The following is a 121,896-nucleotide window of genomic DNA, read 5'->3' as shown; positions in this document are numbered from 1 at the left end:
ATCATAGAAACAAAAACACCCAAACAAACAAAACATACTGTATAAAAACTACCAGCACCATCAAAGCTTCATCCCCAGATATATTCATGGAAATAGGTGGAGTGTCACTCATTTTTGGCAGTGTTTTTTTTAACTAATAACAAATAAAATGACAGTTTGCCATGGAATTTAGAATGTAGTGGTGCGTAGTGATTTATTCAGTGTGAAGCGGCTCATTAGTATGCAAGCCATGGTATATGCTACATATACACACGGTCATGTGATGCTGTTTAACCAATCAGAGGTTGTTATTTTTCCTATATATATATATATATATATATATATATATATTAGGGTTGTCAATTGATTGCAGTTAACTTCTGCGATTAACGCTTTAATTTCTTTGGAATTTTTTTTTAACACACATTAATCGCACATTTGTCTTTATCATTTCTTGACATTTACTTTTTGTTTAACTTATTTTTGTATTAATACACCAGGCTTTTGTCAGCATCTAGTTTGTTTGTGCGCTGTCACAGCTGATGTGATATGCCATGTAATAAAAGAATCATACCAAATGTAGCATCGCGTGTTTTATACAGAATAGTCTCATTAATTAAATTTGAACTTTAAAAAAATACATACCTATATATTCTTAGCCAACGCCCTTATCCAGGGCGACTTACAATTTATTTACATATCAGTGCATAAAAACGTTTTTGGTATATTAATGCTGACAGTCTATACATTACTGGGACCTGAAAACTTATCAATTCATCTCAACCTGACAAACACTGTGTCGCCAAAAGAAATGATATAGTCCTGAATAGTAATTTACACGGGTGGCTTTATATATACAGTTTTTAACGTGGTTTAAATTACATTAAAACACTGATTGCTACACACCTACAGATTGATATAAAACATTTATGGATTTGTCAAAGAAAGTGTTCTATAATATGCCAGCAAGCCAGCACAACAAAATGAAACAGAGAGCAATGCCTATAATCTGTCTAATGACTACTATAATTTTATATAAAATAATAATGATTATTATTATTATAAACTATGATTAAATTGGGCTAGCATTCCTGATGTGAATCCAAAGACGAGGGGCATTGTAACTAAATGCCTTGGCTCGAACAGAGTTCAAACTGTCAGAAGATTAGCATTTTCCGATCTCAGGGAATGACCCGGGACATATGGGGTCAGCAGATCTAGATGATAAGAAGGGTCAAGACCATGTAAGGCCTTGTAGGTAAGAAGAAGAAGAAGAAGAAGAAGGAGAAGAAGAAGAAGAAGAAGAAGAAGGAGAAGAAGAAGGAGAAGAAGAAGAAGAAGAAGAAGAAGAAGAAGGAGAAGAAGAAGAAGAAGAAGAAGAGGAAGAAGAAGAAGAGGAAGAAGAAGAGGAAGAAGAAGAGGAAGAAGAAGAAGAAGAAGAGGAAGAAGAAGAAGAAGAGGAAGAAGAAGAAGAAGAGGAAGAAGAATAGCATCAGTAATAAAACAAATGAATGAGATGGATGCAGTAATTGTATCAATTAAATATGCGATTAAACCCAAGATTAACTAAGATTAAAAATTGCAATCAGAAAGCCCTGCCACTGCTCCCCTGCCCCTTGTTTGCTCAGCCTGTGTCTCCTCCTGCCCCAGACTTGACAAGCACACACGAAGGAGAGCCCTGCTGCTGCTGCTCCAGCATTGGCAAAGAGTTAAGCCAGCAGTGGAGAAAAGGGGTGTGGAGTCAGGAAGGCAAAGCGAGGGGCTGTATAAAACTGAGACTAAAAGAAGACCATAGGCACTCTATCCAGTTCGCCTGGCTCTCTCCCGCTCTCTCTGCCTCACAGGAACCCCCAGCACCACTGCGTTACACCTAGACAGAGCAAGCAACGGAACACAAGCCTTTCCAGACTGCTCCCATACAGAACAGCCTTGAACGCTAAACTCCAGCAGAAGGATGGCTGCAGCAGCACTGAAGAGAATGACTGAGGCTAAAGGAAAACTCATTTTGATCCTGGCCCTTTGTAATCTGCTGATGATAGGTGAGTACCACTTTGCTGCAGTCCACCACAGGGTTTCTTTAGAATATGTCTTTTTAAAAAATGTGCTTTATCAGTGTGCTTATTTTTTATATATGTGATTTTTTTTTTAACCCTTTGTGTTGCTGTCTGTTTGTCTGTAGATTTTTAAAGGTAATTTAAAAGGGTTTATTTGTAACTTTTTGAATTTGCTTGCAATTACTGGAAATGTCACTTTTCTTATTGATTAGTATTTACTGAGCAGCTGGTGTTAGCTGCATTGTATATGCACTTCCAGTAGTCTTTCTCCTGTGTTGCCAATGCATTAGCATCAGCTTGAGTGAAAGTTGTGTGTAAATGATTGTACCGAGAAGTCTGTCTGCATTGGATAAGATGGAAAGTGTATTTAGTAAGTGGAGCGCTCTTATAAGGAGCGCATGTAGTCTCCAAGGAACCCGTTGAGTTTCAGCTGCATCAGCAAGGATTAAAAAAGGGACAGTGTCACACCCTTAGGGAGACAGGCTCTCCAAACTCGTACTGCTGTTGGAGGGGCGCTAGTTTAGTAACTTCATAACTTACATTCTGCAAAAGACATCTCTGAAACACAAAGACCTAAAACCTGACTGTCTGACTGCTGATAAACTGCAGGAAAAGATACACAAGAAACTCCATCTCAGTGAGAGACTGACACAGTCTGTACAGCATGCCAACATACCAGGGAGCTTACAGATAAAATTAGAAAGATTACTCATGAAAAGGTTGAACGTTTTAAATAGCGAGAGTAAGTGAATCGCAGTGTTCAGATTCACATCTTACTTTTTTCCATCAATTTTTTTTTTTTTTTAACATTATATAACCAGGAACTTCCCATTAAGGTAAAAAAAACAGCTATTTTAAGTAATGCAGGATGTCATAACATCTGAAAACTTTAGAAGTCCAAAGTGAGTTCCTTTTTAACTCTTTAATATATAAATGAGCTGTTCCCATTCGGTTTGAATATCCATAAAGGGTTAAATACGAGAACAAATGTACGAAATGACATGTCAAGAGTAAATGTTTCAGGTTTCAAACACCTTGGTATCCTCTGTTTCTAATTACACAACTTTAATTAAAATAAAAAAGTGGATTACTTTATACTCATTACACAGCCAACATGCATATTATCAAAACCTGTGGCATGTGCACGCAAATGGTTACGTTCATTGTTCATTTTTGTTTCCTTTAGAAACATCTGGACAGCTTTGTCTTCAAGCACAGTTGCGGAACAACCCATGCAGGTCCCCCTGACTTTTTTTAATGCTTTAATGATCAAGGCTGTTTTCTAGTGATTGGCTGAATTATGATGACCTAGGACACCACCAAAAAAAAAAAAAAAAAAAAACTTAAAGGAGACCTAGTTTGAGGCAACTTTTCTGTATCAACCTCCTCCCCTGGTGCGTCATGCAGTGACCTGAAACCTAGGCTCTTGAAACCGTGTTCCAAGCCACAAAGTGGCTTCGTGTTCCATCTGCTTTAGTCGTATCTTTGACTCCTGAAAGCAACTTTCCAGAGTTGCTCGTTACTAGTTTCATTAAACGAAGTGTGTAGTTTGAGAGTGTGTGTACTGCACTGTACGGGGGGGGGGGGGGGGGGCTCAAAAGCTAATATCTCTCAAATACAATTCTTAGGGATGTTGACAGTGTCTCAGAATTATTTTGGGGAGAGGTTTGTTCGGGGGTCAAGCTGGGGTCATCTTGACTAATCTATTGAATCCATCCACTTTGCATCACGGCTGTCAGAGCCACACCCATATCAGAGCCGCATACACTCCCACACTAGCAAAACAGACACTCGATCATGACTGCTGACCCCACACCCACATCCTGTCTGGACTGTGTGCTGCAGCATTAGGAATTTATTATTGATAGCATTTCTTTATGTATTTGTTTTTCCAGTTATGGTTACCTTAACTGAGTGGAGAGGCTAGGGGAAGGCAGAGTTTATTAGATGTTTTGTCTCAGCTTTTGGAATAGTTGTAATGCACGTGGTGCTCCAGTTTTGGTTGCTAATGGTAAAGACAAAAAACAGAAAACTCTAGAAGTAATAACCAATTTAGCAAAGTGTGTTCTGTGTGCCCATCAATAATTGTTTATTGAATTAATTTCACTCACTATTGCAAAGCCTCAAGTAAAAGTTTCCCGGCACAGTTCTGATGGCCAAAACTTGTTTGCTTGGTACTTTTTGTTGTAATGCATATAAAGAGTCTTTACAAAGTGATTTTATCCTGTAGAAGTGTCTGTAAAAATAAAGAGCCTGCACCATCTAGTGATCTTTCACTGCACTAAAACTGAGACTAAGACAGATCTAGCACACATTTAATCTACTGTACTTGCAACTGAAGATTGGCTAATACAGTATATATATATATATATATATATATCCGGTTCAGCCGGACTGCTGTGAGATTTAATGTGTTTGTTACGTGCTCGCAAAACGCTCAGGGGTGCCTCATATAGCGCCAGCAACATTCAATTCTGGCGCCAGCACGCAGGTTTTCTTTTTATATTGCTTTGTGTGCTAGTGAGTTAATTCGGTGTGCGTTCTAACTTGGTTGTCTTGTGTTCTGGGCTAGAGTAGCAGCGTGGTACAACAGAGAACATACGCACCTATAAAACCATCAAATTATAACTGAATAAACTTTGGCACATCATTTTACTATATGTTCTGCATGTAGCATAAAACAGTTGCTGTTACTTTATAATAGTGGGTGGTCAGTGATTGGTTGTTTTTATTTTCAATCAGAAGACCAGGAACAGAATCCTGATGAGGCGGAACTCAGTTCCGAACTGTTACGCTCCAATTTAATCCAATGAGAAACTATCATCATCTATGGTTGCTAAGGAATAAAAAAACAATAAAAAAAAGTAAACATGTCTACTGGCGCCAGAATTTAATGTTGCTGGCGCTATATGAGGTACCACAAATTTGCACCTCTGAGCGTTTTGTGCACAAGTAAAGAACACATTAAATCTCACAGCAGTCCGGCTGAGCACGGGGCCCCCTAAGGTGGGGGCCCTAGGAGTCCGCCTTGCTTGCCTTGCCTTAAGGCCGGCCCTGTATGTATGTATATAAATGTAGGAACTAGGAAGACACATTTTGATAATATTTTGTAGTATTTTCACAACCTTTTCAGGGCATGCAGTGTATGCCTTGCTTGCCCTGACCGCACACCGCTGCAGTACAGTGCAGCAGCATGGTGTGGGTTGCTGTATAGTGTGTGCATTCCTGAGGAAACATGAAAGAATTTCCAGCCCTCACTCTACACAATCGTGTGGGAAAATCTCCAGCCGCTGTGTTTGAATAGCATCTGGAGAGCGCGGAGCCGGGGTGCGCTCACGCCTGCCTCGGAGGTGATGGTGTAGAAAGGCGTGGCTCAGCTGTTCAGCCGGTGATGTCAGCCTGTTCCTTAGAGGGAAAGCAAAAGTGCAGCTCCCAGCAGAAAGCAACATCTGCTCTCTGGCAGGCATCTCCTTGGATGAGGTCATGTCCTTGGTTTTGTCAGAAAATAATATATACACATATCAAAACCTGATTGTTAATGTTTTTTGTGCTTTTTAGTGACCCTGTGTTGTGATCTGAACACAAATGTGGTAGCGCTTTGAAATGTAAAAAATCTGAATCTAAGAAATAAATGAAGGGAGATGCGCAACATGTAACTTTTTGAAATGATCTCAGCAGTTCTGCTCTTTTTTTTTTGTTAAGCAGAAGATACAGGTTAGATATTCTGTCACAGGTTTTGAAGGAACGCCCCACGAGAGCATTACTAATAGGCATGCCAGTTTCAATTACTTGCTACACTGTTTAAGTCACGGGAAGGTGAACGATTGAAATACATGCAGCATGAATAAAATAAGCAGGAGAAACAGTAAGCTAGTTAAACTGAAAGAAACTCAAAAGTCTTAGTTCAGGGTAAATAAATACATATATCTGGCACTTACTGTAACTAATGTGTGGTCTGATTAGCACTAAAATTGGATTATCTAATGTAACCTTAGATATGGTAGTCCAAGATTAGGGCTAATCAGCATCTGTGAAACCATCTGAAAGTGTCTCACCCCTTCTCTTGCCCTATGAAGTTAACCATGTATAAACCTAGACATGAAGCTCAGTTTTAAAGCAACAGTACCTGCATACAAGCTTCACTTCAGTGTCACTGTGCCACTTCAAGAGCTGAGAGTGTGACACACAATGCAGGCATATGCAACTTGTAGGCGTCACACGTCAACACAGATGCCTTCAATACAGAGATGTCATGCTGATGCTGTTACCACACACAAACTGTATGCAGGCGGATACAACATTTTAAAATAACGTTAGCTTTTAATAAGGTCTCACCTTTGTTTTAGTTTTTCGTACTAAGCTCCCCAGTTGAGCCCCACACTCCAGCAGTGTTTAAGAACTCTCCCTTGAGCCAATGCAGTCGGCAGCTTTGGGCAACAACACGAGAGAAAGATCTGCTAATGTTCCTTACTTGTTTTTGTTTTATGCAGTTCCTGAACAATGAGCCTCATGTGGTGAAATTGTGGAAAAAACAAATAATCTATTCTTTCTTGTTGCGTGTTACAAACCTGGCCACCACATTTTACAAGTCAAAACCCCTCTTCCAGCAATCAAGCAATGAAACAATTTGTTCCCCTTCCATGATGACATCACCCAAGCGCTGGCCATGAACTGCAGCCCATAATTAGGAGAGTTGTTACAGGCCTGCTGGTAGTACAAACTGGGCTTGTTTTGCTTTTTTTACACCCTAGATAATTATATATATATATTATAAATAACATATTCAAAAGTTTACATACCCCAGTGGAAATGTATAATTTATAAACGTTTCTTGAAAACAAAGAATTTCAGGAAAAACCTTTTGCAGCAAAAGTTTTGCTTTTGTGGATGCAATTATTTATTTCAGCAATTCTTTTGCAAAACACCAAAAATGCTAATTCAAAAGTATTCATACCCTTTAATGCTATGATAGTATTGTCTACAAGGTGTTTAGAAATTTCAATATGATAATGCAGAACCTAATTCTAGAAAAGTCTAGAAAATGCAGGATTGTGGGTGAACATTCTTAGAGAGTATAAAAGAGTTAGGCATAGGATGATTGCTGTCTTTACCAATAAGCCAATATGGGAAAGTAAAGAGCTATCTGAAGGGCAGAAAATTATCTATTGTCATAAAGCATTTCAGTATCCTAATTTCAAATATTGTTTCTATTATCAAGAAGTACACAGAGCCTCCACCCTGGACAGAAACACACAGTTGGTTTTGCAGTCTAAGGCCTGAATAGTTAAAGCACAGCGAAGTCACGTAAAGCACATCAACAGCATGGTTAAAACAAAGTCAAGCTTAGTAAAGAATAGAGGAGGAAATAAACATGATGAAAGGTTGTTTAAGTTGCACTGTGTACACGACTGTGTTTGTACACAATTAGGGTTTCCTTACTGGAATGCCTTCTTTAAAAGGAAAAGATCCCTATCTGAGAGGAACAGGAGGGAGACTGAGCGAGGGAGAGGGGTTCATTAGCCCAGGGTTACTTTTCATTCCCCAAGGTGCTTGTTTCCTCTCAGCCAGAAATGCAGGAAAGCGGAAGTCAACTCCTGTTACAACTACAAACTTGAGAAGGAACAGAACAGAAGAGAAAAGAAAAGTGTATGTGTGTGTGTGTGTGTGTGTGTGTGTGTGTGTGTGTGTGTGTGTATGTGTGTGTATGTGTCTGTGTGTGTGTGTGTGTATGTGTGTGTGTGTGTGTCTGTGTGTGTGTGTGTCTGTGTGTGTGTGTGTATGTGTGTGTGTGTGTGTGTCTGTGTGTGTGTGTATGTGTGTGTGTGTGTGTGTTTGTAGCATGTCTGTCTATTTCAGCGTCATTATTAGCAAGTGGAATTAGATCAAATGAACATGAGATCACTTACTCATAACAATTCGAACTGCGCTAGCGCTGAACCGGCACATGCAACATTTTGAAAAATAAATTCAAACTAAGAGCGTAATTCATCTTGGGAGAGTGTTAAACAAACGCTGTGCAGATCTGAACCCTTCCAGAGAGTTAAAGTGCTTCAAGCTCATTGAAAACCAGTAGGAACTACCTTCGTATTTCAAAGAGTCGCTGGAACAAGGCGTGGTTGCATTCTAATGCAGGGGTGAGAATGAGTCTTCGGCCAGAGGGAGTCAAAGTGTTAGAATGCCTTTGCACAGATATTACATGAACAATCCTTGGACAAGGATTTCTTAACCATGGTTGCATGGTACTCTTGATAAGGAGAAATACCATACATGCATGTTTCACGCATTCTTTTCTAGATGTTAGGCAACAACTGTCTCTTATTACAAGTCAAATAAATATTCAAAAATGATGATTGCATTTCAAAGGCAAATTTCAAATACCTTTCAATATTAAACGTCTTCTTATTCCCACAATAGAGGCCCCCCCACCAGCACCGAGTGACTTCTGTGGCATTTACACAGAAGCTGCAGGGACCTCATTCCACACTTAGGTTGTTCATTTCTTCAGCACCTAAGCAGATATTTCTAATTGGTTTCAGGTCAGGTCCTGTTGAGGTCCCCAGGTCCCCAGGACTGATTTCAAGCACATAGATGATAAAAATTCCTAAGCAATTACTTCTTTACAAAAATGTTTGTTATTACGCACTTAAAAGCACGCTATAATTAAAACAGAGATCACAAGCCTATCCAGGCTACTTATTTGTAGGTCCAGTATGTGTTACTGATAAGTTACTGGGATATGAGACCTCCATGCAAACACGGTGAGATTTATAAAACACAGTACTTTAACAGTTATTAAATTATTTAAAAAGTATTACAGAGCAAATTATAAACTGTAGTCAAAATCTTTATTGATATAAAAAAAATGTAAGGCATTTGGAACCCACCAAAGATTATGACGAATTCTTCTTGTATTTCATGTGTATGCAGAAGGTATTTAATGTGCTGTATAATCAAAAACGAGGGAAACGTTTAGGGAACAATCCTAAAGTTATTTAACCCTTTCATGCATGGAGACCTCATAGGCTGTCGGATACAAAAAACAAAAGCTCTCTTCTAGTCTTCATATGGAAGTCACAAATGAATGCACAAATGAGGATGCCATTTTTCCCCATTGTGGCAGGGTGGAAGCCCTACCTGTGTAATGTTTATGTGTGGGGGGGGGGAATATTGGGTTGGCACAGAGGGGGTTAAATTCCTCCTTGCCAGAATACATGTGAGAATGTGGCTGGAGCCTTCATTGAATGATTGTGATGGTATATATAGGAGAGGAGAAATCCTTTGTCAGGGGGAATGAGTTTGAGTGAGTGTTTGTTCCTGGGTGATGTACTATTTGAAACCTGCAGATAACAAGCCTTGCCAGTGACGATACCCTGTCACACCCATATAAAGCAATGAACATTTCATTATTATTATTATTATTATTATTATTATTATTATTATTATTATTATTATTATTATTATTATTATCATTATTATTATTATTATTATTATTATTATTATTATCATCATCATTATTATTATTATTATTATTTATTTCTTAGCAGACGCCCTTATCCAGGGTGACTTACAATCGTAAGCAAATACATTTCAAGTGTTACAATACAAGTAATACAATAAGAGCAAGAAATACAATAACTTTTGTTCAAGCAAAGTATAAGTGTGACAAACCACAATTCAATAATACAGCAGATAGTGATAGTTACATCAGGGTATGATTAAATAGTGATAGTTACATCAGGATATGATTAAATACAAAGTACTACAGGTTAAACACTTGGCAGATTACAGTATTCTGAAGTACAGGATTAAATGCAGTAAAATAGGGGCAGATAAGAGCAAAATAAAGCACATTTACATGAAGGGTGATAGTGTCCCAGGATACAAACAGAGGAGTTCTACAGGTGCTCTTTGAAGAGGTGAGTCTTAAGGAGGCGCCGGAATGTGGTCAGGGACTGGGCAGTCCTGACATCTGTAGGAAGGTCATTCCACCACTGCGGAGCAAGGGTGGAGAAGGAGCGGGCTCTGGAGGCAGGGGAGCGTAGCGGAGGTAGAGCTAGTCTTCTGGTGCAGGCGGAGCGGAGAGGTCGAGTGGGGGTGTAGGGAGAGATGAAGGTCTGGAGGTAGCTGGGTGCAGTCTGGTCAAGGCATCTGTAGGCTAGTACAAGAGTCTTGAACTGGATGCGAGCGGTGATCGGGAGCCAGTGGAGCGAGCGGAGTAGTGGAGTAGCGTGGGCGAAGCGAGGCAGAGAGAACACCAGGCGGGCAGCAGAGTTCTGGATGAGCTGGAGCGGACGGGTGGCGGGCGCAGGGAGGCCAGCCAGGAGGGAGTTGCAGTAGTCTAGGCGGGAGAGTACCAGGGCCTGGACCAGGAGCTGGGTAGCATAGTTGGTGAGGAAGGGTCGGATTCTTCGGATGTTGCTCAGGAAGAATCGGCAAGTGCGTGCCAGAGTGGAGATGTGCTGGGAATAAGAGAGGCAGGGGTCCAGGGTGACTCCAAGGTTCTTAGCGGAGGAAGAGGGAGAGAGTGTGGTAGATTCCAGAGGAACAGAGATAGAGAGATCAGAGGAGGGGGAGGAGGAGGGAAAGAAAAGGAGGTCAGATTTAGAGAGGTTGAGTTTGAGGTGATGCGAGTGCATCCAGGAGGAAATAGCAGACAGACAGGTAGAGATACGGGAGGAGATGGTGGAGTCAGAGGTGGGGAAGGAGAGGAAAATCTGAGCATCATCAGCATAGAAATGGTATGAGAAACCATAGGATGCGATGAGGGGGCCCAGGGAGCGGGTGTAGAGAGAGAACAGGAGAGGACCCAAGACTGACCCTTGGGGGACTCCAGTTAAGAGAGGGTGAGGTGTGGAGGTTGCTCCACGCCAGGTTACCTGGTAAGTGCGGTTGGAGAGGTAGGAGGAGAACCAGGCCAGAGCAGTGCCAGAGATCCCCAGGTCAGCAAGAGATGATAGTAGAATAGAGTGATCAACAGTGTCAAAGGCAGCAGAGAGGTCGAGGAGAATTAGGACAGAAGAGAGAGGCAGCTCGGGCACACTTAAGTGAGTTGGTGACAGACAGGAGGGCGGTTTCAGTGGAGTGGGCAGAGCGGAAGCCAGATTGGAGAGGGTCAAGCAGAGAGTGGTTGGACAGGAAAGCAGAGAGCTGGCGGTGTCCAGAACTGTATTTTCAATATGTCATGCATGAAAAGGTTAAATAAGTTGCCTTCCGAGGATTATTTGAAGCCCAGACGTTTTGGGGAAGGTAGGTGGAGATGAAGCACTGGAGCAGATCTCAGTGTGTTCCACGGTGTACAGCAGCATCTTTTCTGAGCACAAAAGAGACTCATAACTCATAACTGGAAAGGCATGAGTGGGGATGCACTTCTGGAATTAATTCAGAATTCTTAACGTTCTGCTTTTAATCACCTCTTTTTAGATCACACAAATTGTCAAGATACTGAAACCACAAGTTCAGCAGCTCCAGCAGCTCCAACAAACTCAGCAGCTCCAACGGTTCAAGTGAGATCAACAGTTACAGTAGATCCAAAAGGGGAGGTAGTTGCAGCAAGTTTGTCAGGTCTTACGTCTGCTGCAATTCCTACAAACCAGGCAGGATCTCTCTTCACACCAACTAATCCAGTTGTCACTGTTTCAAAAGCTGGTAAGTGGAAACTCACTGGTTCCTTTTAGAAGCTATGGGACTGTAGGTTTGGGGGCCAGTGACTTGGTTGTTGAAGCTTAGCCCTGAGTGGGACACCCTCATAGCCATGTATGCACGCACACACACACACTCCAAATCCAAATGACTGAATGAGCACAGAAACCGAAGCACTCCCTCACCCACCTGACAGCTAGGCTGACAAAAGGAGTGGGAATTTCCCACATGGAATCCCATGTAATCCCGTGTTCTGTGTTTTAGTAGCTACGATGATCCCTGCGAATGCTACAGTTACAACTGTCGATACAAGCCCAGCGTCTGACTCGGATGCCAACAGCACAGCTCCTGCATCAGCCAACACTGTAGCATCAACTCCAGGCAGCTCTGCCACCTCTCCACAGACAGAGAGCAGCACTCTGTTACAGGAAACGACACCTGCACCAGACACCACAACCTCTCTTTTAATACCGAATGAATTTAATGAAACGCAGGGAACTTTCATATCACCAGCGGTAAGTATGAGATGTATTTATTTTGTGTTTGTTTGTTTGTTTTCTAGAAATGATCTGTTCATTACCGTGTCTTGAACAGTCACTGGAGTCAACAGGTTCTTGTTCTGACAAGGCAAATGTTTAGACTCTAAAAGCACTGAGATTTCTGTTTCTCTCTCTCCTCCAAAAGCTGGTCCACTGCGTGAGTAAGGAAGACATACAAGACAAAGATGCTATACAACTGCAATTGAAAGAAGAAACCACTTGTGTAAGTATCAGCAGATATCTATTTTATTTGCGCTAGGTTTTATATTTCTATCAAAAAAAAAAAAAAAAAAAAAAAAAGAAACCCCTGTCTTAACAATGTCAAATGGGTGGCAGGGCTACGATATACTATTCAATGCAAGTCTATAAGGTATTTGGGAAGCAATGTGCAATATTCATAACAGAAAATTCAGTTATGTGGGAGTCAGTGAGTTTACACACTGTTGATGGATTTTGTCCAACCCCTCAACATGAAAAATAACAGGAGCGAGAAGCAGCTGGTCAGCCCATCAAGCTTCTGCTTTTTCACACACCAATCACCCTATTTGAAGGGATCGAAAGCCAGAGGATAGAAGCCCCCCCACCCCCCATACTTAGATGTTACTATTTCATCTGGTAAAGATAGGATAAGAGTTCCGTGTGACTGGTTTAGGATCATGAGCGTGCAGGGCAGCTACAGTCACTGCGGAACTCAAGTGGAGCCTGGAGCCAGGAACCCAGGAACCAAGAGCCATCAAACTTGAAAGAAGTTCTCACTTTTGGAAACAACAGCAAACACTGAGGCGCTGAAAACAACACAGGGAACACCCACTGGTGGGTTTGAAGCCAAGACTATCAAGTGCAAAGGCAAAAGAGCCAGAAAAAAACTACTCAGGACAGGGAGTTTAATAAAGCTAATACATCTCATAAAAATGCTGATAAAAGTAGGTTGTATAAGATAGCAAGTAAAGGTTACGAGGTTTGAGCAGATGGAACCTAACCTGCAGTATCCCATCTGCCCCCTCTTTGACAGTTCAATGCAGGAGCTGCGCAGGGCTGTCAAGGGATCATATTATAGCCACAGTAAACGAGTACCTCACACTAAGATAGCCACAACAGTTACACATGTGCTATATAGTTATAAGGAGTTGAAATTTTAGACAACGCAAACGTACAGATCCTGTTATCAAGACCATTAGGTTGGTAAAAGAACTCTTTCATTTGGACTTTTTAAATGCACTTGAAATGGCATGTGGGGAGGAGGTGGTGCTCTCTGGCACTTTAAACTAGAATGTGCTCTTCACTGCCTCTGTGAAGGAAACGAATCATTTGTTATTCTGGATCCTGGCAACATCTAACTTCAAAGCAAATGGCAACTAAATAAACTGCATTTCATTAAGAATTGAGAAGAAAAAACAGCAAGCACCTTGAGTGGACTCTCAGCTCTGTAATTTCCAAAACAGGAAACCTTATTTCTCTCCTTCACCACCCGTCCAGTTTGCTAACAATGGATCCGTGGAAGTGGCCTATTTAATTTACAACCAGAAAAAAGTCAAAACACCCTTCCCCATCCTTTCAAAAGCCAAGCTTCCTGCCCTCTCCTGCTTGTTCCTATAAACATCTTCTAATAATACAGACGGAAAGGGCTTCGCAAGGATGGGATGGCACAGACAACAGACAGATCTTGTCATGCGATACAGGGAACGCTATCCGTCCCGTCACACTGTATGAAGCCTGAATAGCGATATTGCTTAAAGACTTTAAGCAAGCCAGGAGCGGGGATGCTAGAAGCAAAGCTTCACACAGATTTTTTCTATTATTTTAAGAGGGCAGGATTACTCACATTTGGCTACTGTATTGTCAATACCTCGCCACACCCCACCCCTAGGTTTCCTAAAAAGTGCTGCAGCATAGACTGAATGTTATCATTCTCTGAAAGCAGACATGGAAACAAGAGTGCATTACAACAGCAGGCAAAAATAACTAAAGTGGAGTCATTGGGTTAAATAAATATAAGCTTGGGATACAGCTGCGCAAACTCAAGACCTGAGAAGTTAAACAGGCGAGTAAGCCCAAGCAAGCAGAGGAAGTGAGGCCACTGGCACCTGACCACAACCTCAGTGGTTATTTTTGGCACATCTGGTATTGTTCTCTTAACAGCCATTGGCACTCGTACCAGAATACACTTACTGTACTCCTGGTTCTCACAGTATTAATGTTATACCATCTAATAAAGGAGAGGAGCTCAAAGTAAGGTTACAATCCAATTTGCATTATCCTTAATCCCAGGATTTGGCATTAAGGATGATACTAATTTGAATTTATTTACTCAGTTCTTTGTTCTCCGTTCTGTATTATTTGAGTAGCAGATTTAAGTGGTTTGGGAGTGTGGTACAGTCAATGCAGTTCCATTATTTTCAAGAATATTTCAGGACTTTTTTTTTGTTGTATCCACAGCCTATGATGCACTATTTTACCACCCCCCCCCCCACCTCCCCACTAAAAGCACAGACAGCGCCCCGAGCAGTCCCAGGCGCTGCAGTAAAAGAAAACGTTATGCTGGTTGTTTTTCTCTGTCAGAATTCCATGCACAATTGAAATATTATGCACTATTAAAAATTGCAAGAGATTTTCATATCCCTCCAGACAAAGAGTCTTTATGCCCTGTTCCACTTGAAAACAACACATGACCCCCTTCAGGAATAACACATGGGCTGATTGTTTGCACTGTGGCCTGGGGCTAGGAAGGAACTCGATCCTGGATCAGGGGGAAGGAATATTTCTTAGCAAGGTTTATTAACTACGGGCTGCAGATTGATCTCTCCCTGTGTCAGTCCCAGCCTTATCTGGGCAATGCACCTTTCCACAGGAAGCGATTCTCATTTAAACACACACACATCTCACACGTCTTAAACGGATACCAGCATCTTTGGAAACAGCACTTTGAAAACAAGTGAGCCAGTCACAAGCTTTCCACTTGGAAGAAGTGTTAAACACATGTGTTATGCTGACGCACATTTCAATTTGAAGCTAATTTCTCTGCTACGCCTTTATATTCATAATGCAAGGGTCACCAATACTTCTGATGGATGCAAGCAAACCCTGCAGCTCTCAAGGGCGGACGGGTTTCAGAGGAAACTGCTTGAGATTTCAAATGAAGATTAGTGAGGAGAAGAATTCAGCACACATTATTTTATTATATCTGATCATTTTAAAGATAAAAAGCTAAATGCAGGAAGGCATGTTGGTTGGGAGGGACTGAGACAGGATTTAAAAAAGAAAAAATATATGAACATAATTTAGATATTTTATTTAACATTATGTAATCAAAGAAACTACAATATGTTATCGCAAACGCCTACCGGAAGCCATAATAGTTGTACAGTATTTCATGTTCGATTTTGAAATGGTACAGTTTTTTGTCAAGTATATGGAAAACTACAAAGAGGTATATAATTCAATATGTTCATGTCACATTATTCATCAGGTCTCATTCGACTTTATGAAGCACAATGAGTTCATTCTGTAGGGTGATGCAAAACTTTTGTCCATAGCTGTAGTGTGTCAATGGGGCGTAGAGGTATGAAGGGACAGGGAAGGATTCTGTGAGGCCGGTGGTGTGAAATCAGAAGGCGGCACATGACTTGTTTTGCATATTGATTCCCAATTACAGTACCTTGCAGTCTCGAGTATTATATTGTAGCCCTACCACCCTTTTGACATTGTTAAGGCAGGTGTTGCTTATTGCATGACTTGTCATGAATTTAAAATGCATTACATTATAGGTTTTGCAGATCTTATTCTTCTATAAAAAAAACATTATTAGAATATAAATGAGAAGGGTGAAAAAAGGAGAATAATTTAGTTTTATGATCCGGGAAATATTATTAAATGATTGCATGCAAGGGGAAATAAAAAGCTAAATATTTGGGAGTCGTCCCATCCTAGCAATGCAACACTCTTTTATTTGTGAAGTTAAATTTTAAGTGCAGTTGCTGGCAATCCGAAAAATGTTCACTCTAAAACGTGAGATTTCCTTTTCCAACTCAAAGCCACGCATGTGGTAGATATCTATATTTCATAAAGCAACTGATAAAGCAATTAACGATAAAAAGAGAGGAAACTTCTTCCCAGCGCTGAGGACCCTGCCTATTCTCACTGCCAACGCCCATGACATTAAAACTACAGTCATCATTAGGAACATGCCAACAAGGAGCCAGGCATCCAAATTACACAAACAAAAACTTTTTTATCTTCATTAGGAACCAGAAGACATCAAATAAATCACCAACCAGGCAAGTCAGTGGAAAATTCAGTATGAGAAAACTTGAGGAATGCAGCGAGTAAAAATAGTCCTCCATGTTCCCACAAGAACAGGAGAAGTATCTTAAGAGAGAGAAAAAGAAAGCTGAACCGTGGCAGCCACTTTGCTAGTAATGATGCCTGGCAGGTTATCGTGGAGGTCATGTAAGTGGACTTGCACTTTGAGCTCCATCCTCCTCCAGCCATGATGAAACTTGGAATGGGCTTTCTAGCACACTGTGCTTGAGGTTCTTGTTGCACGAGCCCTGGCCAGATTGTATGGACCCTAGATTTGTTACAACATAACATAATTGGAAGGCATGTGAATTACAGGTTACAGTGCTAACATCCTGCTGCTTAACGTATTAGTTGGTTTCATTGGCGAAGGAGAAATTGGAACTGAACCAAAAACCTTCCTAAGCAGATGAGCGCATTTCCAGTAAGACGAAGCAAAACCCTTCAGTATTATTTATTACTACCATATGCTTGCTCATGACACGTCTTTACATTATATGAGAACAGTTTTTTTACTATATACTGTTGGTAAGCGACTTTAATATAGTGTACTTCTTGTTTCAATGTACAGTTGTTTACTGTAAACCCAAGCTACTACTGCATAGAGACATGTTTACTAAAACCACTTAAGAAAGGTATTTTCGTCAACTCCTGAACATACGATAAGGATAATGAGCAACACAGTACTGGACTTGGCTGGCAGCCCAGTCATGTATAATAGACTCTCGTAAAAGCACAGCTGCTGCTGGTATTACTGGGGCTGTAGAGTTTGCAAACACGAGTCCACAGGGTCCCTGTTTGGTGTCTGGATCCCATTACATACAGTGTAGAGATTGTTTTCTGGTATTGTGCAATGCAGGGATGATATCATTAATGAGAAACAGGAGAGAACAGGGTGTGGCGGGCTCACCCTAATCCTGGACTCGCCCCAAGGATACGAGGCTTCCAGTCCGCTGCGGATCAAGACAGATCGACTTCATTCTCTTGCAGCTGTTCGGGGAGTGGTGGGGGGTCAAACATCAAGTCTGGAAAAAAGAACAACAAAAGTAAAAGTTTAAAATGCTGGCCTAGCAACCGTCATCCAAACAGCAAACATGCTGTACTTTACAGGACAGACCGCAAAGAGTGTTAAATCTGTCAAATGAGTCCACGTAAGAAGTGTGTAGAAATCTTGAAAGACAGTCTTCTACAGTGTTGCGAACAGGGTAACACCTTACATTGTGTCTCTAATGATTGTATACTTACATAGTAGTTACATGTGTACTTGCACATAATGACAATGTTATTATGCTTAGTTACAATGTACTTAATGTGTAAATCTTATTGCATGATATATGTAAGTATACACGTCCATCAGAAAAGGGTTAGCGTTAGGTATAGAGTTAGGATTAGTAGGGTTAGGTTCAGAATTAGGGTTAGGGTTAGAGTGTGCAAAAATGCGGTTACAGAGTGTGATACAAGTAGGAAATGCCTGTGGAGAGATGGCTGATGTGAACTATCTTGCAACAGATCCTCATGTTCTACCCTTGGAACTCATTAAGATGCATCTGAAGAGTCTATTGAATTCAACAAATAATGAAGTCGTAACAAAAAATAATATTTTAAAACTCAAATGGAAACCCTGACCTTGTGGCTGCTTGTTTTTGTGTTTGCAGGAAGAATTCATACAGTCGATCCTTAATGTGAAACATGAACTGTGCAACGATGATAGTGAGTGCAGTATTGCCATCTATCAAAAGCCCAGGTCCAAGAACATTCTCATCAGCAGCTCCAAAATTACAGGTACATTAGAGATGGACTGCAGTACAGTCATGCTGTTATAAGAACATGCTCATCAGCAGCTCCAAAATCTGAGTTTCTTTATACTATTTTATACATATATACAAATACATTATATATATATATATATATATATATATATATATATATATATATATATATATATATATACATTATATATATATATTCACAAAAAATAATGTTTTAAGGACTTTTTATGAATTTAATCATCTACAGTTCATTAAACCTTTTGTAACGTGTTGGAGTATTATTATTGTCCACAGTCGGACCGGCTTTTCTAATGGAGTCCAGGTTATGGTTTTGTATTTGTAAGTGTTCATTAGGTTCTTGTTTCCCCTTGCTTCACAGAAAACCCCAAAGACATGGCCTCCTACTTTAACGATGAAAATGTGAAGGATCAGGTAATGTGTGTTTTCACTGCTCGCGTGGGAACAGAGCGTAGAACAGGCACAGAAAAGCAGGCTATAAAGAGCGTACCTTCTAACTGAGTCATCGCTGCTGTTACCTCTTCATTATGTTGCTTAAACTCACTGTTCAGTAATGCAATGTCTGTCTGTGCATTTAACAACAGCGTCCCATGGTCCCGTTTCAGTGTGATGTTATTGTTTTAGCCATTCATGTTTTTAGTTTAGAAACGACACATTGTGTACTGCCCCTCAAAATACAGTAGAAATATTAAACCTATTTGGTCATGTGTTGATCATTTGTTGCGATAGCTTGCAACTAGCTTTTTCTTTCTTTCTTTCTTTTTTTTTTGCTGTAGTAACCGCAAGAGATACACAGCTGCGTTTCATTATGGGATAATTCATTAATTGACTTCCTTGGAAGGCGAGTTAGGTTGAAGTAACACATACAGACACGGGAGCATTATTCCAAACATCAAATCTAGTGCACCACAACAATGAACAATAACTGCTGGAACACGCTCAAACAGTACTTTAGATTCTATTTGGCGGCTCTGAGTCTTTTCCCACCAGACGTGAATTTGGAGTGGTGCTGACACTGTGCAAAAGAATTTAAAGACACGCTCTGTTTAGGGTGTTAAACCACAACTGGGATTCACCTCTTCGTTAATCAAACAGAGATGACGAATATAAAATCGTTTAATATTTAGCATTTACAGTATGTCAAAAATGTACTGGTATTAATACATGAAGCAATGTGGACCGACAGGAAATGCAACCCGAAATTAGAAGAAAAAAGCAGTGTTTCAGTTCATTGCGTCACTTCTCACCCCCGTGTCAAAATCTCATCAAATAATGGCAGAAACAGCAGGAAATACGATCCTATGAGCGCTAAACCAATTCCCCTATGGAATGATAACATTCCCTAAAACTAAAAGCCAGCTGAACAAGTACACGATATACAATGAATTGGTAACAGTGTAGCAAGAGAGTTACATCTTGTTAATGGGCAATAAAGTGTGGCGGGATTCAGGCCCAAGAACATTGTGACATGATTGATAGGCTGCTAGCATTAATTACAATAAGTGCTTCACTGTTTAATGCCAGTAGCTGAGATACATATAAACCGCTGTATTGAAACAACCATTTTACCACTTTGGTAAAACTTGATACATGAATCTCTAATAAGAAGTCACGCTTACACAAAGTGATTTATTGCTTGTTGGAAAACTGGTGCAGACCTAAAATTGCAAGATTTTTTTAAATAATGCTTCGGATTGGTTTACTAATGACAACACAGAGCATTTCTGGTTGAGTCCATTGCATATTTGGGGGTGTAAGACAAAATGCATTGCAGTCTGGTAATGAACGTAGACACTAGATCAACCACTGCAGCTACACACTGTTTGAAATCTCAGGGGCTTTCTGCCTGTGAGAGCTGTCTTAAGTGCACAGGCAAACAATGCATGTTTAAAATAGATATTTAAAAACCAGACCATTGAGGGAGGACCAGGGTCTAACCGCTGGCTAGTGGTATATCTCTGGTACAGTATATGCTGTATATAGAAACGGGATTATCTGTGAATGGGGCTATGGGAAATAAAACTCCCATTGCTAAGCAGTTTGATCCATTCCAAGTTAAATAAGACACATCTGATCTTGTTACCTATACACTGGGGCTGATCAAGCCTGTAGTAAAACCTGGAATGTGGGATGCTGCTTTGCATGCCTCAGACTGGATGTGGGTGCAGTAACACTGGATCCCAACCCCTCCCTTCTCTCCTTCAGCTTGGACTCATGACTGCCGCACCGCACTGGAGGAAGCATTCCCCGAGTGTCCTGGTCTCCTTGGTCATCACAGGCCTGCTGCTGGCAGCCCTCCTGATCGGTGGATACTGCTACAAGAACCGGATGACTGGGAGCTCCAAGGGAGAGAGACTGGTCAGTATTGCACTTGTAACCCAACAAGCCCCGAGTGCTGGGATTTACCGTGGGTCCCACACCTCGCAAACCAGTAAGGCTGGTTCATACTTCATTCATGCAACTGGATCGGCAGACAGTGGCACGTACGACTTGAGAGAGACTAGAAATCGCCGGTCACACAGTTGAAGTATGAACCATCTCTACTGAACCTGCTCTGCATCTGTCATATAGATATTGATGCTGAGTTTACATCATCACATTCAGCAATCTGGCTATAATAAACATCTGGCAAAGGATCATATAGCAATATACATACTAATACGTTTCTAGAGTCTCTGCTTGCCAATAGCTACAGCAGCAGCTGTTCTATTGACCTCAACAGTATGATCCCTTTAAACATACATACAGCCTAATTAGATCTATCTATGTAGAGAGCTATCTATCTATCTGTCTATCTATCTATCTAGATAAATAGACAGAAAACTTAACATGGTACTTGCACACACAGTGACTGAATGGGATATATATATATATATATAATATATAAGGAAACCTGCTGTGTCCTTCCTCAGCTGGATGGTAAAAGCAGTGCTGTGAACAAGCTGTTTTGTAGACAAGTCTTTGAAAAGAAATGTTCTGGAAGAGGATGACATGATAACTTCAGGAGAGAATGTTAAATATTCTGTATATAAGCATTCTGAAATGAATCTTGATCCCTATTCAAAGAAAACTTTAACTTGTGTGTTATTATTAAAGAATATTTTATTCCTAGTTTTTTATTAATAAAATGAAGTTTGATATTTATGAAACTCAAAAAAGCCAACAGCAGCCTATAAGAACAGTCTCATGAAAACGATACCGCATGTTATTCATAAAAACAGACTTAAGTGGCTGGTGGCACATTTTGCCCGCAGCACTAATGAGTTAATTGCTTTATATTTCCGCCTATAGAACGAAGACCTCTATCAGGTGGACAGCGATAACCAAGATGGTACTCTGGTTTCTGTGGCCCCCCTGCACCCCCCCGAGCCACAGGGGAAGCCCAGCACTAACGGGGACACGCAGGACACAGGCAAGAACCAGCCCCCCACCTCCAACACCACCACCACCACCAACGGGCATTCTGCCAAGCAAGCCCCCGTGGCAGACACAGAGCTGTAGAGACAGACAGAACAGCCTGAGCACACCCAGCACAGCGTGTGCATATGGAGACAGCAATTCATTCTTCTTCCTTTCCTCTTCCTCGCTTGAGCGTAACTCGCCACCTCATTTAAAGAATCAGAAGATTGTGAAGTGCTGTCTGGGTTGCATTGGTCATCAAAAACACAAAAAAAATACAAAAGCTCACTCAACTGCAGGGAGAGTGCTTTCAATTTGGGACAAATGCCAATGCAGATTGCAGTAGACACAATGCAAAGTGATCTGTGGATGCACAGAGGCTGAACTGCAGAAGTACCAACGCAGTATCATTCCAAGTGCAATCATCGATTTAAACTGCTCTGCCTTGCAGTTATTTCTCCCAATTGAACGCCCTTTCTGTCCAATGGATAGTCCCGTATATTTGACAAGGTGATGGCTTGGAGAGTTGGTGAAGTGAAGACTGGGCTGAACAATCAATCTGCCGCAACTGGTGCTTGTATTACAAACTAAAACAACTGGCTTTAGTAAGAGGTAAAGCAAAATACAGCATTCAGATAATTCTCCATTTCATTACTGCGAGCTTTACTGATATACTGAGCTTTTTCTCCACTACAAAATTGATCCCGCTTACTTCTTGAAATGCTGGCAGTTTTGCACCGGAGAAAGACAAATAGTAACATGGGCACATAAAGTGTTTTTTTTGTTGTTGTTTTTGGTGTGTTTGTTTATTTGTTTTTTTTTTATTTTAGACATTCCAAACCCAACTTTTCATTTTACTCTTGGCTTATTACAATGTTCATTATTTTATTTTTATTTTTTTTTGTCTGGTTAGGAATTAATATTTGAAATTAGTTTTGTATGAATAGTGATATTTTTCATAAATGTCTATGTGTAAATAAGTAGTCGAATGCTGCTTCCTGTTATCAGTAAAATTACATTGCAAACATGTTATGTGTGTACGTTTTTTTGGTTCTCATCTATGTACATGTTCATAGCTTGGGCAAAAAAAAAAAATCTAGCAAATTGACGTGGTTTGCACAACACAGTCCATCTTTGTATGTAGAGGGTGCTAGAGCAAGCACATGCGACTGCATAGCTGATCTGTTAGAATTTGAGAAAGGTGATGTAGTGGGCTCCATTACAGGCACATGCGGGTTAAATGGAAATTCAAACTCTTCTTTAGCATACCCCAGTCATCACAGCTTAACTGTTTTGCAAGCCCCTGGGAGACCAGCCCTACTGTGCAGGGAGTGTTACGACGCAATGCATCACAATATGTTCAGATGCAGTGTCATTTTTGTACAATATAAACATTTCGAGGCAAAACTGCATTCAAACTGCAGCAGCATACAAGCTTGGCGAGCAAGCAAGTGTTTATTCTGCATGTGTGCTGAACAGGCCTGGCATCACAGACTGAAGCAAGCTGCCATCACACGATTTCATCTCCCTGGCAAGTACTGTAGACATGCAGCACCAGTGGTTTTTTTTTGTTTGTTTTTTTGTCCAAGCAGTGTGCATCTTCCAGGGTTTTTTTCTGAAGTATAGGACAGATCTTCTGTTGTGTGTGTCTCCTGTTTTGAGGCACGATGGCGTTTGTAGTATGTGAGCTGTAGTTTGTGATGTTGCTGTTTCTGATGTGAAAGCTGTGTCTATTGCTTTGTAGGACTGGGGTGCCCTTATAGCCAGGAGACAAAGGGGGGAGAGCCGCCCTGTAACAGACATGTGTGTCACTTGTATTTCATTTTCAGGGTGCCTCGTATAAACTTGCATTCTTTTCTGAACCGATAGTCCTATGCTAATATCGTTTGTTTGACATTTTCTCCGGGGGTTAGACTGTACTGGAACACATGTCTTCTCACCAATTGTAACCCATAAAAAAGGATTCTTTTGTAAATAAATAATAATAATAATAAATTCAGAAATACCCTGTGTGCTTGAGGTTTGTGTTGTGAACCCTTTTCCCTTCAGTTCTGTATCACGCAAAATTAACAGCCAGTTTTTGTCTCCTGTATTAAGTCAGTTTAAGTGACTGATAGTACTGAGGAGTCAATATGATACTGTAAAGAGTCTGGATGCGCAGGTCACACAGATATTGAATACAATAAAAACAAATCTTTGTCCCGTGTAGAGGGTGTGTGCTCAAGTGTCACTTCAGCGCGGAGCCAGTGGAGCAGATGTGTGCGTTGCATGTGTGTGTTCTCATGTGTGTGTTTTCCCAGCACTCAGGCCGATTGAAAACTAATCTCCCAGAGGAATGGGAGGAAGAGGTCCAGATCTAATCTAGACCAGTGTGTTCTCCATTAATCACAGGCAAGCAGAAAAGTCAAAGACTACTCCGATTTCATGAGAATGGAATCAGACTCTCACCCCGTATGAAACCTAACCACAACAAGACCAGCAGTAAAGCTTTTTACTAGCGCTGCATTGAACTGTTACTACAATCCCACAAACAGACACATGGGTTATATACCTGGGTGCATGAAGTGTCCAGAGAAAAATACGCCCATGCATCTGTCTCCTAGTATAAGCGACACACAAAAGATGAAATGGGTAGCACTATACTATGTGCCTCTAATTGCTATATATTTCACATAGTAGTTACTCGGTAAATACATGTGCACTTACACATAATTACAATGTTATTAAGAATAGTTACAATGTACTTAATGTGTAACATTTTTTGCATGATATGTGTTTTTTGGGTTAGATAAAAGTCCATTTTAAATCCCTATAGGTGGATTTCTAATAGATTTATGCTTTCTCTTCAACTGTTTCCTGTAATATCCCAGCATACAAGCCCAGCCCTATTACGCACACTGCTTCACATACGCGAATGCAGTTTAAATTCAGAGTAACTCGGTTGTTTTCTCACAGGGTTCTTGAATATTCTGCATTCAGATTGAAATCATCTGCTATGGGTTAATAGCTATACTGACCTTCAAGTACAGGTCCACAGTGGAATGTATACTATATCACAACACAGACACACAATTCAGCCTCGTGACCCTTTTGGGTTCATTTCAAGTTATTCCACTGACAAAACAAATAAATAAATAAAGTCAACTTTATTTTACAATTGAATTCTTTCAAGGTTTCACAATTTCCTTCTTGGCCTATCAGATGTTTACTTCCTGTTCCTTCCGGTTTCCTCCTGCCAGAGAGGAATTATCCAGGAAAACCTCCTTCACATTAAACATTTTCTGTGGAAACAATTACCACCAAGCACTTTCACACTGGAGCATTGTGTGCAGCCTCGCTGTCACACTGCATGCCTGAACTAAATGGTCTTCAATGCTTATGAACTAATACACACAGGTAAGCCTCTGCATTACCGTGGTGACATTTATAGGTTTTATCAAGACCGCAGTGCAATATTGTGTTGCAATTACTGGCGTAATGCTGTGTTCTTAGAGGTTGTGCTTCAAAGTACCAGCTTATAACTGGCTCTATAATGGCATGGTCATTTCTAGAACGGCTACATTAAAATGTTCAGAGCTGAGGACAAGTTTGTTATGATAGCGTATTCAAAGTCACAGTTGAAATATTATCTTGCACCATGTTATGTTATGGTTTCGATATGGGTGTTAACACTGAAAGGCTTTCTCCAGTTAAACACCCAAACTCTACTGGTCCCTTGACAAGGGCGGGATCCAGGAAGTCCCACAGCCAAAACCTCCCTGCACAGTTGTCAAATGCAATATATGTGTGTGATGCATACAGATCTGTACCATATGTGATGACATAAGCGCTGAGAAATACATTTTTTTTCCACTTAACTCTAAATCCAGATCCATTCACAATCTAATCTTTTTTTTTTATAAATTGACTTTTTTAACAAGATACTGTACAAATAAACCAGCAGACTCCCACTCCCCCACCCCCATACGTATTTATCATTTAGTACGCCAATGAGAACAGATAATTAAGATCAATAGAATAACCTCCCCCTCCCTTAAAACAATACGACTGCATTTTTCTGTTTTGACATTTAAAAATATATATATATATATATTAATGGAGATATTGAAAGGAATTTGCATTGCTGTACAAACCAGTAATGCAATATAGACCACCACTTTAATACCTCCCCCGGTACACTGTCAATCAGGGGTTTAATGAAATGGTGTCATTGATTGCCAAGGAAATAAAGGCAACCAATACTATCACTAAGGGAGTGTGGCAAAGTGGTAATGACGTGCAGGTGAGTGCAGTGCAGAAGAATCACACAGACAGACGTTGGTACAGGTGCAAGGGTGTTTATTTATTTTAGTAAATGTCCAGAGCCTCAAGGCAAAACCTGTAAATAATAATAGTGCTGGAAGTGATACAGCGGCGTGTATCACTTCTAATTTATAATCCTGCGGGTTTGACCCGCAACCCCAAAGTCCCGTTCCGACACCCACACTAAACACGAACACAAAAGACAGTGCGTGATTCAAGTGCTAAAAGGTGCAAACACAAAGACAGTTGGTAGTGAAAGGTGAGTGGTGAAGTCCGGGTTTTTCGCTGGCCTGCGGCTGCAGCTCCGGATCGTGCTCAGTAATCTTCTGTGACAAATAACACACAAGACACACAGTGTTAATACACAGACACAGAACACTCACGGTTTCCTCACAGTACGGGCTCCTTCTCGGTTATTTAACTTAACCATATGCAAAGGAACAGATCACTCAAGCCATGCCCCCTATTTATACCCTCGCCCATGACCCCGAGGTTAACGAGCGCATCCGCTCCTCCAGTCCTCGGATGCCACGCCGCTTACCGTCTGGGTCACTGAGCTCGGGTGCCATGGCTCCGCCCCCTTCCGAACTGACCGACTTCCATCTACCCTACGGAATAAATTGTCGTGCCATTTCATTAAGGGTACTCTGTTCCTCGTATACCGTGCTCTCACAGGTCGAGAGGGAGATCTAACACTAAGACTCATTCGATCTCTGTCACAGGGAGTGCTAGGGAATAATGACCGCTGCTTTGCATGCTGCATTCACAGGTTTAAAACTTTTTTGCACAATGCACCCCTAACCAGCACTAACACAATTGTATCAAAAAAGGGTTAGGGTTATATCGTGTAAAAAGATTTACTGACACCTAATGTAAAGCGTTACCTGGTTTCCCTTATAAAGTTTACTGCAGCAGACCACAGGGAAAGCACAGCACACTGTATTAAAAAGTGTGTTGTAGAGCACAGGCATGCAGAGTGGAAGCATGGCTTCATAGACTCTGGTAGATGCACACTGTACAGGAACAGGGTGCAGACTGACACACACATTTCAGGAGAGCAGGTTTGTGCAGTGCTTGTGTATGATAATAAGGCATCATTAATGTAAGTGCATTGGAGACCAGCTGCGATTATCATAATTTCACAGGATGCCATTAGCTATTAGGAGTAAGTGCACTTACCCAGCAAGGTCCCTCAGCATTAACCCATTCCTAATTGGTCCCAGTATCACACTGGTATTTGCCATTTCCTGCCATTTATAATAAATTTGGTCTGACTTGGAACTAATTACTGTATAAGGATAGAAATGTATCCTACCATTCCTTATTGAAAGAGGGTGGGTAACGGCAAAGGAGATTACTACAAATGCATTACTATCCTTACATCCTTTTGTTTTTTGGTTTAAACCTTAAAGAGTAATTAGCAGGGTTTTGAAAAAATATAGCATTACACGTCCCGACGTGTTGCTACAACTGTTTAAATAACATACCTGGAATTTTTCATTGTTAACATCCTGACAACTTTTTACACTTATAACTTTAAAGTCTGTTTCAAAGCTCTTTTCAAAATGGCCACTCTAGTGCACTGATAGTGTCAGGATTATTGTCCACGTTGTCAAACAGGTAACACAGCGATAACGATTCATGATGTGGTACGGAATAGAAAAGCCAGAACACTTGTTATTATTTTTATTTTTATTTATTTTTTTATCACTCTTCCTGCATAATTTATAGGACAGATCTCAAACCCCAGTGCACTAGAGCGGACATTTTGAAAAGAGCTTTGAAACAGACTTTAATGTTATAAGTGTAAAAGGTTACATACAGTACACACAGCAGCATGTGCAGTACTCAGTTGCACATTGACAGTCCTAATAACAGTTGCAGAGCGAGCTTGTCCCCTTAAAGGGTTAACAATCTCATTGTGAGTTGTAATAAACCACCTGCTCGCAGCCTAGAAAGCAGGTGATAATTGACTCTCCTCAGGAGTTTCTGCACTAGGGATGGCCTGGTTTTGCAGTTCATAGCTGTCATCCAGCAATCAGGCTTCCCTTACAATCCCCCTTGTGTGTCGAGGAGCAGCTGCAGATGTCAGTGCTCCGGAAACATGCACACATGTGCTTCAGAAGCGGCAAGCAACAGTCAAAGCCCTTTACTTAGGGCTAGATTCTCACAGATATTTCCTGCAAATCGTCATTTGCACAATTTTTCAGAAGGAAACAAAAGCACCAAACCAGAACCAAGGTGTCATTAAGGTTAACCCTTACCCTAATGACCCCTTGGAGTAAATAGCCCTGAGAATCTGTCCCTTAGCGTGTTATCTAACTTTCTAAAATCACGGTCAGATGTTAGCTCTGTGTTAAAGGTGTAACGAATAGTTTCTGACCTTCATTTTGTGATTCAGTAAATTATTTCTAAAAAGTTGTCTTAACTCTCCATCACTTAGTTCTGCAGGTATTTCGAGAAACTCATTTAAATGTACCACAGTTTCAATAAAGACAGATGACATGGCATTTGTTAAAGGGAAGTCCTAACCGGTAGAGCACTCTGTCTGTCCAGTAAAGAAAGCATGGGGGAGTCAAAAGTGTACGTACCAACATGTACAAGAGAGATGCTTTCTACTCTCTTCTTAGAGGCTTGCCTTGTGCAAAATAAAGAAGCCATGAGATTGAGTTATACAATCAAAAATAACTGACGTGGTAAGTGGAGGAAGGGAACGCTATATAGGGAAACGGAGACCATAGCAGGCTAATTCAAAATAAATCCTATATTCCTCTATTGATCATCCACCTATTTTGAAGCGTTTTCCAGTACCCAAATAAGCACGAGCCCCTTTAAGATTACTGGGAGCGTGCACAGCTCCATAAATGGGTTACTACATGGGTTCTGCTCGGCACACACTTCTGCAAGGAGACGCGAGCTTGAGAGCAAGCAGCCTCTGATCCAAGATCCTGGAGGAGGAGGGAGCCGCATTGCTCAGAAGCTCTGCAAACCTTGCAGAATCCACACCCTGAGACTGCACGCTGTGCCAGAGACAGCATGGAACAACGGCTTGAGAATGTGCCCTTTTCATTCTCAGAATGGAATTCAGAGGTAACCAAAGGCTTGCAGGATCAGTGGCATTTTGTAGTGCGGGGTTTAGGTCTGCAAAGACCCCGCAGTTCATTTGGTACAAAGTATCCCCACCAAAAAAAATCATTAGGTTATAGTATTTAAAATAAATATTACTAGTTTATAGCTTGCTCTGTAAATCCCCATTCAGGCTGTGCATTGAAGGAAACAAGGGGTACACTTACTAATACGGTTTACAAAATCCAAGAAGCATCTATAAAGTTGAATAAAGTGAGGTGGAGGATTTCTGAAGGCACTGACCAGCAGTAAGAAAACTGCAGCGCTGTTTGGAACTGCCTCTACTAATGTAAGACAGGGATGGATGCATTGCCAACTTGCAAACAAGCTCACCCAGAAATCAGATGTAAACCCAGGCCACTAGTGCCTACACAGAATTAATTTGCTAATGTGCTGCACCATCTACCTACAGTACCCTGTAAGATCTTACCTTTGAACAATTACATTATGATAGTAAATAAATAAAATCTGCACAGTAACTTGGAGTACACTTATAGTGCAGTTGCTTGGAAGTTTAACTAATTTACTGCGTTACTTACCTGCAGGTGGTTTTAGTGTTTCCATGCATACACACACAGACACATGCGTGCATGACGTGTAGCACCTGTCTTTGCCAAACTCATGTTCACACCCGCGAAATCCAACCTCCGGGGGCACACCGTCCTGCTTCACACTTGACTGTTGATTGACAGGAGCACCTAATTGCAACTAGCTGTGTAACTGTTCCACTCTCTCGTATTCAGGGAGCTAAATTAAAACACAACCCGCATGACATTGTGGAGCTCCTCAGTGCGGAGTGTAAACCCTTCGTGTGTAAAATATGATAGGCTGTATTTTATTAGTAACAGTGTGTGATATAAACAGGCCCCTATCTGATTCTGGATACCGTAGGAGGCATCAGTCATGCTCGAAAAGACGAGACACTAAATCATGAAGCCTGAGCTGGGTTTTATGAATGGGTATTAGATATTTAAGGAGCTACAATCAAGTCGAATTACCCACATCATCATCTGCCAAACCCCTGTGATTTAACGGTCTTATCTTAACTAGAAACTCCCTCTCTCCGCTGAGTGGCTCTCCTTATCAAATCTTCTCCGGGAAGAGATGGATTGGCAGACCCAAAAGCAATTTCATTTTCCTGATAGCTTCTGTATGCTATGGCTTCCTGCAGCAGTGAAGCAACTCAAGCAATGCAAAGCTTTGGGAAGCTTTTGCTTTCATGGCCAAATGATCTTCAATGGCTATGCAGCACGGGCACTCCAGCGACAATGCAATTGTTCTATACTTCAGGAGCAGTGGTAGTGTAACAGGAAGTGCTGTGTGATGTGCTTGCATTGCAGATCCTGACCCCTGCTGGTGAGGAATTAGGTTCATAGTTTTATAACTGCTCCTGCAAATAACTCTTTTGTACAGCGGTTAAGGTGCTCAGCTGGGCAGGTTTGCACCCCGTCTCTACCCTGCTACTGTAGATCAAGGGCAGCTACAGTGTGTAATTGGTAGAAAGGCACCACAGGGGTAGCAGTTATTTTACAATATCTATAATTAATAACAGTGCTCTTGACAGCTCCTTTGTTGACTACATAGACCGAACTGTAAAAGATTACTTGGTAAAACTTCTATGCATCTGTTAGCAGAGAAATGTATAAAACATTTCTTAATCTATACAGTAGTGTGGTGCAACACTGCCCTCTGCTTTTCTGTAGCTTCCTGTCTTCAACTGCAGTGTTGCACAGTGTTTCTATCACAGTGGATGTGCCCGGGTGGGTCTGTGGTTAGGGCTAGGCTGTTTGCACAGTTTGGTTTTTAAAAGGTTCCGCTTTTATCTTTGTTCGGCTCCGGACGTGATTCTCCAAAAACAGTTACAAAGAAAAAAAAACACAGCATAAAATAATATTTGAAGAACTTTGACACAGGAGTGTTTGTAATTCTGAGCAGGGCACAAAAGCTTAACCTCTTTGCAGCTGCTTTAAGCCTTTGTGGTTCACACAGATGATGGTCGGAGACAGCTGTGAAAACCTTTAATAAAACAAACTATAGACACACACACACACACACACACACACACACACACACACACTCACACAGCACTGTATCCTGCAACACAGAACACCTTCACAAAGTCCAGAAGATCCTAACTTGGATCTATAGCTCAAAGGCGTAGTCCATCAGTATTAGTTACAGTGAATCGCTTTCCCTGCACATGTCCGTCAGTAATGCGCTGTTGAAGATCGTTGCAGGAGGGGTGCCCTTGCATTATTTTTTGTTTTCTTATTGCACAAAATAAATTCTACAGCTTATACAAGTGAAGTGATGTGGAACAGTAGCGCCCTCTGATGGACTGAAGATGTAGAAGCATTACCCCTTACTGGTGGGACTACGTTCAGGTTTTAGTTGTACGATGTGTTTGTTTGGTTTTTTAAGAGCAGCATTTCTTCTTCTTCTTCTTCCCTTCCTTTTCAGGTTTCAGTTTGATGGAGTCAGTCATGTAGCTCACTGCTCCCTCTTTGCACTGTGGGAGGGAAACAGGAGGAGAGGTTACATTAGCAGCTTGTTTCAATGTCAAATCCCTGGGAGAGTGGCATTTACAAGAGTCCTTTTATTTCTATATGATATGTCAGAAGAAGAAGAAGAAGAAGAAGGGTCCAAAACTCATAAGCCAAAAAATAAAAATGTTCCGATCACTTAAATTGGCATATTGTGCAGCAAGGTTATGTATTTCATGCTGTTTCCTATTCATAAAACTGATCCAGACAGTTGTTAGTGGACCTCAAGTGCAACAGCACAGCATTCCTTCAATCTTGTGAAATCTTTGTGAACAGGGAGCAGAGCTGAGAACTGACCTGTATCAGTGCATGCCTGGCTACTGTGTGAAAGGCCTGGTCCACGTTGATGTTGCCCCTGGCGCTGACCTCCAGATAGGGGAGATTCCTGTCCTCACACCATGAGGAGGCATCACTGCTGGACACCTGGCAAGATAAAGAAGGCTCAGCAATACTGCACTGCAGAGGAAGGTTTTAGGATTAAAGGGGAGCTTTGTAAGCTCTAGCTGGTAATGTCACTCCCGGGGGGTGTGGGGCGCACCTGTCTGTCATTGAGGTCAATTTTGTTCCCTAACACCACGAAGGGGAAGCCGGGGTCGCGGGAGCTGGTCTTGTCCAGGATGTCCTGCCTCCAGCCCTCCAGAGCTTCGAAGGACTCGCGGTCGGTCACGTCGAAGGCCAGCACACACCCGTCCGAGCCCTTGTAGAAGGTAGACACCACCGAGCGGAACCGCTCCTGTCCGCCCGTGTCCCAGATCTGCGGGAGAATCGTTCAAAACACAGCTCGGACACCAATTTACTAGACACGATTTTTTAGTTTAGAGAATATGAAATGTAAATATTTAGGGTTACCATATGGCTCCAGATTAACCGGACGCTTTGAGACAGACCGGAATTTCAAAATTCCCCCTAAATTGAAAGTAATTCACGTATACACCTTTGCTGAGATTGATCCTGCTCTGGTGGAATTGCTTGGGCGCAGCAAACAATTCACACTGATCAGCTGCTTCTGATCAGATCTTAATGAACGAACAGCTAATTTATCGATAGAGCAACGAGATGATGATGAAATTGTATTTGCAGAATAATGTGGGCGATTGAATTTTAACAAACAGAAAAAAATAGCGACTGGCTGCAATTCATTCTTGGTATAATACAATTATTTGACGCGCATGCGGGTATTTAAGCACCATTATTAATTGTAGCTAAGGATGGTTCATTTACACCTTATTTTATTTCAATTTAGGGGTAAATTTGAAATCCCGTTCTGCCTCACAGCGTCCGGTTAATCTGGAGCCACATGGTAACCCTAAAATATTGGAGGTGTGTTGATACCAGTGCTTAATTTGTGCCGAGGCTTCCCGTATTGAAAGTTACTTTCCATAACCTCTTCCGTTATGAAAGTTAAAAATCTCATATTATTTTTATCTCTCAAATGCGTGCTGTCTGAGAAAAGTTTGTGTCCTGTAGCAGGGGATTGTAAAATGAAAGAAGCTAAGGCTATTTCAGTTCCTAATATACCTCCAAATCGACTAAGTACGGCAAAAAGTACTGTTAAGAGAGGGAACAAGAGAAGAACCTAAAAGAATGGATTAAACCAGTGACAGGAGAGGACAGCAAAGTCACCAGCCGGTACTGACAATGTGAAATACATTTACACCACACTTGCATTGTTCAGCGCAGGACCACAGACAGATAATGGATTTACTGCATCTACCATGCGCTAAACAGAGCTTACACTGGCCTGCTGTTTGCCACTCATTAGTTACCGTTCTGTTGATGTTCATGGATCATGAAAATGTACAGCGTTGATCAACAACATTATTGCTCCCTACATGTCCGCCGTTTTTAGTGCTGCTTTGGCGCTGATATGGCGGCATTGCCCAGGAGTATAAGTGGCAAACACGCGGCGTCTCAGGGACCGCAGCATTCAGAGAGACCAAAAAAACAGACCAAAGCCGTCGCAAAGCACCCTCTGGCAAAGGACACTTTTAAGACGGTTGCATTTACACTGCAAAAAAGGACACCTAAGTCGCATGAAAGCCGGTTTAAAAGAGGCGCGTGTGTAAACAGGCTATAAACACACAGAGCAATGCACTTGTGGGCTTGCAATCAGCTATCCCTCATTTTGGGCGTCTGGGCGTATTTTTCTAGTGTTGAAAAGACGGAAAAGCGATGCTCCAACATGGAGCCTCAACGAAAAATGATTATTCATTTCAAAGCAGTATTTAGTTTTGTATTACTTGGTATATGATGATGTGGAATACGTGATTGTAAACTTGTAACACCAGTGCAGTACTCTTTAAGGGACTGAGATTGAAACGGAGATCTCAGTCCATCGGCAAGTACACTGCTTATTCGGCTGAGAAAGCGCAGGTCCTGTTGGATCGAGCATTTCAAAAAATGTGAACAGCATGAAATTAAGTAAAAATACATTTTCCATCTGTCGAATGCACTGGAATGGCAATCCAGATACAGACAAACATGAACTGATAGCGAGTGACTGGGGGACTAAAACACTATTGCACTATTCTTGTTTTTCAGTGCAGTCACTGCTGTCAGCCACTAGAGGGGAGTGTTCACCCCCTCGGCGCACTTGTCTGGCTTGCTCCTCACCTGCAGCTTGACAGCGCTGTTGTCCACGGTGATGATCTTCGACAGGACGCTGGCTCCTAGCGTGGTCCGATAGTCCTCGTAGAACTTGCTGTGCACGTACTGGTGTAGCAGGGAGGTCTTTCCCACTCTGTAGGAGAAGCAGCCTGGTTATCACATTCTCCACATACAGACAACTCCACTACTGTGGATCTTCTTCAGGCAATCACTGGACTACAGCATCCTAGTGTCCAAATGCACAGCAGAACTTTCTAGTAACAAAATTCTTATAACACATGTTTAAGATTTTAGTTATAATCTGGAAAAGATGGTTACTTATTGTATCAATTCATTTTCCTTTATTTGGACTTGTTTTCAACACGTGGATGGGTTTACTGTATACAACGGAGAAGGAGGACTAACTGCAGTGTACACTTATGATCAAATATAAATCAATAACAGAAGATAATTGAGGAATGTGTACAAAGCAGATAAATCAAGGAATTCAGTAAGATGTTCTGTACGTCTAGAATACTGATACCAGCACACATCGATCTTTGTAACTATAGTTGAAAAAAATTTTTTATTTATTTTTTATTTCAGCTGGCACACGCACACTCCCCTTAAAAAAATGTTTACCACTGAACATTTCTGCTGTAATTTTGCAGTTTTCCCATTGTTATACTATGCATTTACCATTGTTTACCATAGTTTGCTATGTTTCTGGGCTTTACCAATCTTTCATTATAACATTGCTGTTCTTTTACAGTGTCAAATCAACCACACACACACGCACGCACGCACGCACACACACACACAGATATACACACGCTCACACAGATACACTCAGACACAGTCACACTCACACACACAGATACACGCGCGCACACACACACGCACGCACAGACACACTCACACACAGATACACACACACACACACACACACACACACAAAGACACACGCATACAAACACACACACATACACACAGATGCACACGCACACACACACACAGGGCTGCTGCTAATGCACTCAGGAGTTTCTCTTACCCAAGTGATCCGAGGATAATGATCTTCAGATCCACCTGCTTCATGAAGAGAGCCTGAGAAAGAGACAGAATACCAAGCATGGACTATCAATTCAGAAAACAAAGTTAAAGAAACAGAAAATAAAGCATGGACTATCAATTCAGAAAACAAAATTAAAGATAGAGAATACCAAGCATGGACTATCAATTCAGAACACAAAGTTAAAGAAACAGAATACCAAGCATAAACTATCAATTCAATTCTGATTAAATAACAAAATCCAATGTTCCTGAGTGGTCACTAGATGGCGCTGTATCCTACACACCTGGGCAGGTTCCTGCAACACAGCCACTCCTGGTTTTAATTGTTCTGTGCAGTGATACCAGCTTTGATAAAAGTGTGTTCACAAAGACACCAGAAACACTGCAAACCAGAACATTCTGCAAATCAATTATCAGCCTTAACTGCATCTACATGTTAGTATTGCTGTTTCATTTTCCACTGAAATTATTATTATTATTATTATTATTATTATTATTATTATTATTTATTTATTTATTTCTTAGCAGACGCCCTTATCCAGGGTGACTTACAATCGTAAGCAAAAACATTTCAAGCGTTACAATACAAGTAATACAATAAGAGCAAGAAATACAATAACTTTTGTTCAAGTAAAGTACAAGTTTGACAAACCACAATTCAATAATACATAGAAATAAGTGTCATCAGCCAACTTAGTGTGTCGATTGTTTTTTATAAAAACAACTATAGTTGCTCTGGCATGAGAGAAGTATGACAAGTTTACTTGTATTAAAATGATTAAATTAGGCAATGTAATTTTTTTTTTTTTTTTAAGAGGCATAATTTGACAGATTTCTCCATCGCACAAAAGCTTGCAGGGCCTGTACTGTGCAATATATTAATAAGAGGGGCTCAGCTGTATCTATGGCGCACACTTGGCCCTGCTGTTCCAATGCCAGGGATCTCAGTGCTGAATGTCTTTACAATACCACCCTGCTTTGTGTGCCTGGCCCCTGAGAAAAGGTTTCCATTGTTTGGAGCTGCACAGCAGCTACAGACTGGCAGGCCCCCATCAAAGAGAGTTATTGTGAGCAGTGCTTTCCACTGATCAGTGTCTATTGAAAACACTGCCATCACAAAACAAACAACAGCCCTTCTTTCACCCAGATTTACATCCCCGTTCTGCAGTGCTGCTCAGGAACAGGGTGGGCGTGGGTGTAATCTGAGAAGAAGGAACTCAAATGAAACATGCATATACCTGAAACATACCCCAAAAACATATTCAGTTACAGCATATTTCTGGTGTAGATAGACTTAGAGAGAGAGAGAGAGAATTCAAAAACAGCGCACAGCTCTCTGTCCAAGAAGAATCATGATCCAACAGACTGATATTGCTGTTTAAGGTTGAAAGTTTGAAAATTATGTCTAATTCAGTATCTAACTATCTGATAAGGGTTTCTGTAAAACTCCTTTCACACTGGCATGCCCTACCCGTGTCAGAACCTGGTGTCATGCGGGTCGGGTACGTGATTTCACACTGCTTTTGATAAAGCAGGGTTGACCTGGGTGACAGAAGCAAGTAAACGATATGCGTATCAATGCAGCTTGTTAAGGACGCTTCCATCCAAGCTCCTCTAGATTGAACCGTCGGCCCAAATGTTGATTAGAGCGAATGTTTCTTCATCCCTGCTGCAATCTGGCTCTGGTGTGTCTCAAGCAACAAAAATGTGGCTAAACAGAATAAACAGAAACGTTCCCTGCGGAAGTGAAACCTTCACGCAGGTGTGGCCGTTTGTTATTGCATTGGCTCACGAACGGCCGTCATGCATTTTGTCTCGCTCAACCCGGGATAATGCGTGTCGACCCACATCCTGAGGTGGGTCACTGGGACCCAGGTCAAGCCGGGTGTGACCCAGGTACGTGGTTTCACACTACGCGGGATTGTGACCCAGATAGCCAGTGTGAAAAGGGTTTGACTGTAGATACCTCTAGTTTTCTATTCCGGTAAAGGGTGCATTTTGTATAATCACCCCATGAGCACACCTTGAAAACAGCAACCTTTTTATCAAACAGGTTGAAACAAAGCACAGATTAAGAGAGATCTTGGCAATTCCCTGCCTGAATATGTTCTATACATGACTAACACATCCAGTCAGCTGGTATCTATAGTCAGGTTACACCCCTCCTTTCAAACAGAACTGCCTTTCTCTCCTCTCTTAGGTTCAAGTGTATACTGTTGCACTTGAACCTGTTCCAGCCACACAGTACCTGCCTGGGCTGGTTCTATTGATAACACTTTATTTGAATAATTATTTATGAACAATCAATAACAATCATTGTATTATTATTATTATTATTATTATTATTATTATTATTATTATTATTATTAATCAATCTGTAACAATACCTTGTTATAATGTATTTATAGAAATCATTGTAATTACTTTATAATATGACCTGCAGCTTTGCACTAGTAATGTCTCATTAAAATGTTATTGTAATAAACTATTATTCCTTTGTTAATACCAGTAATCGTCAAAAGCACATACCTGGATTTTTCAGTAACACTTTAGGGATCCGACATTAGTGGTTATAAACAATCTATAAACATGTCATTGTGCTATTGACAATTACAGAATCTGATTAGAAATAATACATTATTATACACTTTTTTATGCTATTGTATATAATCGCTTATAACGTCTGTCTTTTCAGGTCTGTTTGTCCTTCTGTACCTGTCTGTGTGTCTGTCTCTCTTTATATGTCTGTCTCACCAGTTGTATGGGGTTGCTTTGTTTTTGCAATACAGTTATTATACACTTTTGCCATTGTTTTGTTTTTGCTATTGTTTATAACCACTTATAACCGATCTCTAAACTGCAGGATTACCGATTGTTCAAGTTGTATTAATAGCCATGTACAGTTTCAGTTACAGTGGCTAACTCCTTTAACTGGCTGTGTTTACTGTATAGGGGTGGTGTGTATGCTGTATCTGCAGGTCCTTCCCGAAATATAAAGCTTATCTAGCAAAACCAGTTTTTACCAAACATATGACACATGTGGGAATGCATGAATTCCAGGCCAGAGTTTCTGTGCAAAACATGTGAAGGGCAGGGCCATAGCAACCAGCCCCAACACATCTCAAAGGGAAACTGTAGAGTCCCCTGACTTACTGTCAAGTGCCTGAGCTTGTAATGCTTTGCTTGTTTTTTTATTTTTCTAATTTTTAGATTTTTTAAATACTGGTACAGCACAAGGAGTTTAGGTTTAGATCTGCTGCTTCCTGTTGCCAAATCACTTCCTGTGTCGTAGTGCTGTGCTGTAGCAACAATCAGAGTATGTGACCAACAGCACAGGAAGTGATCAATGTAAAAAAAGCCACTTCCACACAACCTTTCCCCCAGATCTACACAAAACTACCATGAGAACCCCCACCCCCCCCCCCACCACCACCACCACCACCACCACATCACCTTATAGCTGATCAACGGTTCTTTGCGTTATCAATCTGCCCAAACAAGCTTTGGTGCCAACCAATGCCAGTCAGATAGCGGCCATTTCTGGGTTCACTTAAAAATAGGAGCTTGTGTCATACAAATCAAATCCAAACTTCCTTCAACAGCATTACACTACAGACCAGCACCCTTGTCATCCACCGAGCCCCCCTCCCACACTAAATGCATTACACAACTATCCCTTCCTGTGGAACACCTGCCTGTCCTCAGTTACATCAGAACAGCTTTTTGGAACAGGAAGAAAGAGCCAATGAAACTTGACAACCCTTTCCCTTTAGGAGACTGCAGCTTCACTGAACGAGAACTCTGCACGCTGGCTCACTCACACACTCACTCACTCGCTCGCTCTCTCGCTCTCTCGCTCGCTTGCTGAAGGTACTTACAGCTTTTGGCTCCTGGCCCGTTTTCACAGCTCAGTAGTAAACTGTCTGATGGCAATAGTGTCGTGATTCTCACCCCCTCCTCCCTGTTCAGATCACTGTGAGCGAGCCCGCGTCCTAGTTACCACAGCACTGAGAGTCGTACAGCCACAGGCCCGGATGGAGCTTTCTGTACAGTTCAGAATCAGTGCTTATTTTTGTTGTTTTCCATTTTATAAAGGTCCCTCCCTCCCTCTCTCTCTGGCTGTCTGCCACAGGCATGTGGGAGTTCCCAAATAAACAAATGAGTCAAGGCAGAGAGGGCCAGGGCTTTTCCTACTGAGTTACAACTGTGTAAGCAGTACAGTGTGTGGATGTGTAGACGGACGGATAGGGGAATTCAGCACTTAAAAAAAAATGATGAAATCAAATATGTTGGCATTACTGTATGTTTTCATATTTTAGATAAAGTACTGCAGTTGCTATGCCATTACAGGGGGGGGGGGATATTCTTAACATTATTTTTCATCTTTATAACTGTTTGATTTCATGCCATCAACATTCATTGTCCTTTTTATGCAAGGCCAGTGAAAGAACCTGATAATTCCATTGACAGTTCAACACAGTTCATAGTGTGACAGCGTGGAGTCACAGAGACATCATGCAATGCTTCATGCAATTTCCTGCATCGTTGTTTTTGGCATTTCAGTTTAAAGCATCCTGTCTATCAAGAATGCTAACTAATAAGCTAGCTTTTAGACAGAAACTTCTGAATGTATTGGTGGCAAGGTTGATTAAAGATGTATTATTATTTATTAACAAAATGGAAATGAGTTTCAAACATCACAGCTCTCCCCGGTCTACTCCAACCCCACTGCAGCGTGTTCAAACTAAAATAACTAAACACCCAAAGATCTTCTGTTCAATGCATTTTATGATTACTTCTTCTCTTGTTGTCCCTGTTTCCAAGCATGTGCCTGGTGGATAGTTGTTTTTGTCTCTGTATCCTGGATACCAGCTCTGTGACTCAGAGCTGTGGGTTAGAAGTGTGCTGAGCAATTTATTAAATGGAAACAATTGCAGAACCAACCATGCATGCGAGAAAATCACAAGACGACACCTTCAGGGAAACGGTGTAGTGTAGAGCCAATGTGAGAAACAGGTTACCTGAGTGTCCTTTCGTTCTGGCTGCAAGAGTGCTCATTTAACTCCAGTCCTCAAGGTTATTAATAACAAACCAGCTTTTTTTGTCCAATCAAGAAGTCTTAACTGTTCATTTTAAATCTGATCTCCTCCAGGACTTTTAGGCAAAGCTTTAAATTACCTAGTTTGAGGTTGTGGTAAAAACATTGATTCTTTTACCTGGTGGTTGTACAGATGACGGGTCATCCTTGGGTGTATGTGAAGGTAATCAATTACGCCTCAAAGGGGAGGACGATATTCATCCGCTCTGTCGGGAGCTTCTAAGAGCTGGTGTTTGTTCTGTGATAATTGTCACTGGTTTAGTGGTCAGATGGTCTAGTTGCTGGATTTACGAATCCCTGACTCAGAGACAAATGAGCAGATGACCTTCTTTCTTAACCCTGTCAGGTGCCCATGAGTCACAGTCCAGCCACAAGCCTCTCAGAAGCAAGGCCTGGCTGAAGTGTGCTTCCCCTTTATCCGTCTGAACACAGAAACCAACCTGTTCAACCCATTCTGTATTGCATACTCTCATTTTAGTTTACGAAAAGCATGTAAAGAATCGTCATTTTTTATTTTGTTCGTTATTGTCAATCACCACCATACCATTTAATCCTCACAATGATTGGATTTCTATAGTGTTCACACCTGCTGTGAAGCTGCCCTACATCCTTTAAAAAAATGATACAAAAAAAAACAATTACATCTTTTTTTATCATTGCACACAAGAAACCAGCACCTGGGAGTTGGATCAGTTTCTGTATACAAGCAGTGCGGCCGTTGAACTCATTTTAAGCCGCTGTTGACTTCTGGGAGTGTCACGATTATTCTCCACTCTCCCTCTCCAGAGGTCACCACGGGGTCAGGGCACGGCTTTGGCCAGGCCAACGCGGTTGTTGCCTCGGTCAAACACGGAATAGAACTGGCCAATGAAGACGTCCCCCAGAATCCAGAGGGGACCCCCTGGGGGGGGGATGTCCATACCCTGGAACCCAGTGGTGCAGAGCCCCTCAGACTCCTCCTGAAGAGGCAGAGAGGAAGGGTTTAAACACGCAAGGTGTAACATTAAGCTTTTCAAAATCCATTGCTATAGTGTTATGAAGAATATTTTGTTAAGGACTGTTTTTGTTTAAAAGCACATGATGATTCATTCAATCAGGATTGCTGTCTATCCAAACCCTTGCAACTATTTTAAAGAGGGTTAGAAGTTTGTTAACACAGTTTAAAGAACTGCTTAACCTGAGAACTCCAACTCAAACAACATTCCCTAAACACCTAAAGTCCTTAAGGTTTTGTGACCGGTGCTTCTTACCATCACAATGTAGGCAGCCGGGTTGAGAGTGAACTCAGCACCGTTGATTGTGAAAGTCACGTCAGGCAGTATGTTGATGCTTCCACACTCCACAGCATACTACACAGCAAGCAGGAGGCAGCGGGAAACAAGACAGACAGACAGGCAGACAGCGGCTCGATCAACGCAGTTCACCATTTAACCTTTTACACTCTAGATAGTCACTAGATGCCCTGTCTTCCTAGAATTTTAATTGCTGTTTTTCCATTTTGTACTAATAATGTTTTGGATGACACAGGTTTTAGAATCTCTTCTACAGGTAATTAAGGTAATATTAAAGAAAATGGAACAAATTCTATTGGAAATATGTACTCTGCTGTGCAAAAGTCTTAGACATGTTGCATTTTTCTACTCTGATGCATTATGAACATCAACAATTTACTCAAAGCCTCCACTAGTGTTTTCTACTATTATAACAACCTTGACTTGCATAAAGAAGGAACAACATTGAATGAAATAGCTCATATCACTTGATTTTCAAGGTGTGGTATCCGAAGCATAATCAACAAGTACAGAGAAGAAACATCATCTCTAATTGACAAACCCAGTACTGGAAGACCTAAAAAGCTGTCTAACAAGGATAAGCAATACTTGAAGATAATACCCTTAAGGAATAGAAAGAAGACAAGCATTGAATTGACAACAGAACTGGCAGAAGGCACAGGTGTCGTTGACCATCAAATCAACAGTACTAAGGTCACTCTTGAAATCAGGACTTAAAGGATGTGTTGCAGTAAGAATACCTCTGTTACGAAAGGGGAACGAGACTAAAAGGCTAAAATATGCACAAGAACATAGAAATTGGACTATGGAACAGTGGTCAAAGGTGCTTTGGACTGCTGATGGATGGACAACGACACCTGTGTCTTCTGTCAGTTCTGTTATCAATTCAACACTTGTCTTCTTTCTATTCCTTAAGGATATTATCTTCAAGTATTGCTCATCCTCGTTAGACAGCTTTTTGGGTCTTCCAGTCGTGGGTTTGTCAATTACAGATGATGTTTCTCTGTGCTTGTTGATTATGCTTCGGATACCACACCTCGAAAGCTATTTCACTCAATGTTGTTCCTTCTTTATGCAAGTCAAGGTTGTCATAATAGTAGAACACACTAGTGGAGGCTTTGAGTAATTGTTGATGTTCATAATGCATCAGAGTAGAAAAATGCAACATGTCTAAGACTTTTGCACAGCAGTGTATGTATCAGAAATGTGTTCAAAATCCCATCCCCTTTAAGACAATATTGTTGGCCTTTGCTTTTAAAGATCATTTTCACAAATGATTGCCTGTAGGTTATTGTACAGTAGATGTGCTGTTGTTTTGAAGAGAATCGATGTTTGTCTTAAAGGGAAGTTAATATGTAAAAAATGTGTAACGCTCCTTGGGCTCAGGCAGAGTACCTTGTCCAGGAGCAAGAAGGATTTGAATGTGATTCAGAGTTCAGGTTCCAGTCAGAGGGAGAGCAGAGTCACTCACCGTGCCCTCATCCAGGGGTGAGGCTCCCAGGTGCTGCTGAAGGGCTGTGATGTCTGCAGTGGGTCCCGTCAGCATGGAAGTGCCTGTGTCTACAATCGCCTGGCAGCCACCACTGCAGAACATCACCTCACCATTCACTTTGATACTGAAGAAGAAGAAGAAGAAGAAGAAGAAGAAGAAGAAGAAGAAGAAGAAGAAGAAGAAGAAGAAGAAGAAGAAGATTTTTTTAGGTTTGTATTATTCTTTGGTCTGTGACAATGGTCATCAATCATTCTAATTATGTTTTTTCAACTAGATTTCAAAAGTTCTTTCAAAAGTTCTCATGACTTTAGCATATGCTATTTTTTCTGAAAACATTACAAACCTTCCAACACAGTAATATGGTTAATATAATGTGTCACTCTATGAAAACAAAACACCATTTCCATCCCTTGTCATGCTACAGCAGCCAATCAAATGTTCTGTATCATTTACGGGATCCCCTATATAATAGTTTCTCGAATTAATGGAATCATGCTACGGAAAAGCCACCAAGAAGAGTTTTTATATTGTCTGTGTGGTTCTCTCGACTCACTTGTCCACCAGGATCTGCCAGTAGCCCTGCTTTGTGATGGGAACCCAGTGCAGCTCCCCGGAGAAGTGCGAGCGGTCAAACCCCCCAAAGATGAGCTCCCCGCCGCTGGAGTAATCTGGGTTCCTGAAAAACAACACGCGAGTAAGAGGAGATGCTCTGTCGCTGTTCTTTGTGCATGTATGTATGTTACGAAACCCTTCCTTGAGATGATATATACAGGTAAGCATTCTGCCTCGAGATGCCTCGATATACATGAGCAAAGAATGGTGCTCTGCGCCCACTTCCTCACAAAGTGCAGCAAAACACCTGGAGTTTGTTGCTCTGGATTTAATAAAATTAACGAGTGTTACCACTGTGTTCAGATCACTGTGAAGACCTGGTTCAATATCTTTCCCAGCATGCACATCTCTGTGTAAAAAGCAATGTGTCCAAATAGCGCAAGGTGCAATGGCTTTCCAGTCACTGCTGCAGCTCCATCAGTGCAGACCCCAATGCAATTAGTCCAGCTGAATATAGATAGATAAATAGATAGATAGATAGATAGATAGATAGATAGATAGATAGACAGATAGATAGACAGACAGACAGGCAGACAGATGTTACCTGTTCAGGTAAACACTAAAGATGGGCATCTCCACCAGGTTTTGTGCCATCATGTTGTCAAACACCGGTGTCGCCCCACCTGCCGCAATGGTCGGGTACCCCAACCCCAAGATCCCGTCGAAGTTGGCATCGACAAAAGTGCTGCCTGGCTCCGTCACGCTCTCCCCAAACTGCTGATTAGACACAGCGATCCCCTCCACCTACAGGACAGGGAGAGTTACCATGTAATAGCAGGAACCATTGGAAAACATCCAGTTATTGCAATGTAATTACACGTATATGCAGTTAATACACTGGAACTACATGTACTGTATATTCAGTTATTACAATCAGAATACATGTCTATTCAGGTATTACAATGTGGTTACATGTATATTCAGTTATTACAATGGAAATACTTGTCTAAATAAAGACTCAGCAAAACTATTATTAATACATACAGTCACCAGGTCAATCCCTAGAATTCCAGTCAGGCTCCCTGTGCCATACTCAATGGAGAATTGGCGTCCATCGACTTGGTAAGTCACAGAGTCCAAAGAATGATATCTGTGATGGGTTTCTGAAAAGTCAGACAGAAACAGAACGATATTGATAATGGTCATGATTGGTCATGATAGGGCAGCAGTGTGGAGTAGTGGTTAGGGCTCTGGACTCTTGACTGGAGGGTTGTGGGTTCAATCCCCAGTGGGGACACTGCTGCTGTACCCTTGAGCAAGGTACTTTATCTAGATTGCTCCAGTAAAAACCCAACTGTAAAAATGGGTAATAAAAATAATGTGATATCTGTATAATATGAAATAATGTATAATGTGAAATCTTGTAACAATTGTAAGTCGCCCTGGATAAGGGCGTCTGCTAAGAAATAAATAATAATAATAAATAATAATAATAATAATTGAATTTCTCTTGTCTGGGCGTATCCAGAACTCAATGAGGCAGCTCAACATTTTTGAACTACTTGCTGCTGGCTGGTATTATCTAACCCTGTTTCAGTCCCTGATCATATGCTGTTTACAGTCATTGTGTATCTGTAACAGGGAATGAGGGGAGTCCATACTCACCGCAGGCTTGGCCGGAACACAGACCAGAGGGGACCCAAAGGTTGGATGAGCCAGTGTCGAAGATCACAGTGAAGTTCTGAGGAGGGGTCCCTATGGAGATCTCCCCATAATATTCAGCCTGAAAGATAGAAGACATGTTTGCATATATATATATATATATATATATATATATATATATATATATATATATATATATATATATATATATATTGAGACAGATAGAAAGATAGAGAGAGAGAATTACAGACAATTCAAAAACAGCAAATAGCTCTATATCCATGGAGAATCAGGATCTAACAAGATAGTGTTAGAAATTTCAAGGTTGACAAGGTGCTAGAAATTTCAAATTGACAAGGTGCTAGAAATTTCAATATGATAATGCAGAACCTAAATCTAGAAAAGTCTAGAAAATGCTGTCTTGTTTGTGAACATTCTTAGAGAGTACAAAAGGGTTAGGCATAGGATGATTGCTGTCATTACCAATAAGTCAATATGGGAAAATTAATTAATTAATTAATTAATTAATTAATTGATTGATTGATTGTTGATTAATTAAGAGCTCTCTGAAGACCTTAGGCAGACAATTATTTATTGTCATAAAGCTGGAGAAGGATACAAGAAGATTTCCAAGCATTTGAGTATCCCAATTTCAACTATTGTTTTTATTATGAAGAAGTACAAGACTCATGGTACTGTCACAACACTCCCTCTGTCTGTTATAAAGAAGGTTCTTTCACCAAGAGCAAGTAGAAGAATTGTGAGGAAGGTTAATAACAATCCAAGATTGACTGCCAAAGATATTCAACGTGGTGAAGGTCTCAATGGTCGCAGGCCAAGGAAAAAGACACTCTTAGGAAAACGTCACAAGGACAATCGCTTAAAGTTTGCAAAATGGCATTTGAATGATGGATATGAGTTCTGCTCAAAGGTTTTGTGGAGTGGTGAAACAAAAATCGAGCTATGTGGTCACGCTGATAGTTGTTACATTTGGAGAAAGTCTGGTGAGGCGTTCAAAGAAAAGAACACCATACCTACTGTCAAGCATGGAGGTGGTAATATCCTTCTATGGGGCTGTTTTTCCTCTATTGGCACAGAAAATTTAGTTCCAGTACATGGTAAAATGGATTCCATAGCATGTAAACGGTATGTAAACTTTTGACTACAACTGTATGTCATAATAAGTTTTTTTTTTCTTTAATTAAAACTATACAACATATAATTATAACTAGATGTAGCCATGTAAAGCCAAATGGATCATTTATGTTGCTAGCCTGTTGAAAGTTTAGAAAAGTTTAGTGATGCCAAGTGAAAGCATGTTTAAGCTCAGATTGATAAATCACAAGGAAGCATGGTAAAGAACAGTAAACAAAAGGCATCATGAATAGAGGTATAAGCACGGGGAAACCACTGTGAAAAACATAAAAGGGCACCTAGAAACATAGCAGGGATGGAAATAGGACTCCTATTACTGAGCCGTTACATCCTGCGGCAGGGCGGAAGTGAACCTGTAAATACTGTGCTTTGGTTATAAAGTTTGTGTTGAATTGAAGTTTGGCAGGGATGGGGTTAAAATCCCATTCCTGCCAAATCCACGTGGGGAATGTGACTGGGTCTTGATTGGTTAATGGATGGTATATAAAGGAGTCAAATCCTTTGTTTACGTAGAGGATGGTTTGGTGAAGGTGAATACCCAGCCTGAACAGTGGAGTTAGTTTAAAGGGAGGTTTTGATTTGTGTTTGTTCAAATCTTTTTTTTGGTCCTGTGTTTGATTTTGTTTGTTTTGTTGATAAAAGTGTGCATTTGCACTTGAAACTGAAGCTTTCTCTCTGGCTGGTAACCAGTCTTGGCCACAACGCCACCATTTCACACACCCATTTCAGGTTTTAATACGAGCTTGATAAATCAAAGTCTACAGGTAACAAGCGCAGGTGTGTTCTATTAAACTCATAGTAAAACCAGGAATGGATCACACTGCTATGCAATAGGAGTCTTATTTCCATCCATGTATAGTGAGGGATACTGGCTTGGTGTTGCCGTCCCTGTGCAGTCACACACACAGGAGATCCTTACATCCATGTAGTTGATGAGGGGTTCATCTGCCTTGGTGGCAGCAGGGCAGGCATCGCTGTGCTGGGTCATATCCAGCTGATACTTCTTCCAAAACTCAGACAGGCCCCCCCTCGCCCGCATTGCTCGCCTCATCGACCTCTGTCTCTTCAGAGGCACCCTGAGAGAGACAGGAACCCAGACAGTGAGACAGAGCAGTGGACATCAGGACCCAGCTAATCAAACATGAACCAACCCAACAGCAGAACCACACCTAACCCACAGTGGATATCAGGACCCAGCTACATCAAACATGAACCAACCCAACAGCAGAACCGCACCTAACCCACAGTGAACATCAGGACCCAGCTACATCAAACATGAACCAACCCAACAGCAGAACCACACCTAACCCACAGTAGATATCAGCACCCAGCTACATCAAACATGAACCAACCCAACAGCAGAACCACACCTAACCCACAGTGGATATCAGGACCCAGCTACATCAAACATGAACCAACCCAACAGCAGAACCGCACCTAACCCACAGTGGATATCAGGACCCAGCTACATCAAACATGAACCAACCCAACAGCAGAACCGTACCTAACTCCAAATGGCTGTAAACCTGTAAAACTGTCTCGTCGTTAATCACAAAAATTATAATACATTCATAATGAATTAACAACAGAATACCACAGGAATAAAATAGTGCCCATTGAAATGGTTTTGTGCTCTGGATTTGAAGTTGCTGGTTCTGTCACTCACACCCACACCAGCCTATTAGGTGGCTTTTCATCAATGAAATACATACATACACACACAGAGACATACATACAAACACATACACACATGCATACATACAAACACACACATACATGCAAACACATACATGCAAACACATACATGCAAACACATACAAACACAGACAAACACATACAAACAAAGACACACACATACAAACAAAGACACACATACAAACAAAGACACACACATAAACACAGACACACACATACAAACACAGACACATACACATACAAACAGACACACACATACAAACACAGAGACACACATACAAACACAGACACACACACACTTTACCTCTTATTCCCCTCGGCTAAGGCGAGACACAGCAGCAGAAGCACTGCCGATTTCATAGTCGCTCCTTGGTAGTTGATCCCAAATCTGAAGAATCTGTAGGCTTGTCTTCCACAAGGTTGTTTAGGGAGAGAGCCAGTGTCTATCCCTACAGACTCCAGTCATCAGAACTGTTCCAAGGGCAGGGGAGAGTAAACAGGGCTCCTTCTTATCAAACATCTGACATCACAGGCCTACTTCTCTTTCACACCTTTGTTAGTTAATTATTAATCACGTGTAGCTAGTCTTCAAGTGCTTGCATAGAGATGGAGAGGTCTTTCCAATCAGTGGTATAGCCACGGGTGGGCCTGGGTGGGCTGTGGCTGGCGGATTATTTTTTGTTGTTGTTGAGTAAACCGGTCCGAGATGAGTAACTCAAAACACAGTCTTCTGAAACGTTAATGTTAATTTAGATAAGGGACTGGGAGTGTAGAATTTATAATCGGGTTTGTGAAACCAGGAGGGTTTTTCTGTTCTACTGTGTCAAAGTAAGATAAATGGAAGTGGCTACTGTACAAAGTATACTCTCTCTCTCTCTCTCTCTCTCTCTCTCTCTCTCTCTCTCTCTCTCTCTCTCTCTCTCTCTCTCTCTCTCTCTCTCTCTCTCTCTCTCTCTCTATATATATATATATATATATATATATATATATATATATATATATATATATAATCTTGTTTTATTTACTGCCAGTTTAATTCAAGTAGCATATGATCATATGATGCATATAAAAATGAATTTAGGTACCGTACTGTTCTTGCTCACAATATATTACATTTGTGGTTTATTAAGAAAAAAAATATGGTTTGGAGCTTTAGTGACAAAATATGGCTCTGTGCTACTCGGTTAATAAAAAACCAACACTTTTTTTTTTTTATATTTTATTCAAAATAAGTGTTGAAAGATGGGAGACAGCAAGGGAAGCACATATCACAGACAAAGTAGTTTGTAGTTTTATCATTGCTTCTGTTCTTTATTCAAGAACTTTAAAAGAGTGCAAATAGGAGCAGGAGGAGTCTGTTCACTCAAAACCACGAACAAAGGAAAAAAACAGACCCCGAAGGAAGGCTCTGTTAGCGTAATGCTGAGCATGGTTTTTGAAGACTGTGGGCTCTATGTATTAATATTACTTGCGTGTTCGTAAATACTGCAAATTCGTAGCCTCCCTCCTTCGAAGAATTTTTGCAAGCAATGTACTACAGCTCAAACATGGAAAGAAATAACTAACAAAATTAATTCGCTGGGACACTGTAAGCAACAGAAACTCGCCATAAAAAAAATGGCATGACATTGGGAGGATTACAAAAAAGAAAGCAACTGAAAATACAAAACAGGACAAAATGTGCTGAGCCATTGACAGGATTTGTGTCAGGGTTAATTGGAGGAAGAAGAGTGTGTGGTTATACAAGATTAATGCATCTAAGAAGGCGTTTCCTGTGTTAAAGCTGCACTGCTTTTCACTCAGATTAGATGAGTTGAACAGCAGGCAGAGTGTGTGAGATGCGCATAGAAGAATGAAAGGATCCCCTACACCACCACCTCATGGGTACTGGTTAAACTGGGGTCGCTGGCAGGGATTCTGGGTTTGCTGATCAATCACCTGAGGTTTGCCAGCAGGACTCCGCAGTTTAACTAGGAAAGTGTTTTTGAAAACACTGCAAAGTATTGTTAGCCTCCGGCCTGTAGGGGACAGTGTAACTCATTCTGTCTATCAAGAATGCCAACTAATAAGCTAGATTTTAGGTAGAAACTTCTGAATGTATTGGTGGCAAGGCTGATGGAATACTTATTAATATTTATTAATAAAATGAAAATAAGTTTCAAACATCACAGCTCTCCCCCGGTCTACTCCAACCGCACTGCAGCATGTTCAAACTAAAATAACTAAACACCTAAGACCTTTTTTTCAATGCATTTTTTGCTTACTTTTTCTCTTGTTGTCCCTTGTCCCTGTTTCCAAACATGTGCCTGGTGGACAGTTGTTTTTGTCTCTGTAACCTGGATACCAGCTCTGTGACTCAACGCTGTGGGTTAGAAGTGTGCTGAGCAATTTAAATAATTGCAGAACCAACCATGCATGCGAAAAAATCACAAGACGGCACTTTCAGGGAAAAAGTGTAGTGTAGAGCCAATGTGAGAAACAGGTTACCTGAGTGTCCTTTCATTCCATCTGCAAGAGTGCTCATTTAACTCCAGTCCTCAAGGTTATTAATAACAAGAGTTTTTTCCTCCAAGTCATTTTAAATCTGTTCTGATTTCCTCCAGGACTTTTAGCTTCAAAGCTTTAAATTACCTAGTTTGAGGTTGTGATAATAACATTGATTCTTTTTGGTTGTACAGATGATGGGTCATCCTTGGGTGTACGTGAAGGTAATCAATTACCCCTCAAAGGGGAGGACGATATTCATCCGCTCTGTCGGGAGCTTCTAAGAGCTGGTGTTTGTTATGTGATAATTGTCACTGGTTTAGTGGTCAGATGGCCTCATGCAGACCTCTCAGAAACAGAGCCGGCTGAAGTGTGCATCCCCTTTTTCAGTCTGAACACAGAAACCAACTTTTGCAACGCATTCTGTATTGCATACTATCATTTTAGTTTACGAAAAGCACGCAAAGTAATGTCATTTTCTATTGTGTCCGTTAGTGTCAATCATCAACATACTATTTAATCCTCACAACGATTGTATTTCTATGGTGTTCGCGCCTGCTGTGTAGTGTGGCTGTACATCCTTTAAAACATTTTTTATACAAACTAAAAATAAAAAAACAACAAAAAAAACTATTAAATCTTTTTTTATCGCAACACACAAGAAATCAGCACCTAGAAGGCGGATCGGTTTCTGTATACAAGCAGTGCAGTTGTCTGATTTGTTTTAAGCCACTGTTGACTTCCAGGAGTGTCACGATTACTCTCCACTCTCCCTCTCCAGAGGTCAGCCCGGGGTCAGGGTACGGCTTTGGCCAGGCCAACACGGTTGTTGCCCCGGTCGAATACGGAGTAGAACTGGCCAATGAAGACGTCCCCCAGAATCCAGAGGGGACCCACTGGTGGGGGGATGTCCATACCCTGGAACCTCCTGGCGCAGAGCCCCCCAGACTCCTCCTGAAGAGGCAGAGAGGAAGGGGTTAAACACGCAATGCTACACGTAAAAACAGTGTGATCCTAACCAAGCTTTTAAAAAAATAATCAAAAGCAGAAGATGATTAATTCAATCACGCTGTCCATCAAAAACCCTTTTAACTGTTTTAAAGAGGCTTATTCACAGATTATAACATGAGAAATACAACTCAAAAAACATTCCCTAAAAACAATCCTTAAAACAGTCCTTAAAGTTTTGTGACGCTTCTTACCATCATGTAGGCAGCCGGGTTGAGGGTGAACTCAGCACCGTTGATTGTGAAAGTCACATCAGGCAGTATGTTGATGCTTCCACACTCCACAGCATACTACACAGCAAGCAGGAGGCAGCAAACAAGACAGACAGACAGACAGCGGCTCAATCAACGCAGTTCACCATCTAACCTTTTACACTCTAGATAGTCACTAGATGCCCTGTCTTCCTAGAATTTTAATTGCTGTTTTTCCATTTTCATTTATAATTCATTTCTTAGCAGACGCCCTTATCCAGGGCGATTTACAATTGTTACAAGATATCACATTATACATTATTTCACATTATACAGTTATCACATTATTTTTTTACATACAATTGCCCATTTATACAGTTGGGTTTTTACTGGAGCAATCTAGGTAAAGTACCTTGCTCAAGGGTACAACAGCAGTGCCCCCCACTGGGGATTGAACCCACAACCCTCCGGTCAAGAGTCCAGTGCCCTAACCACTACTCCACACTGCTGCCACACTGCATTTTGTACTAATAATATTTTGGACGACACAGGTTTTAGAATCTCTATGTACAGGTATAACCCTTTGCGGTCCAATGTCGGACCCTGTCCGACATCATCAAAAAGGCATCATTCACAGGTCCCTAGTCATTTTTTATATGAAAACAATGAGAAAAGCTTTCAATGGCCGAGGCGGATCTGAGTAATATGCATAGTACCGTCCTCACAAACAACCAAGATGGTTGCTTCCGCATTGCGGATATTTGCCAAGCTTTCTGAGATGTTATAGGAATAAAATAATGACTTGGATAGCATTATTGAGGAGTTTAGTGAATAATCGAGTGATCAGGAGATGATTTATCAGTATGCACGATTCAGAAGAGGTATGTGGTAAATACAGTGAACAAGGGGTGGGGCAGGATTGGAGATGCGGTGCTGAGTGTCATGTTGATATGCAGTGCCTTTTAAACCTGTTTTACTGTGAATAAAATGACTTTATACAATTTAAACAGCACATGTTAAAATAAGGTGGATGTGACGAGCCTGACAAGTGTACAATAAATGGACTGTCAAAATCACATCCCCTTTAAGACAATATTGTTCGCCTTTTTTTTCAAAGATCATTTTCACAAATCGATGTTTGTCTTAAAGGGAAGTTAATATGCAAAAAATGTGTAACGCTCCTTGGGCTCAGGCAGAGTACCTTGTCCAAGAGCGAGATGGATTTGAATGTGATTCAGAGTTCAGGTTCCAGTCAGGGGGAGAGCAGAATCACTCACCGTCCCCTCGTCCAGGGGTGAGGCTCCCAGGTGCTGCTGCAGGGCTGTGATGTCTGCAGTGGGTCCCGTCAGCATGGAAGTGCCTGTGTCTACAATCGCCTGGCAGCCACCACTGCAGAACATCACCTCACCATTCACTTTGATACTGAAGAAGAAGAAGAAGAAGAAGAAGAAGAAGAAGAAGAAGAAGAAGAAGAAGAAGAAGAAGAAGATTTTTTTAGGTTTGTATTATTCTTTGGTCTGTGACAATGGTCATCAATCATTCTAATTATGTTTTTTCAACTAGATTTCAAAAGTTCTTTCAAAAGTTCTCATGACTTTAGCATATGCTATTTTTTCTGAAAACATTACAAACCTTCCAACATAGTAATATGGTTAATATAATGTGTCACTCTATGAAAACAAAACACCATTTCCATCCCTTGTCATGCTACAGCAGCCAATCAAATGTTCTGTATCATTTACGGGATCCCCTATATAATAGTTTCTTGAATGAATGGAATCATGTTATGGAAAAGCCACCAAGAAGAGTTTTTATATTGTCTGTGTGGTTCTCTCGACTCACTTGTCCACCAGGATCTGCCAGTAGCCCTGCTTTGTGACGGGAACCCAGTGCAGCTCCCCGGAGAAGTGTGAGGAGTCAAACCCCCCAAAGATGAGCTCCCCGCCGCTGGAGTAATCCAGGTTCCTGAAAAACATGACAAGCTTTTCTTTGTGCATGTGTGTGTGTTACCTCATGTGTACAGGAATATAGGTATTCAATATAGATAGACAGACAGGCAGACAGATGTTACCTGTTCAGGTAAACACTAAAGATGGGCATCTCCACCAGGTTTTGTGACATCATGTTGTCAAACACTGGTGTCGCCCCACCTGCTGCAATGGCCGGGTACCCCAACCCCAAGATCCCGTCAAAGTTGGCATCGACGAAAGTGCTGCCTGGCTCTGTCACACTCTCCCCAAACTGCTGATTAGACACAGCGATCCCCTCCACCTACAGGACAGGGAGAGTTACCATGTAAGAGCAGAACCATTATAAAATAACCAGTTATTATTACAATGTAATTACATGTGCATTCAGTTATTGCACTGTAATTACACATCTATTCAGTCACTACAATTGAATAGTATGTATATTCAGTTATAATAACCTAATCACATTCATACAATGTTATTACATATCTATTCCGTTATTACAATTGTATTGCATATATATCATGTTATTATGTTGTAAGTACAGGCTGATTCAGTTATTACAATGCAATTATATCCCTAGTCAGTCTAAATAAAAAATACATACAGTCACCAGGTCAATCCCTATGATTCCAGCCAGGCTCCCTGTGCCATATTGAATGGAGAATGGGCGTCCATCAACTTGGTAAGTCACAGAGTCAGAAGAATTATATCTGTGGTGGGCTTCTGAAAAGTTAAACCGATACAGAACAAGATTGATAATGGTCATGATTGAATTTCTCTTGTCTGGGTGTATTCCAGAACTCGATGAGGCAGCTCAAAGTTTTTGAGCTATTTGCTGCTGGCTAGTATTTACCTAACCATATTTCAGTCCCTGATCATATGCTGTTTACAGTCAACATTTATCTGTAACAGGGGATGAGGGGAGTCCATACTCACTGCAGGCTTGACCAGAACACAGACCAGAGGGGACCCAAAGGTTGGAGGAACCAGTGTCGAAGATCACAGTGAAGTTCTGAGGAGGGGTCCCTATGGAGATCTCCCCATAATATTCAGCCTGAAAGATAGAAGACATGAAAGATATGTTTGCATATATGTATATAGCAGCAGTGTGGAGTAGTGGTTAGGGCTCTGGATTGACCGGAGGGTCGTGGGTTCAGTCCCTTGTGGGGGACACTGGTGCTGTACCCTTGAGCAAGGTACTTTACCTAGATTGCTCCAGTAAAAAAAAAAACTGTATAAATGGGTAATTGTATGTAAAAAATAATGTAATTGTATGTCAGAATTAATGTGATATCTTGTAACAATTGTAAGTCATCCTGGATAAGGGCGTCTGCTAAGAAATAAATTATATATATATATATATATATATATATATATATATATATATATATATATATATATATATATATATATATATATAGTACAACCTCGCTATAGCAAACCTGTTGGGGTGCAAGCCTTTTGTTTGTAATATCAAGAGGTTCGTTATAGCGAAAGGACAATCAAAATTAACCATAAACTGTTGGAGTAAGTTAATGAGATGAGGTTATGATTAAAAGTAGAATTACATGTACCTGTTCGTCACATGTTTCCAGTATTCTGTCTGCTTTATTCTCTTCTTTAAAGAATTAAAATAGTACAAAAAAGAAAAAAGAAAAAAATCGAAACTGAACTTTTACTCAAAATCAATCCAACATGAAATGTTTAAAAGTGCACCAAATCTTAAAGTTTTAGTTTAGTTTCAATCCAACATGCAGGAATCCCAAACTGAAAGAGCTTTTATTCCAAATCAATCTGACATGAACATTTTGAAATATCAAAGTTCATCATATGCTTGACTCTCAGTTTTATTTTTCTTTAATCAATTTTGCTTTGCTGCGTCTGTTGCATGGTAGCTGAACGAGCGTAAACCAAGTGCTTTTTCACGTGTTTTTTGATGACCCATATTCACGACAGATATGCCTGTGTTGCTACTTTTTTCAATCGATCAATCATTTCCAGCTTTGTTGCAACATGAAATGATTTTTGTTTCGGAGACATAGTCACACAGTACGTACTGTTTTATGTTTCATAAAACAGTGAGAAGTGAACTTCACTGCGTTTCCTATATGTTGAATGTTCATTGTACACTGTCAGATTTCAGCTGGCCTTGCTAAAATACATTTTATAAACAATAAATACGTTTTTTTTTTTCTAAAAAGCGTCTCTCTTTTTCTGTGTTTTGTTTTCTTATCTGTACTAAACAGGGTGAATCTCAGACAATGTAACTTTTTTTATGCAAAGCTAATTTTTGTATCAAGACTATTTTGTTCTCTGCTGTTTCCACAATACTAACTTTGTTAGTTTTCACAATCATTGTCCAGACTGTTTTATTGTAAAGAAGACTAACCTTACAGCAGCCATCGTTGTGCTGGGTCATATCCAGCTGATACGTCTTCCAAAACTCAGACAGGCCCCCCCTCGCCCGCATCGCTCGCCTCATTGACCTCTGTCTCTTCAGAGGCACCCTGAGAGAGACAGGAACCCAGACAGTGAGACAGAGCAGTGGACATCAGGACCCAGCTACATCAAACATGAACCAACCCAACAGCAGAACCACACCTAACCCACAGTGGATATCAGGACCCAGCTACATCAAACATGAACCAACCCAACAGCAGAACCGCACCTAACCCACAGTGGATATCAGGACCCAGCTACATCAAACATGAACCAACCCAACAGCAGAACCGCACCTAACCCACAGTGGATATCAGCACCCAGCTACATCAAACATGAACCAACCCAACAGCAGAACCGCACCTAACCCACAGTGGATATCAGCACCCAGCTACATCAAACATGAACCAACCCAACAGCAGAACCGTACCTAACCCACAGTGGATATCAGCACCCAGCTACATCAAACATGAACCAACCCAACAGCAGAACCACACCTAACCCACAGTAGATATCAGCACCCAGCTACATCAAACATGAACCAACCCAACAGCAGAACTGCACCTAACTCACAGTGGATATCAGGACCCAGATACATCAAACATGAACCAACCCAACAGCAGAACCACACCTAACCCATAGTGGATATCAGGACCCAGCTAATCAAACATGAACCAACCCAACAGCAGAACCACACCTAACCCACAGTGGATATCAGGACCCAGCTACATCAAACATGAACCAACCCAACAGCAGAACCGCACCTAACCCACAGTGGATATCAGGACCCAGCTACATCAAACATGAACCAACCCAACAGCAGAACCACACCTAACCCACAGTGGATATCAGGACCCAGCTACATCAAATATGAACCAACCCAACAGCAGAACCACACCTAACCCACAGTGGATATCAGGACCCAGCTACATCAAACATGAACCAACCCAACAGCAGAACCACACCTAACCCACAGTGGATATCAGGACCCAGCTACATCAAACATGAACCAACCCAACAGCAGAACCGCACCTAACCCACAGTGGATATCAGGACCCAGCTACATCAAACATGAACCAACCCAACAGCAGAACTGCACCTAACCCACAGTGGATATCAGGACCCAGCTACATCAAACATGAACCAACCCAACAGCAGAACCACACCTAACCCACAGTGGATATCAGGACCCAGCTACATCAAACATGAACCAACCCAACAGCAGAACCACACCTAACCCACAGTGGATATCAGGACCCAGCTACATCAAACATGAACCAACCCAACAGCAGAACCACACCTAACCCACAGTGGATATCAGGACCCAGCTACATCAAACATGAACCAACCCAGCAGCAGAACCACACCTAACCCACAGTGGATATCAGGACCCAGCTACATCAAACATGAACCAACCCAACAGCAGAACTGCACCTAACTCCGAATGGCTGTAAACCATGTTAATGAGACAGTGAAGATGATCCATGAATCACACTGCAATTGTGTAGTCGTTAATCACAACAGGAATTCATTTAGATTTATTTGCTATGTTATAAATGGTAATTGCATGGTAAAGCTTTTAAATGAATGGCCATATAAACTCCATTGTATCATTAGATTAACAACAACGATATATGGGGAAAAAATTATAATACATTCATAATGAATTAACAACGGAATACCACAGGAATACAATAGTGCCCATTGAAATGGTTTTGTGCTCTTGATTTTGAAGTTGCGTGTAGTGTCACACACACTCACACCAGCCTATCTGAACTAAGACTCTGAAGGTGGCTTTTCCTCAATGAAATATCAAAAAGCACTTTACCTCTTATTCCCCTCGGCTAAGGCGAGACACAGCAGCAGAAGCACTGCCGATTTCATATCCGCTCCTTGGTAGTTGATCCTGAACCTGAAGCATCTGTAGGCTTGTCTGCCACAAGGTTGTTTAGCGAGAGAGCCAGTGTCTATCCCTACAGGCTCCAGTCATCAGAACTGTTCCAAGGGCAGGGGAGAGTAAACAGGGCTCCTTCTTATCAAACATCTGACATCACAGGCCTACTTCTCTTTCACACCTTTGTTGGTTAATTATTAATCACGTGTAGCTTCCATAGGGATGGAGAGGTCTTTGCAATATTGCCATTGTAAGCGCTAAATTGCGTTCTTTTCAGTAACTCATATTGATTCCTTTTTTTTTAACGAAATGTGGCAATGCATTTACAATTTAGCCAAAAAAATAACATAGTTACTTTTTAGGTGCATTTAAAAAAAAGGGCTATGGCTAAAGGATGAGATTGAAATCAGAAAGTGTTTCAACAGTGCAAGTGACATGCTTTTCATATCACCAAGCCAGAAAATAGCACCAGAGAAGGGAATGAATGGTTTTGATAGCTGGATGTTTAAATAATATTGGGATGTCCAGCAGTTACATAAGAACATAAGAACATAAGAAAGTTTACAAACGAGAGGAGGCCATTCAGCCCATCTTGCTTGTTTGGTTGTTAGTAGCTTATTGATCCCAGAATCTCATCAAGCAGCTTCTTGAAGGATCCCAGGGTGTCAGCTTCAACAACATTACTGGGGAGTTGGTTCCAGACCCTCACAATTCTCTGTGTAAAAAAGTGCCTCCTATTTTCTGTTCTGAATGCCCCTTTATCTAATCTCCATTTATGACCCCTGGTCCTTTTTTCTTTTTTCAAGTCAAAGAAGTCCCCCGGGTTGACATTGTCTATACCTTTTAGGATTTTGAATGTTTGAATCAGATCGCCGCGTCTTAGAGAGTTGGTTTGGATTGATTCTTCAACTGAAGAGATGCTCTGAGGGATAGGACCAGTTTATGCGATAAACAAAATGACCAATGCTAATTCAATTCAATTCAATTCAATTCAATTCAATTAGCACATTATCGAGGATGTGTGATTTCCCTGTTTATATGCTGTTAGAGAATCAATGACTCCTGGAATACAGCCAGGGTAGGCAGGACCATGTAACACCTCTGCTCCTTTGAAAACCCAAACCTTATTGAACTTGTGCCCTGTAAGAAAGCACAGTCACCTGAGATGAGCTGTGGTGCACAGAGAAGAGACTGAACCCACTGCACGTCTCCCTCATTCAACCGCCCAGGTACTGACCAGACCCAACCTCAATTAGCTTGAGAGAGCTGGCAAGATCTTCATCCAAGCCTGGATGTCTCCACTCATGCGATACTGTATGGGGGTGTGCTGCCACCTGCTGTTGAAGCAGATGCATTTTTATATTTATTAATTTTGTTTCTTTTGGAGTTTTAGCGTCAATACTATCTGGCTCGACTTCTTTGACATTGTTGACCAAGTCTTTGTAAGCAAGTATAATTTACTAAATAATGTCATTTACTTGGTCAGAGGTTTCTATTGGCGCAGTTTAATAATTAAGGCTTAGTGAACATATTGCCTTCTCGGTTAATGAAAAACCAACACTTTTTAAAAAAAATTTTATTCAAAATAAGTGTTGAAAGACACAACAAGGCAAGCGATAATCCACACACATCACAGACAAAGTGATCTGTAGTTTTATCAGTTTTACAAAACCATATTTTTTCTGTTTTTTATTCAAGAACTTTAAAAGAGTACGAATAGGAGCAGAAGTCTGTTCACTCAAAACCACAAACAAAGGAAAGACCCCAAAAGAAGGCTCTGTTAGCGTAAAGCTGAGCATGGTTCATGAAGACTATCACTCTCCAACACTGCAAAGTGTTGTCAGCCTCCAGTCTGCAGGGGGCAGTGTAACTCCCACCCTCCAGCTCACTGCTGTACCTCCGCTTCGTTTATGAATGTTACATCTTCAGAATGCCTGAAAAACTAATGGGAAATATCAATTTCACCTGTTCCAACACCGATTCACAATCATCAGAAATAAGTCTCTTAAAACCATATGTGTTTTCTTACTATCAGAGCAGTCTAATAATGTCTAATAAAACATAATTGAAAGGACTGCCAATTTCCAAAAGATGATCCACTGAACTAGGTAGACAGACAAGTTGTGTACAGGTTGTGTACACAGGTAAATTGGTAGGTAGAGATCAACTCTATATTACCTTTATATACGAGAACCTGTTATTCCTCTGCTGCAGGTTGACTTTACCTGGGGATTTAAAAATGGAGTTGAATTGAACAAAGCTATTTTCTAGAACAGCTTGTAAATGGGAAGATATTTACTCATTGTTTTCTCCTGTGCAAAGTGTATCAAAAAGCAGAAGAACATGAAGCGTTAGTGATAGCTACCCAGTTATTACCATGTAATTACACTGTTATTGATGAACTCTATTCAAATACAACCAACAACCCAAGGCAAATCTCAAGAACCCACACTCACTCCTCCTCCAGCTCACGTAGATGTGGACCAGCACTGGACACGCAAGCATCACTGCCAGCAGGGCCCAGCGCAGGGAGCCCCAGATGATGTGTGCGTCAAAGGGCCCGTCTGATCCACTCTGATACACTTCCTGAGCGTCAGGGAGGCTTCTATTTACAGAAAGACTAGAAGAATAAAGAACTGAAACAGGATATGTGTGGTTGTGGTCTCAGTGTTTATTACACCACCTCTTGACACTAAGAACCCGCTGTTTAACTGCTGATTATTATCCGAACAAGGAACAGCGGGCCGGTATTATTTAAAGGTCTTCAGATAGCTCTCTATTTTTTCCCATACTGACTTATTGGTAATGACAGCAATCATCCTATGCCTAACCCTTTTATACTCTCTAGGAATGTCCACCTACAATCCAGCATTTTCTAAACTTTTCTAGAATTAGGTTCTGCATTATCATATTGAAATTTCAAGCACCTTGTAGACAATACGATTATAGCATCAAAGGGTAAATTAGCATTTTTGCTGAAATAAATAATTGCGGAGATCTATTTCTTGTAACTTTTTTTCCTCATCCACAAAAGCAAAACTTTTGCTACAAAAGATTTTTCCTAAAATTATTTGTTTTCGTGAAAATTCTAGAAATTATAAATTTCCATTGGGGTCTGTAAACTTTTGACTACAACTGTATGTGCAAATAAGATATGGACCTGCAAAGATTATATTCAAATAGTTATCCTTATCTACAATAATGTAATGATTACCTTTCTTGTTCAGGGGTCCATGGTGATTCTGAATCAAGGGTGCCTGTGAAAAGGAAACGTCACATTAACACATTGACAATAGAAAAAAGAAATCAGATCCTGAGATAACTGTATCATTGTGCTGTGTAGTGTCCTGTTGTATTCCTTGTGTTGTATGTGTTGCTTTGCTTTGCTGTATATCTCCTGAACCTTTACCTTGGTAAACGTGCAGCTGGAAGCGCTGCAGGGGCTTCAGTCCGTACAGCATCCTCACTGTGCACCAGTACTCTCCGGAGTCGTTTTGCCGGAGCAGGGCCATGGTGACAGAGACCATGCCACTCTTCCTCAGGTCCACGATAGACACGCGGCCATGGTGCGTCTCCGCCACGTACCCGTCTGTCCCCACCAGCACCGTCAAGCCCGGATCCTTGTGCTGCTTGCACCAGGTCTTCATGTGCTGCCGGTACCTCAGGATGTTGTAGCGGCAGTATACCGTGACGTTACCACCTTCGGTCACATTCAGCACCTGCATCTCTCCCAGAGCCTGGCACACTGCTAGATACAAAGATACAGTTATACAAGAAATGGCATCCTGAGAATGGAAATCATACACCCTGTCCTCCTTATGTGCACTGCTAGCCAAGTGGACTGTTAAATACAGTGACGGGGAGGACAGGCTAGGTTAGTTTAGAGGATTTGATCCCAACAACAGTATAGCGAGGGTTTAATAGGGAAGGTTCCTGGAGAGGGGCGTCTCTTAGTGAGGCTAGCGTCGTTAACTTTGTTTTGTTTTGTTTTCTTTATTACATCCGGCGCTGGGATTCCCATTGCTGGTACCCGAACGTTGGGGTCTGGGTTGTTATTAAATCTGCACTCCTGTGTGGTGTGTCAGATTCAGTATTATTCAGTGACGACCCATGTGAGTAACATCTCCCTGTTACAGGCATTTATAACATTAGTGCATAACCCTGAAGAAAACCCAGAACAGAAATTACCAGACCTCAGCATTACTAGTTTGGAACAAATATTATACAGGTCATGATACGGTACGGTATACTGGTACTGTTACTACGGTAATAATAATAACATGTCACACAATTAGCACAGCAACATATTGAAATACATCTACATTGTCCATAAACCATATGCACAGATAATTAACTGTCAAGAATATATATTAGGCAATGAATGTGTTGTATTGGTTGAATAGCAGATTATTGGTGCACTGACAATAGCAACATTCAAAAGTTCAAACAGTTCAATTATGCTTGAATCACTGAATCACACTTTTAGGTAACAAGTCAGATGCTGACTCTGATTCAGTTCCTATTTTTGCACGCTGAAAATAACTCAATCATTCTTTAATGCAGTACGTACTGGCAATATAGTCTAGCCTTATAATTATGGATCCCAGCACACAAAGGTTATCTTTACATAATGATCAGGGACCACCTACTCCCTCTAAAGTAGTAGCTATTCAAATATAAACAGTAGCATTAACTATATCTGAAAAGTATATCGGAAGATCAATAGAAATATATATGAAGCATACAAGGCATGCACTGTCCTTCTCCTCAGTAATGGATCTTTACTTTCACCAGTCCAAACCATAAATGCAGCTTTGCTTCTCACTGCTTGGGCAGCCAATATACAGTACCCTTATATGAACACTGAAAAGCCACACACCTACTCACAGAGAGTCACACACACGCATGAACGTTCAAATATCCTTAATGAGTATAGCACTTACCTGCTGCAAAAGTCAACACTAGGACAGCTGCACAGTCCATGTTCAGTAAGATGCAATGCAATGTGTGTGTAGGTGAGGGTCTGGCTGTGGTGCAAGTCCTGGTTCCTCTGAAGGATTTGGAGAGTGTATTTTTAAGCTTGGAGAAGGAAGTCTGTCACATCTCTGCGAGGCATGTGGAAGTTGCACAAGACCACTTACCCCTTTGTGTCTGCACTTCAAGCAGGGCAGGAGGGTCAGTTCACTCTGTGAGATGACACAAGTAATTACATTGTAATTACACACAAGACATTAGGAACTACATAGAATTTCGATTTTGCAATTAAATATATAGTTACATTGTAACTACAAACCATTGATGTAATAACTGTGTTTGTACAATTTACTAAAGTGTAATTAAGAGACACTTGGGGGGGGGGGGGATTTTCAAACATCAGTGTTATTGTATCAAACTCATGGGATAGTAACAACAGCTTTAGAAGCAACTGATTTTCAAACGGAATTGTTAATAAAATGATCCGATAATGCTTTGAAATTGAGTCGATGAGGTCGTTAATGAACGAATTTCTCAATAAAAAGCTTAACTGTCGCAGGTCATGTACATGACTTCCTTTCTCAACACCTAGATAAAGGGAACTCGTTAATCAAAATGCATGCTAACGAGATCAAGAAAAAGCTTTCAGGCTGTGTCTGTCCTCTGCGTCGCACTGGCCGACATGCAGATAGAAGGGGAAAAATTATATGTTTTTTTAATCAGAAATATATATATATTTTTTTTCATTTGTATGGGCCAGGGGGGAAGTAAGCCATCTACGTAGGCTTGATTGGAATTGATTTTCTTATGTTGACATCTGCTTTTGTCTGTATTTTAGTAAGTACGATTGTAGGTTATAAATATTTTTTTTTTTTTCTTTTTTTTATAAATTTAGTCGTCGCCAATTATTTTTACCCCGGTTTTCACCCCAATTTAGCATGCCCAATTATTATCTGTATCCCCGGCTCACCGCTCGCAACCCCCCCGCCGACTCGGGAAACGGAGGCTGGAACACGCGTCCTCCGAAACGTGCTCCTTCCAAGCCGTCATTTTTCGCACTGCAGATCCACAGCAATGCCACCAGACCTATAGTGCCGGAGGACAACACAGATCTGGCGGCTCCGCTGCAGAGCCACAGGCGCCCTATCGGCCACAGGGGTCGCTGATGCGCGGCGAGCCGTGGATTCCCCTGCCGACCTAAACCCTCCCTACCCGGGCAGCGCTCAGCCAATTGTGCGCCGCCCCCTAGGAACTCTCGGTCACGGTCAGCTGTGACATAGCCTGGATTCGAACCTGCGATCTCCAGGCTATAGGGCACATCCTGCGAGGAGCGCCTTTACTGGATGCGCCACTCGGGAGCCCACTTGTAGGTTATAAATAAATATGTTTCAAGTGCCATTTGTGTTTGTAGTTGTTAGGTATTATGCATGTATACTATAAATGTAACATTTCATTATATATTTATTAAGCTTTTAAAATTACGATAGACCCCAATACACAATTTGTTTATAATTGTTCGGTGAATTCCTCTAATCGTGCTGAATGCATTTTCTCTGGTACTCTTTGCTCGCCAGACTGGAATTGTATCTCTATTTCATTTGAATCGGTAAAGAAACAATGCTGTAGAATTTAAACATTAACTATTACTACTAAAAAATTCATTCTTCTTCTTCATAATAATAATAATAATAATAATAATAATAATAATAATAATAATAATAATAATAATCATTGTGACAGCATGCAGATCTGTAAATAACCAGATAAGGGAGTTTTTCAACACAGATATTTCGGTTTGTGGGTTTGTGGTTTGTGCAACTCACTCATGGAAAAGTCCCTGTTCTGTGTTTTCTTTGCTTAGGATTGGGTGCTTCCAAGTTTAGCCACACTAATGAATCACTGAGCAGATCGAGACAGCATGGGCACTTTTGTCATTGGCAGGGGTGCTTTCCATTCTTGCTGCAGAAGACTAAAAACACGATTATCAACCAACCAAAAATGCACCTGTCCATCTGTCTGTCACACTCTACCTGGTGAGCATACAACTGCCTTCAGTTTTCATGAATCTTCCCCAAGCTAGTGCAGTGTTCTCACTCTATAAGGCAGAACTTTATTCCACCAGCACTTTCATTCTTGATATGAGGGGGACCACAAACTATACGATTCAGAGACGAATGACTTACCATCCAGCACACTCTGTAGTAGAGAGGTTTAGTGTGGGTCTTACGCTGAGGTCAGTGTTATTTACTCATCAGCCACTCCATTACAATATGAGTTTGCTTAATCACTCAACACGTTCAAGACAGAGTTATTGTGGAATAAAAAATAAAAAAAAAAACACAAAGAGTTAGATTTTTGTATAACCTTTAATCAATTTAACAATTTGCTTTTAGAATTATGATTTACATGATTTTAAATCAGCTCCATGTATGTTTTTGTTTTTATAACACACCCTCTCTCACAGCGTGTGGAGGGTGAAACCCAGGCTAGCATTGCAGCTGTTCTGGTTGGTTGGTTCAAGGTGTGTTATAAAGGGATTGGACGGAGGCCGCAGTGAATGGGAGGGGCTTAAGCAGCAGCGGCGAATCCAACGCTGTTGTTCTGCATGTCGAATACGGAGTAATACTGCCTCAGGAACACGTCTCCCAGAATCCACATGACCTGGCCATTCTGGGAAGACAGGTAAGTACCCATGATGCCGCTGGTGCAGTACTGTTGTCCGTTCTGGTAGTTCTAGAGGAAGAGAGAAAGAAGAATATCAGGGGGGAAACAACAAAGTTAGTAAAAACAACACTTTGTGTTTAATAGTAGTTTCTGTGGGCAAGATCTGTCGTGTGGAGGGTGTTCTCTCACACAAAACTGCCCAATCACATCCTATAAAATAAGAGACACCCCACACACAATGTAATAACCTGCAATCAAGACAGAACACTGGATTCTCTGTAAGGCACAGAGGAAAGGGACATTACTTACAACGATGGTGTAGGCAGATGGGGGCAGGGGGAAGTTCACTCCATTGATGTTAAAGGTAATAGTAGGCATGTTAGCCAGGTTGTTGCAATCAATAATGTACTGAAAATAACAAGAAACAAACATTAGGATTATACAGCACGTATTGCAAATCAAACCTAAACCCTTGACAGATGCAAAACACACCAAAATATATATTTTAAATGGAGTCTCCATGAATAGATTTTTGAAACCGCATAGAAGTTTTTGACTTTTTTTATTTGAGATGTTTTTGTTACACTTATAATTGCTCTGTAAAAATGCAATCATTGCACAGATGGAATGCAACCTCACGTTTAATTACAAAATGACAATTATAAAAAAAAAAAATACAAAAATAAGGACGTTGCTACAGTCTTTTGTACCCAGTATTTACACACATGGTTGAAAGAAAAATGCAACCACAGTGCAATTAAAAAAATTAATAAAAGTACAGTACAGCTTACAATTTGTATGTAGATTGAGCTGCGATTTAATTCCTAGTTACAGTGGAGACTGGTTATGCTGAATTCCAGTGTACTCACCTCCCCATTCTCGTTAGCCTGAGCTCCAATGTACTGCTGCAGGTATCCCAGGTACTGCTGAGGGCAGGCGAGGAGGGAAGTGCCTGTGTCCACAATACTTTGACATCCCCCCTGGCACCAGTCAGTCTCCTGGTTGTTGATGGAGAAACTAAAAAATAAACACAAATATCAGGGGCGTTACATCGATTTGTTTTTAGAATGAAATGTGGGTTTTGGTCAGAAAAAATCAAAGTTAAATTGTGTTTTTGTTATTACATAAACCAAGTTTACTTTCATCTTGTAAACGGGCATTTTTAGGTTTGCTAAAGAAATACATTAATTTATGACTGGAAAAATAGTCGCTTCTAATAAAACATTATGCATATTCAAAATGGTGTTCATGTTTACCAATGTAAATTGCAGTTGTTGATACTGATCTGTTAGGAATGTGTCGCTATATAAGACTGTGTACATCAAGGTGTACATGAAGTTAGAGTAAGGTTTTGGGTAAAATGTATTACTAACTGGCACTGTAATGTTTATTTGTGTAAAAGAGCATTCTATAAGTGTAACGGGACCAATGCTTCAATGCAAAAATACACATGCGATGCCAGTGACACCTGCAGAAAGACCTGCAGTCGCACCGCACAGAGCAACTGGCAATTCCCAGCAAAGTGTGTCCATGAGCCGACCTCCATCGGGCTTTACATTCTCTCCAGTCCTTTTCTATTTTTTTCTCAGTAATACACACCAATGCTGTTTCTATTATTTGGGCATCTCTATATTCTTTAAATATTAAAAACATATTAAAAACTGTTTCATATTTTTTGTGGCGATAGTAACGCATTAAATGAAATTTAATAGTAAATTCTATCAAACATTTTGACGTGTTTTGTTTTTAATTGCTATGACATTAAACACTAAACATTAATCATCTTTACAAACTCCATCAACTTAAATTAAAATGTCTTTCCTTTTGGATTTGACTTTACTTAAATGAAGGGAAAAGTTAACAGATGAATGGGATTCGGTAGGACTTCTATCATTTACCATTTCTTAAATGATTTGCCATCAGAGTTGACTAAAATGTTTAATGAGGTCTCCCCACTCCACATTGACAGTCTCCCTGTTGTCTTGGTGAATCTCATCAGCTTTCTAGCCTGGTGAGTGTGGTGGCCCTGACAAACATACAAACAGTTTCAAGCTTGAACTTTAAGTGGTTGTTGCTTTCAAAGCAAGTCTGAAATGGTTTCATTTGGAGCAGTCTGGAGACGTATTGAAGCCAGCAATGCCTCTGAAGTGCTGTTTGAAATGTAGAGCTTCCGCCTGTATGCAATGGCATGGTCAGGTTAAGGTAGAGAGAGATAAGGAAGGAGGACCTACCCATTAATTTCAATCTGCCAGTACATCTGATTGGTGACGTCACTACAGTAGATGTCACCAGTGTATCGGCTCTGATCAACACCTCCAAATGTCATCTCACTGCCTTGGGCCTCATTCCTGAAAAAAAACAGCAACAAAATAATGCATTCATAAAAAGGAAACATTTTAGTTAAAAAATGCAGTATTGGGGCTAACATACCGACTCAGGTAGAAAGCGAAAACGTTGGCATTAAGCATGTTATTCTGCATCATGGTGTCCATAACAGTGGGCTGTCCTTGTACAGACTCGCTGGGGTACGCCAGGCCGAGGATGCCATCATATCCAACATACATAAAGTTGGTGCCCGGCTCATTGGTGCTCAGACCCACCTCCTGGTTAGTGAGGGTAATGCCTCCGACCTGAGCAAGAAGAGTCAAGGGTTAGACTGAGCAGCACTGCGCAGAGGCAGGTGTGTCAAATCTGTGAACTCTTTACTCCCTACATTTTATTACAACAAAGAGCTACACCTTATGGTAGGAACAACCTTCAGTTAGGGAACTGTGCAGTCTGAACATCGTTCGTGTTCAGGGGGAGTAACTACGCGATAAAACTGCTGAGAGACTCACTTTAGTCTAGTATAGCATAGGAGTTGCCAAATATTTACACTCATGCCACCTGGAGCACACATAATGAACAGCAACATTAATAAAAATAAAAAAACAGAAACAGTAGCTGGTGTGTCTGGATATCCAAACATACATTCTTATTCTTCCTGGGTATTTCTCTACCCACACATCCCTGTCTCTGTGTATCTGAAGCCTGGAGTACTCACAGTGACAGTGTCGTAGCCGAAGACCCCAGTGAGGCTCCCAGTGCCGTATTGCAGGGAGAAGGTCTGCCCATTACTGGACCAGGTGGAGGACTGAGTGGGGTTGAACCTAGGTATGTTTGCTGAGAAACAAAGAGAAGTGCGTCAGAAGGTCAGAAGGTGTAATAATAACCAAAGGATTTTTTTATTTTTTTTTACGAATTACAGTTTTGCTGTTGATCTATTTTTTCCCCAGAACTTATTTTCACTTTAACTCAGGTAAGGCAAATTCATTCCACTACATTTCTGCTGCAGCACATGCTGTCAGTGTTAAAGTGAAAAAACAAAAGCATGGAAAGTGTAATATGGAGGAGACCCTGTACTTACTGCAGGCCTGGCTGCTGCAGTACGTAGAGGCAACCCAGAGGTTGGAGGATCCGGTGTCAAACAGGACATAAAAAGACTGTGCTGGGGTCCCGATGGTGATGGGCCCATAATAGGACATCTGCAACAACAAACAAGGAAGAGGCGACGTTAGATTAGGACTGCTTATCTGTGCTGCCGGTGACCTGACAATGGTTTGCAAGTGGAGTAAAACAAATGGGTTCTGCAGTGATTCTGTGCTGGCTTCCAGCCCCCAACTTCAAAAGGAATGTCTTTAACAGAAGGCACTGAGAAAGGGTTGTCACTGAATTTACTGTGTTTCTTTTTGCAGTTCATTGAGTGTTTTACAGTTGCGGGTGAAACGAGTATGTAAGGACGTACATCACCATAGTTCAAGAGAGGTGCGTTGCTGGTGGTTGCGTAGGCATTGGGGTGCAGGCCTTTGTACTTGAGGCCAGGATCAGTGTAATGGATTGCCTTCAGATTCCCGCTATCCTTCATCTGCTGGCGGACAGACTTGAACTTCCTCAGAGGGACCCTGGAGGCAAGAAGCGCACATCGTTTTAATTTCTCACATAAAAACATCAAAGCAACATACAGCACGGTGTGATGCATATGAGGAAAATGCCCACAATGCATAAGTGTTGAAAAGCATGAAAGTGTTCTCACCTGATAAGTCCCTCTGACAGAGTCAAACACGCCAAAGCAACGATCAGCCACTTCATCATCTTTCCCAACCACTTCCTCTGCGTTCCTGGATGCACTGAAACTGGGGCTGAGCAGCCACTTTTATACCATCCAGGACGCCCTCACATCCCTCCAATCTAATCAGACGACTGTATTTAACAAAACACCAGCACCCTATTTTTGACTGTTCAAAATTACTTGCCCACTGGGGGTTACTTGTGTGTGCGCGTGCAAGCACTTAGCAAATGCCAATACAAGGTTAGTTTTATCACCTAATCTACATCGTTCTGTGTTTGTCCTGCCTTTTCTATTCAAAAGTGACCTTGAAATAAAATAAATATTTGAGGAACATCACAAGCATGTTATTTACAGCAATTAGGTTTATTGTTAAAAATAAAATGAAAAACTTTCATTTGTGATGAAATTCATGCACTGGATTTAGCAAATATTTAACCCCATACCGGAGTCCTGGCACTGCTGGGATCTTTTTTAAAGGCATCATTATTTGTCGAATTTTACAGACATATTGTTACGAAAGAAGGAATTCAAGGAAATGGCTGGATGAAATATCCAGTCTAAAACTCAAGTCTTTTTCACAGTGGGCTTTTGTACGCACTCTCAAAATTCCAAATTCACTTTAAACTAAGGACAGGAATGCCCAGTGCTGTATTGCCCCATTCTCTTTACATGGTTTGTATTGTAACCCCATGTGTCTCTAAGACTGTGCTGTGCTGAACATGATGTACTTCCTGGATGGGTTTCAAATGTAATGCACAGCCCAGCCCACAGCTCCCACATTGTAAACTAATCCCACTGCTCACACCAATTCTCTCCCTGTCCAGGATTTTTAAAGGGATTACTCCACAAAATCCACAACAAACCTACACCACGAGATTATAAAGTACTGAAGGAAAATTAAAATCCCCAAAAAGGTGATCTACTGAGTTAATTCATACTTCCAGAAAACTAGGGGAGGGGGGTTTAGAGCTGCACAGGCATGTCACTCCTAGAGCCTAGATCATTCACTCAGTGGGATGTCGAGGTAGGACAAAAATGTATCATCTTACCCCATGTAAGGTAAAATATACCCTGCCAGCACAGCCGAACGCTGCTGCACCCCTTTAAATAGATACAGGCTTTCTACTCTTGGTTTAATCTTGGTTTCATCCTAGAAAGAGCAGCTTTGAATTTTGGGGTAGGGGTCTGTACAACGACCATTGGACACCAAGAATACATATGAACAAGTCCAGGAGCAGACAGCAGGGAACCACACAACTTGATCAGAGCTCCAGGATCATTGCTCTGCTTTACTGTTACTGGCAGCAACTGCTCAGCAGCACTACACTGAATCCTATTGAACTAGCTTATTTTTCCACCTGAGATTGCCACCACTAACCTTCGACCAGATATTGTCTTGTGGTCTGGATCAGCACGCCTTGTTCACCCGGTAGAGTTAACAGTGCCATGGGATGATGCTGTGGATGAGGCGTATGAGAGGAAGAAACTTCGGTACGCTCAACTATCTGCTGAAGTGGAACACCGAGGATGTAGAGTCCAGGTTTACCCAGTGGAGGTGGGTTGTCGAGGATTTATGGCACACTCTACAACCCAGTTTCTCAGAGACGTTGGATTCAGTGGCCAAGACTGGATTTGCACAGTGAAGAACTTATCTGAAGCAGCAGAGAGGAGCAGCAACTGGCTGTGGTTGAGATGGAAAGATTCTGGTTGGGGATCTTAAGCACAATAGAAGGAAAGAAACGCTGATGTACAGGTAAGTAAGCTGGGCTGAGTTGAGTGTGGGACGGAGGGAGGTGTTGCTGGGAATTCAGAATCAATGTTGAGCCCTCTTGAGGTGTCGTGGGCTAGTCGACGAAATACAGAGAATGGAAGGTGCCCACTTGAAGACCCTAGAGATGTACCCTACTTAGCTCAATCTAGACAATTGTCATGCTGATGCACTGGGGAGAACGCACTGTGGTTGATCCCCGGAGCCAGCATCGCAGCCATTGTGTGTGCTGATGCGCTGGGGAGGCAAAATAAGCTGATCCCTGGAGCAGGCATTACACTTCAGCCATCAACACCAGACAGAAGGAAATCTACATCATCAGATGGAAGGAAACACAAATGGATGGAGACGCAGATGGATCACATTAGTTTACTGTAAAGCTACGTTTTAGTTGGTGCTTATCTTGGCGAGAGCCGAGTTCAAATCAGCATGAAGTTTTAACATCTACTCTCGTGTAATGGAAATCATGGAGATCTGGATACGTCCAGTGACTGCTATGAATAGTGCAGCTGGCAACAAGGGAAAGACCTTGTGACAGCCTGGAGAGCCAGCCGACAGGAGGAAAGACACCCCATTGGGGCTGACAAGGGTTAGCTAACCTTGTCGGCAGTATCCAGCTCTTTCATTCATGTTGTGAGGTGGAACACACATAGCACAGCCTCATAATAGTGACTATAGACTACAGCACAATGAAGGGGCAGTGGTGTACTGTAATCGATTAGTACACTGTGCTTTTACCGTGGTATAGTTCAGTAAACTTTTATAATGATGCCTAATATAGACTTCATGCTAATCTGGTCCTGCTGTGTAGGTTCTAAGGGAGGCTTAACATTGTCTTGGAGGTCAAATTCAATGCAAATGCAATGATCGCAGCTTGATAGTGTAATCAATTTGCATTTCAGCCATTGAATTAAATGGAAATGCAAGGGCTGGATGCAAACCACAAACCATACGATTCAGAGACGAACGACTTACCATGCAGCGCGCTCTGTAGATGAGAGGTTTAGTGTGGGTCTTTCACTGATGTCAGTGTTATTTACTCATCCCCCACTAGGAGGAGATCCATTACAATATGCGTTTGCTTACTCGCTTAACACGATCAAGACACCATTATGGTGTATTAAAAAATAAAAAAAGAATACACAAAGAGTTAGATTTTTGTATAACCTTTAATCAATTTAACAATTTGCTTTTAGAATTATGATTTATATGATTTAAAATCAGCTCCATGTATGTTTTTATTTGTATAACACACCCTCTCTCACAGCGTGTGGAGGGTGAAACCCAGGCTAGCATTACAGCCGTTCTGGTTGGTTGGTTCAAGGTGTGTTATAAAGGGATTGGACGGAGGCCGGAGTGAATGGGAGGGGCTTAAGCAGCAGCGGCAAATCCAACGCTGTTGTTCTCCCTGTCGTAGACGGAGTAATACTGCCTCAGGAACACATCTCCCAGAATCCACAGGGGCTGGCCGTTCTGGGAAGGCAGGTAGGTACCCATGATGCCGCTGGTGCAGTACTGTTGTCCGTTCTGGTTGTTCTGGAGGAAGAGAGAAAGAAGAATGTCAGGGGGGAAAATATCAGAGCAATGCATAGTGAGTTGAATTAGGGTTTATAAAAGAAACTAAACTTGAACGTGTTTGCACACATGTACCAGTAATGTTTGAAGGTATGGATGCCCTGTATTGAATCCCGATAATTATAAATCATGTAAAAACCAGCCAATAAGTATTTCTCTAAATTCTAATTGCATCTCATCCTATGTTGAGATGTCATCCTGTGCATGAACACAGGCCAATATTCTAAAGTTACTAAAAACAATACTTTGTGTTTAATAGTAGTTTCTGTGGGCAAGATCTGTCGTGTGGAGGGTGTTCTCTCACACAAAACTGCACAATCACATCCTATAAAATAAGAGACACCCCACACACAATGTAATAACCTGCAATCAAGACAGAACACTGGATTCTCTGTAAGGCACAGAGGAAAGGGACATTACTTACAACGATGGTGTAGGCAGATGGGGGCAGGGGGAAGTTCACTCCATTGATGTTAAAGGTAATAGTAGGCATGTTAGCCAGGTTGTTGCAATCAATAATGTACTGAAAATAACAAGAAACAAACATTAGGATTATACAGCACTGTGGCAATGTGCCCCGCCCCTGTGTGCATTTGTGTGTTATGTGTATGTATGTATGCGTGCGTATGTTAATGTTGGTGTATAGTCATTGGTACACGGGATATAAACGGGTCTGTGTTTCACGTGTATTTAAAAAGTGTATATTTGTATTTAGGCACGGGATGGCACATCACGCACGTGCATTTAAAATATAATATGTGAACACGGGGTTTCACGTAATGAATTCACGTGCTGGGATTCAAGTGAATAATTAATTAGTAATTGAATCCCAGCACAACAGTATAAATAGATGCACGTTTAGTCACTCGTGGTTAGGGGTTCGGTGAGTGGAGAACGAGTGTGGAGAAGGCGAAATTAAATAATAAGAAAGAACGTAAATATAAAAGTGAATAACTGTCTCACTCACCGTGTTTCGTTTGTCTGTCTGTGCAGTCCTGTTTACTGTGTAGTCCGTTTTGTTTGTCTTTTTATTTTGGCGTGTAGTGCCGTGTCCCGTGTTTTTGTGTTTAAAACCCTTTTATTTTCTGTTCTGTTGATTAAATCCTGAGCGCGATCACGCGCTCAGCCTCACCAAAACCCCAAGTCTCTGTCTGTTTGTGTTCCTGTTTCTGGTCTGACGCCACCCACTCCGGCCGTCTTTGTGACAAGCACGTATTGCAAATCAAACCGAAACCCTTGACCGATGCAAAACACACCAAAATATATATTTTAAATGGAGTCTCCATGAATAGATTGTTTTTGTAACTGCATAGAAGTTTTTGACTTTTTATTTGAGATGTTTTTGTTACACTTATAATTGCTCTGTAAAAATGCAATCATCGCACAGATGGAATGCAACCTCACGTTTAATTACAAAATAACAATTATAAAAAAAAAATACAAAAATAAGGACGTTGCTACAGTCTTTTGTATCCAGTATTTACACACACGGTTGAAAGAAAAATGCAGCCACAGTGCAATTAATGACATGTAAAAGTACAGTACGGCTTACAATCTGTATGTAGATTGAGCTGCCATTTAATTCCTAGTTACAGTGGAGACTGGTTATGCTGAGTTCCAGTGTACTCACCTCCCCATTCTCGTTAGCCTGAGCTCCAATGTACTGCTGCAGGTATCCCAGGTACTGCTGAGGGCAGGTGAGGAGGGAAGTGCCTGTGTCCACAATAGCCTGGCAGCCCCCGCTGCACCAGCCAGTCTCCTGGTTGTTGATTGAGAAGCTAAAAAATAAACACGGTTAGGCTTGATCTTTAATTGGTCGTTGCTTTCAAAGCAAGTCTGAAATGGTTTCAGTTGGAGCGGTCTGGAGACGTATTGAAGCCAGCAATGCCTGTGAAGTGCTGTTTGAAATGTAGAGCTTCCGCCTGTATGCAATGGCATGGTCAGGTTAAGGTAGAGAGAGATAAGGAGGACCTACCCATTAATTCCAATCTGCCAGTACGTCTCACTAGTGACGTCAGTCCAGTAGATGTCACCAGTGTATTGGCTCTGATCTACACCTCCAAATGTCACCTCGCTACCTTGGGCCTCATTTCTGAAGAAAAACAGCAACAAAATAATGCATTAATAAAAGAAAGTCCAACTGTATCTATAACAAGTTATAAATGATATCATAAACTGCTGTAGAATTATTACCTATCCCTTAAATAATACATAAGAACATACGAACATAAGAAAGTTTACAAACGAGAGGAGGCCATTCAGCCCATCTTGCTCGTTTGGTTGTTAGTAGCTTATTGATCCCAGAATCTCATCAAACAGCTACTTGAAGGATCCCATGGTGTCAGCTTCAACAACATTACTGGGGAGTTGGTTCCAGACCCTCAGAATTCTCTGTGTAAAAAAGTGCCTCCTATTTTCTGTTCTGAATGCCCCTTTATCTAATCTCCATTTGTGACCCCTGGTCCTTGTTTCTTTTTTCAGGTCAATATTTATAATGCACATTTTTATTGCCTGCATGCAGTACTTTACACTTTTCTCTATTAAATGTCATTTGCCATGTGTCTGCCCAGTTCTGAATGGTGTCTAGATCATTTTGAATGACTTTTGCTGCTGCAACAGTGGTTGCCACTCCTCCTATTTTTGTGTTGTCTGCAAATTTAACAAGTTTGCTTACTATACCAGAATCTAAATCATTAATGTAGATTAGGAAGAGCAGAGGACCTAATACTGGTACCTGTGGTACTCCACTGGTTACCTCACTCCATTTTGAGGTTTCTCCTCTAATCAGTACTTTCTGTTTTCTACATGTTAACCACTCCCTAATCCATATGCATGCATTTTCTTGAATCCCTACTGCATTCAGTTTGAGAATTAATCTTTTATACGGGACACATAATACAATACAGTATTGGGGCTAACATACTGGCTCAGGTAGAAGGCAAAAATGTTGGCCTGCAGCAAGTTCTGCTGCATCATGGTGTCCATGACAGGGGTCTCTCCTCCTGCAGCGATGCTGGGGTAGGCCAGGCCCAGGATGCCATCAAACTGGGCGTACACAAAGTTGGTGCCGGGCTCATTGGTGCTCAGACCCACCTCCTGGTTGCTGATGGCAATGCCTCCGATCTGAGCAGCAGGAGAGTTAGTGGTTAGACTGAGCAGCACTGTGCAGCGGCAGACCTGTCAAATCTGGGAACTATTTACGTATGATTACAAGAAAATCAGAACACAAGTTGTATTTATCTAATTTGATACATTCTAAATCAATATTTAACAGAAAAAAATGTAAATGCTTTGGTTGGGCTACAAACTGCTGAGTCCTATTTTGAATACAATAATAAGACCAGTGAAATTTTAAGCCAGCTACAAAGCCCAACACAATTAAAATGGATATTTATCATCACTGTGGGGAAGAAAACACCAAGAAATGTATCAGTTAGGCTTCAGTTTCTTATTTTACATTGAGGTGTCATAAAAGTATCTGAAGGGCTGTAATTGTAGAATTAACATTTACATTTAGACTTAACCTTTGCTGTTAACAAATGCCACTAGATTGCACTTAAAAATGCTCAAAAAAGCTACAAAGTAGCCTGTCCTCAAATGAGGACAATTGCACTTAATGAGTTAAATTAGGAAGAACCGTCAGTTAGGGAACTGTTCCACCAGAATGCTGAGAGAGTCAGTGTAGTCTCGTACAGTGTAAGAGCAGCCAGATTACATCTTACAAAATATTTACACTAACGCCACCTGCAGGATATCTAATGAACAGCATCATTAATTTAAAAAAAAAAAAAAAAACACCAGCATATAGTAGAACTGAATAGGAACTAATAAGTGTGTCTAGATACCCAAACAGACGTTCTTATTCTCCCTGGGTATTTCTCTACCCACACATCCCGGTCTCTGTGTATCTGAAGCCTGGATTACTCACAGTGACAGTGTCGTAGCCGAAGACCCCAGTGAGGCTCCCAGTGCCGTACTGCAGGGAGAAGGACTGCCCATTACTGGACCAGGTGGAGGACTGAGAGGGGTCGAACACAGGGTGGTTTGCTGAAAAACAAAATAGAATTGTGTCAAAGGTGTTTTACTGTTGCTATTGATCTATTTGTTCTGCAGACCTCATTTTCACTTTGACTCAGGCGAAGCAAATTAATTCTATTACATTTGTGCTGCAGTACATACTTCTTGTGTTAGAGGGAAATATGACCCCACCCAAGCCCTACACTGCCTGTAGGAATCTAAAGTCTGATGGGGGCCTAATTATTAAGTTAAAGTGAAAAAACAAAAGCATGGAAAGTGTAATATGGAGGAGACCCTGTACTTACTGCAGGCCTGGCTGCTGCAGTACGTAGAGGCAACCCAGAGGTTGGAGGATCCGGTGTCAAACAGGACATAAAAAGACTGTGCTGGGGTCCCGATGGTGATGGGCCCATAGTAGGACATCTGCAACAACAAACAAGGAAGAGGCGACGTTAGATTAGGACTGCTTATCTGTGCTGCCGGTGACCTGACAATGGTTTGCAAGTGGAGTAAAACAAATGGGTTCTGCAGTGATTCTGTGCTGGGTTGCAGCCCCCAACTTCAAAAGGAATGTCTTTAACGGAAGGCATTGAGAAAGGTTTGTCATTGAATTTACTATGTTTCTTCATGCAGTTCATTGAGTGTTTTAGTGTTGCGGGTGAAACGAGTATGTAAGGACGTACATCAGCGTAGTTCATGAGAGGCTCGTTGGTGGAGGTGGCGTAGACATTGGGGTGCAGGCCCTGGTACTTGAGGCCAGGATCAGTGTAATGGATTGCCTTCAGCTTCCCGCTATCCTTCATCTGCTGGCGGACAGACTTGAACTTCTTCAGAGGGACCCTGGAGGCAAGAAGTGCACATCGTTTTAATTTCTCACATAAAAGCATCAAAGCAACATACAGCACGGTGTGATGCATATGAGGAAAATGCACACAATGCATAAAAGTGTTGAAAAGCATGAAAGTGTTCTCACCTGATAAGTCCCTCTGACAGAGTCAAACACGCCAAAGCAACGATCAGCCACTTCATCATCTTTCCCAACCACTTCCTCTGCGTTCCTGGATGCACTGAAACTGGGGCTGAGCAGCCACTTTTATACCATCCAGGACGCCCTCACATCCCTCCAATCTAATCAGACGACTGTATTTAATAAAACACCTGCATCCTATTTTTGACTGTTCAAAATGACTTGCCCACATAATGTTTTTAATCTTATAGATAAAAAGTGCGGGGTCATCGGTTAATATAGTGAATATAAACACTGTAGAGCAGGTTGTCTATAGGTAGTGCTGCGTCTGATAGCTAGCAATTAAAGTGCTTACAGTCATGCACACATTGATAACTTTTTATAACTTGTGATAACCAGTGGAAATGACTTTTAATTATTGTGCAGAGTGGAAAAACAATTATTGTTTATGTATAACTATACATTGAGCACTTCAAACATGAATTGATAAAAGGAGATGTTGTCAAAATGGAAATATGAGCGTATGAGATGTTAGCCATTTATATAAAAAAAATGTTTTAGATTGATTAAACTTTAGCACATAGCGGTAGACCAGGAGTCTAATGATCTTAACATCCATCCTAAAAGAAAGACAGAATGAATATTTTTAAACTTGAATTGTTTGTATTTGTTAAGCTCCTGAATGAATTGTAATAACGTGACTTACAGCTTTTTCAATGCTTTATTTTATCGTGTGATTTATAACATCAATGATTGTTCACTTGTTCAGCACAGCAGTGTAAACTGCATGCTGGGGAGCACAGGGGCTTCAGTTGCTGAGTTTTCATTGGAGGGTATTAATCAGGGCTTTGTGCCCTTGCTCTGTATGAATTCACGAGTAGTGAAATAAAATAAATACATTCAATTAATAAACAGAGTATCATCTTACTGAAGGAACCCCATGTCAAGTGCAGCACAGCAGAGCGAGAGCCTTCATGGTGACTCCACAAGCAGGCCTGGATAGATCACATGGGAAGACCTTTTGTTGGTTTAGATAATGACAGAGTTTGCATAAAAGTTGCTTATAGTAGACATGGATTAAGCAATAAGACCCAACATAAGGAAGTCCTGCCAGGTTTGAAGGATCAGTTTCTTCTTCTGGTTATTCCAGACATGGAGAGCTTTCCACCATCATATCACATCCACAGTACCAGACTGCCATACTGAGTCACACTACGGTGAAATGTGGTCCTGAAACTCTAAAACATTACTGGACATCATATATGTCTGCACGTGTGCATGCGTGTGTACCTTTAAAGACATATGTGGGGGGAGAAAAGCTAATTTAACACATACACGTGCCTGACAGAAATACTGTAGCTGATTCAGATTCAGTTTCATGCAGAAATTATTTGGTGTTGTGAGAAGCAAATAAAATGCACAAAACATCCTTCTGGCTTTTTTGTCTTTATTCAATATACATTTTTCAGTGCACATTAAATTATGATACAGCATTTCCTGCCCATGTTTGACTGGTCTCACACTGTTTTAGTACAGTTCCATACAGAAAGTAGAAATGGTATGAAATGAGGCTATAGCTTCAATAGAACAGTTACAGTGTACATATATGTATATTATAATACAATTATTAGATTTCCATAAAACAGAAACATCAAGAGAAAAAAATACAAAATAATTATATTTTTTAAAAATCTTGTAATTCCTCAAAGGGAATGTCCATCTTAAATACTCAATACTTCATACATATATATATATATATATATATATATATATATATATATATATATATATATATATACACACATATACCGTATATAAATATATATATATATATATATATATATATATATATATATATATATATATGTATATATATATATATGTATATATATATATGAAACAAGTACCGGTACTAAAGTTATAATACAGTAAGGAACTAGTTCTCTCTAGTGTTTGCTGAGGGAGAATAGGACAGCCCTTTGTGGTGTAACCCCTTTCAGAGCCCTGGACTCAAAGCTTCATTCAAACACAGCTCCCCATTCCCCACTCAAAGTCAGGACCAGTCTGTGAATGCCTGGCTGCACAGGAGTCACTTGAATGAGTTACAGGAGGGCTTTTGGTCCTGTTCAAAGACCTGATGCTTTACAAAGGATAACCCACTAGATAATTTGGCACAATTGACATTACTGGGCATGGGGTGCGGAGGTCTGGACTGGGGTGCACTTACCAAACTACAAAGGGAAAGCTGTAGCTCAATTCATAGTTTGTTGTTGGAATTAGCATTGTTTTTTCATTGCAACTGTTTTAAATGCAAAATGCACTCCCACTGGGGGTTACTTGTGTGTGCGCGTGCAAGCACTTAGCAAATGCCAATACAAGGTTAGTTTTATCACCTAATCTACATCGTTCTGTGTTTGTCCTGCCTTTTCTATTCAAAAGGGACCTTGAAATAAAATAAATATTTAAGGAACATCGCAAGCATGTTATTTACAGCGATTAGGTTTATAGGTTTATTATTCAAACTGTGCAGGAATCAAATATTTAATTTGCGATCAAATTCAAGCGCTGGATTTAGCAAATATTTAACCCCATACCGGAGTCCTGGCACTGCTGGGATCTTTTTTAAAGGCATCATTATTTGTCGAATTTTACAGACATATTGTTACGAAAGAAGGAATTCAAGGAAATGGCTGGATGAAATATCCAGTCTAAAACTCAAGTCTTTTTCACAGTGGGCTTTTGTACGCACTCTCAAAATTACAAAGCTCCCACATTGTAAACTAATCCCACTGCTGACACCAATTCCCTCCCTGTCCAGGATTTTTAAAGGGATTACTCCACAAAAAACAACACAAACCTACACCACGAGATTATAAAGTACCGAAGGAAAATGAAAATCCCCAAAAAGGTGATCCAGCGAGTTAATTCATACTAGGGGAGGGGGTTTAGAGCTGCACAGGCATGTCACTCCTAGAGCCTAGATCATTCACTCAGTGGGATGTCTGAGTAGGACAAAAATGTATCATCTTACCCCATGTAAGGTAAAATGTACACTGCCAGCACAGCAGAACACCACTGCACCCATTTAAATAGATACAGGCTTTCTACTCTTGGTTTAATCTTGGTTTCATCCTAGAAAGAGCAGCTTTGAATTTTGGGGGAGGGGTCTGTACAAGGACCATTGGACACCAAGACTACATATGAACTAGTCCAGAAGCAGACAGCAGGGAACCACACAACTTGGGTCAGAGCTCCAGGATCATTGCTCTGCTTTACTGTTACTGGCAGATGGGGCTCCTTCAGTAAGATGATGCTCTGTTTATTAATTGAATGTATTTATTTTATTTCACCACTCGTGAATTCATACACAGCAAGGGCACGAAGCCCTGATTAATACCCTCCAATGAAAACTCAGCAACTGAAGCCCCTGTGCTCCCCAGCATGCAGTTTACACTGCTGTGCTGAACAAGTGAACAATCATTGATGTTATAAATCACACGATAAAATAAAGCATTGAAACAGCTATAAGTCACGTTATTACAATTCATTCAGGAGCTTAACAAATACAAACAATTCAAGTTTAATAAAATATTCTTTCTGTCATTCTTTTACGATGGATGTTAAGATCATTAGACTCCTGGTCTACCGCTATGTGCTAAAGTTTAATCAATCTAAAACATATTTTTTTTATAAATGGCTAACATCTCATACGCTCGTATTTCCATTTTGACAACATCTCCTTTTATCAATTCATGTTTGAAGAGCTCGATGTATAGTTATACATAAACAATATTTGTTTTTCCACTCTGCACAATAATTAAAAGTCATTTCCATTAGTTATCACAAGTTATAAAAAGTTATCAATGTGTGCATGACTGTTAGATCTGTCTTGCTGACGGCTTGGTTTTAAGTTTCTAAGGTACCCAGACCTCAGCGATTATTTCAGTTCAATTCAAAGTGCCAGTGGTTTGGGAATTGGCTGTTGCATTCAAGTGTACTTTTTTGTTTGTATTTTTTCTTATATAGCTTTTAATTTCAGTTTATTGAAATGTATAGTAACTCTTACTCATTTTAGAATCCTAAACTAACTAAATAAATAAACTAGCAATCAGCTGTAAAACGAAGCCTACCTGTTGGTATTTATCCTGTGAAATGCCTGGCGGGGTTACATACAAATCGGTTTTTTATATTCCCCTGTGCTCAAATAAACCCAGATAAGCCTGAAGCTGTTGCCATTGCTACCTTTTCTTAAAAGTGCCAAAGCTCCTGTCACATTGCCAAACCGCTAAATAAACAGTACTTCACAATGCTTTAAAAAAAAAAAAAAAGAGCTTCAATGTCTTTCCTGTGCCGGATACAACTTCATTGATATGTGTATTGTTTGTATTTATTTATTTATTTCTTAATGTAAGTGTTACTATAGCTTTATCCTTAACAGCCAATCCAAGAAGCCTCATCTTGTTTCTAAACGCCTCCCGTCTCCATGTTCTGTTCTCACTCCCCGGCCTGCGTGCCAGCTTTAGTTTGGTGGCAAATATTCCCGATTCCCTCATTTACAATCCGATATCCTTAACTCTCTCTTGTGCATGCACTTGTCATTACTTATTATTATTATAACTATTTTTTTGTATTTGTACAGATGCACGTCTTGTGAGTACTAAAGTATTCCATTTAGCTGTAAATATTTGCTGTTTGTTCTCGTCTGTCTGTATGTCAGTCTATCTGTCGGTGTGCTATTGTGAGAATTCTTTAGCTAACGCAAGTCTTACGTTACTAGGATCCATGGGAGTGTTTAGGGTTTAATGCACCACAGCCTCAAAAGCTTTCAGAATGTATCCCAATGGGGGGCTTGGGAGGGGCTGTTTTACGTGGGCTAGCTTCAAAACACAAGGTTTGTGTGACTGTAACTATTGCTGATTTCTGGTTACATGTGTATCAAAGGATTGTGACCTGCATCATTGTATTCGATACCAGGGATTGTGTAGAGAATACTTTCTCCGGGCACTGGCCTTAATCTTTGGGGGTTCAAAATGGGTAGACACCAGTCCCTCTGAGCCTGACCAGCAGCCTTATTCTGGGCTGATGACCCTAAATGTATATCACTATTGTCCTTCAATACTCTGGGTAACAAAAGAAACTGGCAGCACATTGACAGCTGTACTTCAGAACACTGCAAAGTAGACCCCTTTTTCAGGTTTAATTCAGGCTCTACATTAGATTGGTGAAAGCTAGAACTAGCTTATTTTTCCACCTGAGATTGCCACCACTAACCTTCGACCAGATATTGCCTTGTGGTCTGGATCAGCACGCCTTGTTCACCTGGTAGAGTTAACAGTGCCATGGAAGGATGCTGTAGATGAGGCGTATGAGAGGAAGAAACTGCGGTACGCTCAACTAGCCGCTGAAGCAGAACAGCAAGGATGGAGAGTCCAGGTTTACCCAGTGGAGGTGGGTTGTCAAGGATTTGTGGAACACTCCACAACGTGGTTTCTCAGAGACGTTGGATTCAGTGGCCAAGACTTGCGTCACACAGTGAAGAACTTATCTGAAGCAGCAGAAAGGAGCAGCAACTGGCTGTGGTTGAGACGGAAAGATTCTGGTTGGGGATCTCAAGCACAATAGAAAGAAAGAAACGTTGATGTAAGGGTAAGTAAGCTGGGTTGAGTTGAGTGTGGGACGGAGGGAGGTGATGCCGGGACGTCAGAATAACTGTTGAGCCCTCTTGAGGTGTCGTGGGCTAGTCGACAAAATACAGAGGATGGAAGGTGCCCACTTGAAGACCCTAGAGATGTACCCTACTTAGCTCAATCCAGACAATTGTCATGCTGATGCGCTGGGGAGACCGCACTGTGGTTGATCCCCGGAGCCAGCATTGCAGCCGTTGTGTGTGCTGATGCGCTGGAGCAGGCATTACACTTCAGCCATCAACACCAGGCAGAAGGATATCTACATCATCAGATGGAAGGAAACACAAATGGATGGAGATGCAGATGGATCACATTAGTTTACTGTAAAGCTACGTTTTAGTTGGTGCTTATCTTGGCCTGAGCCGAGTTCAAATCAGCATGAAGTTTTAACATCTACTCTCGTGTAATGGAAATCATGGAGATCTGGATACGTCCAGTGACTGCTGTGAATAGTGCAGGTGGCAACAAGGGAAATACCTTGTAACAGCCTGGAGAGCCAGCTGACAGGAGGAAAGACACCCCATTGGGGCTGGCAAGGGTTAGCTAACCTTGTCGGCAGTATCCAGCTCTGTGTTTACAGGATGCTGGAGACACCCACCCAAGGCTTCTAAGAAATTAAAGAGAAAAATACCCCTAGAGTCTGCGAGAGCAGGGGCGGAAGATGACTCAATGTTGGACAACACAGTTATCGACTTAGGAACGGAAACGGATGAGTATTTCACAAAAGACTAGTTCAAGATCTGCAGTTAGTAAAAACATGGAACTCCAGGTTTGTGTCTGCGGCTAGAGCAAGTACGACAATGGTCAGAAGATTCATCAAGGGAGAATGAAATGCTTGAGGGAGAAGGGTTAAGGGCCTCGCATTGAGCAGTACTTCTTGGCAGATTACTGAGGCACTGACAATAGCAACCTACCAAAGGTCAAGCAGTTCAATTAAGTGATATCTTTACATAATGAACTATGTATAAGATGAATAACTGAAGATCAATAGAAAATATATATGAAGCATACAAGGCATGCACTGTCCTTCTCCTCAGTAATGGATCTTTACATTCACCAGTCCAAACCACAAGTGCAGCCCTTTATTCCATGATACCAGCTGTAATGTAGCATGGTCGTGGCTCCCATTTACTCACTAATGCCATTCCACCAGCACTTTCATTCGTGTTGTGAGGTGGAACACACATAGCACAGCCTCATAACTGTGACTATAGACTACAGCACAATGAAGAGGCAGCGGTCTGCTGTAATCGATTACTACACTGTGCTTTTACCGTGGTATACTGCAGTAAACTTTAATAATGATGCCTAATATAGACTTCATGCTAATCTGGTCCTGCTGTGTAAGTTCTAAGGGAGGCTTAACATTGTCTTGGAGGTCAAATTCAGCTACCTCCAGACCCTTATCTCTCCCTACACCCCCACTCGACCTCTCCGCTCCGCCTGCACTAGAAGACTGGCTCTACCTCCTCTACGCTCCCCTGCCTCCAGAGCCCGCTCCTTCTCCACCCTCACTCAGCAGTGGTGGAATGACCTTCCTACAGATGTCAGGACTGCCCAGTCCCTGACCACATTCCGGCACCTCCTTAAGACTCACCTCTTCAGACAGCACCTGTAGAACTCCTCTGTTTTTCCCCTGGGACACTTAACACCCTTCTTTAAATGTTTTTTACTTGCTCTTATCTGCCCCCTATTTTACTGCATTTAATCCTGTACTTCAGAGTACTGTAATCTGCCAAGTGTTTAATCTGTAGTATTTTGTATTTAATCATATCCTGATGTAACTATCACTGACACTGTTATCTGCTATATTATTGAATTGTATTTTGTCACACATGTACTTGCTTGAACCAAAGTCATTGTATTTATCTTGCTCTTAATGGTATTATTATTTGTACTGTGATACTTGAAATGCATTTGCTTACGATTATAAATCGCCCTGGATAAGGGCGTCTGCTAATAAATAAATAATAATAATGCAAATGCAATGATTGCAGCTTGATATTGTAATCAATTTGCATCTCAGCCCATTGAATTAAATGGAAATGCAAGGGCTGGACGCAAACCACAAACCATACGATTCAGAGACGAACGCCTTTTCATGCAGCACGCTCTGTAGATGAGAGGTTTAGTGTGGGTCTTAGGCTGATGTCAGTGTTATTTACTCATCCCCCACTAGGAGGCGATCCATTACAATATGCGTTTGCTTACTCGCTTAACACGATCAAGACACATTATTGTGGATTAAAAAAAAAAAAAAGACTTCACAGAGAGTTAGATTTTTGTATAACCTTTAATCAATTTAACAATTTGCTTTTAGAATTATGATTTACATGATTTTAAATCAGCTCCATGTATGTTTTTATTTGTATAATGCACCCTCTCTCACAGCGTGTGGAGGGTGAAACCCAGGCTAGCATTGCAGCTGTTCTGGTTGGTCGGTTCAAGGTGTGTTATAAAGGGATTGGACGGAGGCTGGAGTGAATGGGAGGGGCTTAAGCAGCAGCGGCGAATCCAACGCTGTTGTTTTGCCTGTTGTAGACGGAGTAATACTGCCTCAGGAACACATCTCCCAGAATCCACAGGGGCTGGCCGTTCTGGGAAGGCAGGTAGGTACCCATGATGCCGCTGGTGCAGTACTGTTGTCCGTTCTGGTTTTTCTGGAGGAGGAGAGAAAGAAGAATGTCAGGGGGGAAAACATCAGAGCAATGCATAGTGAGTTGAATTAGGGTTTATAAAAGAAACTAAACTTGAACGTGTTTGCACACATGTACCAGTAATGTTTGAAGGTATGGATGCCCTGTATTGAATCCCGATAATTATAAATCATGTAAAAACCAGCCAATAAGTATTTCTCTAAATTCTAATTGCATCTCATCCTATGTTGAGATGTCATCCTGTGCATGAACACAGGCCAATATTCTAAAGTTACTAAAAACAATACTTTGTGTTTAATAATAGTTTCTGTGTGCAAGATCTGTCGTGTGGAGGGTGTTCTCTCACACAAAACTGCACAATCACATCCTATAAAATAAGAGACACCCCACACACAATGTAATAACCTGCAATCAAGACAAAACACTGGATTCTCTGTAAGGCACAGAGGAAAGGGACATTACTTACAACGATGGTGTAGGCAGATGGGGGGAGAGGGAAGTTCACTCCATTGATGTTAAAGGTAATAGTAGGCATGTTAGCCAGGTTGTTGCAATCAATAATGTACTGAAAATAACAAGAAACAAACATTAGGATTATACAGCACGTATTGCAAATCAAACCGAAACCCTTGACCGATGCAAAACACACCAAAATATATATTTTAAATGGAGTCTCCATGAATAGATTGTTTTTGTAACTGCATAGAAGTTTCTGACTTTTTATTTGAGATGTTTTTGTTACACTTATAATTGCTCTGTAAAAATGCAATCATTGCACAGATGGAATGCAACCTCACGTTTAATTACAAAATGACGACTATAAAACAAATGGACAGAAATAAGGACGTTGCTAAGGTCTTTTGTACCCAGTATTTGCACAAGGGGTTGAAAGAAAAATGCAAACACAGTGTAATTAAGGACATATCAAGTACTGTACTGCTTACAATCTGTATGTAGATTGAGCTGTGATTTAATTCCTAGTTACAGTGGAGACTGGTTATGCTGAGTTCCAGTGTACTCACCTCCCCATTCTCGTTAGCCTGAGCTCCAATGTACTGCTGCAGGTATCCCAGGTACTGCTGAGGGCAGGTGAGGAGGGAAGTGCCTGTGTCCACAATAGCCTGGCAGCCCCCTTTGCACCAGCCAGTCTCCTGGTTGTTGATTGAGAAGCTAAAAAATAAACACGGTTAGGCTTGATCTTTAAGTGGTTGTTGCTTTCAAAGCAAGTCTGAAATGGTTTCATTTGGAGCGGTCTGGAGACGTATTGAAGCCAGCAATGCCTGTGAAGTGCTGTTTGAAATGTAGAGCTTCCGGCTGAATGCAATGGCATGGTTCAGGTTAAGGTAGAGAGAGATAAGGAGGACCTACCCATTAATTCCAATCTGCCAGTACAACTCACTAGTGACGTCAGTCCAGTAGATGCTGCCAGTGTATCGGCTCTGATCAACGCCCCCAAATGTCACCTCGCTGCCTTGTGCCTCATTTCTGAAAGAAAACAGCAACAAAATAATGCATTAATAAAAGAAAGTCCAACTGCATCTATAACAAGTTGTAAATGATATCATAAACTGCTGTAGAATTATTACCTATCCCTTCAATAATACAGTATTGGGGCTAACATACCGGCTCAGGTAGAAGGCAAAAACGTTGGCCTGCAGCAAGTTCTGCTGCATCATGGTGTCCATGACAGGGGTCTCTCCTCCTGCAGCCAAGCTGGGGTAGGCCATGCCCAGGATGCCATCAAACTGGGCGTACACAAAGTTGGTGCCGGGCTCATTGGTGCTCAGACCCACCTCCTGGTTGCTGATGGCAATGCCTCCGACCTGAGCAGCACAAGAGTTAGTGGTTAGACTGAGTAGCACTGTGCAGCGGCAGACCTGTCAAATCTGGGATCTCTTTACTCTACGTGTTATTACAGGAAGAATCAGTTAGGCTTCAGTTTCATATTTTATATTGAGGCGTCATAAACGTATCTGAAGGGCTGTAATTGTAGAATTAACAGTTACATTTAGACTTAACTTTTGCTGTCAACAAAATTAGAGGAAGTTATCATAACGATATAGTTAAAGAGAACATGTAAATAACAGGTAGATGCCACTTAAAAATGCTCCAAAAAGCTGCAAAGTAGCCTGTCCTCAGATGAGGACAATTGCACTAATGGGTTAATAGGAAGAACCATCAGTTAGGGAACTGTTCCACCAGACTGCTGAGAGAGTCAGTGTAGGAGCAGCTAGATTACATCTTACAAAAATATTTACACCAATGCCACCTGCAGGATACCTAATGAACAGCATCATTAATTTAAAAAAAAAAAAAAACACCAGCATATATTAGAACTGAATAGGAACTAATAAGTGTGTCTAGATACCCAAACAGACGTTCTTATTCTCCCTGGGTATTTCTCTACTCACACATCCCCATCTCTGTGTATCTGAAGCCTGGAGTACTCACAGTGACAGTGTCGTAGCCAAAGACCCCAGTGAGGCTCCCAGTGCCGTACTGCAGAGAGAAGGACTGCCCATTACTGGACCAGGTGGAGGACTGAGAGGGGTTGAACACAGGGTGGTTTGCTGAGAAACAAAAGAGAATTGTGTCAAAGGTGTTTACTGTTGCTGTTGATCTATTTGTTCAGCAGACCTCATTTTTACTTTGACTCAGGCGAAGCAAAATAATTCTACTACGTTTCTGCTGCTGTACATGCTGTAAGATCACTTCTTGTGTTAGAGGGAAATATGACCCCACCCAAGCCCTACACTGCCTGTAGGAATCTAAAGTCCAATGGGGGCCTAATTACTAAGTTAAAGTGAAAAAACAAAAGCATGGAAAGTGTAATATGGAGGAGACCCTGTACTTACTGCAGGCCTGGCTGCTGCAGTACGTAGAGGCAACCCAGAGGTTGGAGGATCCGGTGTCAAACAGGACATAAAAAGACTGTGCTGGGGTCCCGATGGTGATGGGCCCATAATAGGACATCTGCAACAACAAACAAGGAAGAGGCGACGTTAGATTAGGACTGCTTATCTGTGCTGCCGATGACCTGACAATGGTTTGCAAGTGGAATAAAACAAATGGGTTCTGCAGTGATTCTGTGCTGGCTTCCAGCCCCCAACTTCAAAAGGAACGTCTTTAACGGAAGGCATTGAGAAAGGTTTGTCATTGAATTTACTATGTTTCTTCATGCAGTTCATTGAGTGTTTTAGTGTTGCGGGTGAAACAAGTATGTAAGGACGTACATCAGCGTAGTTCATGAGAGGCTCGTTGGTGGAGGTGGCGTAGACATTGGGGTGCAGGCCCTGGTACTTGAGGCCAGGATCAGTGTAATGGATTGCCTTCAGCTTCCCGCTATCCTTCATCTGCTGGCGGACAGACTTGAACTTCTTCAGAGGGACCCTGGAGGCAAGAAGTGCACATCGTTTTAATTTCTCACATAAAAGCATCAAAGCAACATACAGCACGGTGTGATGCATATGAGGAAAATGCACACAATGCATAAAAGTGTTGAAAAGCATGAAAGTGTTCTCACCTGATAAGTCCCTCTGACAGAGTCAAACACGCCAAAGCAACGATCAGCCACTTCATCATCTTTCCCAACCACTTCCTCTGCGTTCCTGGATGCACTGAAACTGGGGCTGAGCAGCCACTTTTATACCATCCAGGACGCCCTCACATCCCTCCAATCTAATCAGACGACTGTATTTAATAAAACACCTGCACCCTATTTTTGACTGTTCAAAATGACTTGCCCACATAATGTTTTTAATCTTATAGATAAAAAGTGCGGGGTCATCGGTTAATATAGTGAATATAAACACTGTAGAGTAGGTTGTCTATAGGTAGTGCTGCGTCTGATAGCTAGCAATTAAAGTGCTCACAGTCATGCACACATTGATAACTTTTTATAACTTGTGATAACTAATGGAAATGACTTTTAATTATTGTGCAGAGTGGAAAAACAATTATTGTTTATGTATAACTACACATCGAGCTCTTCAAACATGAATTGATAAAAGGAGATGTTGTCAAAATGGAAATACGAGCGTATGAGATGTTAGCCATTTATATAAAAAAAAATGTTTTAGATTGATTAAACTTTAGCACATAGCGGTAGACCAGGAGTCTAATGATCTTAACATCCATCCTAAAAGAATGACAGAATGAATATTTTTAAACTTGAATTGGTTGTATTTGTTAAGCTCCTGAATGAATTGTAATAACGTGACTTACAGCTGTTTCAATGCTTTATTTTATCGTGTGATTTATAACATCAATGATTCTTCACTTGTTCAGCACAGCAGTGTAAACTGCATGCTGGGGAGCACAGGGGCTTCAGTTGCTGAGTTTTCATTGGAGGGTATTAATGAGGGCTTCGTGCCCTTGCTCTGTATGAATTCACGAGTAGTGAAATCAAATAAATACATTCAATTAATAAACAGAGTATCATCTCACCGAAGGAACCCCATGTCAAGTGCAGCACAGCAGAGCGAGAGCCTTCATGGTGACTCCACAAGCAGGCCTGGATAGATCACATGGGAAGACCTTTTGTTGGTTTAGCTAATGACAGAGTTTACATAAAAGTTGCTTATAGTAGACATGGATTAAGCAATAACACCCAACATAAGGAAGTCCTGCCAGGTTTGAAGGATCAGTTTCTTCTTCTGGTTATTCCAGACATGGAGGGCTTTCCACCATCATATCACATCCACAGTACCAGACTGCCATACGGAGTCACACTGCGGTGAAATGTGGTCCTGAAACTCTAAAACATTACTGGACATCATATATGTCTGCAAGTGTGCATGCGTGTGTACCTTTAAAGCCATATGTGGGGGGAGAAAAGCTCATTTAACACATACGCGTGCCTGCCAGAAATACTGTAGCTGATTCAGATTCAGTTTCATGCAGAAATTATTTGGTGTTGTGAGAAGCAAATAAAATGCACAAAACATCCTTCTGGCTTTTTTGTCTTTATTCAATATACATTTTTCAGTGCACATTAAATTATGATACAGCATTTCCTGCCCATGTTTGACTGGTCTCACACTGTTTTAGTACAGTTCCATACAGAAAGTAGAAATGGTATGAAATGAGGCTATAGCTTCAACATAGAACAGTTACAGTGTACATATATGTATATATGTATATTATAATACAATTATTAGATTTCCATAAAACAGAAACATCAAGAGAAAAAAATACAAAATAATTATAATTTTTAAAAATCTTGTAATTCCTCAAAGGGAATGTCCATCTTAAATACTCAATACTTCATACATACATATATATATATATATATATATATATATATATATATATATATATATATATATATATATATATATATGAAACAAGTACCGGTACTAAAGTTATAATACAGTAAGGAACTAGTTCTCTCTAGTGTTTGCTGAGGGAGAATAGGACAGCCCTTTGTGGTGTAACCCCTTTCAGAGCCCTGGACTCAAAGCTTCATTCAAACACAGCTCCCCATTCCCCACTCAAAGTCAGGACCAGTCTGTGAATGCCTGGCTGCACAGGAGTCACTTGAATGAGTTACAGGATTGCTTTTTGGTCCTGTTCAAAGACCTGATGCTTTACAAAGGATAACCACTAGATAATTTGGCACAATTGACATTACTGGGCAAGGGGTGCTGAGGTCTGGACTGGGGTGCACTTACCGAACTATGAAGGGAAAGCTGTAGCTCAATTCATAGTTCGTTGTTGGAATTAGCATTGTTTTTTCATTGCAACTGTTTTAAATGCAAAATGCACTCTCACTGAGAGTTACATGTGTTTGCGCATGCAAGCACTTAGCAAATGCCAATACAAGGTCAGTTTTATCACCTAATCTACATCGTTCTGTGTTTGTCCTGCCTATTCAAAAGTGACCTTGAAATAAAATAAATATTTAAGGAACATCGCAAGCATGTTATTTACAGCGATTAGGTTTATAGGTTTATTATTCAAACTGTGCAGGAATCAAATATTTAATTTGCGATCAAATTCAAGCGCTGGATTTAGCAAATATTTAACCCCATACCAGAGTCCTGGCACTGCTGGGATCTTTTTTAAAGGCATCATTATTTGTCGAATTTTACAGACATATTGTTACGAAAGAAGGAATTCAAGGAAATGGCTGGATGAAATATCCAGTCTAAAACTCAAGTCTTTTTCACAGTGGGCTTTTGTACGCACTCTCAAAATTACAAAGCTCCCACATTGTAAACTAATCCCACTGCTGACACCAATTCTCTCCCTGTCCAGGATTTTTAAAGGGATTACTCCACAAAAACCAACACAAACCTACACCACGAGATTATAAAGTACCGAAGGAAAATGAAAATCCCCAAAAAGGTGATCCACCGAGTTAATTCATACTTCCAGAAAACTAGGGGAGGGGGTTTAGAGCTGCACAGGCATGTCACTCCTAGAGCCTAGATCATTCACTCAGTGGGATGTCTGAGTAGGACAAAAATGTATCATCTTACCCCATGTAAGGTAAAATGTACACTGCCAGCACAGCAGAACACCACTGCACCCATTTAAATAGATACAGGCTTTCTACTCTTGGTTTAATCTTGGTTTCATCCTAGAAAGAGCAGCTTTGAATTTTGGGGTAGGGGTCTGTACAAGGACCATTGGACACCAAGACTACATATGAACTAGTCCAGAAGCAGACAGCAGGGAACCACACTACATGGGTCAGAGCTCCAGGATCATTGCTCTGCTTTACTGTTACTGGCAGATGGGGCTCCTTCGGTAAGATGATACTCTGTTTATTAATTGAATGTATTTATTTTATTTCACCACTCGTGAATTCATACACAGCAAGGGCACGAAGCCCTCATTAATACCCTCCAACGAAAACTCAGCAACTGAAGCCCCTGTGCTCCCCAGCATGCAGTTTACACTGCTGTGCTGAACAAGTGAACAATCATTGATGTTATAAATCACACGATAAAATAAAGCATTGAAACAGCTATAAGTCACGTTATTACAATTCATTCAGGAGCTTAACAAATACAAACAATTCAAGTTTAATAAAATATTCTTTCTGTCATTCTTTTACGATGGATGTTAAGATCATTAGACTCCTGGTCTACCGCTATGTGCTAAAGTTTAATCAATCTAAAACCTATTTTTTTTATAAATGGCTAACATCTCATACGCTCGTATTTCCATTTTGACAACATCTCCTTTTATCAATTCATGTTTGAAGAGCTCGATGTGTAGTTATACATAAACAATATTTGTTTTTCCACTCTGCACAATAATTAAAAGTCATTTCCATTAGTTATCACAAGTTATAAAAAGTTATCAATGTGTGCATGACTGTTAGATCTGTCTTGCTGACGGCTTGGTTTTAAGTTTCTAAGGTACCCAGACCTCAGCGATTATTTCAGTTCAATTCAAAGTGCCAGTGGTTTGGGAATTGGCTGTTGCATTCAAGTGTACTTTTTTGTTTGTGTTTTTTTATATAGCTTTTAATTTCAGTTTATTGAAATGTATAGTAACACTTACTCATTTTAGAATCCTAAACTAACTAAATAAATAAACTAGCAACCAGCTGTAAAACGAAGCCTACCTGTTGGTATTTATCCTGTGAAATGCCTGGCGGGGATACATACAAATCGGTTTTTTATATTCCCCTGTGCTCAAATAAACCCAGATAAGCCTGAAGCTGTTGCCATTGCTACCTTTTCTTAAAACACAGTGCCAAAGCTCCTGTCACATTGCCAAACCGCTAAATAAACAGTACTTCACAGTGCTTTAAAAAAAAAAAAAAAAAAGAGCTTCAATGTCTTTCCTGTGCCGGATACAACTTCATTGATACGTGTATTGTTTGTATTTATTTATTTCTTTATTTCTTAATGTAAGTGTTACTATAGCTTTATCCTTAACAGCCAATCCATGAAGCCTCATCTTGTTTCTAAATGCCTCCCGTCTCCATGTTCTGTTCACACTCCCCGGCCTGCGTGCCAGCTTTAGTTTGGTGGCAAATATTCCCGATTCCCTCATTGTACCGGTTTTGTTTCATTTTGGAAACATTCCATGTGGCAGGCTTCATTGCTAAATGGCCATGCTTTATTCTCTGTAAATAATAATAATAATAATAATAATAATAATAATAATAATAATAATAATAATAATAATACAGAAGTGAGGAAGTGAAAACATTGAAGAATCTTCCGTTCTGTTTAGTCTGCTGAATGTTGAGAGTGACCCTGTTATAATCCTCACTGGATAATATATTCAACGTGACTCCAGTGTTTTTTCCCCCTTTAATTTTACATTAGATCCTTTGAATCAGGGACCCAAGATTTTCAGTAGTACAGCATAAGCAGTGAAACCAACCTTAGATTTTGCAGATCGGGAATCTTTGTTAAGGATTTTTAGTATTTTGTGTTTCATGCTAACTTATCTTTTATTCTCTTTTAAAGACTGATTTGTACGGTGGTTGATGTTTACAATCCCATATCCTTAACTCTCTCTTGTGCATGCACTTGTCATTACTTATTATTATTATAACTATTTTTTTGTATTTGTACAGATGCACGTCTTGTGAGTACTAAAGTGTTCCATTTAGCTGTAAATATTTGCTGTGTGTTCTCGTCTGTCTGTATGTCAGTCTATCTGTCGGTGTGCTATTGTGAGAATTCTTTAGCTAACGCAAGTCTTACGTTACTAGGATCCATGGGAGTGTTTAGGGTTTAATGCACCACAGCCTCAAAAGCTTTCAGAATGTATCCCAATGGGGGGCTTGGGAGGGGCTGTTTTACGTGGGCTAGCTTCAAAACACAAGGTTCGTGTGACTGTAACTATTGCTGATTTCTGGTTACATGTGTATCAAAGGATTGTGACCTGCATCATTGTATTTGATACCAGGGATTGTGTAGAGAATATTTTCTCCGGGCACTGGCCTTAATCTTTGGGGGTTCAGAATGGGTAGACACCAGTCCCTCTGAGCCTGACCAGCAGCCTTATTCTGGGCTGATGACCCTAAATGTATATCACTATTGTCCTTCAATACTCTGGGTAACAAAAGAAACTGGCAGCACATTGACAGCTGCACTTCAGAACACTGCAAAGTAGACCCCTTTTTCAGGTTTAATTCAGGCTCTACATTAGATTGGTGAAAGCTAGAACTAGCTTATTTTTCCACCTGAGATTGCCACCATTAACCTTCGACCAGATATTGCCTTGTGGTCTGGATCAGCACGCCTTGTTCACCAGGTAGAGTTAACAGTGCCATGGAAGGATGCTGTAGATGAGGCGTATGAGAGGAAGAAACTGCGGTACTCTCAACTAGCCGCTGAAGCAGAACAGCAAGGATGGAGAGTCCAGGTTTACCCAGTGGAGGTGGGTTGTCAAGGATTTGTGGAACACTCCACAACGTGGTTTCTCAGAGACGTTGGATTCAGTGGCCAAGACTTGCGTCACACAGTGAAGAACTTATCTGAAGCAGCAGAGAGGAGCAGCAACTGGCTGTGGTTGAGACGGAAAGATTCTGGTTGGGGATCTCAAGCACAATAGAAAGAAAGAAATGTTGATGTAAGGGTAAGTAAGCTGGGTTGAGTTGAGTGTGGGACGGAGGGAGGTGATGCCGGGACGTCAGAATAACTGTTGAGCCCTCTTGAGGTGTCGTGGGCTAGTCGACAAAATACAGAGGATGGAAGGTGCCCACTTGAAGACCCTAGAGATGTACCCTACTTAGCTCAATCCAGACAATTGTCATGCTGATGCGCTGGGGAGACCGCACTGTGGTTGATCCCCGGAGCCAGCATCGCAGCCGTTGTGTGTGCTGATGCGCTGGAGCAGGCATTACACTTCAGCCATCAACACCAGGCAGAAGGATATCTACATCATCAGATGGAAGGAAACACAAATGGATGGAGACGCAGATGGATCACATTAGTTTACTGTAAAGCTACGTTTTAGTTGGTGCTTATCTTGGCCTGAGCCGAGTTCAAATCAGCATGAAGTTTTAACATCTACTCTCGTGTAATGGAAATCATGGAGATCTGGATACGTCCAGTGACTGCTGTGAATAGTGCAGGTGGCAACAAGGGAAAGACCTTGTAACAGCCTGGAGAGCCAGCTGACAGGAGGAAAGACACCCCATTGGGGCTGACAAGGGTTAGCTAACCTTGTCGGCAGTATCCAGCTCTTTCATTCTTGTTGTGAGGTGGAACACACATAGCACAGCCTCATAACTGTGACTATAGACTACAGCACAATGAAGGGGCAGCGGTCTGCTGTAATCGATTACTACACTGTGCTTTTACCGTGGTATACTGCAGTAAACTTTAATAATGATGCCTAATATAGACTTCATGCTAATCTGGTCCTGCTGTGTAAGTTCTAAGGGAGGCTTAACATTGTCTTGGAGGTCAAATTCAGCTACCTCCAGACCCTTATCTCTCCCTACACCCCCACTCGACCTCTCCGCTCCACCTGCACTAGAAGACTGGCTCTACCTCCTCTACGCTCCCCTGCCTCCAGAGCCCGCTCCTTCTCCACCCTCACTCAGCAGTGGTGGAATGACCTTCCTACAGATGTCAGGACTGCCCAGTCCCTGACCACATTCCGGCACCTCCTTAAGACTCACCTCTTCAGACAGCACCTGTAGAACTCCTCTGTTTTTCCCCTGGGACACTTAACACCCTTCTTTAAATGTTTTTTACTTGCTCTTATCTGCCCCCTATTTTACTGCATTTAATCCTGTACTTCAGAGTACTGTAATCTGCCAAGTGTTTAATCTGTAGTATTTTGTATTTAATCATATCCTGATGTAACTATCACTGAGACTGTTATCTGCTATATTATTGAATTGTATTTTGTCACACATGTACTTGCTTGAACCAAAGTCATTGTATTTATCTTGCTCTTAATGGTATTATTATTTGTACTGTGATACTTGAAATGCATTTGCTTACGATTATAAATCGCCCTGGATAAGGGCGTCTGCTAATAAATAAATAATAATAATGCAAATGCAATGATTGCAGCTTGATATTGTAATCAATTTGCATCTCAGCCCATTGAATTAAATGGAAATGCAAGGGCTGGACGCAAACCACAAACCATACGATTCAGAGACGAACGACTTTTCATGCAGCACGCTCTGTAGATGAGAGGTTTAGTGTGGGTCTTAGGCTGATGTCAGTGTTATTTACTCATCCCCCACTAGGAGGCGATCCATTACAATATGCGTTTGCTTACTCGCTTAACACGATCAAGACACATTATTGTGGATTAAAAAAAAAAAAAGACTTCACAGAGAGTTAGATTTTTGTATAACCTTTAATCAATTTAACAATTTGCTTTTAGAATTATGATTTACATGATTTTAAATCAGCTCCATGTATGTTTTTATTTGTATAACGCACCCTCTCTCACAGCGTGTGGAGGGTGAAACCCAGGCTAGCATTGCAGCTGTTCTGGTTGGTCGGTACAAGGTGTGTTATAAAGGGATTGGACGGAGGCTGGAGTGAATGGGAGGGGCTTAAGCAGCAGCGGCGAATCCAACGCTGTTGTTTTGCCTGTTGTAGACGGAGTAATACTGCCTCAGGAACACATCTCCCAGAATCCACAGGGGCTGGCCGTTCTGGGAAGGCAGGTAGGTACCCATGATGCCGCTGGTGCAGTACTGTTGTCCGTTCTGGTTTTTCTGGAGGAAGAGAGAAAGAAGAATGTCAGGGGGGAAAACATCAGAGCAATGCATAGTGAGTTGAATTAGGGTTTATAAAAGAAACTAAACTTGAACGTGTTTGCACACATGTACCAATAATGTTTGAAGGTATGGATGCCCTGTATTGAATGCCGATAATTATAAATCATGTAAAAACCAGCCAATAAGTATTTCTCTAAATTCTAATTGCATCTCATCCTATGTTGAGATGTCATCCTGTGCATGAACACAGGCCAATATTCTAAAGTTACTAAAAACAATACTTTGTGTTTAATAGTAGTTTCTGTGGGCAAGATCTGTCGTGTGGAGGGTGTTCTCTCACACAAAACTGCACAATCACATCCTATAAAATAAGAGACACCCCACACACAATGTAATAACCTGCAATCAAGACAGAACACTGGATTCTCTGTAAGGCACAGAGGAAAGGGACATTACTTACAACGATGGTGTAGGCAGATGGGGGCAGGGGGAAGTTCACTCCATTGATGTTAAAGGTAATAGTAGGCATGTTAGCCAGGTTGTTGCAATCAATAATGTACTGAAAATAACAAGAAACAAACATTAGGATTATACAGCACGTATTGCAAATCAAACCGAAACCCTTGACAGATGCAAAACACACCAAAATATATATTTTAAATGGAGTCTCCATGAATAGATTGTTTTTGTAACTGCATAGAAGTTTCTGACTTTTTATTTGAGATGTTTTTGTTACACTTATAATTGCTCTGTAAAAATGCAATCATTGCACAGATGGAATGCAACCTCACGTTTAATTACAAAATGATGACTATAAAACAAATGGACAGAAATAAGGACGTTGCTAAAGTCTTTTGTACCCAGTATTTGCACAAGGGGTTGAAAGAAAAATGCAAACACAGTGCAATTAAGGACATATCAAGTACAGTACTGCTTACAATCTGTATGTAGATTGAGCTGTGATTTAATTCCTAGTTACAGTGGAGACTGGTTATGCTGAGTTCCAGTGTACTCACCTCCCCATTCTCGTTAGCCTGAGCTCCAATGTACTGCTGCAGGTATCCCAGGTACTGCTGAGGGCAGGTGAGGAGGGAAGTGCCTGTGTCCACAATAGCCTGGCAGCCCCCTTTGCACCAGCCAGTCTCCTGGTTGTTGATTGAGAAGCTAAAAAATAAACACGGTTAGGCTTGATCTTTAAGTGGTTGTTGCTTTCAAAGCAAGTCTGAAATGGTTTCATTTGGAGCGGTCTGGAGACGTATTGAAGCCAGCAATGCCTGTGGAGTGCTGTTTGAAATGTAGAGCTTCCATCTGAATGCAATGGCATGGTTCAGGTTAAGGTAGAGAGAGATAAGGAGGACCTACCCATTAATTCCAATCTGCCAGTACAACTCACTAGTGACGTCAGTCCAGTAGATGCTGCCAGTGTATCGGCTCTGATCAACGCCCCCAAATGTCACCTCGCTGCCTTGTGCCTCATTTCTGAAAGAAAACAGCAACAAAATAATGCATTAATAAAAGAAAGTCCAACTGCATCTATAACAAGTTGTAAATGATATCATAAACTGCTGTAGAATTATTACCTATCCCTTCAATAATACAGTATTGGGGCTAACATACCGGCTCAGGTAGAAGGCAAAAACGTTGGCCTGCAGCAAGTTCTGCTGCATCATGGTGTCCATGACAGGGGTCTCTCCTCCTGCAGCCAAGCTGGGGTAGGCCATGCCCAGGATGCCATCAAACTGGGCGTACACAAAGTTGGTGCCGGGCTCATTGGTGCTCAGACCCACCTCCTGGTTGCTGATGGCAATGCCTCCGACCTGAGCAGCAGGAGAGTTAGTGGTTAGACTGAGTAGCACTGTGCAGCGGCAGACCTGTCAAATCTGGGATCTCTTTACTCTACGTGTTATTACAGGAAGAATCAGTTAGGCTTCAGTTTCATATTTTATATTGAGGCGTCATAAACGTATCTGAAGGGCTGTAATTGTAGAATTAACAGTTACATTTAGACTTAACTTTTGCTGTCAACAAAATTAGAGGAAGTTATCATAACGATATAGTTAAAGAGAACATGTAAATAACAGGTAGATGCCACTTAAAAATGCTCCAAAAAGCTGCAAAGTAGCCTGTCCTCAGATGAGGACAATTGCACTTAATGGGTTAATAGGAAGAACCATCAGTTAGGGAACTGTTCCACCAGACTGCTGAGAGAGTCAGTGTAGTCTCGTACAGTGTAGGAGCAGCTAGATTACATCTTACAAAATATTTACACCAATACCACCTGCAGGATACCTAATGAACAGCATCATTAATTTAAAAAAAAAAAAAACACCAGCATATAGTAGAACTGAATAGCAACTAATAAGTGTGTCTAGATACCCAAACAGATGTTCTTATTCTCCCTGGGTATTTCTCAACTCACACATCCCCATCTCTGTGTATCTGAAGCCTGGAGTACTCACAGTGACAGTGTCGTAGCCGAAGACCCCAGTGAGGCTCCCAGTGCCGTACTGCAGAGAGAAGGACTGCCCATTACTGGACCAGGTGGAGGACTGAGAGGGGTTGAACACAGGGTGGTTTGCTGAGAAACAAAAGAGAATTGTGTCAAAGGTGTTTACTGTTGCTGTTGATCTATTTGTTCTGCAGACCTCATTTTTACTTTGACTCAGGCGAAGCAAAATAATTCTACTACGTTTCTGCTGCAGAACATGCTCTAAGATCACTTCTTGTGTTAGAGGGAAATATGACCCCACCCAAGCCCTACACTGCCTGTAGGAATCTAAAGTCCAATGGGGGCCTAATTACTAAGTTAAAGTGAAAAAACAAAAGCATGGAAAGTGTAATATGGAGGAGACCCTGTACTTACTGCAGGCCTGGCTGCTGCAGTACGTAGAGGCAACCCAGAGGTTGGAGGATCCGGTGTCAAACAGGACATAAAAAGACTGTGCTGGGGTCCCGATGGTGATGGGCCCATAATAGGACATCTGCAACAACAAACAAGGAAGAGGCGACGTTAGATTAGGACTGCTTATCTGTGCTGCCGATGACCTGACAATGGTTTGCAAGTGGAATAAAACAAATGGGTTCTGCAGTGATTCTGTGCTGGCTTCCAGCCCCCAACTTCAAAAGGAATGTCTTTAACGGAAGGCATTGAGAAAGGTTTGTCTATTTGTCTAATTTACTATGTTTCTTCATGCAGTTCATTGAGTGTTTTGGTGTTGCGGGTGAAACAAGTATGTAAGGACGTACATCAGCGTAGTTCATGAGAGGCTCGTTGGTGGAGGTGGCGTAGACATTGGGGTGCAGGCCCTGGTACTTGAGGCCAGGATCAGTGTAATGGATTGCCTTCAGCTTCCCGCTATCCTTCATCTGCTGGCGGACAGACTTGAACTTCTTCAGAGGGACCCTGGAGGCAAGAAGTGCACATCGTTTTAATTTCTCACATAAAAGCATCAAAGCAACATACAGCACGGTGTGATGCATATGAGGAAAATGCACACAATGCATAAAAGTGTTGAAAAGCATGAAAGTGTTCTCACCTGATAAGTCCCTCTGACAGAGTCAAACACGCCAAAGCAACGATCAGCCACTTCATCATCTTTCCCAACCACTTCCTCTGCGTTCCTGGATGCACTGAAACTGGGGCTGAGCAGCCACTTTTATACCATCCAGGACGCCCTCACATCCCTCCAATCTAATCAGACGACTGTATTTAATAAAACACCTGCATCCTATTTTTGACTGTTCAAAATGACTTGCCCACATAATGTTTTTAATCTTATAGATAAAAAGTGCGGGGTCATCGGTTAATATAGTGAATATAAACACTGTAGAGCAGGTCGTCTATAGGTAGTGCTGCGTCTGATAGCTAGCAATTAAAGTGCTCACAGTCATGCACACATTGATAACTTTTTATAACTTGTGATAACTAATGGAAATGACTTTTAATTATTGTGCAGAGTGGAAAAACAAATATTGTTTATGTATAACTACACATCGAGCACTTAAAACATGAATTGATAAAAGGAGATGTTGTCAAAATGGAAATACGAGCGTATGAGATGTTAGCCATTTATATAAAAAAAAATGTTTTAGATTGATTAAACTTTAGCACATAGCAGTAGACCAGGAGTCTAATGATCTTAACATCCATCCTAAAAGAATGACAGAATGAATATTTTTAAACTTGAATTGTTTGTATTTGTTAAGCTCCTGAATGAATTGTAATAACGTGACTTACATCTGTTTCAATGCTTTATTTTATCGTGTGATTTATAACATCAATGATTCTTCACTTGTTCAGAACAGCAGTGTAAACTGCATGCTGGGGAGCACAGGGGCTTCAGTTGCTGAGTTTTCATTGGAGGGTATTAATAAGGGCTTCGTGCCCTTGCTCTGTATGAATTCACGAGTAGTGAAATCAAATAAATACATTCAATTAATAAACAGAGTATCATCTCACCAAAGGAACCCCATGTCAAGTGCAGCACAGCAGAGCGAGAGCGAGAGCCTTCATGGTGACTCCACAAGCAGGCCTGGATAGATCACATGGGAAGACCTTTTGTTGGTTTAGCTAATGACAGAGTTTGCATTAAAAGTTGCTTATAGTAGACATGGATTAAGCAATAAGACCCAACATAAGGAAGTCCTGCCATGTTTGAAGGATCAGTTTCTTCTTCTGGTTATTCCAGACATGGAGGGCTTTCCACCATCATATCACATCCACAGTACCAGACTGGCATACGGAGTCACACTGCGGTGAAATGTGGTCCTGAAACTCTAAAACATTACTGGACATCATATATGTCTGCACGTGTGCATGCGTGTGTACCTTTAAAGACATATGTGGGGGGAGAAAAGCTAATTTAACACATACGCGTGCCTGACAGAAATACTGTAGCTGATTCAGATTCAGTTTCATGCAGAAATTATTTGGTGTTGTGAGAAGCAAATAAAATGCACAAAACATCCTTCTGGCTTTTTTGTCTTTATTCAATATACATTTTTCAGTGCACATTAAATTATGATACAGCATTTCCTGCCCATGTTTGACTGGTCTCACACTGTTTTAGTACAGTTCCATACAGAAAGTAGAAATGGTATGAAATGAGGCTATAGCTTCAACCTAGAACAGTTACAGTGTACATATATGTATATATGTATATTATAATACAAATATTAGATTTCCATAAAACAGAAACATCAAGAGAAAAAAATACAAAATAATTATAATTTTTAAAAATCTTGTAATCCCTCAAAGGGAATGTCCATCTTAAATACTCAATATTTCATACATACATATATATATACAGTATATATATATATATATATATATATATATATATATATATATATATATATATATATATATATATATATATATATATATATATATATATACAGTATATATATATATATATATATATATATATATATATATATATATATATATATATATATGAAACAAGTACCGGTATTAAAGTTACAATACAGTAAGGAACTAGTTCTCTCTAGTGTTTGCTGAGGGAGAATAGGACAGCCCTTTGTGGTGTAACCCCTTTCAGAGCCCTGGACTCAAAGCTTCGTTCAGACACAGCTCCCCATTCCCCACTCAAAAGTCAGGACCAGTCTGTGAATGCCTGGCTGCACAGGAGTCACTTGAATGAGTTACAGGAGGGCTTTTGGTCCTGTTCAAAGACCTGATGCTTTACAAAGGATAACCACTAGATAATTTGGCACAATTGACATTACTGGGCAAGGGGTGCTGAGGTCTGGACTGGGGTGCACTTACCGAACTATGAAGGGAAAGCTGTAGCTCAATTCATAGGTCGTTGTTGGAATTAGCATTGTTTTTTCATTGCAACTGTTTTAAATGCAAAATGCACTCTCACTGAGAGTTACATGTGTTTGCGCATGCAAGCACTTAGCAAATGCCAGTACAAGGTTAGTTTTATCACCTAATCTACAGCGTTCTGTGTTTGTCCTGCCTATTCAAAAGTGACCTTGAAATAAAATAAATATTTAAGGAACATCGAAAGCATGTTATTTACAGCGATTAGGTTTATAGGTTTATTATTCAAACTGTGCAGGAATCAAATATTTAATTTGCGATCAAATTCAAGCGCTGGATTTAGCAAATATTTAACCCCATACCAGAGTCCTGGCACTGCTGGGATCTTTTTTAAAGGCATCATTATTTGTCGAATTTTACAGACATATTGTTACGAAAGAAGGAATTCAAGGAAATGGCTGGAAGAAATATCCAGTCTAAAACTCAAGTCTTTTTCACAGTGGGCTTTTGTACGCACTCTCAAAATCACAAAGCTCCCACATTGTAAACTAATCCCACTGCTGACACCAATTCTCTCCCTGTCCAGGATTCTTAAAGGGATTACTCCACAAAAACCAACACAAACCTACACCACGAGATTATAAAGTACCGAAGGAAAATGAAAATCCCCAAAAAGGTGATCCACCGAGTTAATTCATACTTCCAGAAAACTAGGGGAGGGGGTTTAGAGCTGCACAGGCATGTCACTCCTAGAGCCTAGATCATTCACTCAGTGGGATGTCTGAGTAGGACAAAAATGTATCATCTTACCCCATGTAAGGTAAAATGTACACTGCCAGCACAGCAGAACACCACTGCACCCATTTAAATAGATACAGGCTTTCTACTCTTGGTTTAATCTTGGTTTCATCCTAGAAAGAGCAGCTTTGAATTTTGGGGGAGGGGTCTGTACAAGGACCATTGGACACCAAGACTACATATGAACTAGTCCAGGAGCAGACAGCAGGGAACCACACAACTTGGGTCAGAGCTCCAGGATCATTGCTCTGCTTTACTGTTACTGGCAGATGGGGCTCCTTCGGTAAGATGATACTCTGTTTATTAATTGAATGTATTTATTTTATTTCACCACTCGTGAATTCATACAGAGCAAGGGCACGAAGCCCTCATTAATACCCTCCAACGAAAACTCAGCAACTGAAGCCCCTGTGCTCCCCAGCATGCAGTTTACACTGCTGTGCTGAACAAGTGAACAATCATTGATGTTATAAATCACACGATAAAATAAAGCATTGAAACAGCTATAAGTCACGTTATTACAATTCATTCAGGAGCTTAACAAATACAAACAATTCAAGTTTAATAAAATATTCTTTCTGTCATTCTTTTACGATGGGATGTTAAGATCATTAGACTCCTGGTCTACCGCTATGTGCTAAAGTTTAATCAATCTAAAACATATTTTTTTTATAAATGGCTAACATCTCATACGCTCATATTTCCATTTTGACAACATCTCCTTTTATCAATTCATGTTTGAAGAGCTCGATGTATAGTTATACATAAACAATATTTGTTTTTCCACTCTGCACAATAATTAAAAGTCATTTCCATTAGTTATCACAAGTTATAAAAAGTTATCAATGTGTGCATGACTGTTAGATCTGTCTTGCTGACGGCTTGGTTTTAAGTTTCTAAGGTACCCAGACCTCAGCGATTATTTCAGTTCAATTCAAAGTGCCAGTGGTTTGGGAATTGGCTGTTGCATTCAAGTGTACTTTTTTGTTTGTATTTTTTTTTATATAGCTTTTAATTTCAGTTTATTCAAATGTATAGTAACACTTACTCATTTTAGAATCCTAAACTAACTAAATAAATAAACTAGCAACCAGCTGTAAAACGAAGCCTACCTGTTGGTATTTATCCTGTGAAATGCCTGGCGGGGTTACATACAAATCGGTTTTTTATATTCCCCTGTGCTCAAATAAACCCAGATAAGCCTGAAGCTGTTGCCATTGCTACCTTTTCTTAAAACACAGTGCCAAAGCTCCTGTCACATTGCCAAACCGCTAAATAAACAGTACTTCACAATGCTTTAAAAAAAAAAAAAAAGAGCTTCAATGTCTTTCCTGTGCCGGATACAACTTCATTGATACGTGTATTGTTTGTATTTATTTATTTATTTATTTCTTAATGTAAGTGTTACTATAGCTTTATCCTTAACAGCCAATCCAAGAAGCCTCATCTTGTTTCTAAACGCCTCCCATCTCCATGTTCTGTTCTCACTCCCCGGCCTGCGTGCCAGCTTTAGTTTGGTGGCAAATATTCCCGATTCCCTCATTTACAATCCGATATCCTTAACTCTCTCTTGTGCATGCACTTGTCATTACTTATTATTATTATAACTATTTTTTTGTATTTGTACAGATGCACGTCTTGTGAGTACTAAAGTATTCCATTTAGCTGTAAATATTTGCTGTTTGTTCTCGTCTGTCTGTATGTCAGTCTATCTGTCGGTGTGCTATTGTGAGAATTCTTTAGCTAACGCAAGTCTTACGTTACTAGGATCCAAGGGAGTGTTTAGGGTTTAATGCACCACAGCCTCAAAAGCTTTCAGAATGTATCCCAATGGGGGGCTTGGGAGGGGCTGTTTTACGTGGGCTAGCTTCAAAACACAAAGTTCGTGTGACTGTAACTATTGCTGATTTCTGGTTACATGTGTATCAAAGGATTGTGACCTGCATCATTGTATTTGATACCAGGGATTGTGTAGAGAATACTTTCTCCGGGCACTGGCCTTAATCTTTGGGGGTTCAGAATGGGTAGACACCAGTCCCTCTGAGTCTGACCAGCAGCCTTATTCTGGGCTGATGACCCTAAATGTATATCACTATTGTCCTTCAATACTCTGGGTAACAAAAGAAACTGGCAGCACATTGACAGCTGCACTTCAGAACACTGCAAAGTAGACCCCTTTTTCAGGTTTAATTCAGGCTCTACATTAGATTGGTGAAAGCTAGAACTAGCTTATTTTTCCACCTGAGATTGCCACCACTAACCTTCGACCAGATATTGCCTTGTGGTCTGGATCAGCACGCCTTGTTCACCTGGTAGAGTTAACAGTGCCATGGAAGGATGCTGTAGATGAGGCGTATGAGAGGAAGAAACTGCGGTACGCTCAACTAGCCGCTGAAGCAGAACAGCAAGGATGGAGAGTCCAGGTTTACCCAGTGGAGGTGGGTTGTCAAGGATTTGTGGAACACTCCACAACGTGGTTTCTCAGAGACGTTGGATTCAGTGGCCAAGACTTGCGTCACACAGTGAAGAACTTATCTGAAGCAGCAGAAAGGAGCAGCAACTGGCTGTGGTTGAGACGGAAAGATTCTGGTTGGGGATCTCAAGCACAATAGAAAGAAAGAAATGTTGATGTAAGGGCAAGTAAGCTGGGTTGAGTTGAGTGTGGGACGGAGGGAGGTGATGCCGGGACGTCAGAATAACTGTTGAGCCCTCTTGAGGTGTCGTGGGCTAGTCGACAAAATACAGAGGATGGAAGGTGCCCACTTGAAGACCCTAGAGATGTACCCTACTTAGCTCAATCCAGACAATTGTCATGCTGATGCGCTGGGGAGACCACACTGTGGTTGATCCCCGGAGCCAGCATCGCAGCCATTGTGTGTGCTGATGCGCTGGAGCAGGCATTACACTTCAGCCATCAACACCAGGCAGAAGGATATCTACATCATCAGATTGAAGGAAACACAAATGGATGGAGACGCAGATGGATCACATTAGTTTACTGTAAAGCTACGTTTTAGTTGGTGCTTATCTTGGCCTGAGCCGAGTTCAAATCAGCATGAAGTTTTAACATCTACTCTCGTGTAATGGAAATCATGGAGATCTGGATACGTCCAGTGACTGCTGTGAATAGTGCAGGTGGCAACAAGGGAAAGACCTTGTGACAGCCTGGAGAGACAGCTGACAGGAGGAAAGACACCCCATTGGGGCTGGCAAGGGTTAGCTAACCTTGTCGGCAGTGTCCAGCTCTGTGTTTACAGGATGCTGGAGACACCCACCCAAGGCTTCTAAGAAATTAAAGAGAAAAATACCCCTAGAGTCTGCGAGAGCAGGGGCGGAAGATGACTCAATGTTGGACAACACAGTTATCGACTTAGGAACGGAAACGGATGAGTATTTCACAAAAGACTAGTTCAAGATCTGCAGTTAGTAAAAACATGGAACTCCAGGTTTGTGTCTGCGGCTAGAGCAAGTACGACAATGGTCAGAAGATTCATCAAGGGAGAATGAAATGCTTGAGGGAGAAGGGTTAAGGGCCTCGCATTGAGCAGTACTTCTTGGCAGATTACTGAGGCACTGACAATAGCAACCTACAAAAGGTCAAGCAGTTCAATTAAGTGATATCTTTACATAATGAACAATGTATAAGATGAATAACTGAAGATCAATAGAAAATATATATGAAGCATACAAGGCATGCACTGTCCTTCTCCTCAGTAATGGATCTTTACATTCACCAGTCCAAACCACAAGTGCAGCCCTTTATTCCATGATACCAGCTGTAATGTAGCATGGTCGTGGCTCCCATTTACTCACTAATGCCATTCCACCAGCACTTTCATTCGTGTTGTGAGGTGGAACACACATAGCACAGCCTCATAACTGTGACTATAGACTACAGCACAATGAAGAGGCAGCGGTCTGCTGTAATCGATTACTACACTGTGCTTTTACCGTGGTATACTGCAGTAAACTTTAATAATGATGCCTAATATAGACTTCATGCTAATCTGGTCCTGCTGTGTAAGTTCTAAGGGAGGCTTAACATTGTCTTGGAGGTCAAATTCAGCTACCTCCAGACCCTTATCTCTCCCTACACCCCCACTCGACCTCTCCGCTCCGCCTGCACTAGAAGACTGGCTCTACCTCCTCTACGCTCCCCTGCCTCCAGAGCCCGCTCCTTCTCCACCCTCACTCAGCAGTGGTGGAATGACCTTCCTACAGATGTCAGGACTGCCCAGTCCCTGACCACATTCCGGCACCTCCTTAAGACTCACCTCTTCAGACAGCACCTGTAGAACTCCTCTGTTTTTCCCCTGGGACACTTAACACCCTTCTTTAAATGTTTTTTACTTGCTCTTATCTGCCCCCTATTTTACTGCATTTAATCCTGTACTTCAGAGTACTGTAATCTGCCAAGTGTTTAATCTGTAGTATTTTGTATTTAATCATATCCTGATGTAACTATCACTGACACTGTTATCTGCTATATTATTGAATTGTATTTTGTCACACATGTACTTGCTTGAACCAAAGTCATTGTATTTATCTTGCTCTTAATGGTATTATTATTTGTACTGTGATACTTGAAATGCATTTGCTTACGATTATAAATCGCCCTGGATAAGGGCGTCTGCTAATAAATAAATAATAATAATGCAAATGCAATGATTGCAGCTTGATATTGTAATCAATTTGCATCTCAGCCCATTAAATTAAATGGAAATGCAAGGGCTGGACGCAAACCACAAACCATACGATTCAGAGACGAACGACTTTTCATGCAGCACGCTCTGTAGATGAGAGGTTTAGTGTGGGTCTTAGGCTGATGTCAGTGTTATTTACTCATCCCCCACTAGGAGGCGATCCATTACAATATGCGTTTGCTTACTCGCTTAACACGATCAAGACACATTATTGTGGATTAAAAAAAAAAAAAGGCTTCACAGAGAGTTAGATTTTTGTATAACCTTTAATCAATTTAACAATTTGCTTTTAGAATTATGATTTACATGATTTTAAATCAGCTCCATGTATGTTTTTATTTGTATAACGCACCCTCTCTCACAGCGTGTGGAGGGTGAAACCCAGGCTAGCATTGCAGCCATTCTGGTTGGTCGGTTCAAGGTGTGTTATAAAGGGATTGGACGGAGGCTGGAGTGAATGGGAGGGGCTTAAGCAGCAGCGGCGAATCCAACGCTGTTGTTTTGCCTGTTGTAGACGGAGTAATACTGCCTCAGGAACACATCTCCCAGAATCCACAGGGGCTGGCCGTTTCAAGGTCACTATATATATATATATATATATATATATGAAACAAGTACCGGTACTAAAGTTATAATACAGTAAGGAACTAGTTCTCTCTAGTGTTTGCTGAGGGAGAATAGGACAGCCCTTTGTGGTGTAACCCCTTTCAGAGCCCTGGACTCAAAGCTTCATTCAAACACAGCTCCCCATTCCCCACTCAAAGTCAGGACCAGTCTGTGAATGCCTGGCTGCACAGGAGTCACTTGAATGAGTTACAGGATTGCTTTTTGGTCCTGTTCAAAGACCTGATGCTTTACAAAGGATAACCACTAGATAATTTGGCACAATTGACATTACTGGGCAAGGGGTGCTGAGGTCTGGACTGGGGTGCACTTACCGAACTATGAAGGGAAAGCTGTAGCTCAATTCATAGTTCGTTGTTGGAATTAGCATTGTTTTTTCATTGCAACTGTTTTAAATGCAAAATGCACTCTCACTGAGAGTTACATGTGTTTGCGCATGCAAGCACTTAGCAAATGCCAATACAAGGTCAGTTTTATCACCTAATCTACATCGTTCTGTGTTTGTCCTGCCTATTCAAAAGTGACCTTGAAATAAAATAAATATTTAAGGAACATCGCAAGCATGTTATTTACAGCGATTAGGTTTATAGGTTTATTATTCAAACTGTGCAGGAATCAAATATTTAATTTGCGATCAAATTCAAGCGCTGGATTTAGCAAATATTTAACCCCATACCAGAGTCCTGGCACTGCTGGGATCTTTTTTAAAGGCATCATTATTTGTCGAATTTTACAGACATATTGTTACGAAAGAAGGAATTCAAGGAAATGGCTGGAAGAAATATCCAGTCTAAAACTCAAGTCTTTTTCACAGTGGGCTTTTGTACGCACTCTCAAAATTACAAAGCTCCCACATTGTAAACTAATCCCACTGCTGACACCAATTCTCTCCCTGTCCAGGATTTTTAAAGGGATTACTCCACAAAAACCAACACAAACCTACACCACGAGATTATAAAGTACCGAAGGAAAATGAAAATCCCCAAAAAGGTGATCCACCGAGTTAATTCATACTTCCAGAAAACTAGGGGAGGGGGTTTAGAGCTGCACAGGCATGTCACTCCTAGAGCCTAGATCATTCACTCAGTGGGATGTCTGAGTAGGACAAAAATGTCTCATCTTACCCCATGTAAGGTAAAATGTACCCTGCCAGCACAGCAGAACACCACTGCACCCCTTTAAATAGATACAGGCTTTCTACTCTTGGTTTAATCTTGGTTTCATCCTAGAAAGAGCAGCTTTGAATTTTGGGGGAGGGGTCTGTACAAGGACCATTGGACACCAAGACTACATATGAACTAGTCCAGAATCAGACAGCAGGGAACCACACAACTTGGGTCAGAGCTCCAGGATCATTGCTCTGCTTTACTGTTACTGGCAGATGGGGCTCCTTCAGTAAGATGATACTCTGTTTATTAATTGAATGTATTTATTTTATTTCACTACTCGTGAATTCATACAGAGCAAGGGCACGAAGCCCTCATTAATACCCTCCAATGAAAACTCAGCAACTGAAGCCCCTGTGCTCCCCAGCATGCAGTTTACACTGCTGAACAATCCCAAAACTCCCGATTGATGTTATAAATCACACAATAAAATAAAGCATTGAAACAGCTATAAGTCATGTTATTACAATTCATTCAGGAGCTTAACAAATACAAACAATTCAAGTTTAATAAAATATTCTTTCTGTCATTCTTTTAGGATGGATGTTAAGATCATTAGACTCCTGGTCTACCGCTATGTGCTAAAGTTTAATCAATCTAAAACATATTTTTTTTATAAATGGCTAACATCTCATACGCTCATATTTGAAGAGCTCGATGTGTAGTTATACATAAACAATATTTGTTTTTCCACTCTGCACAATAATTAAAAGTCATTTCCATTGGTTATCACAAGTTATAAAAAGTTATCAATGTGTGCATGACTGTTAGATCTGTCTTGCTGACGGCTTGGTTTTAAGTTCCTAAGGTACCCAGACCTCAGCGATTATTTCAGTTCAATTCAAAGTGCCAGTGGTTTGGGAATTGGCTGTTGCATTCAAGTGTACTTTTTTGTTTGTATTTTTTTATATAGCTTTTAATTTCAGTTTATTCAAATGTATAGTAAGACTTACTCATTTTAGAATCCTAAACTAAATAAATAAATAAACTAGCAACCAGCCGTAAAACGAAGCCTACCTGTTGGTATTTATCCTGTGAAATGCCTGGCGGGGTTACATACAAAACTGTTTTTTATATTCCCCTGTGCTCAAATAAACCCAGATAAGCCTGAAGCTGTTGCCATTGCTACCTTTTCTTAAAACACAGTGCCAAAGCTCCTGTCACATTGCCAAACCGCTAAATAAACAGTACTTCACAGTGCTTTAAAAAAAAAAAAAAAAAAGAGCTTCAATGTCTTTCCTGTGCCGGATACAACTTCATTGATACGTGTATTGTTTGTATTTATTTCTTTATTTCTTAATGTAAGTGTTACTATAGCTTTATCCTTAACAGCCAATCCAAGAAGCCTCATCTTGTTTCTAAACGCCTCCCGTCTCCATGTTCTGTTCTCACTCCCCGGCCTGCGTGCCAGCTTTAGTTTGGTGGCAAATATTCCCGATTCCCTCATTGTACCGGTTTTGTTTCATTTTGGAAACATTCCATGTGGCAGGCTTCATTGCTAAATGGCCATGCTTTATTCTCTGTAAATAATAATAATAATAATAATAATAATAATAATAATAATAATAATAATACAGAAGTGAGGAAGTGAAAACATTGAAGAATCTTCCGTTCTGTTTAGTCTGCTGAATGTTGAGAGTGACCCTGTTATAATCCTCACTGGATAATATATTCAACGTGACTCCAGTGTTTTTTCCCCCTTTAATTTTACATTAGATCCTTTGAATCAGGGACCCAAGAATTTCAGTAGTACAGCATAAGCAGTGAAACCAACCTAGATTTTGCAGATCGGGAATCTTTGTTAACGATTTTTAGTATTTTGTGTTTCATGCTAACTTATCTTTTATTCTCTTTTAAAGACTGATTTGTACGGTGGTTGATGTTTACAATCCCATATCCTTAACTCTCTCTTGTGCATGCACTTGTCATTACTTATTATTATTATAACTATTTTTTTGTATTTGTACAGATGCACGTCTCGTGAGTACTAAAGTGTTCCATTTAGCTGTAAATATTTGCTGTGTGTTCTCGTCTGTCTGTATGTCAGTCTATCTGTCGGTGTGCTATTGTGAGAATTCTTTAGCTAACGCAAGTCTTACGTTACTAGGATCCATGGGAGTGTTTAGGGTTTAATGCACCACAGCCTCAAAAGCTTTCAGAATGTATCCCAATGGGGGGCTTGGGAGGGGCTGTTTTACGTGGGCTAGCTTCAAAACACAAGGTTCGTGTGACTGTAACTATTGCTGATTTCTGGTTACATGTGTATCAAAGGATTGTGACCTGCATCATTGTATTCGATACCAGGGATTGTGTAGAGAATACTTTCTCCGGGCACTGGCCTTAATCTTTGGGGGTTCAGAATGGGTAGACACCAGTCCCTCTGAGCCTGACCAGCAGCCTTATTCTGGGCTGATGACCCTAAATGTATATCACTATTGTCCTTCAATACTCTGGGTAACAAAAGAAACTGGCAGCACATTGACAGCTGCACTTCAGAACACTGCAAAGTAGACCCCTTTTTCAGGTTTAATTCAGGCTCTACATTAGATTGGTGAAAGCTAGAACTAGCTTATTTTTCCACCTGAGATTGCCACCACTAACCTTCGACCAGATATTGCCTTGTGGTCTGGATCAGCACGCCTTGTTCACTTGGTAGAGTTAACAGTGCCATGGAAGGATGCTGTAGATGAGGCGTATGAGAGGAAGAAACTGCGGTATGCTCAACTAGCCGCTGAAGCAGAACAGCAAGGATGGAGAGTCCAGGTTTACCCAGTGGAGGTGGGTTGTCAAGGATTTGTGGAACACTCCACAACGTGGTTTCTCAGAGACGTTGGATTCAGTGGCCAAGACTTGCGTCACACAGTGAAGAACTTATCTGAAGCAGCAGAGAGGAGCAGCAACTGGCTGTGGTTGAGACGGAAAGATTCTGGTTGGGGATCTCAAGCACAATAGAAAGAAAGAAATGTTGATGTAAGGGTAAGTAAGCTGGGTTGAGTTGAGTGTGGGACGGAGGGAGGTGATGCCGGGACGTCAGAATAACTGTTGAGCCCTCTTGAGGTGTCGTGGGCTAGTCGACAAAATACAGAGGATGGAAGGTGCCCACTTGAAGACCCTAGAGATGTACCCTACTTAGCTCAATCCAGACAATTGTCATGCTGATGCGCTGGGGAGACCGCACTGTGGTTGATCCCCGGAGCCAGCATCGCAGCCGTTGTGTGTGCTGATGCGCTGGAGCAGGCATTACACTTCAGCCATCAACACCAGGTAGAAGGATATCTACATCATCAGATGGAAGGAAACACAAATGGATGGAGACGCAGATGGATCACATTAGTTTACTGTAAAGCTACGTTTTAGTTGGTGCTTATCTTGGCCTGAGCCGAGTTCAAATCAGCATGAAGTTTTAACATCTACTCTCGTGTAATGGAAATCATGGAGATCTGGATACGTCCAGTGACTGCTGTGAATAGTGCAGGTGGCAACAAGGGAAAGACCTTGTAACAGCCTGGAGAGCCAGCTGACAGGAGGAAAGACACCCCATTGGGGCTGACAAGGGTTAGCTAACCTTGTCGGCAGTATCCAGCTCTTTCATTCGTGTTGTGAGGTGGAACACACATAGCACAGCCTCATAACTGTGACTATAGACTACAGCACAATGAAGGGGCAGCGGTCTGCTGTAATCGATTACTACACTGTGCTTTTACCGTGGTATACTGCAGTAAACTTTAATAATGATGCCTAATATAGACTTCATGCTAATCTGGTCCTGCTGTGTAGGTTCTAAGGGAGGCTTAACATTGTCTTGGAGGTCAAATTCAGCTACCTCCAGACCCTTATCTCTCCCTACACCCCCACTCGACCTCTCCGCTCCACCTGCACTAGAAGACTGGCTCTACCTCCTCTACGCTCCCCTGCCTCCAGAGCCCGCTCCTTCTCCACCCTCACTCAGCAGTGGTGGAATGACCTTCCTACAGATGTCAGGACTGCCCAGTCCCTGACCACATTCCGGCACCTCCTTAAGACTCACCTCTCCGGACAGCACCTGTAGAACTCCTCTGTTTTTCCCCTGGGACACTTAACACCCTTCTTTAAATGTTTTTTACTTGCTCTTATCTGCCCCCTATTTTACTGCATTTAATCCTGTACTTCAGAGTACTGTAATCTGCCAAGTGTTTAATCTGTAGTATTTTGTATTTAATCATATCCTGATGTAACTATCACTGACACTGTTATCTGCTATATTATTGAATTGTATTTTGTCACACATGTACTTGCTTGAACCAAAGTCATTGTATTTATCTTGCTCTTAATGGTATTATTGTACTGTGATACTTGAAATGCATTTGCTTACGATTATAAATCGCCCTGGATAAGGGCGTCTGCTAATAAATAAATAATAATAATGCAAATGCAATGATTGCAGCTTGATATTGTAATCAATTTGCATCTCAGCCCATTGAATTAAATGGAAATGCAAGGGCTGGACGCAAACCACAAACCATACGATTCAGAGACGAACGACTTTTCATGCAGCACGCTCTGTAGATGAGAGGTTTAGTGTGGGTCTTAGGCTGATGTCAGTGTTATTTACTCATCCCCCACTAGGAGGCGATCCATTACAATATGCGTTTGCTTACTCGCTTAACACGATCAAGACACATTATTGTGGATTAAAAAAAAAAAAAGACTTCACAGAGAGTTAGATTTTTGTATAACCTTTAATCAATTTAACAATTTGCTTTTAGAATTATGATTTACATGATTTTAAATCAGCTCCATGTATGTTTTTATTTGTATAACGCACCCTCTCTCACAGCGTGTGGAGGGTGAAACCCAGGCTAGCATTGCAGCTGTTGTGGTTGGTCGGTACAAGGTGTGTTATAAAGGGATTGGACGGAGGCTGGAGTGAATGGGAGGGGCTTAAGCAGCAGCGGCGAATCCAACGCTGTTGTTTTGCCTGTTGTAGACGGAGTAATACTGCCTCAGGAACACATCTCCCAGAATCCACAGGGGCTGGCCGTTCTGGGAAGGCAGGTAGGTACCCATGATGCCGCTGGTGCAGTACTGTTGTCCGTTCTGGTTTTTCTGGAGGAAGAGAGAAAGAAGAATGTCAGGGGGGAAAACATCAGAGCAATGCATAGTGAGTTGAATTAGGGTTTATAAAAGAAACTAAACTTGAACGTGTTTGCACACATGTACCAATAATGTTTGAAGGTATGGATGCCCTGTATTGAATGCCGATAATTATAAATCATGTAAAAACCAGCCAATAAGTATTTCTCTAAATTCTAATTGCATCTCATCCTATGTTGAGATGTCATCCTGTGCATGAACACAGGCCAATATTCTAAAGTTACTAAAAACAATACTTTGTGTTTAATAGTAGTTTCTGTGGGCAAGATCTGTCGTGTGGAGGGTGTTCTCTCACACAAAACTGCACAATCACATCCTATAAAATAAGAGACACCCCACACACAATGTAATAACCTGCAATCAAGACAGAACACTGGATTCTCTGTAAGGCACAGAGGAAAGGGACATTACTTACAACGATGGTGTAGGCAGATGGGGGCAGGGGGAAGTTCACTCCATTGATGTTAAAGGTAATAGTAGGCATGTTAGCCAGGTTGTTGCAATCAATAATGTACTGAAAATAACAAGAAACAAACATTAGGATTATACAGCACGTATTGCAAATCAAACCGAAACCCTTGACCGATGCAAAACACACCAAAATATATATTTTAAATGGAGTCTCCATGAATAGATTGTTTTTGTAACTGCATAGAAGTTTCTGACTTTTTATTTGAGATGTTTTTGTTACACTTATAATTGCTCTGTAAAAATGCAATCATTGCACAGATGGAATGCAACCTCACGTTTAATTACAAAATGACGACTATAAAAAAAAAAATACAAAAATAAGGACGTTGCTAAAGTCTTTTGTACCCAGTATTTGCACAAGGGGTTGAAAGAAAAATGCAAACACAGTGCAATTAAGGACATATCAAGTACAGTACTGCTTACAATCTGTATGTAGATTGAGCTGCGATTTAATTCCTAGTTACAGTGGAGACTGGTTATGCTGAATTCCAGTGTACTCACCTCCCCATTCTCGTTAGCCTGAGCTCCAATGTACTGCTGCAGGTATCCCAGGTACTGCTGAGGGCAGGTGAGGAGGGAAGTGCCTGTGTCCACAATAGCCTGGCAGCCCCCTTTGCACCAGCCAGTCTCCTGGTTGTTGATTGAGAAGCTAAAAAATAAACACGGTTAGGCTTGATCTTTAAGTGGTTGTTGCTTTCAAAGCAAGTCTGAAATGGTTTCATTTGGAGCGGTCTGGAGACGTATTGAAGCCAGCAATGCCTGTGAAGTGCTGTTTGAAATGTAGAGCTTTCGTCTGAATGCAATGGCATGGTTCAGGTTAAGGTAGAGAGAGATAAGGAGGACCTACCCATTAATTCCAATCTGCCAGTACAACTCACTAGTGACGTCAGTCCAGTAGATGCTGCCAGTGTATCGGCTCTGATCAACGCCCCCAAATGTCACCTCGCTGCCTTGTGCCTCATTTCTGAAAGAAAACAGCAACAAAATAATGCATTAATAAAAGAAAGTCCAACTGCATCTATAACAAGTTGTAAATTATATCATAAACTGCTGTAGAATTATTACCTATCCCTTCAATAATACAGTATTGGGGCTAACATACCGGCTCAGGTAGAAGGCAAAAACGTTGGCCTGCAGCAAGTTCTGCTGCATCATGGTGTCCATGACAGGGGTCTCTCCTCCTGCAGCCAAGCTGGGGTAGGCCATGCCCAGGATGCCATCAAACTGGGCGTACACAAAGTTGGTGCCGGGCTCATTGGTGCTCAGACCCACCTCCTGGTTGCTGATGGCAATGCCTCCGACCTGAGCAGCAGGAGAGTTAGTGGTTAGACTGAGTAGCACTGTGCAGCGGCAGACCTGTCAAATCTGGGATCTCTTTACTCTACGTGTTATTACAGGAAGAATCAGTTAGGCTTCAGTTTCATATTTTATATTGAGGCGTCATAAACGTATCTGAAGGGCTGTAATTGTAGAATTAACAGTTACATTTAGACTTAACTTTTGCTGTCAACAAAATTAGAGGAAGTTATCATAACGATATAGTTAAAGAGAACATGTAAATAACAGGTAGATGCCACTTAAAAATGCTCCAAAAAGCTGCAAAGTAGCCTGTCCTCAGATGAGGACAATTGCACTAATGGGTTAATAGGAAGAACCATCAGTTAGGGAACTGTTCCACCAGACTGCTGAGAGAGTCAGTGTAGTCTCGTACAGTTTAGGAGCAGCTAGATTACATCTTACAAAATATTTACACCAATGCCACCTGCAAGATACCTAATGAACAGCATCATTAATTAAAAAAAAAAAAAAAACACCAGCATATAGTAGAACTGAATAGGAACTAATAAGTGTGTCTAGATACCCAAACAGACGTTCTTATTCTCCCTGGGTATTTCTCTACTCACACATCCCGGTCTCTGTGTACCTGAAGCCTGGAGTACTCACAGTGACAGTGTCGTAGCCAAAGACCCCAGTGAGGCTCCCAGTGCCGTACTGCAGAGAGAAGGACTGCCCATTACTGGACCAGGTGGAGGACTGAGAGGGGTTGAACACAGGGTGGTTTGCTGAGAAACAAAAGAGAATTGTGTCAAAGGTGTTTACTGTTGCTGTTGATCTATTTGTTCAGCAGACCTCATTTTTACTTTGACTCAGGCGAAGCAAAACAATTCTACTACGTTTCTGCTGCAGAACATGCTCTAAGATCACTTCTTGTGTTAGAGGGAAATATGACCCCACCCAAGCACTACACTGCCTGTAGGAATCTAAAGTCTAATGGGGGCCTAATTACTAAGTTAAAGTGAAAAAACAAAAGCATGGAAAGTGTAATATGGAGGAGACCCTGTACTTACTGCAGGCCTGGCTGCTGCAGTACGTAGAGGCAACCCAGAGGTTGGAGGATCCGGTGTCAAACAGGACATAAAAAGACTGTGCTGGGGTCCCGATGGTGATGGGCCCATAGTAGGACATCTGCAACAACAAACAAGGAAGAGGCGACGTTAGATTAGGACTGCTTATCTGTGCTGCCGATGACCTGACAATGGTTTGCAAGTGGAATAAAACAAATGGGTTCTGCAGTGATTCTGTGCTGGCTTCCAGCCCCCAACTTCAAAAGGAACGTCTTTAACGGAAGGCATTGAGAAAGGTTTGTCATTGAATTTACTATGTTTCTTCATGCAGTTCATTGAGTGTTTTAGTGTTGCGGGTGAAACAAGTATGTAAGGACGTACATCAGCGTAGTTCATGAGAGGCTCGTTGGTGGAGGTGGCGTAGACATTGGGGTGCAGGCCCTGGTACTTGAGGCCAGGATCAGTGTAATGGATTGCCTTCAGCTTCCCGCTATCCTTCATCTGCTGGCGGACAGACTTGAACTTCTTCAGAGGGACCCTGGAGGCAAGAAGTGCACATCGTTTTAATTTCTCACATAAAAGCATCAAAGCAACATACAGCACGGTGTGATGCATATGAGGAAAATGCACACAATGCATAAAAGTGTTGAAAAGCATGAAAGTGTTCTCACCTGATAAGTCCCTCTGACAGAGTCAAACACGCCAAAGCAACGATCAGCCACTTCATCATCTTTCCCAACCACTTCCTCTGCGTTCCTGGATGCACTGAAACTGGGGCTGAGCAGCCACTTTTATACCATCCAGGACGCCCTCACATCCCTCCAATCTAATCAGACGACTGTATTTAATAAAACACCTGCATCCTATTTTTGACTGTTCAAAATGACTTGCCCACATAATGTTTTTAATCTTATAGATAAAAAGTGCGGGGTCATCGGTTAATATAGTGAATATAAACACTGTAGAGCAGGTCGTCTATAGGTAGTGCTGCGTCTGATAGCTAGCAATTAAAGTGCTCACAGTCATGCACACATTGATAACTTTTTATAACTTGTGATAACTAATGGAAATGACTTTTAATTATTGTGCAGAGTGGAAAAACAATTATTGTTTATGTATAACTACACATCAAGCACTTAAAACATGAATTGATAAAAGGAGATGTTGTCAAAATGGAAATACGAGCGTATGAGATGTTAGCCATTTATATAAAAAAAAATGTTTTAGATTGATTAAACTTTAGCACATAGCGGTAGACCAGGAGTCTAATGATCTTAACATCCATCCTAAAAGAATGACAGAATGAATATTTTTAAACTTGAATTGTTTGTATTTGTTAAGCTCCTGAATGAATTGTAATAACGTGACTTACATCTGTTTCAATGCTTTATTTTATCGTGTGATTTATAACATCAATGATTCTTCACTTGTTCAGAACAACAGTGTAAACTGCATGCTGGGGAGCACAGGGGCTTCAGTTGCTGAGTTTTCATTGGAGGGTATTAATAAGGGCTTCGTGCCCTTGCTCTGTATGAATTCACGAGTAGTGAAATCAAATAAATACATTCAATTAATAAACAGAGTATCATCTCACCGAAGGAGCCCCATGTCAAGTGCAGCACAGCAGAGCGAGAGCCTTCATGGTGACTCCACAAGCAGGCCTGGATAGATCACATGGGAAGACCTTTTGTTGGTTTAGCTAATGACAGAGTTTACATAAAAGTTGCTTATAGTAGACATGGATTAAGCAATAAGACCCAACATAAGGAAGTCCTGCCAGGTTTGAAGGATCAGTTTCTTCCTCTGGTTATTCCAGACATGGAGAGCTTTCCACCATCATATCACATCCACAGTACCAGACTGCCATACGGAGTCACACTGCGGTGAAATGTGGTCCTGAAACTCTAAAACATTACTGGACATCATATATGTCTGCATGTGTGCATGCGTGTGTACCTTTAAAGCCATATGTGGGGGGAGAAAAGCTAATTTAACACATACGCGTGCCTGACAGAAATACTGTAGCTGATTCAGATTCAGTTTCATGCAGAAATTATTTGGTGTTGTGAGAAGCAAATAAAATGCACAAAACATCCTTCTGGCTTTTTTGTCTTTATTCAATATACATTTTTCAGTGCACATTAAATTATGATACAGCATTTCCTGCCCATGTTTGACTGGTCTCACACTGTTTTAGTGCAGTTCCATACAGAAAGTAGAAATGGTATGAAATGAGGCTATAGCTTCAACCTAGAACAGTTACAGTGTACATATATGTATATTATAATACAATTATTAGATTTCCATAAAACAGAAACATCAAGAGAAAAAAATACAAAATAATTATAATTTTTAAAAATCTTGTAATCCCTCAAAGGGAATGTCCAGCTTAAATACTCAATATTTCATACATATATATATATATATATATATATATATATATATATATATATATATATATATGAAACAAGTACCGGTACTAAAGTTACAATACAGTAAGGAACTAGTTCTCTCTAGTGTTTGCTGA

General features: G+C 41.1%; 10 protein-coding genes across 13 annotated transcripts; 1 reads left to right on the top strand and 9 right to left on the bottom strand.

Moving 5' to 3' along the window:
• The first annotated feature begins 1,688 nt into the window (after window positions 1–1,688).
• On the top strand, window positions 1,689–23,696 carry LOC117432997 (hematopoietic progenitor cell antigen CD34-like). Of its 2 annotated transcripts, none has more exons than XM_059004791.1 (8): window positions 1,689–2,018; window positions 11,454–11,678; window positions 11,940–12,187; window positions 12,357–12,434; window positions 18,163–18,289; window positions 18,656–18,708; window positions 20,500–20,652; window positions 21,586–23,696. In XM_059004791.1, exons 1-8 carry the CDS (start codon window positions 1,934–1,936, stop codon window positions 21,793–21,795), a joined length of 1,179 nt encoding a protein of 392 aa, XP_058860774.1. In that variant the 5' UTR covers window positions 1,689–1,933; the 3' UTR covers window positions 21,796–23,696. The 2 variants fall into 2 exon arrangements, with proteins under 2 accessions (XP_058860774.1, XP_058860773.1); XM_059004790.1 differs by having other exon boundaries at window positions 1,695–2,018; window positions 11,937–12,187.
• A 7,003-nt stretch (window positions 23,697–30,699) lies between these two features.
• LOC117395570 (ras-related protein Rab-7b-like) lies at window positions 30,700–39,406 on the bottom strand. Its single transcript, XM_033994543.3, has 6 exons — window positions 39,200–39,406; window positions 35,302–35,354; window positions 34,278–34,404; window positions 32,203–32,418; window positions 31,962–32,087; window positions 30,700–31,630 (listed from the first exon to the last, which is right to left on the bottom strand). Exons 2-6 carry the CDS (start codon window positions 35,343–35,345, stop codon window positions 31,538–31,540), a joined length of 606 nt encoding a protein of 201 aa, XP_033850434.1. The 5' UTR covers window positions 35,346–35,354; window positions 39,200–39,406; the 3' UTR covers window positions 30,700–31,537.
• Window positions 39,407–40,942: 1,536 nt separating this feature from the next.
• On the bottom strand, window positions 40,943–48,733 carry LOC117435600 (cathepsin E-A-like). The gene is made up of 9 exons (XM_059004910.1): window positions 48,572–48,733; window positions 47,492–47,648; window positions 45,421–45,538; window positions 44,800–44,918; window positions 44,360–44,559; window positions 43,757–43,879; window positions 43,183–43,327; window positions 41,670–41,768; window positions 40,943–41,378 (listed from the first exon to the last, which is right to left on the bottom strand). Exons 1-9 carry the CDS (start codon window positions 48,625–48,627, stop codon window positions 41,220–41,222), a joined length of 1,176 nt encoding a protein of 391 aa, XP_058860893.1. The 5' UTR covers window positions 48,628–48,733; the 3' UTR covers window positions 40,943–41,219.
• Window positions 48,734–51,326: 2,593 nt separating this feature from the next.
• On the bottom strand, window positions 51,327–58,286 carry LOC117396772 (cathepsin E-A-like). The gene is made up of 9 exons (XM_059004911.1): window positions 58,191–58,286; window positions 56,313–56,430; window positions 54,860–54,977; window positions 54,528–54,646; window positions 54,022–54,221; window positions 53,793–53,915; window positions 53,228–53,372; window positions 51,954–52,049; window positions 51,327–51,705 (listed from the first exon to the last, which is right to left on the bottom strand). Exons 1-9 carry the CDS (start codon window positions 58,244–58,246, stop codon window positions 51,547–51,549), a joined length of 1,134 nt encoding a protein of 377 aa, XP_058860894.1. The 5' UTR covers window positions 58,247–58,286; the 3' UTR covers window positions 51,327–51,546.
• Window positions 58,287–59,852: 1,566 nt separating this feature from the next.
• LOC117396783 (CMRF35-like molecule 7) lies at window positions 59,853–63,301 on the bottom strand. Of its 3 annotated transcripts, none has more exons than XM_059004914.1 (6): window positions 63,200–63,301; window positions 61,666–62,004; window positions 61,471–61,513; window positions 60,707–60,876; window positions 60,435–60,481; window positions 59,853–60,198 (listed from the first exon to the last, which is right to left on the bottom strand). In XM_059004914.1, the coding sequence occupies exons 1-6, from the start codon at window positions 63,237–63,239 to the stop codon at window positions 60,142–60,144; spliced, it is 696 nt and encodes a 231-aa protein (XP_058860897.1). In that variant the 5' UTR covers window positions 63,240–63,301; the 3' UTR covers window positions 59,853–60,141. The 3 variants fall into 3 exon arrangements, with proteins under 3 accessions (XP_058860897.1, XP_033850869.1, XP_058860898.1); XM_033994978.3 differs by having other exon boundaries at window positions 60,713–60,876; XM_059004915.1 differs by having other exon boundaries at window positions 60,707–60,861.
• Window positions 63,302–65,621: 2,320 nt separating this feature from the next.
• Window positions 65,622–69,418, bottom strand: LOC131702771 (gastricsin-like). Its single transcript, XM_059004912.1, has 7 exons — window positions 69,301–69,418; window positions 68,938–69,056; window positions 68,325–68,524; window positions 68,126–68,242; window positions 66,764–66,911; window positions 66,204–66,302; window positions 65,622–65,963 (listed from the first exon to the last, which is right to left on the bottom strand). The coding sequence occupies exons 1-7, from the start codon at window positions 69,416–69,418 to the stop codon at window positions 65,799–65,801; spliced, it is 966 nt and encodes a 321-aa protein (XP_058860895.1). The 3' UTR covers window positions 65,622–65,798.
• A 3,544-nt stretch (window positions 69,419–72,962) lies between these two features.
• LOC117396750 (gastricsin-like) lies at window positions 72,963–78,480 on the bottom strand. Its single transcript, XM_059004909.1, has 9 exons — window positions 78,336–78,480; window positions 78,046–78,202; window positions 77,668–77,785; window positions 77,274–77,392; window positions 76,269–76,468; window positions 75,321–75,437; window positions 74,976–75,123; window positions 73,770–73,868; window positions 72,963–73,306 (listed from the first exon to the last, which is right to left on the bottom strand). The coding sequence occupies exons 1-9, from the start codon at window positions 78,392–78,394 to the stop codon at window positions 73,142–73,144; spliced, it is 1,182 nt and encodes a 393-aa protein (XP_058860892.1). The 5' UTR covers window positions 78,395–78,480; the 3' UTR covers window positions 72,963–73,141.
• Window positions 78,481–86,420: 7,940 nt separating this feature from the next.
• On the bottom strand, window positions 86,421–90,447 carry LOC131702794 (gastricsin-like). The gene is made up of 9 exons (XM_059005071.1): window positions 90,197–90,447; window positions 89,907–90,063; window positions 89,529–89,646; window positions 89,125–89,243; window positions 88,297–88,496; window positions 88,042–88,158; window positions 87,696–87,843; window positions 87,140–87,238; window positions 86,421–86,676 (listed from the first exon to the last, which is right to left on the bottom strand). The coding sequence occupies exons 1-9, from the start codon at window positions 90,253–90,255 to the stop codon at window positions 86,512–86,514; spliced, it is 1,182 nt and encodes a 393-aa protein (XP_058861054.1). The 5' UTR covers window positions 90,256–90,447; the 3' UTR covers window positions 86,421–86,511.
• Window positions 90,448–97,996: 7,549 nt separating this feature from the next.
• Window positions 97,997–102,056, bottom strand: LOC117964470 (gastricsin-like). The gene is made up of 9 exons (XM_059005069.1): window positions 101,878–102,056; window positions 101,588–101,744; window positions 101,205–101,322; window positions 100,801–100,919; window positions 99,959–100,158; window positions 99,704–99,820; window positions 99,358–99,505; window positions 98,802–98,900; window positions 97,997–98,338 (listed from the first exon to the last, which is right to left on the bottom strand). The coding sequence occupies exons 1-9, from the start codon at window positions 101,934–101,936 to the stop codon at window positions 98,174–98,176; spliced, it is 1,182 nt and encodes a 393-aa protein (XP_058861052.1). The 5' UTR covers window positions 101,937–102,056; the 3' UTR covers window positions 97,997–98,173.
• A 14,107-nt stretch (window positions 102,057–116,163) lies between these two features.
• LOC117396739 (gastricsin-like) lies at window positions 116,164–120,218 on the bottom strand. The gene is made up of 9 exons (XM_034901819.2): window positions 120,041–120,218; window positions 119,751–119,907; window positions 119,373–119,490; window positions 118,969–119,087; window positions 118,127–118,326; window positions 117,872–117,988; window positions 117,526–117,673; window positions 116,969–117,067; window positions 116,164–116,505 (listed from the first exon to the last, which is right to left on the bottom strand). The coding sequence occupies exons 1-9, from the start codon at window positions 120,097–120,099 to the stop codon at window positions 116,341–116,343; spliced, it is 1,182 nt and encodes a 393-aa protein (XP_034757710.1). The 5' UTR covers window positions 120,100–120,218; the 3' UTR covers window positions 116,164–116,340.
• Between the last annotated feature and the right edge of the window lie 1,678 nt (window positions 120,219–121,896).

The sequence above is a fragment of the Acipenser ruthenus genome, chromosome 30 (genome assembly GCF_902713425.1).
Source record: "Acipenser ruthenus chromosome 30, fAciRut3.2 maternal haplotype, whole genome shotgun sequence".
Taxonomy (NCBI): domain Eukaryota; kingdom Metazoa; phylum Chordata; class Actinopteri; order Acipenseriformes; family Acipenseridae; genus Acipenser; species Acipenser ruthenus.
Note: the sequence above shows the minus strand (reverse complement) of the source record. Positions and strands in the feature narration are given on the sequence as shown.

What these genes read in the sequence shown, in the direction of transcription:
- LOC117432997 (XM_059004790.1), top strand. Translation starts at nt 1,934, where the DNA reads ATGGCTGCAGCAGCACTGAAGAGAATGACTGAGGCTAAAGGAAAACTC. An exon ending in TTGTAATCTGCTGATGATAG is followed by an intron (nt 2,019 to 11,453) that starts GTGAGTACCACT and finishes ACCTCTTTTTAG; the next exon opens with ATCACACAAATTGTCAAGAT. An exon ending in GCTCCAAGGGAGAGAGACTG is followed by an intron (nt 20,653 to 21,585) that starts GTCAGTATTGCA and finishes TTCCGCCTATAG; the next exon opens with AACGAAGACCTCTATCAGGT.
- LOC117395570 (XM_033994543.3), bottom strand. Translation starts at nt 35,345, where the DNA reads ATGAAGCAGGTGGATCTGAAGATCATTATCCTCGGATCACTTGG. An exon ending in ACAGCGCTGTCAAGCTGCAG is followed by an intron (nt 32,419 to 34,277) that starts GTGAGGAGCAAG and finishes ATTCTCCCGCAG; the next exon opens with ATCTGGGACACGGGCGGACA. An exon ending in TTGACCTCAATGACAGACAG is followed by an intron (nt 32,088 to 32,202) that starts GTGCGCCCCACA and finishes TTATCTTGCCAG; the next exon opens with GTGTCCAGCAGTGATGCCTC.
- LOC117435600 (XM_059004910.1), bottom strand. Translation starts at nt 48,627, where the DNA reads ATGAAATCGGCAGTGCTTCTGCTGCTGTGTCTCGCCTTAGCCGAGGGG. An exon ending in CCCTCATCAACTACATGGAT is followed by an intron (nt 45,539 to 47,491) that starts GTAAGGATCTCC and finishes TCTATCTTTCAG; the next exon opens with GCTGAATATTATGGGGAGAT. An exon ending in CGGCTGCCTACATTGTGATG is followed by an intron (nt 41,379 to 41,669) that starts GTAAGAAGCACC and finishes CTGCCTCTTCAG; the next exon opens with GAGGAGTCTGAGGGGCTCTG.
- LOC117396772 (XM_059004911.1), bottom strand. Translation starts at nt 58,246, where the DNA reads ATGAAATCGGCAGTGCTTCTGCTGCTGTGTCTCGCCTTAGCCGAGGGG. An exon ending in TGGCAGATCCTGGTGGACAA is followed by an intron (nt 53,373 to 53,792) that starts GTGAGTCGAGAG and finishes CTTCTTCTTCAG; the next exon opens with TATCAAAGTGAATGGTGAGG. An exon ending in CACCCCTGGACGAGGGGACG is followed by an intron (nt 52,050 to 53,227) that starts GTGAGTGATTCT and finishes CTTGCTGTGTAG; the next exon opens with TATGCTGTGGAGTGTGGAAG.
- LOC117396783 (XM_059004914.1), bottom strand. Translation starts at nt 63,239, where the DNA reads ATGGACTGTGCAGCTGTCCTAGTGTTGACTTTTGCAGCAG. An exon ending in TGGACCCCTGAACAAGAAAG is followed by an intron (nt 60,877 to 61,470) that starts GTAATCATTACA and finishes TTATTCTTCTAG; the next exon opens with TCTTTCTGTAAATAGAAGCC. An exon ending in GAGCTGGAGGAGGAGTGAGT is followed by an intron (nt 60,482 to 60,706) that starts GTGGGTTCTTGA and finishes TTAAATCCCCAG; the next exon opens with GTAAAGTCAACCTGCAGCAG.
- LOC131702771 (XM_059004912.1), bottom strand. Translation starts at nt 69,418, where the DNA reads ATGTCCTATTATGGGCCCATCACCATCGGGACCCCAGCACAGTCTTTT. An exon ending in TCGGCTACGACACTGTCACT is followed by an intron (nt 68,525 to 68,937) that starts GTGAGTACTCCA and finishes CTTCTTGCTCAG; the next exon opens with GTCGGAGGCATTACCCTCAC. An exon ending in CATCTGCCTACACCATCGTT is followed by an intron (nt 65,964 to 66,203) that starts GTAAGTAATGTC and finishes CTCTTCCTCTAG; the next exon opens with AACTACCAGAACGGACAACA.
- LOC117396750 (XM_059004909.1), bottom strand. Translation starts at nt 78,394, where the DNA reads ATGATGAAGTGGCTGATCGTTGCTTTGGCGTGTTTGACTCTGTCAGAG. An exon ending in CTCTCATGAACTACGCTGAT is followed by an intron (nt 77,786 to 78,045) that starts GTACGTCCTTAC and finishes TTGTTGTTGCAG; the next exon opens with ATGTCCTACTATGGGCCCAT. An exon ending in CTGCAGCAGCCAGGCCTGCA is followed by an intron (nt 77,393 to 77,667) that starts GTAAGTACAGGG and finishes TTTGTTTTTCAG; the next exon opens with CAAACCACCCTGTGTTCGAC.
- LOC131702794 (XM_059005071.1), bottom strand. Translation starts at nt 90,255, where the DNA reads ATGATGAAGTGGCTGATCGTTGCTTTGGCGTGTTTGACTCTGTCAGAG. An exon ending in CTGCAGCAGCCAGGCCTGCA is followed by an intron (nt 89,244 to 89,528) that starts GTAAGTACAGGG and finishes TTTGTTTCTCAG; the next exon opens with CAAACCACCCTGTGTTCAAC. An exon ending in TTGGCTACGACACTGTCACT is followed by an intron (nt 88,497 to 89,124) that starts GTGAGTACTCCA and finishes TGTGCTGCTCAG; the next exon opens with GTCGGAGGCATTGCCATCAG.
- LOC117964470 (XM_059005069.1), bottom strand. Translation starts at nt 101,936, where the DNA reads ATGATGAAGTGGCTGATCGTTGCTTTGGCGTGTTTGACTCTGTCAGAG. An exon ending in AGGCTAACGAGAATGGGGAG is followed by an intron (nt 98,901 to 99,357) that starts GTGAGTACACTG and finishes TGTTATTTTCAG; the next exon opens with TACATTATTGATTGCAACAA. An exon ending in CATCTGCCTACACCATCGTT is followed by an intron (nt 98,339 to 98,801) that starts GTAAGTAATGTC and finishes CTCTTCCTCCAG; the next exon opens with AAAAACCAGAACGGACAACA.
- LOC117396739 (XM_034901819.2), bottom strand. Translation starts at nt 120,099, where the DNA reads ATGATGAAGTGGCTGATCGTTGCTTTGGCGTGTTTGACTCTGTCAGAG. An exon ending in CTCTCATGAACTACGCTGAT is followed by an intron (nt 119,491 to 119,750) that starts GTACGTCCTTAC and finishes TTGTTGTTGCAG; the next exon opens with ATGTCCTACTATGGGCCCAT. An exon ending in TGGCAGATTGGAATTAATGG is followed by an intron (nt 117,674 to 117,871) that starts GTAGGTCCTCCT and finishes TTTATTTTTTAG; the next exon opens with CTTCTCAATCAACAACCAGG.